At 46.4% G+C, this 116,245-nt stretch overlaps 1 protein-coding gene, 1 long non-coding RNA gene and 1 pseudogene across 8 annotated transcripts; 1 reads left to right on the plus strand and 2 right to left on the minus strand.

Annotated features, from left to right (window-relative positions):
* The first annotated feature begins 4,891 nt into the window (after nucleotides 1-4,891).
* Nucleotides 4,892-47,127, plus strand: LOC145540544 (uncharacterized). 2 transcript variants are annotated; one of them, XR_014078384.1, is made up of 6 exons: nucleotides 4,892-5,008; nucleotides 5,478-5,713; nucleotides 7,063-7,149; nucleotides 31,890-31,982; nucleotides 45,304-45,667; nucleotides 46,276-47,127. It is a non-coding gene; the product is annotated as an uncharacterized LOC145540544 (long non-coding RNA). The 2 variants fall into 2 exon arrangements; XR_014078383.1 differs by lacking the exons at nucleotides 45,304-45,667; nucleotides 46,276-47,127 and adding exons at nucleotides 32,314-32,381; nucleotides 32,873-33,391.
* Nucleotides 47,128-71,208: 24,081 nt separating this feature from the next.
* LOC145540543 (histone-lysine N-methyltransferase PRDM7-like) lies at nucleotides 71,209-86,448 on the minus strand. Of its 6 annotated transcripts, none has more exons than XM_081575108.1 (11): nucleotides 86,350-86,448; nucleotides 85,196-85,293; nucleotides 84,666-84,789; nucleotides 84,251-84,358; nucleotides 79,859-79,908; nucleotides 77,911-78,067; nucleotides 76,707-76,808; nucleotides 76,219-76,490; nucleotides 75,493-75,560; nucleotides 74,182-74,375; nucleotides 71,209-72,506 (listed from the first exon to the last, which is right to left on the minus strand). In XM_081575108.1, exons 2-11 carry the CDS (start codon nucleotides 85,268-85,270, stop codon nucleotides 71,641-71,643), a joined length of 2,016 nt encoding a protein of 671 aa, XP_081431234.1. In that variant the 5' UTR covers nucleotides 85,271-85,293; nucleotides 86,350-86,448; the 3' UTR covers nucleotides 71,209-71,640. The 6 variants fall into 6 exon arrangements, with proteins under 6 accessions (XP_081431234.1, XP_081431232.1, XP_081431231.1 ...); XM_081575106.1 differs by having other exon boundaries at nucleotides 71,209-72,509; nucleotides 86,350-86,395; XM_081575105.1 differs by having other exon boundaries at nucleotides 71,209-72,509; nucleotides 86,268-86,395.
* On the minus strand, nucleotides 83,264-83,395 carry LOC145544025 (small nucleolar RNA SNORA26; annotated as a pseudogene).
* Nucleotides 86,449-116,245: the final 29,797 nt, after the last annotated feature.

Raw genomic sequence — 116,245 nt, forward strand, 5'->3', positions numbered from 1 at the left:
TGGGTTCTGGTGTCTCAGAAAGGCTCCTCCCCCGAGGGCCATGCGGTGAGAGCTGCCCCGGCCTTGCCAAGAGGCGCATCCCCGAGGAAACACTGTGACCCTAACTCCAGGCGGCCAGCTCTCCCTGTTGACAAGCTTATCCTGTGAAAGAGTGAAAATGACTCAGTCATGTCCAACTCTGTGGCCCCATGGACTGTAGCCCGCCAGGCTCCTCTGTCCATGGAACTCTCCAGGCAAGAATACTGGAATGGGTGTGCATTCCCTTCTCCAGGGGATCTTCCCGACCCAGGGATGCAGTCTGGATCTCCTGCGCTGCAGGCAGATTCTTTACCATCTGAGCCACCACTTATCCTGAGACTTGTCACTCTTTGAAGATTCCTGCTCAGTTAGCACCATTTGTTTTTTAAAACTCTTGAACTCAATGAGAAAAATGGAAACATGTTATACTTACTTGTTGGCACTCCCTTCATCACTGTCCATTAGGTCCTTTCACATCAGAGCTATTTTTGGGAATGGGCAGCGTTTACACATTTCAGACCAAATCTGGAAGGGCTCTGTGAGTGCCTCTGGTGGCTCTAAACAGAGGGGCGGAGCTCTGAGCACTCAGACGTCCCTCTAGGGGTGACTGCGTGCCCACTGTCTCCCTGGGAGCGTTCAGTCCAGGGGACGGTTGTGCCCACGGTCGGGAAGTCACCCCCTTAGACTCCTCTGTTGGTGCCCTTCGCGAGGCTCTGGGAGGCACCCTTGTTGGTTTACTGGCTTCAGTTGGGTGGGATTTCTGCTTTCTAGATGCGGGTTCCAAGGGGCAATACACGGCTGTGCTTGGCACTGTGTTGGCTCCACCCAAGTCAGACCTTGGCCAGTAAAGCAGGAGGTGGTGGGGATGGGGAGGGGGCTGGGGTCTCTGTGCACTAAGGGAATGGCAGGCTGGAAGGCCTGCTGACTTGGGGAGTTTGGTGGTCAGTAGTGGGACAGTGAGCCCCGAGTTTTGCCCATATACTCAGGATACAGCAGGTGAGGGTTAAAAACCCAAGTCTGTAGCATGAATACCTGCTTTTGCAGAAGTGGTGTTTTTTGTAACTTGCAATGCAAACCTAGGAAAATATAGTAAGATGTAATCCAAGGATAAAACAACATTCAATAAATGTTCAGATTTTCAGGGGAAAGAAAATGCCCGTTGTGGGGCAGAGCTGGGCGTTAAGGCTGAGTTGCTGGTGGGACCGATGGACGGCCCTAGGACGCCTACGGGCTCTACTGGCGCTGCTCTGGGCTGGGGCCGGGGGCTCTGTGGTTTCTGAGCCCTCAGGGAGTTTAGGCCTATAGTCCTTTTAGGATTCAAGCAGTTTGTTGGACTGTAGCCCACCAGGCACCTGTGTCTGTGAGATTCTCCAGGCAAGAATACTGGAGTGAGTTGCCATGCCCTCCTCCAGGGGATCTTCCTGACCCAGGGATCAAACCTAGGTCTCCTGCATTGCAGGCAGATTCTTTACCGTCTGAGCCACGAGGGAAGCATTAGAGAGTTTACTTTTGGTTTTCTATCCACAAGCATGAGTAGGGTTGAGGGCTGAGAGGATCCTGCCTCGGACTCATAGCGACAAGTGTGGCCAAGGAGCACCTATCTGATGTGGCCCAGCCTGAGAGCAGAGGCAGATGGGCCCGCCTGGTGAGATTTACACCTCCCTCTCCCAAGGGAACTGTCAGCAGTTGTGCAGGAAATCTGGGTTCACCTGACCCTCCCCGGACATGTAGGAGGTGTTTTTCCTTTGGATGCTTCTCTGGCTGGTGTCCTTGACTATGAGACGGTCCACCTGCTTCAAGCGCGTGGGTCCACGGGCACCCAGCAGACTGCAGAACAGCCTCACCCCAGGAAGTCCCTGTACCCGCTGGCCCCCTCCCTGCCTGAGCTCTGCCTCGTTCTGATCCACGGTCATACAACATGGGAACTTAGGAGGTGACTTCTGCCTAACATCAAGGTCTGTCCAGGATGCAGTGAGGTGTCCTTTTTTAAGTGTAAATTCCCCCTCCCTCCCACAAACTTGACCTTAATTTTTTTTCTTCCCTTTACCTTGGAGTCCTTTGTAATACAGAGCAGCTTCAAACTTGGTGTTCCGTGTGGGGCCCAAGTGTAGCTCCTTGCTAAAGTTGGTGGGGACTTCCATAATTTTTTCATTTTCTGCCAGAATTAGTTTTCACACCTGAGCTTCCTTTTCGGGCTGCCAGCTTCAGCTGAGCAGACTCTGGGGCTGAGCTCTCCACCCTACTTGGAGCACCTCCGGGGAAGGATAAGTCGTTTTCTTCTGAATGTAAGCGTGGTCAACCTGAGACTAGTGAACAGGGTGCCTGGGCCCGGCCACCGGGGGGGCGTCCCCCAGAAAGGAGAGGCTGGTGGTGCTCTCATGGCTCCAAGAGGGTTGTCTTTTGTAAGTTTCGGGTAACTGTTTTGTGAATTATAAAACCACTTGTCTTAAAAAGCGAGTGAATGTGTGATTATAAATACAGTTACTGTGGTATTTTTTAATACATGCAACCACGTGCTCCCCAAACAGTGAGCTGAAATGCAGGTATAACAAACATGTTTCCAGATCCTGACTTTATCCTCATAACTGGAGCCTGCATGTGTAGCCTGCATCTAACGGATTTTTCCAATTTCTCTTATGGATCATTTGCCATTAATTCCCTCTGGGGTTTACATTGATTTTTTTTTTAAACTATTTGTTCATTCATTTTCATCTTCTCAATTGCATTGTCTTTTAGGCCTTTGATTAATTTATGTAACTATTCACTTCTCCACTGTGTACTTTTTGTTGTCCTGGGGTAAAAGGTAAAAATAAACATGACTTCCACGCCTACTGGTAACTAAGCTCTTGCGCCATGGCTGTCGAGCCTGTGGGGTAGAGCCCGGAAGCTGCGACTACGGAAACCTGCGAGCCCTGGAGCCTGGGCTCCCAACCAGAGAAGCCGCCTCAGTGAGAAGCTCGTGCACCGCAACAAAGGGTAGCCCCTACTTGCCGCAACTAGAGAAAGCCACGCAGCCACAGAGATCCAGAACAGCCAAATAAATGCATACAAGTAAATAAACGTGATTTCTAAGACTTGAAAAAGCAAACACATCATCACAGCAAGTGTCCATGGATCTAGATTTGGGACTAGACGCTGGTTCCCAGGAACCAGAATGCTGAGTTTGGCGGCCCCCATCTCACAGATGCTTCTGAACACTCAGGAAGCTGCAGACAGGCTGCAATGCACTGCTGGCTGCAGCACCCCACATTTGCATGACCTTTCTTGCCAGCAAAAATCGGCTAACATCAGCAGGACAATGGCTTCCAAATCTTACCTACTGGCAGAACCTACCTGTACCTGGGATTCCAACTGCTACTGAGTCTGGGAAATAAAATTTTAACTTTTTACATTCTGAAAGGAATGGATGGCAAGTCTCAATTGACTACATCTAACATAGATGGACTCAGAAGTAGAAACTTACATGTTTTAGTATTGGGAAGACAAGAGGTTTCCTATCAGATTTTCTATTATTAATATTTTCCTGTAAAAGAAAGGGTGAAGTCAACTGTTGCTGAGTGTTTTAGTTTCACTAGCTGCTGTGAAGAGATGAGCAGTGAACTGGCCAGACTGACATTTGTTGAAGTCCCTCTTAAGGCTAGCAGTCATGAGTTTGTAGAGAACAGTCTCTCCCACTGGGTACTTTCTCCAGTTGTGTTTGGCTCTTTAGGTGTCCGCAAAGAGAAAAAGGAGCAGTTGGATCCATCCACGGTTGAAATTCTTGCGAAATCCACGTGACAAAAAGACAAGAGAGCAAAGGAGATCACGGTTGTTGCAAGGGTGTTGTTAAAATTATGAATCATGAAAATCAACAGGGTCAAAAATGAAGAAAGGAGAACTATTAGGAACTATTAGGACGTAGAAAAGTCAATGGCCTGGTAGTGCTGAAAAGCTGGAAAGACACCACAGAAGCGCTGGTGAAGTCTGCAAGCTGACTTTTGTTTTCAAGCACTCTCATTCACACTCAGGCTAATCCTGGACATCCCCTAAACAGGGAAAGGGGCAATGTTTAGCTCAAAAGGTAGAAAAACGTAACAGCTTTGAAGCCACAACTAGGTTCACATCTCTGCTTCACCACTTGTAAGATGCGTGACAACTGGCAATTCATTTACCCTGAAACTCCGTTTTCCCTTCTTCAAAGTGGGAGAAAAATATTATCGTATGATGGTGAGAGGACTTGAGATAATGCACGTAAAGCGGTTAACACAGTGCCTGGCACACAGGAAGCTCTGAACACGTAAAAGCTGTTACTTTTACGTTTGAAGCGTAAAAGTTTCAAGGAACCGGTTGAACCCTTCCTAACCCAAGGAAGGGTTACAATTAGGACAATTCTAAGTCGAAGAATTGATGTTTTTGAACTGTGGTGTTGGAGAAGACTCTTGGGAGTCCCTTGGACTGCAAGGAGATCCAACCAGTCCATCCTAAAGGAGATCAATCCTGGGTGTTCATTGGAAGGACTGATGTCGAAGCTGAAACTCCAATACTTTGGCCACCTGATGCGAAGAGCTGACTCATTTGAGAAGACCCTGATGCTGGGAAAGATTGAAGGCAGGAGGAGAAGGAGACGACAGAGGATGAGATGGTTGGATGGCATCATCGACTCAATGGACATGGGTTTGAGTAGACTCCGGGAGCTGGTGACGGACAAGGAGGGCTGGCGTGCTGTGGTTCATGGGTCGCAAAGAGTCGGACACGACTGAGCGACTGAACTGATCTGAATAGGTGCAGAGTCTGTTTTACAGAACGTCTGGATTACTAAGCGCATGCGCGTGTCCGCGAGCTACCCCTAGCGCGGGCGCTGCGCATACGCCGGAAGTTGCGCCGGGAAGCCAGCGAGGTCCGTTCCGCCCGACTCTAACATGGCGCCGCCCTTTGTCCGCTCTGAAGTGCGGTCTCGCCTTCTCGCGGCCGTGACGCCTTTCCCGTCGCGGTGGGGTCCGGGACATGGCAGGTGAGAGTGAGCAAGCACCGGGGCCGGGGGCGGGGTGGGGGGGGCGGTCCCAGGAGTCGGGCGGAGGCGGCGGAGGATGGGGCGCGGCGGGACGCCGGAGACGGTTGTGTGTGGGAGGGGAGGAAAGTGGACTGGGACCGGAACCCGGACAGAGGGGACCCCGGGCTGAGGGGACCCCGCACAACATGAGGGTGCGGGGCGCTGCCCGGCGAGGGAGCGCGAGTCGCCTCCGGGCGGGCGGACACCCAGCTGGTAGCAGCTCCGCCCCCGCCGCGCGGCTGTCGCAGCCCCTGGAGCCCGCGCGCCGCCGGGTGGGCCTTCTGAGGCCGCGGGCTGGCGGGTTGCCGGCGCCGCGCCCTTTGGCCTGCGGGGCCGAGGACACATGCCTGCGAGGGCCTGGAGGAGCTGGTCGTGCTGGAGACCGATGCTGGCCGTGTGGGATCATTTCATTCTTTCGTTCGCTCCGCAGACGGTGGTGGTTCAGCTCCTGATGGATTCTGAGGATGGAGAGAGTGACCCAGACCGGCGTCGTGGTTACAAAGTGTAGGCTGTGGAGCCAAGCAGCCGGGTTTGAATCCTGTTTCGGTGCTTGCCAACTGTGTCCTTAGGCACGTTGGTTCCTCACCTCCTGCCTCAGTTTCCTCATCCTTAAAGAGAGTTGAGAATGAAATCTGTCACCTAAAACGATTATAAAGGTTAAATGAGGTAACAGGTGTAAAGTGCTGAGAAGGCTTGCTGGCACAAAGTAAATGCTGTGTATGCTTGTTGCTGTTATTTTTTGTATCATCATCATCATCATCACTCAGAGCTCAGAAACTCACGTGGGAGACATACAGAAACGTAGGCAATTCTGATATGATGGAAGAAAAGCAGAAAGGTTCTTGCTCTGGAAGCACTGAGTAGAGGCACCTCACTCGGTTTAGGTGAATCCAGGAAGGCTTTTGTTCCCCGGGAAACAGAACTGAAGGATGCTTGGGGAGTGCAGGCAGAAAAGGGGAACAGTATTCTCAGTTGAAGATGGAATGTGTGACAGAGCGGCCTAGGGACAGAGATGAAAGAGACTAGTCTGTGGTCTGGTCCTCAGGGCTCAGGGGTCTTGTTTCAGGGAGGGGAGGGAGGCATGGGGCGTGAGGCATCCTTAGTTCCCCAGCCACGGATCCTGTAGTGGAATCTCCCCTAGGGAGGCTTTGAAACCTAGCTGTGGACTTGCGATTTTGGGTTAATGAGGACACATTTAAGAATCAGATTTGTGGATTAGAAAAATCACTCTGGTGAAGACTAGATTAAAGGAAATGGGCCTGGAGGCCCATTAAGAGGCTACTAGAACTGTGGAGGTAAGAGATGGCCATGGCCTTGAGTTAGCTGAGAGGCAGAAGGTGGGGAGAGAGGTGTTGGAGGTAGACTTGACCAAAGTTGGCGATGACTTAGATGGGGGATTTAGAGGCTGTGGGAGAGGTCAGGGTTGGCTCCGAGTTTTTGGCTGGTGGATGGTGATGCTGCTCAGTGGGATAGGGAACAGGATGGGAGGGGGTTTAAGGAGGGAAGACACATTTTGTTTTGAACATGTCTGCAGTAAATGCCTGTAAAACATTCAGATGGAGCTGTTCAGTGGTGATCTAGCATCCATCAAAGGTCACTACAGTTGTGGGAAGGGATGTGTCACCCGGGTGAGGGTCTGGAGTGAGAAGCACGGGGTCTGGGACATCCCAGGGGAATGCTAGTGCTGCAGGACGGCTTGGGCTCAGCCTCGATGCTTTTGCTTATCAACCTTGTGTTATGTCTTTCGATCAGCAGGCTTTCCTGAGTGTAGGGGGCTTTCCTGAGTTGTAGGGACTGGGATTAGGTTTATTCATCTGTGTGTCCCAGCTGTCCAGCACAGGGTCTGGCATGCAGCAGCCCAGTAGCAATCCAGTGTAACACTTACTGAGCACTGACTTTGTTGTGCCAGGCTCTGCGCTCAGTACTCTGCATTTGCCTGTGTTTGGTGGATACAAGAGCAGCTCTTAGAACCCTACAGGTTCTCATCAGATTTTTCCACTTGGTCTTTGATTCAGGTAATGAGCTGGAGGAGGAGAGCCAAACTGGAGTTTCCCCGGACAAACGGTCAGAACAGAGTAGCCTGGGCTACTTGGAAATCTGAGGTATGTCTGTTAAGACTCAAAGATGAAACAAACCAGGAAGTCAGTTTGTTTGTCCTTCTTCTCCAGGCACAGCGTGATTCAACTCACCTTTTCAAGACAACTTTTTCTTTAAAAGTGTACAGTAATGACAAAATCCTAGTTAGTTTGGTTAGGAGAATGTTGATAATGTTGTCATTTTGCTGACAAAGATCTTGCTAGGTTAATCCCTGGGCAGTGTTCACACCTTGTTTTAATTAAGTACAATCTAAAATGCTCCAAAATACAGTGGCTGAAAGGAAATAGAAATTTATTCCTGTCCCTTAACAGTCTGGAAGTAGGCAGTCCAGAACTGGTCAGGGCAGCTCACTCTATTCTGTGAAGTCATCCAGAAGCAAGGTTCCATTGATCATGTGGCTCTCCTTGCTCAAACCCAGGCTTCCGCATCATGGACTGAGCAGGCTGCTCTGGCTCCTGCCATTGTGTATGTACTCTGTATGGCAGAGAGAGAAAGACAGAGTGGGGAGCACATACCCTTTCCTTTTAAGGTTTTAGTGTTTAAAGGTACATATTTTTGTGCAGTGTGTCCCCAGCCCCGGCCTCTGGTGTACAACCAAAGGAGGAATCATGACTGTTCCAATGCTGAAGGGAAAGCTGGCTGAGAGAACCTGTTCTGTCCCCAGTGTGACTGGAATGCTGACTCGAACGGTTAGGTCCGAGGGAAGTCCACCCACTGGTGAAACAGGGTGGGGTGTGGTCCCTGGGCTTCTGGGCTCCTAAGGCAGGCCTCTCTGGCTTTGGGTCATTCGTGTTGCTTGGGCCCCGCGAGTCCAGGCTTGCTTACACAGCCAGTGTTTTCTGTGCCTGACGTGTCAGACGCTGCGCTGGGGGCTCAGGCTGTGGAGATGAGGGAGCTGGATCTCGGGATCAAGGCGCTCTTAGCCACATGGTAATCACGGTATGGGCTTCCCAGGCGCCTCAGTGGTACAGAATCCACCTGCCAATGCAGAAGACGTGGGATCGATCCCTGGGTCAGGAAGATCCTCTGGAGAAGGAAATGGCAATACCATTCCAGTATTCTTGCCTGGAGAATCCCATGGACAGAGGAGCCTGGTGGGCTACACTCCATGGGGTTGCAAAGAGTGGGACACAATGGAGCGACTAGACAACAAAAAACAGCAGAGAATCTCTGGGGTACAGGGTGCTGGTTAGAAGCATGAACTTCTAAGTCGAAGATACTTGAGCCTAACATACCTGGTCCTTGTACTTACTAGCTGTGTGCCTTTGGAGAAAGTACTTGACCTCTCCTAGCCTCCATTTCCTCGGGTGTGTAGTGGGAATAATGATGACCTCACGCTAGCTTTATTGGGTGGAATTATTAATGAGGTAATGCATGTAAAATGCTTTATCTAGTCTTTTGAGTCCACAGTTGGTATCTAGTATTACTGTGTGTTAGTTAGGAGACGATGACCTAACAACACCCTATAAGGGTCAAGAGAGAAAGCGTGCAGGGTTGAGGAAGAAAAAGTTGCTTAGGGTAGGAAGGTGAGTGGCCCTGTCAGATCTGAGCCGGCTCCTGTCCCAGAGACCTGTTCACCGTGACTGTGTGTCCTCATGCCTGGGCCCTTCTGTGCACGTGCGTGTCTGTGTGTGTACACAGGGAAGGCGCTTGAAAGGGTCACGGGGCTTGATTTTGTTGCACATAAACTGAGCCTTCAGTCTAGAATGCTGAAAGGGCAGCCTCTGTGGAGCTTCAGTTGGAACAGTTTGCCACAAAAAAGACCCAGGTGTCCCACTCTCTAACATCCTGGAATTCCCCCGAGGATGGTGCCACACGGGTGGCAGAGGTTCTCAGACCTGGTGTCTGGTAGGGTAATGGACACCACCAGAGGAAGGGACCCCAACCTCATAGAAAATGAGAAACTCCGAGCACATTTTGTGCACAAAGCATATTGTCCGAGACCATGATTTACCATGATCTACTCCTTTCGCCAGCCGCATTGTTCAGTGATTGAAATAATAGGGGCCACAAGAGTAGGCATTTGAGCACCGAGTGATCTTAGCGTTTGCTCCAGGTGTCCGGCACTCTCAGAGGTCCTCGTGGGTATCAGTAGCTTAACAGTCTGAGGGCCGCCTACGGTTGACCTCAGGGATGTGGTCACAGATGCACACAGAAAGCCAGGGCGTGGGCTCTTAACGTTCACGCCCACTTGCTAGGAGTTGGAGGGATCAGCCTTGAGCTTCAAAGGAAGGAAGCGGAGGGCAGGGTTAGAGTTGAGAGTTGCTCATTCGAGTCTAAAGAGCAGCGCGCAGAGGCTCAGAGGTGGCGGTTCCCGCTGGGAGTCTGGACGCAGGCTGAAAGCAGCCCTGGTGCGTTCATTGCCACATCAGGCGTGTACTCAGCTTCTGGTCTTAAAAGGTCTGGCAGTAGAACCTGTTCCCCCTGCCCCACCCAGCCTACTTCCTCTGCTGACCCGATTCATCTGAGCAGTACTTTTCCTGTCCTGAGTGGAAGGCTCCAGGGCCCAGTGGGAAGTTGTCTCCAGCTCAGGATCCTGGGTGGTGAAGCATTCTCATCTCTGTAGTCTCAGGGCTGGGTGGGCCCCTGTCAGGGACTTCCCTGGTTGAGTGTAACTCAGTCAGCTGCCCAAGTTGATGCTTCAAATCATGGCTTAAAGTCAGAAATAACTTTGGTTAATTTTGTAAGCTGTCCTATTGAATATTGAGTAGATACAAAAGAACGTATACCACCTGAAGGATACGCATACAAGGGACAGCCCTTCACCCTCACCAAGTTCACACAACAGGCTGCTCCCAGTTCCCTCCGAAGCGCCCTCCCTGATCCTGTGCCCCTCCCACCCCGCGTAATCACTGCATTCGGCTTTTACTGTTTTCATGCTTTTCTTTTTTTCTTGACTGCTTTTGGCCCCATGGCTTGTGGGATCTCAGTGCTCTGACTAGAGACTGGATCCAGGCCATGACACTGCAGGTGCTGCGTCTTAACCACTGGATGGCTAGGGAATTCCCGTCTCTTGCTTTTCTTTAGTTTTACCACATGTGTTTGTGTTGCTAAACAATGCTATTTTATTTAATTTTGCATGTTTTTGAATTCAGAACATCATCTTGTTTTTTTCAAGGTCTAAATTTTTTGCTTAACATGTGTTCTTGAGATTAATCCACATTGCGTATTGTTTTCACTGATTTATGTTCTGTTGTGTGAGGATTTACATATCCTTTCTATTGTTGATGGACATTTGTTTCCAGTATTTTGTTGAGACAGGCAGTGATACTATGGCCATTCCTGGGGCTCGCGTGTGCAGCCTCTCAGGGTACATCCCAGGGAGGAGGACTGAATCCTAGAGTATGTGCATCTTCAGTTTGACTAAATATAGTTATACCAGGTCGTTTCCAGAGTGGTTTCCCCAGTTTACACTTCAAGTGGCAATTCTGCCTGCTTCACATCCTCTGAACAACAGTATTGTGAGATTTAAGGTTTTTACTCATCTGTTGGAAGCTCAGTGATACCTCACATGGTTTTGATTTGCATCTTCATGGTTATTAGTGGGTTGAGCATCTTTTCATGCACTAATGGATCGTTCAGCTTTCAGCTTCTCTGAAACAACTGCTTAAATCTTTTCCCTCATTGTTTTATTGTCTTTTTATTATACGAAGACGCCCCCCACCCCGAAACTATCCACTTCCAGTTTGTGGCTTGTCTTGTCACTCTAGTATTTTTTTAATGAACAGAAATTCTTAATTTTAATGTCATTTATTAACTTTTTCTTAGTAGTTAGCGCTTCTTATTTCATTTTAAGAACTTCCTCCTCACTTCAAGTTTATAAAGGTATTTCCCCGTATATTGTCTTCCAAACATTTTATGAATTTTACCTTTTACACTAGGGTCTTCAGTCTGTTCCTAATAATTTGTATATGGTTTGAGATAGGAGGTAATTTTTTTCCTTTTTTTAATAAGCACGTCAAGATTAAGCCAGTACTATGTATTGAAAAATACATTCCTTTCTTGTGAATTATTAAAGTCACCAGTAACCATTATTGCACATCAAGTGTCCACAAATGTATGGGTCTATTTCTGGGCTCTTTATCGTCTATCTCTGTGTGCCAATATCCCACCGACTTAATTTCTAAATTCTTTTTTTTTTTTCCTAATTTTTATTTATTTATCTGGCTGTGCCAGGTCTTAGATGTCGCACACAGGATCTTTGATCTTCTAGTTGTGGAATGTGGGATCTAGTTCCAGACCAGAGATCAAACCTGGGTCCCCTGCAGTGGGAGCAGGAGTCTTGGCCACCAGGCCACCAGAGAAGTCCCTTTAAGTTCTTATGTAATAGTTCTTGGTGTCTGGTAAGGCTTTAGCATTTTGCTGTCTTCATTTTAGATTGTGCTTATAAAATTCCATAAAAATTGTTGGAATCTTTTATTAGAATTGCTTTGAATTTTGTTAGAATTGAATTTATTACATATCAATTTGGATAGAGGTGGTGTTTTTATGATACTGATCTTCTGATTCACGAACATAGCATATTTCTCAATTTACATAACTTGCCAAATTCTAACTTTGGTCAGTGTCTTTACACTTTACTCCCAAGCAATTAGGACCTTAACACACTTTAATTCCTAATACTCCCTCCTTAACTTTTATTCCATAGGTGTGTGGTTTAGTTCTTTTTTAACTTTGGAAGACATCATCAGTTCTACATTTGTTTAGATTTACTTGTTTCTCATATATTTACTCAGTTTATTTGTCGGTTGTGCCGGGCCTTCCCTGCTGCATGGGCTTTCTCCGGTTATGGCGAGCGGGGGCTGCCCTTCCCTGCGGCGGCCAGTGGCCTCTTGGTGCTGAGCGCAGGCACCAAGTGCACGGGCTTCAGCAGTTGTAGCTCGAGAGTGTTTGTGGTGCCCTGGCTCGGTTGCTCCGTGGCATGTGGGATCTTCCCAGACCAGGGATCGCACCGATGACTCTTGCATTGCGAGGCGGATTCTTAACCACTGGACCACTAGGGAAGCCCCTAGATACACTTATTTCTTATTGACTACTTTAGTTGGTCCTTACTCCTTCTTGCATTGAATGCTTTCATTTTGGGATTTCTCTTTATCTGCTTGAAGTGTATCTTGTACAGCGTGCGACTTTGGGCTGCAGTCCCTGGGGGCCATCTAGTGGTTACAGACTCTCCCAGAGGGATCGTACCCCTCTCCATCTGGTGCTGGGACTTGATATAGGCTGTCTTCTGTGCCATCTTCTTCCCACTAAGATATAACCCTTTGGGACCCGGCTATATTCTGGGGGGCCCTCCCTAGAGACCTCCCTTTTGGGGGAGGGGGAGAACTCAAGCTCGCTCAGTTCTGCAGATGCCCTCGCTGCCCACTCTCACAGCTCCGCTTGCTATCTGGATTCCAGCCTTAGCTTAAGTTTGTTTGACCTGGGATTATTCCTTGCTGACCTGCCAGTTCTTGGATGCATTTTAATAGACGTCATACAGTTTTCTTCAGCGTTTGTAGCTGTTTGTAGAGAGTCGGCCGGGGCACCTGGTAAGCTATGTTGTTGTCGTTCAGTCGCTAATTTGTGTCTGACTCTTCTATGACCCCATGGACTGGGGCCCACCAGGCTCCTCTGTCCGTGGAATTTCCCAGGCAAGAATACTGGAGTGGATTGCCATTTTCCTTCTCCAGGGGATCTTCCTTCTCCAGGGACCGAACCCAGGTCTCCTGCATTGGCAGGTGAATTCTTTACCACTGAGCCATCCAAGAAGCCCCTGCCTCCTGTGCCATCATTGCTTTCAGAAATTAAGATGCTTCAGAGTTTCAATTTTATCTTTTATTTGGCAGTTGCAAACTCTGAAGATCAGAACTAAGACTTAACATTGCTCTTTCTGGCTTTTTTAAAGAAATACATATATAACGTGTTTTGTAACACTGATGAGCGTAAGGAAAGGGAGTTGCCAACTACCGACAGAGCATCTGCCCTTTGGGGACAGACTGAAGACCCAGTGCATCAAGAAGTCTGTGTCTGTCTGTGGCGGTCTTGCCCCTGTTTTAAAGTGAAAAGAGGACACCTCACAGAATGTGGTGGACTTTGGCCTTGGATCCAGGCATGTCATTGAGACCTGGGTGGAATGACAACCTCTCTAAGCCGTATTTCACTCATCTGCACAGCGAAGGTGACCGTATTACTGCCCTCCCGGAGCACTAGTGTGGGCATTTGGTGAGGCTGCATATGTGGAGGAAACACTGCAGGCAGGTCCCCCAGCAGCTATTCCCGTTTCTCCCTCGTGGCCGTGGTGGGACTTGTGCGCCCCACGTGCCGCTGCCCTCGGGAAACGGCAACCCTGCTGTTTCTCTTGCCGGTAGCCTCCCCACGAGTGTTCAGCATAGTGGGGCTTATTATTAGCGCAGCTCTGTTTTCTCTGGACACGGTCCCACAGGCCCACCCACAGTCCTTTACCAGGACTCACTGTTTCCTTACAGCTGGGTAACACTCCATCAGGCTGGGAAATCGTAGCCTTGGCACGGTGGGCTCTCAGGTCAGTCACTCACATCCAGGCATTTTTAATTTGTGCCTAACCAGTGAGCGCGTTTAGAGTCTGCATAGGTGTTGGCAGGCTGTGGTCTGACAGTGCACCGCTTTCTGCTCCTGCTCGCTGGGGACGCGCTGTGGCCCACAGTGGAAACTCAGTGTTTTCAATCTTTGCCACCTTGAATCTGGAAGCGGTGACTTGTACTTATTGACGTTTGTTTGATTATTAGTGAGATTGAACATCTTTTTTTCTGTATTGAGTATATTGACCACACTCATATTTTTTCATTTGTGAATTGCCTGTTCATTTCTTTCCTCGTTTTTCTGTTAGAAGATTTTTTCTTGCTGTTTAATTTTTAATAACAGCTCTATTGAGACAGTCACATCCCATATAATTCACCTGTTTTAAGTGCACAGTTCCATGCCTTTTAGTTTTTTCAGAGTTGGGCAGCTGTCACCACCAGAACATGCCCATCATCCCCAGGAGAAACGTGCTGCTCATCAGCGGTCATTCTTCATTCACCTTTGTTTGACCAGCCCGAGGCAGCCAGATTCTATCAGTGTGGATTTGCCTATTTAGACATTTCATATACATGGAATCATGCAGCTTAGGTTTTTGTGGCTGGCTCCTTTCACATAGCATGATGTTTTCAAGCTTCGATTCAGATTGTACCACGTATCAGTACTTAATTATTATCAAATAATTCTCTGCATACCACATTTTATGTACTCATTCATTAGTTGATGGACATTTGGACTGTTGTGACCTTTTTAAAACAATTAATTTTTGACTGTGCTGAGTCTCCGTGGCTGTGCGTGGGCTTTTTCTAGTTGCAGCGAGCAGGGGCTCTTCTCTAGTTGCTGGGCGGGCTTCTCACTGCAGTGGCTTCTCAACAGAAGCGCTTTGAGAAGCGCATGGGCTCTGGGGCATGTGGGCTTCGGTCGTCGCAGCACGTGGGCCCAGCAGTGTGGTGCACGGGCTTAGCTGGACCACAGCGTGTGTAATCTTTCTAGACCAAAGAGCGAACCCATGTCCCCTGCACTGGCAGGTGGATTCTTGACCTCTGGACGACTAGGGAAGTCCTGTTTTGACCTTTTGACTGTTAGGAATAATGCTGCTGTGAACATTTGTCTGCAGGCTTTGTGGGGACATATGTTTTCATTTGATTAAAGTTCTTTCTATATCGGAACTGTTAACCCTTATTTTCCTTTTAGGCTGCAAATATTTCCCCCCCAGTTTATATTTGCATTTGGGAACTTGAGAAGATAAGGGTAGAAATGTGAATGAGACAGAACATTGGGATTTCTGACCTGTCTTTCATGCCCTTAAGAATTAAGTTCCGGTACTGTTGCTTTCTCATCATGGCCCCGTAAGTGGCCCCTTGGGACTGGCCTGCTTTCCTACATGGCCTTGCAGGGGCTCTGTCTGTCTCTCTTTCTGTGTCTCTGTCTCTTGGTATGCTTGCCCTCGGACCAGCAACCAGGCAGCGCTTAGGGTAGTTTCCAAGTTTCTCTGAGAAGCTCGCATTTCAAAAGTGGCTGGCTGAAAAACCGCCAGGGTTAGGGTTGCAAGTCTTCCGTTAAAAGGCTTCCAGCAGCTTTGCTGATACAGCTGCTGCAGGTGGTGGGTGGTGGGGCGGGAGGCCAGCGGCACTGCTCTTCACAGGCCGGCTCGGGGTGGGCTGCTGCTGTCCGCGGGCCGGCTCGGGGTGGGCTGCTGCTCGTCCTCCAGGGGCTGCTGTCCCAACACTGCTCTCTTCTGGAGCAGCCCTCAGCATCTGGATTTGAGGAGCCTAAGAGTTTGAAGAAATCTTTGGAAGTTGAGGCACTGAATTCTTGACCACTTTTTGTCCAGGCCTATCTTAAGTTTTTGCGGTCTCTGAAAATACTTCTCTAAAATATCATTACTCTTACTTTTTCCCAGTCAAGTTTTACAAAATTGTAACTTCAGTTTAATCCTATTTGAAATAGTAAATGTACAATTTGATGTTGGCTTATATAGGTCATAGATATTAGTATGTAGTTCATAGTTGATATTCATGTCATCTTTCCCTTCTCCAGGGGATCTTCCCAACCCAGGGATCGAACCCAGGTCTCCCGCATTGCAGGCGGATTCTTCACCACTTGAGCCACAAGGGAAGCCCAAGAATACTGGAGTGGGTAGCCTTTCCCTTTTCTAGCAGATCTTCTCAACCCAGGAATCAAACCAGGGTCTCCTGCATTGCAGGTGGATTTTTTACCAGCTGAGCTATCAAGGAAGTCCCAGTGTATAGTTCATAGTTGATGTTCATGTCCTATATAGTTCATGTTCCTGTTGGAAATCGTACGATTTCTACTCTAAGGAAAGTTTTAGATGAAAAAAAAAACCCCTGCTTGGTGCTAGGTAAATATGTCATTTTTATTTTATTCACATGGCATCTGTTATACTTCAAATGCATGTATTTGTAATCTACAGTCTTATTAATGAAATCATTTACTCAACATTTATTAAATCTGAACAGTAGAAGGGACCTTCTAAGTCACTAACCCTAATGAGGAAACAAACCCAGAAAAAATCACATGAAAAGCATGTGCTACATTGAAGTTCAGACACATACATCTATCTCCTAATTATTAATAGTATTCAGATTACTTCTTTATTTCGGATTCTTGATCTTAACAAGTACCCTGGGAACGACTCATCCTGCCTTTGGAATTGTCATGTTTTATCTTCTTCCTCAATGAAAGCTGCTTTGCTCTTCCAAAATCATCGTGTCCTTTGTAGAAAGAACGTGGCTTTTGCTGTCAATTATGAAGTGCCTCTGCCTTGCCTTCTGGTTACTATTGAATGGAAGAAGCATTGCAGTTTGCAGGGCCTTTTTCTGATGTTTTTTCAGGTTGAAGCTTTTATCTGTCATGGGTGCCTGGCTTACTGATGAGATTTATTCATTTTTATTTTTATTATTTTAAATTTGTTTTTAAAATTTTTATTTGGCTTCGCCGAGTCTTAGTTGTGGCACACAGAATGTTTAGTTGTGGCCTGTGCGATCTGGTTCCCTGACCAGGGATCATACCTGGGCCCCCTGCACTGGGAGTGCAGAGTCTTAGCTGCTGGACCACCAGAGAAGTCCCTGTGTCCATTTTCAGAAGCTAGGGCAGGGTGGGGAGCATTGTGTTCCCCCCTTTCCTCTTGTAGACCGACGTTGCTGCCTGGGTTTTTGTATACTAATGATGATGGCTGCAATTCTTGGGGTCGCAAAGAGTCGGACACGACTGAGCGACTGAACTGAACTGAACTGATGATGGCCAGCAGCAGCTTTGTGAGGGGACACTTTGAGTGCTGAGCAACTGTTACTTTCCAGTGAATTAGCCCTGGGCATGTCTTCAGGGCAAGTGTCATTTAGAACCCTGCAGGCCTTGTGAATATTAAGAGTATTTTAGTCTATTTTAAAATAGATTTTAAAATATATATATATATATATTAATCTGTCAGCAGTGGCCTGCTGCAGGGACAGGGGCTTTGGCTGCAGCAGACCTGGGTCACTCAGGGTTACCCACCACAGAGCTGCTGAGCAGACAGCCCACAAACTGCAGAACAATTATAGCAAAGAAACCCTTGCACTGTTAAGAAAGTTCTCGGACCTACAACAGACTTCCCAACCCGGGAATGTGGCAAACAGACTGAGAACCCCCAGGGAATTTGACTTTGGAGGCCAGGGGGATTTGATTACAGAACGTCCACAGGACTGGGAAACAGACTCTTGGCAGGCACAAACAAAACCTTGTGCACACCAGGACCCAGGAGAAAGGAGCAGCGACCCCGCAAGAGACTGACCCAGACTTGCCTGGGAGTGTCCAGGAGTCTCCGGCGGAGGCGTGGGTCATGGTGGCCTGCTATGGGTTCAGAGGCACTGAACACAACAGTCCTGGCATATGTCCTTTTGAAGGAAGTTGCCATTACTCCCATTACCCCTACCGTAGTTTGGCCTCAGGCTAAACTACAGGGAGGGAACACATCCTCATCCATCAACAGAAAATTGGATTAAAGATTTACTGAGCATGACCCAGATTCCCCCACAGCCAATCCCTCCCATCAGGAAGCTTCCATAAGCCTCTTATCCTTATCCATCAGAGGGCAGACAGAATGGAAACCACGGTTACAGAAAGCTAACCAAACTGATCACTTGGATCACAGCCGCGTCTAACTCAGTGAAGCTATAAGCCATGCCATGTTGGGACATGTCATGGTGGAGAGTTCTGACAAAACATGGTCCACTGGAGAAGGGAATGGCAAACCACTTCAGTATTCTTGCCTTGAGAACCCCATGAACATTATGAAAAGGCAAAAAGATAGGACACTGAAAGATGAACTTCCCAGGTTGGTAGGTGTCCAATATGCTATTGGAGCCACATCAGATGTGCCTTTTCACAGGCAGTGGACAAACTGGGTGTTAGGACTTTGCTTTGTGTCTAGAAAGCAAACAGAGTCTCTAGAAGTTGATGCGAGCTGTGGACTTGAAACCCATGTGCAGGGCAAGAGCTCCCAGTGAACACTGGCTCCGAAGCTACTGCACAGGTGATCGTATTGTGTCCAGGTTCTTGAGACTGTATTCTTTCACTTAATATACATGTTAGATAGTGTCTATCCTTGTCCTCTCTGCGTTGATGGCTCGTTTCTTTGTCTTGCTAAGCGGTATTTCATTGCTTGTGTGTGGGAGGAAAAGGATTTTCCCTGTACTATTCTAGGGTCTTAGTTGAGACTTCCCCTGTTAAATAAAACAAAAAACAAAAAATACAACAAAGGAAGACTAGATTACCAGGAAAAAACCCAGAAGTTTAATAACATGTATACCTCCTGTATATAGGGGAGCTACCCTGGAAAACTGAGTCACTCCCTAAAATGCCCAAAGCCATCACCTTATATCCGCCCGCAATGCGGGAGACCTGGGTTCGATCCCTGGCTCAGGAAGATCCCCTGGAGAAGGGAACAGCTACCCACTCCAGTGTTCTGCCCTGGAGAATTCCATGGACTGTATAGTCCATGGGGTCGCAAAGAGTTGGACAAGACTGAGTGACTTTCACTTTCATCACCTTAAATGCCATCTTCAGATACAAACAAAAGAAAGACCTTGGGGGAGAGGGGAGCCAGTTATGGCAGGTTATCATGCAAAACACAGTAAAGAAGCAAATGATTGTTTGCAGATTTAAGCCAGGACTTTGGCATTGATAAGAGCTACTTGAGATTTAATCATCTGTCTATTTCTGGTGCAGAGAGGAACAGCCCTTAAATATGGAGGTCTCTCTGTTGTAAGTGTCCTTCACAAAAAGGCAGTCACTACTCAGTTTTCTCTTTTTTTTTTTTTACACTGAAATAATCCTTATGCCAGAGAGTCATATTTTGGGGTGGCATATTCTAGTTGCCTCGACATGGATGTACTCCACTTTGTTTGCATTTTTCTATTGAAGGATATCCTGATTTCTTCAAGTTTTTAGTTATTATGAATAGTGCTGCTATGCATAATTGCATCCTTGTTTGAATTTGGAGATAGATTTTCAAAGCAGTTGACTAAATACTGAAAGCATGATTGTTGGATACCAAGGTGAGACTTGTTTAGCTTTGGAAAAAACTGCCCAGCTGTCTTACAGAGTAACTGTTCATGCATCCCAGCAGTGAGGGGGAGTTCCTGTTGCTTGTCACCTTCCAGCATTGGGTACTGGCATATGTATGGAGCTTAACAGAGCTCACAGGTGTGGTGTGAATGGTGTGGACCTAACAGAAGCAGAAGATATTAAGACGAGGTGGCAAGAATACACAGAACAACTATATAGAAAGATCTTCAGGACCCAGATAACCATGATGATGTGATCACTCACCTAGAGCCATGCATCCTGGAATGTGAAGTCAGGTGGGCCTTAGGAAGCATCACTATGAACAAAGCTAGTGGAGGTGATGGAATTCCAGCTGAGCTGTTTCAAATCCTAAAAGATAACGCTGTGAAAGTGCTGCCCTCAATATACCAGCAAATTTGGAAAATTCAGCAGTGGCTACAGGACTGGAAAAGGTCAGTTTTCATTCAAACCACAAAGAAAGGCGATGCCAAGGAATGCTCAAACTACCGCACTATTGTGCTCATCTCACACGCTAGCAAAGTAATGCTCAAAATTCTCCAAGCCAGGCTTCAACAGTATGTGAACTGTGAACTTCCAGATATTCAAGCTGGATTTAGAAAAGGCAGAGGAACCAGAGATCAAATTGCCAACATCTGTTGGATCATGAAAAAAGAGAGTTCCAGAAAAACATCTAGTTTTGCTTTATTGACTATGCCAAAGCCTTTGACTATGTAGACCACAACAAAGTGTGGAAAATTCTGAAAAGAGATGGGAATACCAGACCACCTGACCTGCCTCCTGAGAAATCTATATGCAGGTCAAGAAGCAACAGTTAGAACTGGACATGGAACAATAGACTTGCTCCAAATCAGGAAAGGAGTACGTCAAGGCTGTATATTGTCACCCTTCTTATTTAACTTATATGCAGAGTACATCATGCAAAATGCCAGGCTGGATGAAGCACAAGCTGGAATCAAGATTTCCGGGAGAAATATCAATAACCTCAGATACACAGATGACACTACCCTTATGGCAGAAAGTGAAGAAGAACTAAAGAACCTCTTGACGAAAGTGAAAGAGGAGAGTGAAAAAGTTGGCTTAAAACTCAACATTCAGAAAACTAAGATCATGGCATCTAGTCCCATCACTTCATGGCAAATAGATGGGGAAACAGTGACTGACTATTTTTTTGGGCTCCAGAATCATCACAGATGGTGACTGCAGCCATGAAATGAAAAGACGTTTGCTCCTTAGAAGAAAAGTTATGACCAACCTAGACAGCACATTAAAAAGCAGAGACATCACTTTGTCAACAAAGGTCCGTCTAGTCAAGGGTATGGTTTTTCCAGTGGTCATGTATGGATGTGAGAGTTGGACTATAAAGAAAGCTGAGCACTGAAGAATTGATGCTTTTGAACTGTGGTGTTGGAGAAGACTCTTGAGAGTCCCTTGGACTGCAAGAAGATCCAACCAGTCCATCCTAGGGGAGATCAGTCCTGGGTGCTCATTGGAAGGACTGATGTCAAAGCTGAAACTCCAATCCTTTGGCTACCTGATGCGAAGAACTGACTCACTGGAAAAGACCCTGATGCTGGGAAAGATTGAAGGCAGGAGGAGAAGGGGATGACAGAGGATGAGATGGTTGGATGCCATCACTAACTCAATGGACATGAGTTTGGGTAAACTCCGGGAGTTGGTGATGGACAGGGAGGCCTGATGTGCTGCAGTCCATGGGGTCACAAGGAATCCGACACGACTGAGTGACTGAACTGAACTACACAGTTTAGTGGACACTGCAGAACTGCCCTCAGGGGCCAGGGCCTCAGCGGAACTGTGAGAGCACCTTGGTCCGCACCTTTCTCTTTGCGGTTGTGAATGCAGAGCCTGCCTCCACGAGCTGGCAGGAATGCATGGTCTGCCCACAGACTTTGGTCTGCGCATGGCCACTTGGAGCCCAGTCTCCTCAGGATCCGCTGGGGCTTTGGCTTGTCAAACCCTCGGGGCAGAGTCCCTGGAGACAGCCTGGGCTTCCAGACAACCGGAGGGGGAGATGACGCTGATGGAAGCCGGGTCTCCTCAGGACACACTGGGGCTTCAGCTTTGGGACCCTGTGGCGTCCCGCTCACACTTGACAGGAGCCCTGTCTCCTCTGGACCTGCCGGGAGCTGGAGGTGCTGAAGGAAAAGGTGAGGAAACGTGGGGGGATGTTCCTGTGAGTGGCTGATGCTGAGGGTGGCTTTCTTCAGAGGGCCCAGGAGAGGGCGGCTTGGTGAGGGAGACTGGCTTCCGTGTGTGGTGTAGACAGAGCCCAGTGCCGCTCTTCGGTGTATGGAGCCCAGCCTTCCCAGTGGACACTGTCACTCGTCTTCAGAAACTGTGGATTTAAAACACACAGCATGCGTATGACCTGGGTGGCTTTTCTTATGACTTACTTGACTTAATATCTTAAATGATCAACCATGCTGTAACATGTATATAACTGCTTCATTCATTTTTTTTTCATTGCCATTAAAAATATGTAACATTGAGCATTTAAACCATTTCAAGTATATAGTTCTATAGCATTAACTACATTCACATCGTTGTACGCATATTCTCTCATCCGTCTCCACAACTTATTCATTTTTCTGTGGGAAACTATTCAGTTTCTCTACATTGTTGCCAACATTTGTTATTTTTACTTTTCTTGATTGTAGGCCTTCTGGTGTTGGAGGTTGTGACTTTATGGTGTTAATTTGCATTTACATCATGGCTAATGATGTTTAACATCTTTTCACCCGCTTGTTGACCATTTTTATGTCTTATCTGGAGAAGGGTCTATTCAAGTCCTTTTTCCATTTAAAACCTTGGGTTGTCTGCAGGGGCTTGCAGTGCCCCTTGGCCCAAGCCAGGCCCACCACGCGGTTCTCTTGGCGGCATTGGTCTCGGTGAGTCCAGCCTGGCGTGGTGTCCTTGCGGAGGGAGTTCGTGTACCGGCGCAGTGCTCGCAGTGGGGCATGGGCACGCTTCCTTCCTGGCGCTGGCGGGAAAGGGAACAGACGCCTGGCCAGTGAGTCCATGGACTCTCCGGCTCCACGTGGACGCGGTCTGGGTGTGACAGGATTTGCTCGGCCCTGGCTACGGTTCCCCCGGGCACTGTAATAAGGCCCGTGCCTTTCCCAGGAGCGGGCGTCAGGGCGGAGTGCCCCTTGCGTGGGTCTGGTGCCGAGGGTGCCTGGCACGCTTGTGCGCCTCCTCTTAGCTCCTGCTGTGGGTCCCAGGCGAGCTGGCAGGGTCTTGGGAGCCAGCGTGTGGCGGGTGTGAGCGCCCTTTTTGTGGGTTCTTGCTCCTGTTTGGCCTCCGTGCGAACCACAGGTAAGGGGACTGGGGCTCGGTGGTGGTGCGTGGAGGGAAGCACGTATTACAGTCTCCCTGTTGGCACAGCCTTGGAGCCCCCTAACCTCTGTCCCGGGAAGGGGTCACCTTTGGGATAAGGTTTTGAGGACATTCCCAAGCCTACCCCCTGGCATAAAGCTCAGTCGCGGTTTTCCCAAGCAGCCTAGAGCCCCCAGCGAGGTCTCTGTAAGCAGAACCTGAGAGGGGCCGTTGCTCTGAGAGAGTCGCCTTTGGCCAATGGAGAGTCCAAGGGATTTATCCTTCATGGAGATGTCACCTGCTGGGACCCCTGGAAACCCCACTCTGTACAGCCGCCCAGCTCTGCTTCCTTCTCTTTTGCAGTCTTGCCAGCCCTTGGCCTCCTGCTGGGATGGGAAAGGGAAAAGTGAAAGTGGAAGTCGATCCGTGGTGTCCAACTCTTTGGGACCCTGTGGGCTATGCTTATAGTCCATGGGATTCTCCAGGCCAGAATACTGGAGTGGGTAGCCTATCCCTTCTCCAGGGGATCTTCCCAACCCATGGGTTGAACCCAGCTCTCCTGCATTGCAGGCGGATTCATTACCAACTGAGTTATCGGGGAAGCCCAGGGAAAGGAAAGGGTTTCAGAATTACACCTTAGAGGGGCATGGATTAAAACACCTGGTGGCCACCCAGGCGGAACAGAAGGGAGGAGGTCACCTTGCTGCCCTTCCTTTGAGGAATCAGTGGCTGTCCCGCCGAGGGGCCTTTCCATGGAGACCGTGTGCAATGAGTTTGGTATCTTGGAACTGAATAAAAATTCAGTTTAAACGTTTAAAAATTTTAAATTATGTTGTTCTTTAAAAACAAACCCCCTAGAACCTCTAACTTTTTTGTAAATTGAGGTTCAAAAATTGAAGGTCAGTTTTCCTTCCACTGCGGCATTCTGTGAAGAAATGTGCATTTTCTGAGAAAAGAGAAAAGGGAAGGAAGCAGAGAAGCCAGCGGTGCCCCAGCAGTTTGGCAAAGGCCCTGGGAGGTCACTTGTAAATGCTGAGCTGTTGCAAACCTGCAGTCAGTCTCTTCCTCTGGCTGACGGGCATGGAGCTCTGCAGGCTTGTCCTTTGCATGGGTGCCCTTGTTTGTGGAAATCCAGCTCAGGAGCCATCTCCTGATGAGTAAGAATTTCCCAGACGAGTTTCCCAGGCAAATCCCGCAGGGCCAGGGGCTCCTTCCAGCATTGTATCTGTCTGTCTAACTGAAAACCAGCAAGGACATATTTTTGTTTAAATCTGGTTTCTTTAAATCTGGCCCATCATGCTGGCCTTAGAGTAGGCCTGGTTGATATTTCTCTCTCCCTCAATAGGCTTGGGTTCCAAGGATGAATTATAGTCAGTTGTCCATGATTTTGCAGATGAGGAAACTGAGACCCAGAGAGGGTGGAGGACTGTCCGAGGGAGAATGGGATATCCTTCCAGGAACCTGGCTCCTGGGTTTTTGATGACCTTTCTATGCAGCACGGTCTTTAATCAGCAAGTGTTGACATTGAGGATAAACTATAGGTGAAAAGCTAAATGGCTTTTTTAAAGAATATGCCTACCAGCTGTGCATCTTATGGAGTATTTTTACTGCATTCCCAACCTTGGGAGAGTGCTGGGCACAGGGCAAATGCCTCATAATTTTTATTGAATAAGTTCAATTTCACATAATTATATCCATGGAAGGGTCAGCAACACTATGAGGTATATTAGAACAGTGGTCTTCACAGTTGGTACTTCACAGATCAGTAAAGAAAACTTTTTATTACGAGGACTGTAATAGGATTGCTAGGGTTTAAGTTTATCCCACACGGATATTTAAAAAATGAAACAAGTCTCTCCCATCGTCTCCAAGGCTATTGGAGGTCTGTTGAGGACCCCACGCAAGGGAGGTTCTACCTCTTGAGACACCCCTGCTTCAGCATCTCCCTAAGCCAGCAGCCTGGGACAGCTGAGTACACTCGAAATCCTTCCTTGGCTTCAGGGGTTTTTGTGGAAGACAGTTTTTTGACAGACAGGAGTTGGGGAAGGCTTTGGGATGATTCAAGTGAATTGTACTTATTGTGCACTTTATTTCTATTGTTATTACACCAGTTCCACTTCAGATCATCAGGCATTAGATCCTGGAGGTTGAGGGACCCTGCTTTAGTTCCCGCTTTCATCCTTGACGCAGCTCCAGCCTGCTTCCTCGTCCTCTTCCGCCTGCAGAACTCTCTGCTGGGCTTCTCTGAATATGACGATGCGCCTCCTTCCCTCACTTCCTTTCCTGATCCTGAGTCTCTTCTCTTAACTGGGTTTCCCTGATCTCCATTTAGGCATGTTTGCATGCTGTGCATGCATCCCACCAGCATCTTGAGTATGTTGTCTGATCGTTTACTATCAGGATACCCTCAGTGGCCAGATGTCTATTTCAATCTTTACCAGTTATGAATGGGCTTGTTTGCTCTAGCCTTCTTGGAGAGTTTGAGGACAGATTCTTTGTCAGATATGCATTTTTTAGGAAAACGATGTTATTTATTTTTGGCTGTGTTGGGTCTTTGTGTGTGGGCTTTTCTCTAGTTTTGGGGAGCATGGGCCATAACTAGTGGTGTGCGGGCTCCTCACTGCAGTGGCTCCTCTTATTGTGGGGTACAGGCTCACGGGCTTCAGTAGTTGCAGTATGTGAGCTCGGCGTTGTGGCTTCCAGGATCTGGAGCACAGGCTCAGCAGTTGTGGCACACGGGCTTAGTTGCTTCATAGCATGTGGGGTCGTCCCACACCAGGGATCATACCTGCATCTCCAGCACTGGCAGGCGGATTCTTGACCACGGAGCCACCAGGGCATATTTTAGATTCTGGTTTTCCACACAGTATCTGGTGAGAGAGGCCAGGATCAAGAGGCCTGGCAGCTGGGAATCCTCAGCCACAGTTCTGGCTGTGCTATCAAAAGCTCTGGGGCCTTTGGCGAGCGCCTCAGCTTTCCTGGGGCTGTTTCCTCCCCTCAGAAATGCCCTGCTGTTGGATTGCAGCCACCAAGCTCCTCTGTCCCCGGGATTTCTGAGGCCGGAATACTGGAGGGGGTGCCATTTCCTTCTCCACAAGACAGCATTTTGAAGATATTTTCTCCTGGGTATTGGTTTTGATGAAGGAAGGGGGATCCCTTCCGGGGCTTGAGAGTGGGTTCTTGTCTGACACTTGGAAGTGAGTTGTCCGAGGACGGAGCGCTGTCCAAGCGAGAGGCTTGATTGGGAAGGGCTGCCGGGGTGGAGGGCGGGAGGGCGAGGGAAACGGAGAGAACTGCTCTGCCACGCGGCTCACAGTCTCAGGTTTTATGGTCATTGGGTTAGTTTCTGGTTTGTCTCTTACCCGTCATTCTGAATTGGGATCCTTCCTGGGGGCACACGCATCCCTCAGCTGAGACGGATTCCAGCGAGGAGGATCCTGGGAGGTTGGTAGGACCTTGGACTGGAGTCCCCCATCTCCTTTTGACCTCTCCAGAGTCCTGGTTGGTGGTAGCTGGTTAGTTCCTGGCTCCTTACCAGGACCTCCTGTTGTAAGGAGACTCCTGCAAGTGTTTTCTCTTCTCTGGGGCCTGGCAAGGGCGGGTGGTCAGTGGTTCGTTTAACAGTTTGTCTTTTGGTTCTCTTGAGTAAGTTCCCTCACAGAGTCAATGTATAAAATTGTAAAAGTCAATGTTTTAAGTAATTTATATTCATAATTTGGTAAGTTGGGTTTTTTGTTGTGTGTTAGAACTCATCACCAGGCCAAAGGTCATGTAGGTCTTTTGTTGTTTTCTAAAATTTTTATAGTTTTTTAATTGAATTGTGTCAGTTGCAAAGTTTGTGTTTATGTTCATTTCATTCCATATGGTTTTTTTAAACATCTATTTATTTTTTTATTTTTTAAACATTTTTTTTTAATTGAAGGATAATTGCTTTACAGAATTTTGCTGTTTTCTGTCAAACCTCAACATGAATCAGCCATAGGTACACATATATCTCCTCCCTTTTGAACCTTTCTCACATCTTCCTCCCCATCCCACCCGTCTAGGTTGATACAGAGCCCCTGTTTGAGCTTCCTGAGACATACAGCAAATTTATTTATTTATTTATTTATTTCAGTAATCAGAGTTTTAATTGAATACAGGAAAAGAGGCATTATGCATACTGGTAGTTATGTTACATGATTATATCTTTCTAGAGGACAATTTGGCAGTACATATTAGAATTAAAAATTTCCATTCGCTTTGATTCAACAAATCCGTTTTTAGGAAATTTTTCTTACCAAATTAGTTGTTGTTGTTATGACTTCAGTCATGTCTGACTCTTTCTGACCCCGTGGACTGCAGCACACCAGGCTTCCCTGTCCTTCACTATCTCCTGGAATTGGCTCAAACTCATGTCCATTGAGTCAGTGGTGCCATCCAGTGATCTCCTCTCTGTCACCCTCTTCTCCTGCCCTCAACCTTGCCCAGCATCAGGGTCTTATCCAATGTGTTGGCTTGTCGCATCAGGTCAGCTCTTCGCATCAGTATTGGAGCTTCAGCTTCAGCATCAGTCCTTCCAATGAATATTCAGGGTTGACTTCCTTTAGGATTGACTGGTTTGATCTCCTAAAATTATTTGTACAAGTTAGCAAAGATACAGTGTAGTCATAATGGTCGTGGTAGCCCTGTATTTTAGTGACAGAGAATTACAGTCATTCTATACACTTAATATCTTCATTCTAGCATTGGTTACCTAGGTCAGCCTTATTCAGTGTGTGAGGAGATTAAGGGTAGAGAGAAATCCTTGAAAAGGCTATTTCCTTCTTGGTTCTGGTTGCAATAACACACCCTCTGTTTCCCTGGTCCTTAAGGGGATATATGAACCTAAGTCTTTATTTGGGGTGTTGGGATTCTCTGAACTCCAATCTGACCCTCTGAGCAATGGTTCTCAGGGCTGGCTTCTTACTGAAATCATATGGCTAAGTATACTGATGCTAGGTCCCATCACTCGGTATTCTTACTTAATTGGTTTGAGCTCAGGCACTGATTTTTTCTAATGTTCCTAGCTAGTGGAATGATTCATCTCACTACACAGCTTAGGCTAAGCCTTGAGGCAGAAGGTCCCTGTTGAATGACAAGTATTATTATTCCTTCCACCCTTATTTCCATGTGCACAGCAACCGTGGTCTCCTTCACCCTGCCCAAATCCTTTCTCCTCCTCAAGGGAGTGACACCGCCAAACCAGGCACAATTAGCGTGGCACTAATTTCCTGCAGTCAGAGCTACAATGATCCTGATTATGGCTGGAAAACCGGGCGGCATTATTTTGTGCTAAACTTCTGAGTTCTGATTCATTTAATTTCATAGGCAGCAAAGCAGAAATATAAAATAGCTTCACTCCTGAATTGTGAGAGTGAGAAACTGCAGAACACATCTTTTGTTTACCATAAATCTCTAAAGTGCTGATATGAAACCTGACCCTTCCTGGCTTCCTGGAAACAGCCTGACTTTATCATTCAGAAACTGGAAACACTAGGACAAAAGGTCTGTTGGCCCTAAGAACTCATCCCCATCAAGCTACCAATGGTATTTTTCACAGAACTAGAACAAATCATCTCACAATTTGTATGGAAATATAAGAAACCTCGAATAGCCAAAGCAATCTTGAGGAAGAAGAATGGAACTGGAGGAATCAACCTGCCTGACTTCAGGCTCTACTACAAAGCCACAGTCATCAAGACAGTATGGTACTGGCACAAAGATAGAAATATAGATCAATGGAACAAAATAGAAAGCCCAGAGATAAACCCACGCACCTATGGACACCTTATCTTCGACAAAGGAGGCAAGAATATACAATGGAGAAAAGACAATCTCTTTAACAAGTGGTGCTGGGAAAACTGGTCAACCACTTGTAAAAGAATGAAACTAGAACACTTCCTAACACCATACACAAAAATAAACTCAAAATGGATTAAAGATCTAAACGTAAGACCAGAAACTAAAACTCCTAGAGGAAAACATAGGCAAAACACTCTCCGACATAAATCACAGCAGGATCCTCCATGACCCACCTCCCAGAATATTGGAAATAAAAGCAAAAATAAACAAATGGGACCTAATTAAAATTAAAAGCTTTTACACAACAAAGGAAACTATAAGCAAGGTGAAAAGACAGCCTTCAGAATGGGAGAAAATAATAGCAAACGAAGCAACAGACAAACAATTAATCTCAAAAATATACAAGCAACTCCTGCAGCTGAATTCCAGAAAAATAAACGACCCAATCAAAAAATGGATCAAAGAACTAAACAGACATTTCTCCAAAGAAGACATACAGATGGCTAACAAACACATGAAAAGATGCTCAACATCACTCATTATTAGAGAAATGCAAATCAAAACCACAATGAGGTATCATTTCACACCAGTCAGAATGGCTGCTATCCAAAAGTCTACAAGCAATAAATGCTGGAGAGGGTGTGGAGAAAAGGGAACCCTCTTACACTGTTGGTGGGAATGCAAACTAGTACAGCGACTATGGAGAACAGTGTGGAGATTCCTTAAAAAACTGGGAATAGAACTGCCATATGACCCAGCAATCCCACTGCTGGGCATATACACCGAGGAAACCAGAATTGAAAGAGACGCGTGTACCCCAATGTTCATCGCAGCACTGTTTACAATAGCCAGGACATGGAAGCAACCTAGATGTCCATCAGCAGACGAGTGGATAAGGAAGCTCTGGTACATACACACAATGGAATATTACTCAGCCATTAAAAAAAAAAAAACATTTGAATCGGTTCTACTGAGATGGATGAAACTGGAGCGCATTATACAGAGTGAAGTAAGCCAGAAAGAAAAACAATACAGTATACTAATGCATATATATGGAATTTGAAAGATGGTAACGATAACCCTATATGCGAGACAGAATAAGAGACACAGATGCATAGAACAATTTTATGGACTCTGAGGGAGAAGGTGAGGGTGGGACGTTCTGGGAGAATAGCATTGAAACATGTATATTATCATATGTGAAACAGAACACCATTCCATGTTCGATGCATGAGACAGCTCAGGGCCGGGGCAATGGGATGACCCAGAGGGATGGGATGGGGAGGGAGGTGGGTGGGGGGCCCAGGAAGGGGAACACATGTAAACCCATGGCTGATTCATGTCAATGTATGGCAAAAACTATTACAATATTGTAAAGTAATTAGCCCCCAACTAAAATAAATAAATTTATAAAAAAAAAAAAAAAAAGAGTTAACCTTCACAGAGAGTTAACTATGTGGTTGTCACTATTCAAAGGGCCTTTTATTTAGTCCTCAACACATTCCATGAAATAGGGTACAATTATAGCCCACCTCAATTTAAATAAGAGACAACTGAGGCTCAGAGTGGTGGAAAATGGTGGATTGTAATTAAAATAGGCAATCTGTTCTCAGAGTCTGCATTATCAGCCACAATACCCCAGTGATGCAAACTGTTCTAGCAGTGCCATTCAGGAAGCACGTGTGAAATGCTGGAAAGTAGGAATGGACTGCTGAAACCTCTTACATGTTTTCCATACCCAAATTGTCAGCCAGGTTATTTTGAAATTACTAACTTTAGGTATTTTTAGATAGTATGCTATTTATTTATTTTTAATTGATGATCGCTTTACACTATTGGTTTGGTTTCTGTCGTACATCAGCATGAATTCACCACAGGTGTATTAACCCTCTTGAGGCTCTCTCTCTCCTCCCGCGCAGCCCCACCTCCCTGGGTTATCACAGTCCCAGGGTCAGTCGCGGAGTCGCATAGCAGATTCCCGTTGGCCGGCGGTCCGTCCGTGCTGCTCTCCATTCACTCCCCTCTCCCTCTTGTCCCCCACCCTTGTCTGCAAGCCTGTTGCCTCTGTCTGCATCTCCATTGCTAATCTGCAAACAGATTGGTCAGTACCAGCCTTCTAGATTCCAAATACATGCATTAATGTGTGATATTCATTTTTCTCTGACTACTGCTCAATACGCTCTAGGTCCATCCACTTCATTAGCACTGACTCAAATGCGTTCCTTTCATGGCTGCATTCCATATAGACTCTGATGGTTCTTTAGCCGTGTTTTGAGGAGGGTCATGGAGCTATTCTCCATTTCAGTTTGGGCTTCCAGTCTGAGTGCTCACAGCAGAGCTGCTTCTGGGTGAGCCCTCTGGGCTCTGTGAGCGCGGGGCTGCCCGCTCTTCTCTGGCGGCCCACAGGGGGCGCCAAACGCCCCTCTGACCCGCGGGCACAGGACGCTTTGCCTTCAGACTCGGCTCGGTGACCAGCTGGCGGGAGGTTTGTCTCCTCAGGGCCGTCAGGGCTCGGGCTTCTGGATAACGGGGCTGAGCCCAGGCTGAGAGGAGCGGGGTTGCCTCAGTGCCCGCCAGCAGGGAGGTGCTGCAAGAGGGAAAAATGAGGATGAAGTAGACGTTTCCTGTGTCCAGCTGAGCGCTGACTGGAGGTCTGTCTCAGAGGACTCAGCCGGGAAACAGCTCCATGTGCAAAATGGTGGGTTTTCAGTTAGACTTCTGTTAGATGATCTAGAGGGTGACCAGTGATGTTCTTTAGTGTTTCCCTGTCACTCTTTCTTGAGAGGACTGTCCTTTTCTCTTTGCATGTTCTTGGCTTGATTTTCATGAACTGACCACGTACATGTGGGTTCATTCTTGGGCTCTCTGTTCTTTTCTCGAGTCCGTGCGTCTGTGTTGGTGCCAGTTTCTCACTGTTGTGGTTACTACAGCTCTGTGATGTAGTTTGAAGCCGGAGAGGAAGATGCCTCCAACTGTGTTCTTTTTCTCAGAGTCTTTTTGGCTGTTCAAGGTCCTTAGTTGTTACAGACTGATATTAGGAATATTTCTATTTCTATGAAAAATGCCATTGGATATTTTTTGTGATTGCAGTGCATTTGCTGATGGCTTTGGTTGGAATGGACATTCTAATTACTCATTGTTCCAGTGCTTGAGTGTGGAATATATTTCTGTTTATTTGTGTTTTCTTTAGTTTATCAGTGCTTTCTAGCTATCTAGTTTCTATCATATGGAAATAGACTACTGGTCTTTTATATCCTTGGTTAAATTTGTTGCTAGATGTTTTATTTTTTTTTGATGCAATTATAAGTGGGATTTTCTTAATTTATTTTTCTGATTGTTGGTGTATAGAAACACAACTGATTTTTGTATATTGATTTCAAATTATTCAACTTTACTGAATGTATTCTAACAACTTTTTGTGAAGTTATGTGGAAAATTTTATTTGTAAAATCTGTTTATCCTGCAGTAGGTCATCCAGAGGACCCAAGACATGGTGGCTACTAATGGACTCTTTCCACGGTGACAATGATTATCATAACTTCCCTTGAACTTGGTCTGGGTAAGTCTTGGCCTCTATAAGAAAGTTTCATGCCTGTCTTATTTTATTGTGTGTATTGACATGGTTGTTTTGAAAAATAATTTACTTTCCAGTAATCTAAAATGTAGAGAAAGCTCCTGATAATGGTAAAAAGTACTCCCATTTACCACATCACCTGAAATACTCCATGCGTTTTATCCAAAATGGACGCTTTCTCATGCGGAACCAGCACATAACCACCGAAATCAGGAAATCATATGGTTTCCACATTATAATGTAATTCACAAGCCCATTCCACTTTCAGCAGTTGTCCCAATTGTATGAATGTATCTTTTTTCCCATCCTCATCTAGTTTTTGTTTGGAGTGTTACTGAGATTTTCTGTCATTTGGACAACCTTGGTGGACTTAAAGCAGACAAGGTGAATATGCAATCAGAGTGGCCTTTTCTGTATGGAATTTTTATCAATAAAGATGTTTGTAATGTTTATTCATGTTGTAATCAATACTACATTCTTTTTTCCCATTGTAATTAAAAGTAAATAACATGCCATTTACCATGTAAATCATTGTAAACACACAGTGCTGTAGTGTGAACTGCCTTCACTTGTACAAACCCGTTTAGTAACATGTGTGCCTGTGTGTTTTTGGAGAAACCATTCCATGTCTAACGCTTTGCCCTCCTAAAGAAGTGTGCCCAGCTTCAATCCTTGGTCAACCCCACATGCCACAGCTAAGAGTTTGCATGTTGCAGCTAAATATCTGGCTTGCCTAAATGAAGGTCAACTCGGCGCAGCCAAACAAACAAATAAAAAACAAAAGAAAAGAAGGGTATGGTTGTTGTGCAGATTTACATCTTACCTTTTCCTGTTGATAAAGAGTTTCTCAAGACTGTCTTCCTTCTATCTGATAGAGAGAGAGACTTCCTTCAAAATGAGATTCTCTGGTGAATGTGACTCACAGGAGAGCCGTCCTGATGTGGGTTTCAGAAATGATCATGTGTCCTCTAAAAAAATTAATTAGCTCCAAATAATTCTCATGCTTTTAATTCTAATGAAATTAAAAGATGCTTACTCCTTGGAAGGAAAGTTATGACCAACCTAGGCAGCATATTAAAAAGCAGAGACATTACTTTGCCAACAAAGGTCCGTCTAGTCAAAGCTATGGTTTTTCCAGTGGTCATGTATGGATATGAGAGTTGGACCATAAAGAAAGCTGAGCGCCGAAGAATTGATGCCTCTGAGCTGTGGTGTTGGAGAAGACTCTTGAGATCCCTTTGACTGAAAGGAGATCCAACCAGTCCATCCTAAAGGAAATGAGTCCTGAATGTTCATTGGAAGGACTGATGTCGAAGCTGAAACTCCAATACTTGGCTACCTGACGCGAAGAGCTGACTCATTTGAAAAGACCCTGATGCTGGGAAAGATTGAAGGTAGGAGGAGAAGGGGACAACAGAGGATGAGATGGTTGGATGGCATCATCGACTCAATGGACATAAGTTTGAGTAAACTCTGGGAGCTGGTGATGGACAGGGAGGCCTGGTGTGCTGCAATCCATGGGGTCGCAAAGAGTCGGACACGACTGAGCGACTGAAGTGAATTCTCATGCTGAAGAGGTGTATTTTGGGGTAGCCTCTGCTCCCCCTCACTTTGGATGTATCCCAGTTTGCTTATACAGTCATCTATGGAAGACATCCGATGTTTGAAAGTTTGTAGCTATTACAAGTGGAGCTGCTGTGGGTGATTGCATGATAGGGTTTGTTTGGATACTTTTTCAAAGCTGTTTTCTAAATACTAGACATGCAGTGTTTGATCCTCAGGTGAGCCTTGTTTAGCTTTGGAAAAAAACAGCTAAGTTGCGCTGTGGCATGTGGGATCTTCCCAGATAAGGGATCAAACTTGAATCCCTTGCATTGGCAGGTGGATTCTTTACCACTGAGCCACCAGGGAAGCCACTGTTTTTTTTGTGAGTTTACCGGTTCTAATAGGTGTGTAGTGCTACTTCACTGTAGTTTTAATTTGTAATTTCCTAATGATGTATAATTTTTGATGTTTATTTACTATCTGTATGTTTTCTTTGGCCAGGTGTTCAGATTTATACATTTTTAATAAGGTTGTTGCAGATTTTTTAGTATTATTTAAGTACAACCCTTTATCAGATATGTATTTTGTACATATATTTCTCTGTTTGTGGCTTGTGTTTAGGTTTTCTGAATAAGGTCTTTTACAGAGTTTAAATTTTTAATTTTTTAAAGGTCATGTTATAAATTTTATATCCTTTTTTGGATAGACTTTAGTTTTTCTGGTTAAAATTCATAAACAAAACTGAAGTACTGTAGATACAGTGTTGCATTTTGTCTGTTGAGAAGTTTGAGTGAATTTGGTGTAAGTTGGGAAATTTCTTTCTACATTCATTTGATTGCACATCGTTTCCAATTATTTGTATAACTGGTTTTGGAGATGTTATGGGAAGTCAGTTTCCCCACGTGAAGCTGCGTCTATGAAACATCAACTCTTTTCAACCCCTGGGAGTCACTTTCTGTCTTTTGTGTCTTTGAGTTTGGCTTGTTCAGATGTCTCACACTCGTGGGATCACAGAATGTTTGTCCTTTTTTGGTCTGATGTGTTTCACACAACATAATGACTATAAGGTTAATCCACATTGTAACGTAACGGCTGTAAGGTTCATCCACATTGGAGCATGGTCAGAATTACCTACTTTTAAAGACTGAATCATATTCCATTGTGTGTATACCACAGTTTGTGGAATTGTCTGCCCATGGACACTTGGATTCCTTCCATTTGTTGGCCAGTGTGAATAATGCTGTTGTGAATATGAGTGTAGAATTGTTTTTTTGTCAGCCCGTTTTTTTCAGACCTTTTAGGTACAAAACCTGAATTGGAATTGACATTGTATGTTAATTCCATTTGTTAGTTTTTGAGGAATTTCTGTAATGTCTTGCATGGTGGCCACGCCATTTCACTGTATTTTTTGTGTGGTAGATTATTGTTGAGGCGTTTGCATCTGCCTTATTTTGCATATTCACTCATCTCCTGGTGGACAGTTGAATGGGTTCTGAGAGAAGGCCAGGGGTCTCCAGAGGGAGGAAACAAACTGCAAGTGTCAGATTTTTTTCCCCTTCTTCATACAAACTTGAAAGGAGGTTTCTTTTAAAATTCTGTGTTGCCATGATGACACCTGGTTCCATCTGAACTTAACTTTTCTCAGACCTTGAGCTCACCAATGCCCTTTTCTTATGGAAGTGTTTTCTAAGCTACGTTAATGAACTATGTCTTTACCCTAGACTCTGTCTCTCTTCAAGTCAGTTCCACCCAAGACTCAGAAACTTGGCAAACCAGTGTGTTTTACTCATGCAAATGTTCTCTCAAGCTATGCTAATGAGACTCTGTTTTTGCTTGGAAACCTGTGTTTCTTCAAGATCCATGTCTGTCGTTTTATGGCCTGGGATGACTCACCTGGTGCCAGTGTTATCTCAGTGCATGTTGTGGGTGAGGGGCCTGGCGCCACTCTCTGAGTTTTGAGACATTTCCTTTCTCTAAGCAGCAGCCTGCTAGTAGCTATGTATCATCTGGCTAAAGACTAGCAGCGGGGCACTGTTTCTCCCCCTTTCTGATGTCTATGTCAGAAGCTTTCTCTCTCTCTTTTGTACTTTAATAAAACTGTTACACAAAAGCTCAGAGTGATCAAGCCTCGTCACTGGCCCAGGATTGAATTCCTCTCTGGAGGCCAAGAATCCTGGCGGCGTTGATGGCTCAGCAACAACCTTTCATCTACCTTTGGGCTATTGTAAATAACGTTGCTATGAGAAGTTGTGTACCAGTTGTTGTTTGAACAGCTGTTTTCAGTTATTGACATGTATATCCAAGAGTGGAATTGGTGAAATAAACAGTAAGTGTATTTTTATCTTTCTGAGGAAATGCCAAACTATTGTACACATAGTCTACTATTTTCCATATCCACAAGCAAAGCGTATGGTTTCCGATTTTCTACATTGCTGTTAATATTTAATCTTGATTCTAATTGTTTAGTGAATGTGCACAAATATTGCATTGTGACTTTAATCTGTATTTCCATCATTACAGAAAAGAAATATACCCAAGACAATTTTTAACTCAAACCTCAGCATCATGCTTAATAGCCATAGCTGTTGCCTTACCCAAAATTACTAACAGTTACCCTATATATTAAAAGAAAATTAATCCCCAAAATCACTCATCAAAATTCATTAGGATAACACAAACAATTCTACCATGTTAATAAATCCAAACCTACTACAAATTTATGAAGATTTTGGAAAAAATCTTATAAACCTAACAATACAATGAATGTCATCAATATTCTTACTTGGAATTGAAACATGGCAATGAAAGGAAAAATCATTGTGTTTTGACTGTAGGAACAGTAATGATGAACATTTGAAAATTCAAGATGTTAATCATAATTGTTAACAGTGCATTTATTGATCCACCATCCCCATCAAATATAATGAAATTCCCATTGTTTGCTTTGTATTTGTTTACTTTTGCAAATGAAATCACAACAGATTTATTTCTAGCAATATGTTGTACATGAAGTGCAAGTCATATGTACCAATATGTAAACAATCTATGGATTATTTGTTATTTACATGGAAATGGAGGTTCCACGTTTTTTCTTTCATTCGTGTAGCAAGAAGCCTGCCACGTGAATTTTACACTGTATTAGAATTATGAACATTAGAATCAGCTTACTGTTTCTTTAATAGCCGTAGCGTTTATATGTTACCTGTTGCAGTGAGTCTCAGTGTCCTTTAGAGGAGAAACAGGTTTGTCAAATTTTGTTTTCGCCATTCCTCCCATTCCTCCCATTGGCACTAAGTTATTCAAAAGAATCAGAGGAGGATTCTGGTCCTCACTTGATTCTTTGCCTTCCATTTTATCCTCCCATTTTTTTTTTTATTGCAGTTTTAGCAGTCGATTAACTACTAATCTTTCATGAAACAAGAGTCTGGTAATCCAATAGGGATCTCATCCAGTTCTAGCAAAATCTCATTTCATCCAAACTATAAAGTTGAGGATCCCTTGGTTGCTTTGTTCTTATTACTAGTCTTAATAATTCTAATAGTATTCTTATCTGACCCTCTAGGAGACCCAGAAAATTATACGCTAGCTAACTCCTTCAACACTACCCCTTCACATCAAACTGAAATAATACTTGTAATTTGCATATGCTATTCTGTGATCTAGTCAATAAATGGATGTATTATCCCTAGTATTCCTAACTGTCATTTTGGCAGTTGTCCCAGTAGTTTGTATATCAAAACAATAAAGTGTAACATTGATACCTCTTAGCTAATGTTTTTTTGGATTCCCAGTAGTGGACCTATCAACACATATGAATTGGAAGAGAGTCCATTGAAGAACTGGCATCTGTTCTATATTTTTTTGTAATTTTTGTTGTTACAGCACTAGTAAGCATTATTAAAAGTAACCTGCTAAAATGTAAGCGTCTTTGTAAGAAATGGAGAGTAATCTCTCTCCTTAAGACTCAGGGAGGATGCTCTAGCTCTCCCATCAGCACTCAAAGTTGAAATTCAGCTTAAACTAGTCCCCAAACAATTTGCTTACAGGACATAAACACTATCATTAAGTGACATACAAGCATTCAAAACTGATGCCATAAAAGCAAATAGTGCTGTTTACTTGGAGAATTATATGCCCTTCTACATATATAAGTATAGTACTATGGTTTATTATAGTACTTTAATAAACCATGGTACTTTTTATTTAAATATTTATTACATGATAGGTAAAATCATGAATTATCCGATGTGTTTAAGTGTGTATATCAGCCAGTTGATACTATACAACACATTAAACAGTTCAATCCACTTTAGATTCCAGTTGGTATTAATTTTTATAGGGGTCATTGAAGTCATTAATGCTATATGATAGCTATGTATATTTACCATATATAACATGAAGTCAAATCATCTGTGGTCAACATGCTTATTATCATTGCTGATAATCAGAGCTTAATTATGAGGATGTGAAAAAGTATCCATTTGCCCCACAATATGCCTCTTAATTTCTGGCCAATGCTCCATGTGTATTTCTATAAATGAACTGTATGTGGTATCTGGTCCTTACTTCAGGGCCATCTCACATAAAATCATCTACTATTTCCCCTTAAATAAGACATCATGATGAACTTAGGACTAACCCACCATGCTCACACAGAAGTGGTTTCATGCATTTGCTATTTTTTAATTTTGGGGAGTTTTGGGAGTCAGCTATGGATACTTTGGCCACTTGATGCGAAGAACTGACTTATTTGAAAAGACCTTGATGCTGGGAAAGATTGAAGGTGGGAAGAGAAGGGGACGATGGGATGAGATGGTTGGATGGCATCACTGACTCAATGGACATGAGTTTGAGTAAACTGCGGGAGTTGGTGATGGACATGGAGGCCTGGTGTGCTACAGTCCATGGGGTCACAAACAGTTGGACACAACTGAGCTACTGAACTGAACTGAACTGTGGATGTCACCATCCTTAACACAGTCAAGCAACTTTTAGCTGAAATTGAATATTGTTTACAAACATGAACCATCATGTTATTGGTTGAATGGTCACAGGACAGAGAGCAATGACATTCATAGGTACACATGCACATTTTCAGATAAATAGTCTGTTTAATCAAACCCTCTTGAAAGAAAGAGAGAGAGTGCTAAGTCATCTCTGACTCTTGCGACCCTATGGACTGTAGCCTGCCAGGCTCCTTTGTCCATGGGATTCTCCAGGCAGGAATACTGGAGTGGGTTGCCATTTTCTTCTCCAGGGGATCTTCCTGACCCAGGAATTGAACCCAGGTCCCCAGCATTGCAAGCAGATTCTTGCACATTTCAGATAAATAGTCTGTTTATGTGTTTCCATGCACAGACAACCACATACACACAGTGGACTATTACTGAGCCATAAAGTAGAATGAAGTGATGCCTTTTACAGCCACATATAGATGGACTTAGAGATTATCATACTAAGTGAAGTCAGAGAATGACATATACAATATGGTATCAGTTATATGTGGAATGAACGTAAAAAAATACTAATGAACTTATTTATGAAACAGAGGTAGACTCACAAAAATAGGAAACAAATGTATGGTTACCAGAGGGAAAAGGTTAGTTCAGTTCAGTTGCTCAGTCGTGTCTGACTCTTTGCGACCCCATGAATCGCAGCACGCCAGGCCTCCCTGTCCATCACCAACTCCCGGAGTTTACTGAAACCCATGTCCATCGAGTCAGTGATGCCATCCAACCATCTCATCCTCTGTCGTCCCCTTCTCCTCCTGCCTCCAATCCTTCCCAGCATTAGGGTCTTTTCCAGTGAGTCAACTCTTCGCATGAGGTGGCCAAAGTATTGGAGTTTCAGCTTCAACATCAGTCCTTCCAATGAACACCCAGGACTGATCTCCCTTAGGATGGACTGGTTGAATCTCCTTGCAGTCCAAGGGACTCTCAAGAGTCTTCTCCAACACCACAGTTCAAAAGCATCAATTCTTTGGCGCTCAGCTTTCTTCACTGTCCAACTCTCACATCCATATATGACCATTGGAAAAACCATAGCCTTGACTAGACAGACCTTTGTTGGCAAAGTAATGTCTCTGCTTTTAAATATGCTATCTAGGTAGGTCATAACCTTCCTTCCAAGGAGCAAGCGTCTTTTAATTTCATGGCTGCAATCACCATCAGCAGTGATTTTGGAGCCCAAAAAACTAGTCTGACACTGTTTCCACTGTTTCCCCATCTATTTCCCATGAAGTGATGGGACCAGATGCCATGATCTTAGTTTTCTGAACGTTGAGCTTTAAGCCAACTTTTTCACTCTCCTCTTTCATTTTCATCAAGAGGCTCTTTAGTTCTTCTTCACCTTCTGCCATAAGGGTGGTGTCATCCGCATATCTGAGGTTATTGATATTTCTCCTGGCAATCTTGATTCCAGCTTGTGTTTGTTCCAGCCCAGTGTTTCTCATGATGTACTCTGCATAGAAGTTAAATAAGCAGGGTGACAATATACAGCCTTGATGTACACCTTTTCCTATTTGGAACCAGTCTGTTGTTCCATGTCCAGTTCTAAGTGTTGCTTCCTGACCTGCATACAGGTTTCTCAAGAGACAGGTCAGATGGTCTGGTATTCCCATCTCTTTCAGAATTTTCCACAGTTTATTGTGATCCACCCAGTCAAAGGCTTTGGCATAGTTAATAAAGCAGAAATAGATGTTTTTCTGGTACTCTCTTGCTTTTTTGATGATGCAACAGATGTTGGCAATTTGATCTCTGGTTCCTCTGCCTTTTCTAAAACCAGCTTGAACATCTGGAAGTTCATGGTTCATGTATTGCTGAATCCTTGCTTGGAGAATTTTGAGCATTATTTTACTAGCGTGTGAGATGAGTGCAATTGTGTGGTAGTTTGAGCATTCTTTGGCATTGCCTTTCTTTGGGATTGGAATGAAGACTGACCTTTTCCAGTCCTGTGGCCACTGCTGAGTTTTCCAGATTCACTGGCATATCGAGTGCAGCACTTTCACAGCATCATATTTGAGGATTTGAAATAGCTCAACTGGAATTCCATCACCTCCACTAGCTTTGTTCGTAGTGATGCTTTCTAAGGCCCACTTGACTTCACATTGCAGGATGTCTGGCTCTAGGTGAGTGATCACACCATCGTGATTATCTGGGTCGTGAAGATCTTTTTTGTACAGTTCTTCTGTGTATTCTTGCCACCTCTTCTTAATATCTTCTGCTTCTGTTAGGTCCATACCATTTCTGTCCTTTATTGAGCCCATCTTTGCATAAAATGTTCCCTTGGTATCTCTAATTTTCTTGACGAGATCTCTAGTCTTTCCCAATCTGTTGTTTTCCTCTGTTTCTTTGCACTGATCACTGAGGAAGGCTTTCTTATCTCTCTTTGCTATTCTTTGGAACTCTGCATTCAGATGGGAATATCTTTCCTTTTCTCCTTTGCTTTTCACTTCTCTTCTTTTCCCAGCTATTTGTAAGGCTTCCTCAGACAGCCATTTTGCTTTTTTGCATTTCTTTTCCATGGGGATGGTCTTGATCCCTGTCTCCTGTACAATGTCATGAACCTCTGTCCATAGTTCATCAGGCACTCTGTCTATCAGGTCTAGTCCCTTAAATCTATTTCTCACTTCCACTGTATAATCATAAGGGATTTGATCTAGGTCGTACCTGAATGGTCTAGTGGTTTTCCCTACTTTCTTCAATTTAAGTCTGAATTTGGCAATAAGCAGTTCATGATCTGAGCCACAGTCTGCTCCCGGTCTTGTTTTTGCTGACTGTGTAGAGCTTCTCCATCTTTGGCTGCAAAGAATATAATCAATCTGATTTCGGTGTTGACCATCTGGTGATGTCCACGTGTAGTCTTCTCATGTGTTGTTGGAAGAGGGTGTTTGCTATGACCAGTGCGTTCTCTTGGCAGAACTCTATTAGCCTTTGCCCTGCTTCATTCTGTACTCCAAGGCCAAATTTGCCTGTTACGCCAGGTGTTTCCTGACTTCCTACTTTTGCATTCCAGTCCCCTATAATGAAAAGGACATCTTTTTTGGGTGTTAGTTCTAAAAGGTCTTGTAGGTCTTCATAGAACTGTTCAACTTCAGCTTCTTCGGCGTTACTGGTCGGGGCATAGACTTGGATTACTTTGATATTGAACGGTTTGCCTTGGAAACGAACAGAGATCATTCTGTCGTTTTTGAGATTGCATCCAAGTACTGCATTTCGGACTCTTTTGTTGACCATGATGGCTACTCCATTTCTTCTAAGGGATTCCTGCCCACAGTAGTAGATATAATGGTCATCTGAGTTAAATTCACGCATTCCAGTCAATCTTAGCTCTCTGATTCCTAGAATGTTGACGTTCACTCTTGCCATCTCCTGTTTGACCACTTCCAATTTGCCTTGATTCATGGACCTAACATTCCAGGTTCCTATGCAATATTGCTCTTTACAGCATCGGACTTTGCTTCCATCACCAGTCACATCCACAGCTGGGTATTGTTTTTGCTTTGGCTCCATCCCATCATGCTTTCTGGAGTTATTTCTCCACTGATCTCCAGTAGCATATTGGGCACCTACAGACCTGGGGAGTTCATCTTTCAGTGTCCTATCTTTTTGCCTTTTCATACTGTTCACGGGGTTCTCAAGGCAAGAATACTGAAGTGGTTTGCCATGCCCTTCTCAGTGGACCACATTCTGTCAGACCTCTCCACCATGACCCGGTGTCTTGGATGGCCCCACACGGCATGGGTTAGTTTCATTGAGTTAGACAAGGCTGTGGTCTGTGTGATCAGATTAGCTAGTTTTCTGTAGTTATAGTTTCAGTGTGTCTGCCCTCTGACGCCCTCTCGCAACACCTACTGTCTTACTTGGGTTTCTCTTACCTTGGGCGAGGGGTATCTACTCACGACGGCCCCTCCTGACCTTGAATGTGGAGTAACTCCTCTCGGCCCTCCTGTGCCCACGCAGCCACTGCTCCTTGGACCTGGGGAAACTCCTCTCGGCCGTCACCCCTGGCCTCGGGGAAAAGGTAGGGAGGGATTAATTAGGGGTTTGGGATTCTTAACAGATACATACTACTACACACGAAAGAAACCACCAGAACCTACTGTAGAGTGTGGTGGTGGCAGTTTAGTCGCTAAGTTCTGTCCGACTCTTGTGACCCCATGGACTGTAGCCTGCCAGACTCCTCGTTTCATGGGATTCTCCAGGCAAGAACACTGAAGTGGGTTGTTATTTCCTTCTCCAGGAGATCTTCCTGATTCAGGAATCAAACCCAGATCTCCTGCATTCCAGGCAGATTTTTTTACCAACTGAGCTATGAGGGAAGCCCACTGTATAGTGTAGGAAGCTCTATTAATATCTTGTGATGATGTATAATGGAACAGAATCTCAAAAGGAATATGTGAAAAAGACATGAAAAAAATAATCATTGTGCCAACACTAATAGTTATCATAACACTGCTCAACACGTATTTATACATGCCACTAAAATGTTCACATCAGTAAGTATAGTGTCACTGGTCAATTACATACGGTTCCTTATTCTCTACAACCGCTCCAGCATGTATTTGTAGGCTTTTTAATGATGGCCATTCTGACAGCTGTGAGGTGGTATCGCTAAAATTGATTTTTTATTTTCTTCCGAGTAAATGTCAAAACTATGGACTGTCTGTCTCTATGAGCCTTACGTATTTAAGAACTTGATTAGTATATTTAAAAAGCTAGGTCGTAGTTCTAATAACTTGGGTTATAAAAGTAAGGGCAATATGTTAGTTTTTTTTTTTTTTAAAGAAATCCCTATGCTGCTTTGTATGTTTCCTGTACGCATTTGCATACCAACAAGGAGGAAAGGAGGATTTCTTTTTCTCTAAGCCCTCTGTGGGATTTAGTTTCAGTAGATCTTTTTGATACTGGTCTTTCTGAGCTGTATGAGGTGATTCCTCGTGGTGGGGTTGATTGGCCTCGTTTTAGGAGGTAGTCATGTGGAGTATGTTTCCAAGTGTTTTTGGACTTTAGACTGTGAGTGCAGCGTACCTCTTGAAATTGGGTCCTGCTTTGAATTCTTCTTTTGATGATTTTCCCAGGGACATTACTTGAAGGGCAGGTGTCATTTACAGCCTCTCAGGTCTTTTGAATAAAATTAGGCTGCCCTGGTGGCTTAGTTGGTAAAGAATCTGCCTGCTATGCAGGAGGCCTGGGTTCAATCCCTGGGTCAGGAAGTTACCCTGGAGAAGGAAATGGCAACTCACTCCAGTATTCTTGCCTGGAAAATGCTATGGACAGAAGAGCCTGGCAGGCTACAGTCCACGGGGTCACAAAGAGTTGAACACGACTGAACTACTAAACCACCACAGGCCTCTTGAATAGTGAGACTCCTCGAGAACTGGTTTTAAAGTTGTTCTGCTGGATATAGCCACAGAGTGGCAGCAGACCTTCATGCTCAACTCTGGTTCCCTGGACAAGCAGAGCCTCAGGGAGAATCCTGTGTGTGGATTGTCAATTAGACTGAAATACTTTGGACACCTGATGTGAAGAACTGACTCATTGGAAAAGACCCTGATGCTGGGAAAGATTGAAGGGAGGAGGAGAAGGGGACGACAGAGGATGAGATGGTTGGATGGCATCACCGACTCAATGGACATGAGTTTGAATAAACTCCCGGAGTTGGTGATGGACAGGGAGGCCTGGCGTGCTGCAGTCCATGGGGTCACAAAGAGTCAGACAGCAACTGAACAGAACTGGGCCAGGAGAAACACCAAACACCCAAAGGTTTGGTGTTCCTCCTTACCCTTGATCCACAGGACATGTCCTAACTCCTCTTCCCTGGGTTGGGAAGATCCCCTGGAGAAGAAAATGGCAACCCACTCCAGTATTCTTGCCTGGAAAACCCCATTGACAGAGGGGCCCGTCAGACTGCAGTCCGTGGGGTCACAGAGCTGACCATGCCGGAGCACGCATGCGCTACGGGAAGCACAGCCTGGCTCGGTGACACATGTCACTCAGATCATTAAAGGTCCCAATACCTGTGAATTCCTAACACCCAGCCTAGTGCGTGATGAATGCAGAAAAGATGCTCCTGTTTCTCACTCAGCCTGGGGGAGCTCACTGAAAGGCTCTGCTGCCCAGACCAGGGACAGCTCAGATGTGCACCTCGGTGTGTGAGTAAACGAAGCTCAGATGAATCCGTGTTACATGTTATATAGTAGAGGTATTAACTTTGATTAGTTAGTTTGTGGTTCTAGTAACTATTTACTCCAGGAAAAGCAAACAATTCTGAATAATGAACATTGGGTTTCTGATTAGCTATATCTTCTGAAATTCAGTTTCTCTGATGGCTCCATGTGGCTTCTGAAGAGAGTAAATTGTGAGCACAAAGAACAACTTCAGCCCACATCCTAGTAAACAGGCAAAGCTAGTGAAAAGTACAAAGAAAAAAAAAGCACTGCAGGTCCTGGAGATTGGCCAGTCCTTCTCCCATCCCCAGTATCATGTTCAAGGGCACAATTCAAGGGTAAGGTTAAGGGTTCCATCTCTTGTCTGTCTCCTTGGAAGCAGGAAATCAATCTCTCCTGTGAAAGGCACACTCTGGAAGCTGAGGCCTGAGGGAGGAGGGCTGCAGGCCCAAACATCAGAGTGATTAACCAAGTTAATGCAATGGTTTTCGGCACTTGAGTTGGGTGTTTGGAGTATATCATCTATCGCCTGCGTGGTATAATGTTGATTGTTCTCCGTTAATGTCTCTATTTGATCACGATCAACTTCGACAGGTCTACCCAAATGTGGAGCATCATCCAGCGAGAAATCTCCCGCAAAAATCTTCACAAACCACTTTGGACACATTGAAACAGTGTGGGCTCCGGGGACTCCTGGACCCCAAAAAACTGGAAGAGGCAGGAAGGAGCCTGGGCTGGAGCCTCGGGCAGGAGCGCAGCGCTGGGACGCCTGACCCGAGACGTCCAGTGCCCAGGACTGCGAGGGGGCAGGGGCTTCTGCTCTTCAGAGCCTCGTGTGTGCTCGCCTGTCACGGCCGCCCCAGGAAGCTCATGCAGGCCCTGCCCTGACCTAAAGCCTCCCTCCCATTAGGGGCAGCCCCCTGCACCTGTGCTGTCTGCACCAACCCTGAGGTTCATGGTGAGTCCTGGCTCCCCTTCTCGGCACTGGCGTGTTGGAGGGTGAGGGCAGACGCCACCCTTTCCTCCAGGTCTAGTAGGGGGACACCCCTTCTCCCTGTCACTCCAGGAGCCCTGCAGACCCCACCCCTTCCTCCACAGCTAGTAGGTGGAACACCCCTTCTTGTCACTCCAAGAGACCTGCAGACCCTGCCCCTGCCTCCAGGTCTAGGAGGGGGACACCCCTTCTTGTCACTCCAGGAGCCCTGCAGACCCCGCCCCTCCCTCCAGGTCTAGGAGGGGGACACCCCTTCTTGTCACTCCAGGAGCCCTGCAGACCCCACCCCTCCCTCCAGGTCTAGGAGGGGGACACCCCTTCTTGTCACTTCAGGAGCGGTTCTGGAGCCAATCTGTGAGTGGTTCTGGAATTGGCAGGCAGAGCCCCTGTTGCTGTGCCCCCCTTCCCCACACGAGCATGCAGAGCAAGCTGTCTGCCCTGCAGCCTGAATGCACCCCCACCCCCACCCCCAGCAGTATTCTCAGGAAAGGTTCGGGGTACCGTAGCAGCATCTGAAACCTTTAATAGGGGTGTCCTTGTTCTCAACCCTTTAACTTGTTCACACCTTTTAGCAGGATGTAACAAAAGTCTTTAAGGTAAAGGGTCTGGAGAGAAGAGAGGAAGCTACAAACAAAACCAGAGGGAACCAGCTGGGACCACAATCAACGGATGTGACTCCCAACAGACCCCGAGTCTCACTGTGTGTTGATTTTAGTGTGTTATTGATGTAGGGGATAGATGGGGTCCAGATTAGACCTTTATAACTGGCCTCCTGTTTGCATTTCATGGGACGTGAAGCAGTGGGCTTCAGGCTGGATACTTACAACTGTTAGCATTTCTGAGAGAAGAGAGAGGTGGGCTCCAGTCTAGGTATTTACAGTCAGCCTCCTGTTTGCCCTCTGAAACGGAAGTCACAACAGAGAGGAAATAGCCAGTGTTTGTCTCTTGTAAACACCTTATGGTAATAGTCATGGAAAGGACAAAGAGAGGGCAGAAGCCTGTGTGAGGAGAGGATTAAGGGATCTCTGCCCCCAGACTTTTGGGACACGGGAGACACTACACATGCGCAGAAAGGCTTCTTGGGTCAGAACTCAAGAGAGAATGCCAGGCCATATGAGTCTGGCTCCTCCCAGAAGCCTTCACTTCGAGATCCATCCTGCCTGTGGGGTGAGTGTGCACCCAGGGGAGGGTCCCAGGGTCGGTCAGGTGTGGGACAAGGAACCAGGTAATCGGCCTGAAGGAAGACAAAGACCCAGAAGAACTGCCCTGTGTAAATGACGTGACCGCCTCTGCTGCGCCCCTCTCGCTGGGGGGGCACCACACCCTTCTCTGTCTTGCTTCTATCTTAACAAACCATTTCTCTGTGCTCTCCCACTTGTTGCTAGGCTATGTCCCTAATAATAAATTTTACATCTGCATTTACAGTTTCTGCCTCCATGGTAAAAACATTTTTCACTGGGGGGCAAAGATCTGGGGAAAAATAGCTTCTAGCCTCTAGCCTTTGCTGGTCTGGTGGTTAGGATTCCTGGTTCGCATCCAGGCTTCCCAGGCTCAAATCCTGGGCAGAGAATTAAGATCTCACTTCAGGTCACTGCTCGCTGCTAACTTGATCATTATATTAAGTGATACACCAACCGTTGGGCACGACCAAACATGAAGGACCAAAAAAAGGTAAAAAGGAGGTGGCACCCCACTAACTCGGAAAGCCTTGCCCTTCTCCTAAAGCCCCTGCCTCCCCAGGATTAGCCTCACTCCTCCTCCCTCTGTCTTTACTTTTAAAATCAAACCACTCTCTCCAGGAGGGCGAGAGGCTGAGCTGTGAGCTCTGTTCCCACCTCTCCATTCTTTGGCCTCTGAACAAAGCCTGTGCTGTGTTGGTCTCAGCTTTGGTTTCATATTCACCTACTTGAACCCGAATGGAAGAAGTAAACCTTCCCTGTTGAGGTGGAGAGCCCCAGCCAGGCCAGGGCCCGAGCAGGGTCCATAGGACTAACCTAGTAACAGTCTGTAAGGGGACGGTGGTCTCTGCCTGGGGGGCGGGTGGAGGGCGCACCTACAGCCGCAGCACCAGCCGTCGACAGCGCGGCCCTCCTCGGCCTGGACTGTGCTCTCATCCCCATACCTGGACACCACCTGACGGTCTGACTCGGTGACGCGGGCTGCCGCAGTCGGGAGGGGCCCAGAAGCAGCACCTGGAGCCAGATCAGACTGGCCTTTTCACGGGCGGTGGGTGTACTGGGTGTTAGGATTCTGCGTGCAGAAAACAAGCTGAGCCGCTAGAAGCTCATATGTGCTGTGGACTTGAAACCCACGTGCAGGGCAAGAGCTCCTACTGGATCCTGGCTCGGAAGCGTCTGCACAGGTGACGGCCACAGTAGTGGCCAAGTCCTCCAGGCCTCACTGGTGGGCACAGCTGGACCCACACACACTCCACGGGCTTCCGAACCCGGAGCCTGAAGGGCCAATGCTGGCAGGGCCTGGGGATGGGAGCGGTCACTCCACCAACCATCAAACCGAGCCCGTCCAGGCTCTGCTATAAGTCTGCTCTCTGGGTCCTGCAGACAGACCTGCAGGGAATAGGGGCCGTGAGTCCCATTCTGATGGTGGTCTGTGGAATTTCCACGAGACCCCTCTCTGCCCTGTTCTGAGCAAATGACTGCCCAGTCCATGCTACCGTCAGCCCACAAGCAGGCTGGAGAGGCTGAGGCTCCGAGCAGCCAAGTGACCCACCTGGAAGAACAGACGTGCGGCCATGGAGCGGGGTGTGTGGCCCACACCCAGGGTGACGGCCCGCTCACAGCAGGTTCACGTCTGCCCCTTCACCCCCTCCCGGGGTGAGTGCCCACTCACAGCAGGTTCACGTCTGCCCCCTTCATCCCCTCCCGGGGTGACGGCCCGCTCACAGCAGGTTCACCTCTGCCCCCTTCACCCCCTCCCGGGGCAGCTCACAGAGCCTCCTCTTAGGGGGACTCACTCACTGTCTTTTACTGGGACTCCTGTCTCACATCCTGTCTCTGGGACCATCCGGAAGCCTTTTCCCTCTGAGGTGGATTCAGTCTCACGTCTCCAGGCCACTTTCCTGGGTCACACTCACCACCTGCCTGTCCACTCCCAGCTCAGACCACAAAGGCCCCCTCGGGCCCAGAGCCCCCTGGCTCTGTCTGGGCGCTCACTCCCCTCCGGCCTGGGCCTTGCCTCTCACGGCCCCTGCAGGGTCTCCAGGAGCTCCCACCGTCCGGGGCAGGCTGTCTGCTCTGTCCTGGGGAGGCCTCCCACACACAGCACAGGGGCCAGCACCCGCCTCCTGACCTCTTCGCTCTGGGTGGGCGGGTTCAGGGGCCCCCCCCACGTGTCCTGGTTCTCAGCAGGCAACAGAGAGAGAAAAGGAGCTGAAGAAATGAACCCAAAGCTGCAGCAAGCCTATGCCTTTCTAAATGAGCTCGCTTTGGGCCACGACCAACAGCCCTGAAGGGAGAAAAGCATGTGTGCCCCTCTCCCAGCATCTTTTGCTGCTGGGACCCTGAACGCTAGGAGAGTGGCTGGTGAGAAACCATAGAAATTGGAGTGGATCTCACTCCAGAGCAAAGTTGAGGCAACGGTTTATTATTGTCCGGGGAGGGGTTGTCCTCAGGCACGGGTCTGGGGTGGGGAGACCGGTAAAGGGGAGAGGGTAGGTGGGCAGACATATGTTTCCACAAGTGTGTTAGGATCTGAGTGGTGAGCCCACAGAATTCCTCCCCACCCGCATTTGTGTGCTGAACTTGGAAGCCCGGCAGTGACTCTCTAGCGGGAAAGGCTGGAAGGCCAAATGCCCCTGAATCATTTGCATCCTGAGCCCTTTGGTCCAAGGCCAGATCGGAAGTGCGTGCGGGGCTTCGTCAAGGGGAATTCCCCGAGAAACAAGGGAATCAACACTTCAGCTGTGGTAAACCCTGGGACTGTGGACCCCCCATAATCCTGGAAGGCAAGCAGAATGTGCAGGACGGGAGAGAAAACAAACAGCAAGGATACCAGTAGTCGTCCTCGTCTAGGAGGGAAATCTTCATTCATCTCAGTTCAGTTCAGTAGCTCACTCGTATCCGTCTCTTTGAGACCCCATGGACTGCAACTTGGCAGGCTTCCATATCCATCGACTAGTCCCAGAATTTACTCTATCTAATATCCATTCTGTTGGTGGTGCCGTCCAGCCATCTCATCCTGTGTTGTCTCCTTCTCTTCCTGCCTTCAATGTTTCCCAAATTCAGGGTCTTGTAAAATGTGTCAGTTCTTTGCATCAGGTGTCCCAATTATTGGAGTTTCAGCTTCAGCATCAGTCCTTTCAATATATATTCAGAACTGATTTCCTTTAAGGTTGACTGGTTAGATCTGTTTGTAGTCCAAGGTACTCTCAAGAGTCTTCTCCAACACCACAGTTCAAAAACATCCGTTCTTCGGTGCTCAGCTTTCTTTATAGTTCATTTCTCTCATTCCTACCTGCCTATTGGGCAAACCATAACCTTAGCTAAATGTGCCTTTGTCAGCCAAGTAATGTCTCTGCTTTTTCATATGCTGTCTTGGTTCATCATACCTTTTTTTTCCATGGAGCAAGTGTCTTTTAATTTCATGGCTACAGTCACCATCTGCAGTGATTTTGGAGCCCCAAAATAATAGAAGCTGAGTTCTCAGCCACAACAGCAAAGAGACTTTGAGGCAGAAGCATCCATATAAGCCATTTCTGGCCCGCGGACTGTGAGGAGTTTAATCGACAAGGTTTATAAGTGCAGTCTTGGAGTAATGCTGTCAGAGAGGAGCAGAAAGCACAGTCTACCAGGAATCAGGAACTGACCCCACCACTCGCCACCATCTCCTACCAGCCTCCCTCCAGACACAACGCTCACCTTCCTAGCCTCACCTGGGCAGCTCACTTCTGCCTTCAAGCTCCTGTGTAAGGGCTGCCTTCTCTCAGAAGTAGTTCTCCTAAAACTGCAGGCCCGGCTCCTTCCTTTCATCCTGGTCACCGCAGCGAGGCCTCTCAGACCGTCCTGACCAGTGACTCCAAGCCCTCTATTTTCAGTATGGCACTTGTTTTTTTCCTTTCCACGTCTGGCTTTCATACTTTTCTCTTTCCTCACTCCAGACCGAGAGCTTCTTGGAAGGCAGGGGCGCTGGTCATTTCTGGTGCTGTTCTCGGGACCACTGAGTCACCTGGCACACAGTCAGCACTCAAAGCATGGGTGCTGAGTGAATAAACGGGAAGACCCTGGGGCTCCCGTTCCTCTTCTGTGCAGGTCAGTCTGTTGAGCTGATCACTCTTACTAGGAAGCTCATGCTGTTTCTGAGGCGGGGGCATGGCCAGAATGACCTCCGCCATTCTTTTTCTTGCTCCAGTTGCTCCAGCAAAGCTCAGCCCGCAACCCTGACCCAGGACGCCACTGCCTCCTGGCGGCCCGCGCTAGCATTGCAGGACTAACCCCAACCTTCATTCACGTCTTCAAGGCGGAGGCTCCAGAGTTCCAGAGGCAAAAGTGTACTTCAGGCAGGCTCCCAGGGATGTGGAAAAGACCCAGGAATCTCCTTCTGACTTTTCATTTCCTCTTCTCTCTTTGGTGTTTAGTTCATTCATGTTGCATCCTCAGCTCAGATAGGGCAATAATTTCCTCCTACTTCCAAATTAGAACCTATAGAACCCAGTTAGGACTGGTCTTCTTCCTGGAACCCTGACTCTGGGTCCACAACTGTGCCCTCTCCTGCTCACCACAAGCCCTCGTTCCTTCAATTCCTCTCTCCTCTGAGGGGCCTCTGTGAGTGGAAAGCATTTTTCCAAGCTCTCAGAACACGGTGGTCAATGGTGGAGAACCAAGGTCAACAGACTTCCCAAGCACACTGACTGAACCCCTGGGGAGTCCAATAGCAAGCACACAATGTGTAGGAAAGGAAAGCAAGTCCTTCTCTCCTGTAGCACCGTCTATACTGGGGAATGGGGTGTGTGCTCAGTGCGGTTTTAAAAGCCCAGAAAGGTGGACTGTAGCACTGAGACCGTGTTCACTGGAGAGCACCTTGGAGAGGGGCCACACCAGGCAGGACTAAGGGAATGTGGAGAAACCCCTCATGCTTTGGACTTCTGAACACATTGCCCATTGCCGGGAGGGGGGTATGGATGCCCCTGACCCATGGCAGAGCTGCCTCCAGCCCTTCCTGCTCTCCCCAGCGCTGACATTGGGTGTTCTCTTCCTTTACTACCTCACATCGCCCCCACCCCACCCCGGAACTCTACTTCTGTGCCTGCTTGTGTGAGCATGGAAATGCTCAGAGAATAATGACCCAAATGGGGCCAGGTTGGTAGAGTTCACCAGGAACTTAGGGTCTCTCATTTCCAAACCAAGCATGATGGATAGGACTGCAAACTGGCTTAGGGAGCTCAGGTCCTTACTTTCCTACTGGCCTCTGCTCACATACTGTGTTCTAGGCAAGTCTGCCTCTTTCTGGGCTTTAGTTTTCAAATTATACCAAGAGGGCTTGGATAAAAAGCTGCATAAGCGCATGCACAGGCAAACATGTTCTCTGACTCCAGCAACAATAGATGGGTGGTTGGCATGGGTGAACTCAGGAGGCCTGTGCTCCTGATGTGGGCAGAGGCAGGTGAGCTTGTAGCAGGACTGGCCAGGACACCTGTCCTGTCCCAGCACCAGCCAGAGGGCATGCGCGGGCCTGGGGACAGTGAGGGCACCTGTGCCCCGCCTTCCTGCACAGTTGCCAACACTGGAACAAGGGCTCTGCTCAGAAGGTGAGTTCTTTCTGATACCCCACCTGCAGCCTCTAAAAGGCCCACATTTTCTGGAGCCCTGAGGACAAAGACAATTCACATGGAAGTGGTTCCCAGCAAGTAAATGGAATGTGGAAGGGATATTTGCCGTGTATACCCTCAGGCTATGAAAACATGCCCTGTGATGTGCCATACATTTCCCCTTTACAACTGAGTGAAATAAGCCCAAGGAACATGCCTGTATTTGAAAGCACATGTTGATGATGAAAAATCCACAAATTAAAGTTGCTGGGTTGCAGAATCTCTGACTGGAGGAAAGTCAATAAGAATCACTCGCTATTTGAAAGTGATTTTTATTTTATTTCTATTGAGCTGTTAAATGAAGAGAGCTTGCCAGGCGGTGCTAATGGTAAACGATTGAGAGTGTTAGCAGCCTCGATAGGGAAGCCGGAGGGCCCAAAGCAGCAGGAAGAAATAAACTGCAAGTGGCAGACTTTTTTCCCTTCTCTGTTGATGACACCTGGTTCCCTCTGAACTTAACTTTTCTCAAACCTTGAGCTAACCATACGTTTTTCTTATGGAAATGTTTTTCTTAAGCTATGCTAGTGTGATCACTCACCTTGAGCCAGACATCCTGGAATGTGAAGTCAAGTGGGCCTTAGGAAGCATCACTAAAAACAAAGCTAGTGGAGGTGATGGAATTCCAGTTGAGCTATTTCAAATCCTGAAAGATGCTGCTGTGAAAGTGCTGCACTCAATATGCCAGCAAATCTGGAAAACTCAGCAGTGGCCACAGACTGGAAAAGGTCAGTTTTCATCTCAATCAATCCCAAAGAAAGGCAATGCCAAAGAATGCTCAAACTACCGCACAATTGCACTCATCTCACATGCTAGTAAAGTAATGCTCAAAATTCTCCAAGCCAGGCTTCAGCAATACGTGAACCGTGAACTTCCAGATGTTCAAGCTGGTTTTAGAAAAGGCAGATGAACGAGAGATCAAATTGCCAACATCCACTGGATCATCGAAAAAGCAAGAGAGTTCCAGAAAAACATCTATTTCTGCTTTATTGACTATGCCAAAGCCTTTGACTGTGTGGATCACAATTAACTGTGGAAAATTCTGAAAGAGATGGGCATACCACACTACCTGACCTCCCTCTTGAGAAACCTGTATGCAGGTCAGGAAGAACCTGGAGAAGGCACTGGCAACCCACTCCAGTACTTTTGCCTGGAAAATCCCATGGATGGAGGAGCCTGGAGGCTGCAGTCCATGGGGTCCCTAAGAGTCGGACTCGACTGAGTGACTTCACTTTCACTTTTCACTTTCATACATTGGAGAGGGAAATGGCAGCCCACTCCAGTGTTCTTGCCTGGAGAATCCCAATGATAGGGGAGCCTGATGGGCTGTCGTCTATGGGGTCGCACAGAGTCGGACACGACTGAAGCGACTTAGCAGCAGCAGGAAGCACCAGTTAGAACTGGACATGGAACAACAGAGTGGTTCCAAATAGGAAAAGGAGTACATCAAGGCTGTATATTGTCACCCTGCTTATTTAACTTATATGCAGAGTCCATCATGAGAAATGCTGGGCTGGAAGAAGCACAAGCTGGAATTAAGATTGCTGGGAGAAATATCAATAATCTCAGATATGCAGATGACACCACCCTTATGGCAGAAAGTGAAGAAGAACTAAAAAGCCTCTTGATGAAAGTGAGAGAGGAGAGTGAAAAAGTTGGCTTAAAGATCAACGTTCAGAAAACTAAGATCATGACATCTGGTCCCATTACTTCATGGCACATAGATGGGGAAACAGTGGAAACAGTATCAGACTTTATTTTTGGGGGCTCCAAAATCACTGCAGATGGTGATTGCAGCCATGAAATTAAAAGACGCTTACTCCTTGGAAGGAAAGTTATGACCAACCTAGATAGCATATTAAAAAGCAGAGACATTACTTTGCCAACAAAGGTCTGTCTAGTCAAGGATATGGTTTTTCCAGTAGTCATGTATGGATGTAAGAGTTGGACTGTGAAGAAAGCTGAATGCTGAGGAATTGATGCCTTTGAACTGTGCTGTTGGAGAAGACTTTTGAGAGTCCCTTGGACTGCAAGGAGATCCAACCAGTCCATCCTAAAGGAGATCAGCCCTGGGTGTTCATTGGTAGGACTGATGTTGAAGCTGAAACTCCAATACTTTGGCCACCTGATGCAAAGAGCTGACTCATTGGAAAAGACCCTAATGCTGGGAAGGATTGGGGGCAGGAGGAGAAGGGGACGACAGAGGATGAGATGGTTGGATGGCATCACCGACCCGATGCACATGTGTTTGGGTAAACTCCGGGAGTTGGTGATGGACAGGGAGGCCTGGCATGCTGCGATTCATGGGGTCGCAAAGAGTCGGACACGACTGAGCGACTGAACTGAACTGAATGTCTTTTGAAATGAAAGAGCATGATATGGAGGGAAAAGAGGAAAGAAGATGTGAAAGCTATTGAGGGAAACAGGTTGAGAAGGAAAGGGGTGTGGGCTTGAAGGAAGAGCAACATCTACAAACTGCAGACTCACTGCACTCACCTCATCCAGTTGGCCAAAGAGGTGTCCTTTCCATCCACATACTCATAGCAGTTTCTCCCTTCGGTGATCTGAGTGTCAGAAAAAGAGTTACAAGCTTTCTTCTGTCTATTATTTATTTATTTTTTTGATAGGAAGCAACAGAAGAATTATTTCTCTCTGCTGTCATTGTGCTCTTCAGCCTGCATGGATTCAACTGCTTTCATCAAGAGGCTTTTTAGTTCTTCTTCACTTTCTGTCATAAGGGTAGTGTCATCTGCATATCTGAGGTTATTGGTATTTCTCCCGGCAATCTTGATTCCAGCTTGTGCTTCATCCTGCCCAGTGTTTCTCAGGATGTACTCTGCATATAAGTTAAATAAGCAGGGTGACAATATACAGCCTTGATGTACTCCTTTTCCTATTTGGAACCAGTCTGTTGTTCCATGTCCAGTTCTAAGTGTTGCTTCCTGACCTGCATACAGATTTCTCAAGAGGCAGGTCAGATGGTCTGGTATTCCCATCTCTTTCAGAGTTTTCCACAGTTTATTGTGATCCACACAGTCAAAGGCTTTGGCATAGTCAGTAAAGCAGAAATAGATGTTTTTCTGGAACTCTCTTGCTTTTTCCTTGATCTAGTGGATGTTGGCAATTTGATCTCTCTTTCCTCTGCCTTTTCTAAATCCAGCTTGAACATCTGGAAGTTCACAGTTCATGTATTGTTGAAGCCTGGCTTGGAGAATTTTAAGCATTACTTTACTAGCGTGTGAGATGAGTGCAATTGTGCAGCAGTTTGAACATTCTTTGTCATTGCCTTTCTTTGGGACTGGAATGAAAACTGACCTAACAACCTAGATGTTTTCAATTGCATATGCTAAAAGAACAAGCTTTACAGTTTCCAAGAAAAAAAAAAAGTTTCATTTTAACCAATTTTTTTTCTGAAGTCCAAGGAATATCATGGCCATCCTGCATCAAAAATTCATCTTTCCTTTATGTAGTCATAGTTTCATGCCTAAATTATAGACCAAATAGTGCTCAAATTGACACTGATATCAGGGGCAGATCAGCTGATAAAAAGCTTGGATTGTCTCTCTGGAGGGAAGTAAGACCTTGGTCCCATCAGAAGAATCTGAGGGCTTAAGGGAATTTGCAGGAGTGGGGAAAGCTTGGTCCATTCTACATGTACCATAATCTTTTTTTTTTTTTTTTTTATAAATTTATTTATTTTAGTTGGGGGCCAATCACTTCACAACATTGCAATAGTTTTTGCCATACATTGACATGAATCAGCCATGGGTTTACATGTGTTCCCCCTCCTGGACCCCCCACCCACCTCCCTCCCCATCCCATCCTTCTGGATCATCCCATTGCCCCGGCCCTGAGCCCTTGTCTCATGCATCGAACATGGAATGGTGTTCTGTTTCACATATGATAATATACATGTTTCAATGCTATTCTCCCAGAACGTCCCACCCTCACCTTCTCCCTCAGAGTCCATAAAATTGTTCCATGCATCTGTGTCTCTGTACCATAATCTTAAATAATGCTTATTTACTTTACCGAAGTAAAAAGAACATTATAAAAACAAATATAAATCACTGAAAGGTGAAGAAATTCATAATCTGTGATTGAAAGCTGCATTCTAAGAAAACTGTGTTCTCTTAACCTAGAGACTATACTAAATTCCAGCCTGTTACCAGCTTGCTGCTGCTGCTGCTGCTGCTAAGTCGCTTCAGTTGTGTCTGATTCTGTGCGACCCCATAGACAGCAGCCCACCAGGCTCCCCCGTCCCTAGGATTCTCTAGGCAAGAACACTGGAGTGGGTTGCCATTTCCTTCTCTAATGCATGAAAGTGAAAAGTGAAAGTGAAGTTGGTCAGTCGTGTCCGACTCTTAGCAACCCCATGGACTGCAGACTACCAGGCTCCTCTGTCCATGGGATTTTCCAGGCAAGAGTACTGGAGTGGGGTGCCATTGCTTTCTCCGCTGGTACCAGCTTACCAGAAAACAAACAAAAAAAATTGTTTATGGGTAAGCTTAGAAAAGTCTTTTCCATATATCTTCAAGTAGCAGTATGTTTGCAAAGGCATCAGTGTGAGACCATAGAAGGCATGTTTAAAACCTGATTAAATTGAAATTGACAAAGGAATCTGGTCATTGCTGTAACTTGAAACACTTTAATATGATAACTAGAATTATAACTGACAGCATTTTACAGAACATATCAGATTTTCATGAATGTCACATAATTTCTAGGATATCTATATTAGTATCATCAACCATACAATATAACTTGAGAAGATTCATCACTCCTTCTGACAACACTTCCCATGGAGTTTAACAGGCCAAATGAACTCAGGTTGTTTAATATCTCTCTTTGGAAGGTCTCAGGGGCCCTCTGAAGCATCCCAAAGTTAGCTAGAAGTCAATTATTTAGGAAGGTTTGTTCATAAATATCAAAAGGGTTTATAACAGTCAGGTAGGATCACCTAAGTCACTGTGAAACAATACTTACCCACTGAGCCAAAGGTAACAAAAGATTTCAAAGGTAAACCTAGAACAGATCACTGAAGAGGTAAAGAAACCTAAAACTCATCAGCAAAGGCCGTTCAGCATCTCAGGAAAACTTGTTCTAGGCACAAAGCTCTTTTCTGGGGGCCCACCTTCTATAAAACCTCCTTATCCCTTTCTGTACCCATTCCTTTGCTTCTCCCATCCTGAAACTGCCACCTGTAAGTCAGAACTACTTCTTTTTCTCTCATAAAATGTGATTTCATTTCTCATACCTTCTTTAATAACAAGACATACATTTTCCTTAAGCAACCAAGAACTGACTTTTATATTGGCATTCTATAGATTGGCGAACATACATATCAGTGATACTATCTAAAAAAAAATTTGCTTTCCTATAGTGAACATCTTAGGATGGCACCAGACACTATTCATGGATAGTCAAAAACCTCTTTAGTTTCTGTGTAACAGGAAGGTCCTGTCAAGTAGTGAGTGTTTCAGAACCTTAATTTATGTGGAAATGACCTAGCTATTCAATACACTGTCACCACTTAGTTTAGCACAGCGATAGAAATTCAGGTAACCAAAATCTGGAGAAACTATTGTAAGTTCAGTTCAGTTCAGTTGCTCAGTCGTGTCTGACTCTTTGCGACCCCATGGACTGCAGGATGCCAGGCTTCCCTGTCCATCACCAACTCCCGGGGCTTGCTCAAACTCATGTCCATCGAGTCAATAATGCCATCCAACCATCTTATCCTCTGTCGTCCGCTTCTCCTCTGCCTTCAATTGAGACTATTATAGACAGATATGTTAAAGTACAATTATTTTTAATAGTTTATCTAAAAGCTCATATCGCATTTACATTTTTTAGGAGTTTTTTGTTTGTTTGTTTGTTTTTAGAGGTACTTTCTTTGTTGACAAGCTTGTGACAGATATAACAATATACCAATATTTAACTTGAAATAAACCTAGGCACTATGAAAATTTTATGCTTAATGTTAATGACTCTTAGACATGTCTGTATAAGAGTAGTGAAAAACAAATACTAGATATTTAATATTGACTATTTCCCAGTTCACATGCATCTAACATTCATTTAGGTCAATTTTTTCTTGTATTTAGAACTGTTTGATTTGTAAGGGCTTCCTTTTCTTTAGATTATTTAAATAAGAACTCACTTACAACTTCAGCAATATTATCAAAAAACAGAAGACTCACACTGAGACATACATAAATCCACACAGACAGACAGACAGAGATCTTCTAGTTTTCCGCCTAAAATTTAAAATATCCCTAGACCTCCTTTTTTTTTGCGGGGGCGGGAGCTTGAAGTTCTCATTTGCCCAAGGCTGAGATCTCAGGCCAAGTGGGCAGTGTTTTTCAAGGAAAGGGTTAACTTCAAGCTTTGCCCTGCTGCTGCTGCTAAGTTGCTTCAGTCGGGTCCATCTCTGTGCGACGCCATAGATGGCAGCCCACCAGGCTCCCCTGTCCCTGGGATTCTCCAGGCAAGATCACTGGAGTGGGTTGCCATTTCCTTCTCCAACGCATGAAAGTGAAAAGTGAAAGTGAAGTCGCTCAGTCGTGTCCGACTCTTCGCGACCCCGTGGACTGCAGCCTACCAGGCTCCTCCGTCCATGGGACTTTCCAGGCAAGAGTACTGGAGTAGGGTGCCATCGCCTTCTCCGAGCTTTGTCCTAGGCAGGCCTTTTAACAAGCTGTTTTTAACTGCATATGCAAAAGAACCAGCTTTACAGTTTTCAAGAAATTTTTTTTTTTTTATTTTAACCAATTTTCTCTGGTTCTATAGAATATCATGGCCATCCTAGGTCAGGTCAGCTTTCCTTTCTGTAGTGATAGTTTTATCCCTGAATTATAGACAGATCAGCGGATAAAAAGCTCGGGTTGTCTCGGTGGGGTGAATTTGCTCGCGGATGGATGTCACCTGGCGGCAGTAGCGAGGCCCACGGGCCTCTCCTGGGAGCGGGCATATGGGCGGAGCACACCTGGCCGCCTCGGGTGCGGACGCGCCTCTTCCGAGCTCCTAGGCAGTGGGTCCCCCGGGTCTCAGGGGTCTCCGTTGCGGCTGCGACAGCCCATTTCATGGGTTCCTGGGTCCCCGTCGATCTGCATCCAGTGAGCGGAGCGGAGGGGTGCGGACCACAGGTAAGGGAACTGCGGCTCTGGCGCGGGGCGGAGCAGGGAACCACGTATTCCGCCCTGTCTGTTGGCACAGTCTCGGAGCCCCCTAACCTGGTGGTCATAGAAAGGCCTCGCCGTTGGGGTCAAGGCCTTTACCACTTTACCCTGTCACGTAAAGCTCAGACCCGCGCAGTTTTCCCAAGCAACCTAGTGCCTGCAGCGAGGTCCCCAGGAAGTCCAAGGAATTTATCCTGCCTGGTGATTTCACCTGCTGGGACTCCACAACCCTTCCGCTGGCCGGCTGGCCCAGCCCTGCTTCCGGCAGTTTGCAGCCCAGCGGGCCCTTGACCACCTTCTGGGATGGGAAAGGGAGGGGTCCACGAATTGCACCCTAGAGACTTAGTATGGTGCATGGATTTAAAAACCTGGTGGCCACCCAGGCAGAAAAGAAGGGAGGAGGGGACCTGGCTGCCCTTTCATGGTGGCATCTGTGGCTGTCCTGCTGAGAGGGGGCCTTTCCATGGGGACCCTGTGCAATAAGTGTGGTGTTTTGGAACTGAATAATTAGAACGTGTAAAATTTTTAAATTAAGTGGTGCTTTAATTAAAAAAAAAAAAAGCTCCAAGTTTTTTGCAAATTGAGGTCTAAAAATTGAAGGCCTATTTTCCTTCCACTGTGGCATTCTATGAAGAAATGTGCATTTTTTAAAGAAAGAGTCAGAAAAGTGAGGGAAACAGAAAACCCAGAGGTGCCCCTGTAGTTTGGTGAAGGCCTTAGGAGGTCACTTGTAAATGCTGCTGGCTGGCGGGAGGCAGTCTCTTCCTGTGGCTGATGGGCAGAGGGCTCTGCAGGCTTGTCCTTTGCATGGATGTTCTTGTTTGTGGAAATCCAGCTCGGAGCCATCTCCCAATACAGAGGATGTAAGACTCTGGGCAATTATTAGGGCTGTGGCTCCTATACAACTTCAAGGTGTTTGGGTAAGGATAGCAAAGTGGTGTGTGGCTGACAGAAGAATATGCAGTGAGTGACTTCAGGTCTGTCTGGCATAAGCAAATTGAGCTGGTTATAATTATGCCTCATAAGGACAATAGAATGAGCGGGTACCCTATGAAGTCCGTTAGTGGACTTCAGATTACTGTAATTCGTAGTTTACCATAGCATCCAAATTTTAGTAGCACTGGTAGCATAGCCAGAACTATGAAGCCGGCAAGAGGGGCTTCTTCATGTGTTTTAGGGGGTCAAAGGTGGAGGCCATATAATGATATTTTTACTATAAAGGTAATTATGCATGCTAACCATATGAAAACATTGGATCAAGAGTTGGATATTGATTGGGCTCAGTATTAGAATATTTAAAGGTCCTACTGTATTTTGAACATAGACAAATATTCCTAAGAGGGGGAGAGATCATACTAGGGTATAAAATAAGTAGAGACTTGCATTAAGGTGTTCTGTTTGATTTCCTCATTGAGTAATGAGAATGAGTATTGGAACTAGTGTTGCTTCAAATAGAATATAGAAAAGGATAAATTTTACGGCAGTAAATGTTATAATTAAAATAATTGTAGTATGACTAGCAGTGATAATATATTTTTTTCTGGTAGAGATTCTTTTAATAAGTGGTGGTGACTATTAGTATAAGGGGTCATAATCATGTAGTTAAAATCAGTAGTGGTGTCCATAGGGAGTGGGAGAAAGCTAATGAGAAAGTGAGGCTGTTGTCATTGATTAAGGAGGAGTAGGCTTGTGAGTCTAATTAGTAGGCTCTGAGTGGTGGTGTTAATGCAGATTATCCTGATGATCAGGTTAGTGGTATTGTTGCTGACCAAAATATCAGCCTTCTCTGCCCACTGAAGCTGAATGAAAGAGCATGGAGACCGGGTTTGGAGGAAATAGGAAGCTGGCTTCAATTCTCAGCCAGCAGAGAGGGCAACCCAGCAGGCTTGTGCCTCCAGACCTGTGCCTGCCCCCCTTGAGGAGTCTAGGGGCTAACAGAAGGAAGGGCTCACCGCCAGGAGGCAGTGTGATAAACAAAGGGATAGGACTTGGATTTCTTCCTCTCGCATTTATTCACAGACAGTCACATCAGTTCCGTTCAGTTGCTCAGTCATGTCTGACTGATGATGGGAAAGATTGAAGGTGGGAGGAGAAGGGGACGACAGAGGACGAGATGATTGGATGCCATCACCAACTCAATGGGCATGAGTTTGGGTAAACTCCGGGAGTTGGTGATGGACAGGGAGGCCTGGTGTGCTGCAGCCCATGGGGTTGCAAAGAGTTGGACACAACTGAGCGACTGAAGTGAACTGAACTGAAACCACTCCAGCTGATTCTTCTAAGCGTGTAACCCAAAGTGTTCTGCCTGAGGGAGTTGAGATCACACAGGTAAAATGTGTAACAGCACACAGGGTTCTCAGGACCGTGGAACTGACAGTCCATCCTGGGCAGCCCCGACCCTGAGCAGCGACGAGAGCCTCGCCCCCTCGTGGTCCCAGGGAGAAGGGAGCTGGTCCGAGCCAGTGCTGGGGGGTCCCTGCCTACCCTGACAACTGGAGCAGCCCAGCGGGCCCACCCTCTTGGGCCCCGCCGATCCCCTGCTCCACACCTGTCTGGAGAGTCCTTCCAGGCCGCCATGGAGAAGGAAGCTGGTCCGAGCCAGTGCTGGGGGGTCCCTGCCTACCCTGACCACTGAGCGGCCCATTGGGCCCACCCTCTCCGCCCCGCCGATCCCCTGCTCCCCACCCATCTGGAGAGTCTTTCCAGGCTGCTGTGATGGAAATCTGTGGTGGGAACTCAGCAGAAAGGGTGTGAGGGCAGCTGGGCCCTTCCTTCACCGAGGACGTGACATGGCAGGTACACTGAGGTGATGCAGGTGGTGGGGAGGCCGTTTCAGAGGGTGGTACGTGCTGAGAAGGACACAGGGCAGGGGGTGGCAGGGGCTGACGGGCGACGAGTCCAGAGAGGCGGCTTCTTGGAGGAGGAGGGATGCTCAGACGGAACTGCGTCCGGGGCCGGAGCTCCAGCAGGGCCAGCCGGTGGCTGAGGAGGGCGGGGCCGGGGCTCGGCCACAGGAGGGGTGCATCTGGCCTCTGGTAGAGTTTCTGCTCCCCAAGGACTGGGGTTATTGTCTGTCTCCTCATGCCTGTCCCGTGCCTGGAACACGACCTGGCCAGAGGCAGGTGCTAAGCAAATATCTGTGAATGAGTGGATGGTCTGAGTGTGGAGATGCACAAGATAGGCGGCGTCAGACTGCAGAGTGGGGGTTAAGTAGATTAGGAGGCAGAGACGGGAGAGAGGCATACAGGGTTTCTAAGCCGGGACTCCCAGCCCCCTTGGGCTCAGCTCCACCAAAGCCCGTCTGTTCCCCAGACACTGTTTTTTACGGTAAATTCCCTCTGGCCTTCACTCACCTGCGTGTCCTGTCCTGCATGACTTAAAAAGCAGCTCAGAGTTTGTTCCCACCGCTTGTGCCTGAAGCCTCTTTATGCTTAAGCTGGGGGATCCCGAGAGAGCCCCTGAGACAGGGCCCCTTCCCAGCCCGGGGAGGCCGCACCTGGTCTGTGCCGTGGACTCTGCTCTCTGCAGTTGTCTGCCTGTTCGGGTCTCTGCCTGACCCAGGGCCAGGAGTGTTCATGGGTCGGTGTGTCCCTGCTGATTCTAGCAATCCGCCAGGCTGAGTCCTGCTGGCCTGCATCGTGACACTGCCATTTACTGGTGACACGGGGGCCCACCCTAGAGCACAGCTCACAACGTGTCCTCTGGTCTCAGCTGGACCTCGCAGTTGGGCCAGGAGCCAGGTGGTCGGTGCTGTTGGTGCCTGTGGGCATGGCTGCCATCACAAGTCTTCACTTTGGGGCTCAGCAGCTGAGCCGTCAGAATGTGTGCAGAACACGCTGCAGACCGGCACAGGGGGGTCAGCGCTGGGCCACAGCCAGAGAGCGGAGGCACTGAATGTGGGGGCCTGCCCTGCATTAGAACACTTTCCAGCCTCCTGGGCTCTGTTTTGTCCAACCTTCGAGGAACAGGCTGAGCTGCTGTGCTCATCCTGGCCCACCGCGCTCCAGGGCTGCCCTCATAGACCTCCCCTGCATTGGGATCTGACCAGTACATTCCTGGTCCCAGCACCAAGCCAGGGTGTCCCGGGGCCCCTTCAGTTAAGGGATCAGGGGAAGCAGAGCCACTTCGTCTTGAGCTGGAGGAGGAGTCATGTGGGTAGAGTTCTCATTTCTTCCAGCGACACTCGTGGCTTACGGCGCCCAGGGCTTGCAGCCGGCCTGTGGACTGCTGTGGGGCCCCGTCTCCTGTTGGCCCCTCTTCTGACTGGTTGGTCCGTGTTCTGACTGCTCGGGACTCGGTGCTCCTGGGTTGAGTATCTGTTGTAATTGGCTAGGGTCTGTTCTTTTTTTTTAATCAGTATTTTGTTTTTTTGAAGTATAGTTGGTTTACAATGTGTTCATTTCTGCTGCACAGCTCAGAGATACACTTATACACATATATACATTCTTTTTAAAAAATATTCTTTTATAGCTTATCATTGGATACTGAATATTGTTCTCTGCTGTACAGCAGGGCCTTGTTGATCCACTCTACTTATAAAAGCTCCATCTGCTGACCCCAGCCTCCCCCTCCCCCTCCAACACCCCCTCCTCCTCGGAGAGCAGCAGCCTGTTCTCTCTGCCCCGAGTCTGTTTCTGCTTCATGTGTGTGTGCTCAGGTGCTCAGTTGTGCCTGACTCTTTGCAACCCCATGGGCTGTAGGGATTCTCCAGGCAAGAATTCACCGCTGGGTGAGTGCAGGCTCGTGGTCACTCTGGTCTGTCACAGACCTCTCAGAGGCCATCTGCTGGGTGAATGTGGGCTCGTGGTCACTCTGGTGCACAGTCTCCATGGGGCTGTCGAGAGGCCCTGTGTGGCTGCTCCAGCTGGGGGCCACTTATTGCACTGTTGCTGTCCCCAAGGTAGGTCTGGAGAAGGCTAATCCCAATGAGAAGCTACTTTCAGACTTCAGCTCACATCTCAGGAACTAGTCTTTTAGCCTAAACAGGTCACTGGGGTTTCCTGTGTTAGTGCTCACAGCTCACACCCCCTAGAGAGTGGGCCGGATCTGGGGACACACATCCTCTGTTGCTAAAGTGACATTAGACTGTGCTCCCAGGGATGGACCACAGGGGGTGATGGGAGAACTTCTGCCCTACCTGCTTGGAGGCACTGTGCCCCCAGCCCCTGCCTTCTCCCCACTCAGGTATGGAATGTGGGAGAGCAGGAGGGGGAACCTGGGTCCCCAGTGAGACCCTCTCAGCGAAGCTGGGCCTGGGTTGGGCTTGGAGGATGTGACCGAGAGTTTGCTGGACAGGACGCCACATTTAGAGGGCCTCCTGCAGTGTAGGTTTCAGGGCTACGTAGCAACTAAGTGCAGAGCATGGTGGCTGAGCTGATGGCTGCGGATCCTGCAGGCTGAACGCTGAACCTGAATGTTGGAAGATGGTCTGGAGTCACAGGACGTGTTTGCTGTCTCTGCTGAGATGATCTCAATGGGGACCCAGGTTCCCCCTCCTACTCTCTAGAAGCCATCAAACTGAAGCTACTTCTCATGGTGAACCCCGAGGAAACTCAGGAAGGAAAAGAATACCTGCTTTCCAGCAGCCATCAAAGCACAGCCACTCCCCACAGTGATCCCCGAGGAAACGCTTGAAGGAGAAGACAGGATACTGGTCCCAGGTGGTGAGGTGTGTATCAAAGGGGATGATTACAGTGAGACGGCTGGTGCATCTTCCCACGCACAGAAAAGTGCTAAATTCCTTAACTTTAGATGCTGCCTCCTGGTTTTGAAATCCTAAAAGATTCTTACTGAATAAAACATAACTCTCAACAGCTAGATTATAAATATTTTTATGTCTACACATATGAAGTAGAGACTTTCCAAAGAACAACAAAAGACAAATCTCAACATTCGGAACACTGGCACCAGCGGTGGACACGCCCCGAAAGATGCAGCTCGTGGAGCCATTAGCACAGTCATCACCCGTTTTCCATAAGATTGTGGAGTGGACGCTGAGAGTGGGGGATTGTTAGAGGGAAGAACAAAATCTGACTCCATGTTGAATGTTTTACTTTAACCTTTGCTTCCTGTTGGTTTGTTTACTACAGGGATTCTGTCCATACGTAATGGCCTGCCTCAGGAAACCCTGCCCCTCTGCCTTTGTTCAGGACCTGACCACCTCTGGATGGCTACAACAGGGAGAAAGTAACACGTCTCCTCCCGAGGCTGGCCATTCCAGGAGACATATGCCAGATTAATGGCCTTTTCACTTTATTTCCTCACCTCCCAGCTCTGTGTTCTATAAAAGACACTGGCATCCAGACCCTGACAAGATGGTTTCTTTGAGATATTAGTCTGCTATCTTCTCAGTCTGCCGGCTTTCCAGGTAAAGTCGTATTCCTTGCCCCAGCACTTTGCCTCTGATTTATTGGCCTGTTGTGAGGCAAGCAGAGCGAGCTTGGACTTGGTAACAATCCCACATGCCTTGCAGTCAAAAAATCAAAACGTAAAATGGAAGCAATATTGTGACAAATTCAATAAAGACTCTGAAAATGGACCATCTCAAAAAGATCTGAAACCAAAAACCAAAAGGAGCTCAGTGGTGTCTGAAATATTTAAAAGGGAGTTAGTGCCCCTCTCACCCGTCCCCCCTGAAGCCACACTGGGCAGTGAGGCCCGTCCATTCAGGACACCCTCTCCGGACCCAGGTGGGTGTGCTCTGACCCCATGCCCACCTGGGTCTCAGGAGGCAGAAGAGACACACCCTAGGGGCTCTCTTCTCTGGTCCAGGGCAGCGTCACACCAGCCACCCTGTCTCCCTGCCCATAATAAATAAGGAGGGCTGTTGGCACCTGGGCGAGTGATGTTTGGGCACCAGGACTGCCTCGTCCTTGTGAGATTTAATGTGAAGACAACACAGAAGGAGAACCAGCCAAGAGGGATCCAGTCAGCGTAAAGCCCTCTTCACAGGGACCCCGTGAGACCCAAGCACTCACTCTGCCCACCCTGCGCCGACTTTTGGGAGCTGGCCTTTGTCATTCTCTGGGCAGGAGGTGGGAAGGACAACCCGGTCTCTCTTCCTTCTCCTGAGACCCAGGTGCGCACCGGGGGCAGCAGCGCCTCCACCTGGGGTCCGGAGAGGGTGTCCTGGATGCACAGGGCCTGACCATTCAGTGAGGCCGGCCCTTGGCCACAGTGCACTGACCTGCGGCAGGGTCTCAGGTTTCCTGGCATCCAGCTCGCCCATCGCCAACCCCAGCTTGGTGTCTTGGGAGCTCCTCACTGGCAGGCACCCAGGAGGTGAAAGCTGCATGCCCAGCGAGAGGGAGGAGTAGCCGGTGGGGCAGGGGCCCAGCATGGAGTGTCCAAGGCCCCTCTGCTACCCCAGGAACACCCGGGCCCACCTGCCATGGCCTTTATCCTCTTCAGTATGTGTCTTTGTGGCTGATGTTGCCAAACACCTTCCTCTGGAAGATAAGGCTCCATGACCGTGGAAGGGGTGGGGGTGAGGAGGTGCTGTAGCCCTAAAGGAAGCTTGAGAACTCACTTCCCTGAGCCCTGAACGTACTGCCTGTTACATCTGTACCAACCGAGGCCGAGATCCAGACAGATTCTCTGTGGAAACACTTTTCACATTCAAGAAAAGGACCAACCGAGGCCAAGATCTGGGCAGGTTCTTTGTGGAAATACGTTTTGTTTTCAACAAGAGAAACAACTGAGGCTGAGATCCAGGCAGATTCTCTGTGGAAACACTTTTCACGTCCAACAAGAGAACCAACTGAGGCCAAGATCTGGGCAGGTTCTCTGTAGAAACAGTTTTTGTTTCCAACAAGAGAACCAACTGAGGCTGAGATCCAGGCAGATTCTCTGTGGAAACACTTTTCTGTCCAACAAGAGAACCAACTGAGGCCAAGATCTGGACAGATTCTCTGTGAAAACACTTTCCACGTCCAACAAGAGAACCCACTAGACCAAGACCTGGGCAGATTCTCTGTGAAAACACTTTTCACGTCCAACAAGAGAACCCACTAGGCCAAGATCTGGGCAGATTCTCTGTGGAAACATGTTTCATGTCCAACAAGAGAGGATTTGTTAACCCACAGCCGAACCCTGAGACGTGGGACGTGCTGTAACTGTGGAAACTGCAGGAAAGGTGTTTGAGAGGCTTCTTCCTGGGTGGCTCCCCTGGGGCCCCCGGAGTTACTGGACCCAGAGGGGTCGCACTCACGCTTCTCTCCCCACTACAGGCCAGACGGTGCCCCCAACCTCACAGCCCCACTCTCCCGCCTCCCTGAGTTCAACAGAAAGCCCCGGTCACGAGGCCAAAGCACAGGCTTCTTGGTGAGCAGAGCAGAGGCCGGTGGGAAGGTGGGTGGAGGCTGAAAGCTTTCAAAGAAGAAAAAGATGCACGTGTGTTCCCGTGTGTGGTGGCCAGATGCTGCAGTAATTGATGTTTCCTACACATTTATGGGTGGGTTTTAGTTCCTTTTTTTCCTAAGTGTCTTTTTTTTCTTAAACAGCTGCATATTATGAGACAATTTTTGCAATCAATCACGAGAACTTGCAAAATAATATCTTTTTTTTTTCTTTCGCTAAAATGTTGCAGTTTTCTATGGCCACAGAGGAACAGCCTCCTACTTTTGAATATTCATTTAATCGGCTGCGCTGGGTCTTAGTTGTGGCACACAGGGTCTTCAGTTGCGGTATGTGGGATCCAGTGCCCTGACCAGGGATTGAATGCTGCCCCCCTGTGTTGGGAGCTCAGAGTCTTAGCCTCTGGACCAGCAGTGAATGCTGCAACCTCCTACTTAAAAAAGATTGTTTATTTACTTTTGGCTGTGCTGGTCTTCTCTGCATGCGGGCAGAGAAGAGGTTGTAGGGAGTGGGGGCTGTGCTCTCGTTTCTGTGCTGAGCTTCTCGCTGTGCTGGCTGCTCTGGTTGGGAAGCACGGGCTCCAGGCCCTTGGGCTGCAGTAGTTGTGCCCGGGCTTAGTTGCTCCATGGTGCGTGGGGTCTTCCCAGATCAGGGATGGAACTCGTGTCTCCTGCATTGGCAGGTGGATTTTTAACCACTGCACCACCAAGGAAGTCATTCCCCTCCCCCCTTCCTGCCAACATCCCACTTTAAAAAAAGACTAAAAATAATCTGTTTAGTAAGTTTTCAGGAGTCTGAGCTCTGAGGTCAGCGTCTGTGGTGTTATTCTCCTAAAGGCTTCAGATACTGGTTGGGCTCATGAGTCTGGCGACCAGCGCAGATCTGGTGGCTGAAGACAGGCTTGACCCCTGGAGCTCTGCCCTCACCTACTCACCCAGGGTCCCTGAGTCCTGGCAGCCAAGCAGAGCAGCGCGCAGGCCCAGCTGGTACAGCTGTGGCACCGCTGCAATCAGGGTGGAGCGTGCCGCAGAGACACCTGCTGTCCTGTGTGCCCGTGCAGGGCAGTCACGGTGTCAGGTGAGGCCTGGCTGCTGTCTTGGGGACAGGATGGGACCTCAGACAGCTCACATCCCCACCTCAACCCCCCGACTCCACTTCAGATCGTGGCTTGTGGCTGCTGGCAGCTCCCTGGGCTGGGAGGGTGTGTAAAGCACCAGCCCCCTTGCTCAAGGTCAGCTGAGACCCCAAGCTCTGGGGTCACACACCATCCCTGCCACCATCCAGGTCGTCCTACATCTGTGAGGGAGGGCCTGTGCGGGGCTGTGGGTGATGGGGATTTGGGGGTGTTGTGGGCTGGCCTAGGAGCCAGCTTTTTGAGGAGAGGGGAGGGGATGGAGAAACTTTGACCTGATCAGCCTTCCAGGGGATTCCAGGCCCAGCTCTGGTGGGAGGTGCAGGTGAGAAGCCCCTGCAAATTTCTGGGTCCCCAGTTGAAGCCCCTTTGCCTGCACCACCCCTAACTCTCCCTCTCGTGGCCCCTGCCTAAAGCCACAGAAGATGGGGAGTCTATACGCTTCCCTTCCTGTAGGGAAACCAGGCCACAAATGTGTTCCTTTAAGAAAGCATGAAAGAAACGAGAAAATAATAGTGGGTGGTTATTACTGACACGGTTCATGTTGAGACGCTTCAGAAGCCTGGCACAGGGAGGGAACTGAGGGCCGTTGCCCCCAGTCCTGGAGTTTGCACCCTCTGCCTCCCGTCCCGCGGACCACTCTCCCCTTGGTGTCTTCTGGTGACCGGGCGGACTTCAGCCTCCTGAACACATCCTGGAAGGACCAGGCCAGGGCAGAGGGCATTCACAGAGGGGAGGGTGTGGTCGACTCTTTAGAACGCCATTGCCTCCACTCTGTGTCGGAGCTCAGTTCTGGGTCTAAGCAGGCGTGGCTTCCTGATGCGGTCCCCACCTTCACTCACCGGGGGGCCTTTGTGTCCACCTTGTCCCCTCGTGCAGCCTGGTCACCCCTGGGACCCGTGTGTGCGTATCTGCTCTGCTCATAGCACACCCCGGGGTCCATCAGACTTCACTCATACAAGGGAGGTGTAAGGATGAACTATTCCATAGTTAAGAATTTCAAGGTCGCGACAGCGTTGACCAGAGCATGTGGACACATGTACGAGGCCCGTGCATAGAGAAGCCGCTGTGTGGGCTTCGAGGGCCCTCCGTGTGGGGGTGGGATGGGGGCCGGACAGGGACTTCCTGCACACGTGGCCCTAGGCTCTGTTCTCGGCAGGGCGGACGACTGTTGGCACTGCCTGTCTGTGGAGGGGCTCTGGGGCTGCCCCGCTCAGCAGGAACGGCAGTAGTGGGAAGAGAGGGCGCCCTCCCTTAGCACCCCTGAGCTCATACCCACTCATCAGGGCAGCCAAGTGCCTAAACGGCCCTTTCTTTGTCTAGCTCTGAAGACCTAGAAGGTGTGGGGGCTGAAGGACATGCAGAAAACAAAATTCTGTAAAGCAATTATCCTTCAATTAAAAAATAAGAAAAGATTGAAGAAAAAAAAACAAAGAACAGCAAAGGTGGGGCTTGCATCCTCAGCCAGCCTCTGCCAGATTCTCCCTGTGCTCATGCATCAGACCAAAATGCTGCTGCCTCCACCGTGTGTCACAGATGAGAACAGAGACACAGAGAGGCTGAGCATCTTGCCCCAGGTCACACAGCTGCTGAGGGCAGGGCTGAGAACTGGACCCCTGTGGTCGAACCTGGAGTCCAGATGCTGTGATGACCCTGAGGGAGCGGCAAAGACCAGATGGCCCAGGCTGAGGGAGGCACACACACACGCACACACACCATGCATGAAGCCTTCACCTTTGAGGCCACAGAAAACAGAGGAAACCAGAGGGCAACCAGGAGAGGCCAAAGGAGGGTCAAGTTCTATAAGGAGGAGAGGCCACACTTCCCAGGAGGCCGGGGAATTCCCTTCCTTGATGAGTCTGTCTCAAACCCTAGATTCCTCTCCCTGGACCCAGGAACTGACTGTCCAGTGCCTAACTGTGCTGGCTCCAGAATTATGCCTTCCCAGGGGTTCAGCTACCACTGGACCCCACTGCTCTCAGTAATAAGGGGAGAATGCATACATAGTCTGGGCTTCAGATTTGTTTGGAGACAAAATTTATTAGAAGAGGAGTACAAAAAACCACGAAGGCAATTGGCATGAACATCTCCGGAACACTTAAGAAACCCTCTGCTGTTTATCTACCTCCTCTCCTGTCATGAAAGTGGAAGGTCTATTTAATCAACTAATTCTGTGCTTATCACACTCTTTCTTTAAAATATTTATTTATGTATTTATTTATTTGGCTGTGCTGTGTCTTAGTTGCAGCATGTGGGAGCTAGTTCCCCAATCAGATATTGAACATGGGTCTCTGCATTGGAGTCTCGGCCACTGGACCACCTGGGAAGTCTCTCCTCATACTCTTGGGGACAGTAACGGGTCATAGACCTCCTCTGAGGCCCCCTTAGAGCTGAGGCATGGGGTGGCTGCAGTAATCCTCCTGTGGCTAAGATGTGGTTTGTTGGTCATGACTCACTCACACTCCCCGCACACATAGGGCTTCTCCCCTGTGTGTGTCCTCTGGTGTCTGATGAGATTGGACTTCAAACTGAAGCTTCGCCCACACTCCCCGCAAACATAGGGCTTCTCCCCTGTGTGTGTCCTCTGGTGTGACATGAGATTGGACTTCTGACTGAAGCTTCGCCCACACTCCCTGCACATATAGGGCTTCTCCCCTGTGTGTGTCCTCTGGTGTCTGATGAGGACTGACTTCCGACTGAAACTTCGCCCACACTCCCCGCACACATAGGGCTTCTCCCCTGTGTGTGTCCTCTGGTGTGTGATGAGATTGGACTTCCGACTGAAGCTTCGCCCACACTCCCCACAAACACAGGGCTTCTCTCCTGTGTGTGTCCTCTCATGTGTGATGAGACTTGACCTATCCTTGGAGACTTGCCCACACTCTCCGTACTTGACTCTCATAATCCCTGAGACCCCTGCCCCCAAGAATAATTTGCCTGTGTCCTCTGGATTCAGTTTCTGGCTTGTGCTGGGCTCTTCTGTCATTCTCTCATGCACCCCAGAACCCCCCATTTGCCCTCTGGGTGAGTAGGAAGAGGCCCTTGAAATCCTCTTCAGCCTTATGCTTTTCAGCAAAGGTTGGGGCCTGTCCTTGGCCTCACGACCCTCAGGTTTGTCACTCGGGCTGTGTGGATCGGAATATCGCTGCTGCTGATTTTGATTGCCTGGGCAGGGATCCTCTGCTTGGAGGTGGTCTCTTTCAGATGGTCTCAGGAGTGTCTGAGAGGGGTGATTGCGTTGGACGTGTTGGCTGAGGAATTTCTGACTGGAGAAGGCCAGAGAGCAGGAGGCACATGGGTGGATCTTGGGCTTCAGTTCTGCTGAAAGAGGAAGCTTTTGGTCAGGTAGCTGGTTTGTCATGGGAAGGCCTGCCCACTAATCAGCTAAGTGTTGACAGCGCACGATTTGTCTCCCATCAAGTGAGTCTTTACAGTCCACTTTTCCATTCCATTCTTGTTCACTACATCTACAGAAATCCAGGAAGCCTGTGTCAAGGGCCTTTTCTACATATCACCCAGACTAGGGACCTTCCCGCAGCATCAGAGGCAGCGTCTCTCCTGATAGAGGTGGATCTGCAGGGACCTTTCCCTGCGTGTAAGTATCTGAAAAGTCATGTCACCGTGGTCACAGGTATTTTACCCTACTGAGCGATAAGACTTGATGACTTAGGTGGAATCTTCCTGAGCGGCTCCCTGTGAGGAGAAAGGGTCTATTAAGTTAGGGGTGCCTGGCCTGGAGCTCCCTGCATATGGGAGGGAGCACAGGGGGTGGTTAGAGCAGGTGTGAGTAAAGCTGACTTTGTGGCTCCTGGTTCAAAGAGCAGCCTTTGTGCCGATCTCTGCAGGAAGTGGGTTTCAGAATGGACGAGACCGAGTGGCCCAGGTCCCACTGACTACAGGTCTCTGGCTCCTGCTGCCCCAACTGGTTCACAAATTGCTCCTCTCTCAGTTTTCCATAAATCAGAAAATAAAGGCATGTCCTTTCTCAAGCCTCACCAGTATTCATACCTCATTTATTTCATTCAGTCTTAGTCCATTTAACATGCACTAGGAAGTCCTGTTTAAGAATACATCTCCGGCCAGACTCCTCACACCCTCACTCCCGTGCACCTTCAGCCAGCCCACTCTCCCCTCGTGTCTGGCAATGAACTGACCTCTGAGGGGACTCCCCGCTGCTGTCTCTTCCCCAAAATGAACCAAAGCATCGTCACAGAACAGAGAACATGCCGCTTGCAGCTGAAAGCCTCACGGTTGTTCTGTGTCACCCAGGAAGACCCCCGGGGCCTGCACGTGGACACGGGCCCTGAGGCTTCCGGTCCAGCCTCCTTCCTCTCCCTCTGTGCTTCCTCCTGCGACCACCGGCATGGCCTCTCGTCCCGGCCCTGGGGCTGCGGCACTGGCTGCTCCCCTGCCTGGAATCGTTTCCCAGGGGTGTTATCTCTGCAGAGACCCTGCCCCACCATCCTGCGCCACACCCCACCCTCTGCTCAGGCTGATCCGAGGCAGTTTTCCTGCGCTGTTTTCCTCAGAGCACCAGCCCCTGTCTGGTATGAAGCCCGTGCTGCCCCAGGGCAGTGGTTCTGTCTGTTTCGGTGGGTGGAGCCCTGTCTGGCTTAGAGTATGAGCTCACATGACCACAAACTGAAACAGGGACTGAATGCAAATCACTGTACACGTGTCGCTTAGAAATGGGAGGAAATGAGGAAGAAACAGGGAAAGGTGAGAGGGCGGGTCGGTGCTGGGAAACTTGCAGTTTGCTTCTGAGCCTTTCAGCAGAAGGTGATGTGACATAGTTTTTGCATAAAATTTGGAAAATTAGAACTAACATTTTTAATATAAAAATCTTTCCTAACAGTCATATGAAATGAATCAAATTCTGAGGCATTTTAATGATGACTTGACTGACTTTAGACTGGACTGTACTCTGCTTCGGAATCGGACCAGGGAGGCTCCCCAGGATGGGCTGGGGTGCTGGAAGAGGGGTTGCGCTCACCTCTCCCGGCCGCGAGCTCGCTCTTCCCCCTGCTGTCCCGCTTGATGCCGAGGTCCTGGCCATACTCGTCCCCGTACCAGACCAGCAGCTCACAGCCCGGCCTGACCACCTGGCAGGTTCGGTAGAAGATCTGCCCATGATACTGGAAGGCCACCAGGTTCTGCTCCTCGTCATCCCTGGCACAGTTCACGTACCTGGGGTCGAGGCCGGGAAAGGGAAAGAAACCTCAGGTGATGACTGCCCTCCACTGTCGGACCATGCCCAGCTCCTTGCCTTCAGGCTCTGAGGCCGCCGTGGCTCCGACCACCCCTCATGGGGACCTTCTGTTCACACCTTCGACCAGGCCGTGTGAATTCCCATTTCCAGATCCTGTTTCTGGTCCTCTTCTTGGCTGCTTTTCTCTCCTTACCTAATTAGCCGTTTTATAGAGCCCAGTTCCAGACACGTCTCCACCTGGACTGCCCCTGAGGCTGGTGACCTCCAGCTCCCCTAAACTCCGAATTAAGTTCTCTTTCATTCCACAGGACTTGGTGCTCCTCTGCTAGCACACACCCCTCAGCACTCACCCCAGCCTGCCTTCTCCCCCAAGGTTTTCCTCCAATCTCCCCACGTGTATCCAGGGCCCTATTTACTTGCCCACCCCCTTCCATGGAAACTTGGAGAGTGCTCTGACTTAGCTTGAGACCCAGAACAGTAATAGTTTATTCACTTTCTGCCTGCCCTGATGAAAGGAGAGGCCTTCAGAGAATGGCCATGCTCATGGCCATCCTGCCCCCCATTCCTTCCCACACCTCAGGGCTCACTTCTCACTGGAACCGAGCCTGGGGAGGTTGTTGCCCACATGGACTCAAGGTCTCCCGTGTTAGGTTATCCTGGCTCTGTGCAGTTCAAAGATAGAAAAATTAAGGTTACTGTTCCTAAAATCAATTGGCTAATGTCTGTCTGCAGTATGTTCTCCAAAAGGACATGGGTTGTGTGATCTGCTTCAGTAATGAAGTTCACTGTCTAAACTGAAACATTAAGTGCTTGGTAAGTGTCAATTAAGTGAGTTAAAGTGTTCCTAGTGAATCTAGACTCCTAAAGTTGTTTTCAAGTCCCCCAGTTTTGTTCAGCATATAGACTTGTATTTTGAGGGCACATGCTATATTTTTATTTCCTTCTTTCTAATGTCTTTTGAAATGAAAAAGCATGATATGGAGGGAAAAGAGGAAAGAAGATGTGAAAGCTATTGAGGGAGACAGGTTGAGAAGGAAAGGGGTGTGGGCTTGAGGGAGGAGGGACATCTACAAACTGCAGACTCACTGCACTCACCTCATCCAGTTGGCCAAAGAGGTGTCCTTTCCATCCACATACTCATAGCAGCTTCTCCCTTTGGTGATCTGAGTGTCAGAAAAAGAGTTACAAGCTTTCTTCTCTTATTTTTTTTGGTAGGAAGTAATAGAAGGACTATTCCTCTCTGCTGTCATTGTTGCTCTTCAGCCTGCATGGATTCAACTGCCAGTCGGACCACACGATAAGCTCCTTATTCATCATTCCAAGTCTGAGTCTCTTGGTTCATTGAAGGCAAGGGCTCCACAAGGGAGGAGTCACCTCTGTGTATCTGGACCACTGTCTCCCACCTCTCCTCTGACCTTTAGATGGAAGTCCTATGTGCCTGTACACTGTGCTCCCACCTTTCCTCTGACCTTTATACAGAAGTCCTGTGTGCCTGTACCACTGTGGTCCCACCTCTCCTCTGACCTTTAGATGGAAGTCCTGTGTGCCTGTACCACTGTGCCCCAACTCTCCTCTGACCTTTATACAGAAGTCCTGAGTGCCTATACCACTGTGGTTCCACCTTCCTCTGACCTTTAGATGGAAGTCCTGTGTTCCTGCCCTTCATGCCCAGTGCACACAGTACACAGGGCTGCCTGTGTCATTGCCGATCGTGTCATCACCATCTGCATCCTCCCAGGTAGACAAGAAGTACCCCCCACCACCACCACCACACACAAGGGATTAGAGGCCAGAGGACAGGGAAACAGGGGTATTTCTCACCAGCCAGGAGTATCCACTGTTGGTGGCCTCTTCATCGTCTGTGATCTGGCCCTCGTAGGGGCCAAAGTGCAGGCCCATCAGCAGATCGGACGCCTCGTTCCACACTCCAAGCCCAGCTTCAGGGATGCCCGACAGTCTGATACTCAACCCAGGCGGCAGAGTGAGGGCTGCGCGGTTGGCATGCCCCTTTTCCACTGCACAGTCCTTTACAAAGGTTGGGGGCCCGTGGGCAGCACAGCTGTCGATGAAGAAGTTCTGACACTCCTCACAATCTGGAGGCAAGAGCAACAGGGATGAGGGGAGGTATAGTGATGTTGCTGGTCGTAAAGACCTTCAGAAAGAACTGGGGCACTCACGGCATTTGGCCTGGACCCTGTACCCCAAGTCATAGAGGAAGGGGATGATTGGGGGACCAAACGGTGAGGTGAGGTTATTGGACCAAGGCCTCGTAACCCCTTCTCCGTGAGTGGGGCAGCAGGGTCACTCACAGAGGTAGTCGTCATCCTGGGGCTCGCTGACCTCTTGGTACACATGGCCCTTTCTTTCTCGTAGGCTGTACCTCTTCACTCCAATCTCCTTCCTTCTGAGTTCTAAGATGGAGAACAGAAGCTAAGCAAGGCTGGTGGGGTCTGGAGAGTTAGTCCCTGTTTTATCGGAAAGTGTGAGATCTCCTACCTGTCCATCTATACACTTTGTTAAAACTTGTTTACATGTATTTTTCAAACTTTTACTTTTGTCATTTTATGTTTCAATGTTACATTATTTATTTATTGGCCATGATGCATGGCTTGTGGGATCTTAGTTCCCCGACCAGGAATGGAACCCCCGCCTCCTGCAGTGGAAGCCTGGAGTCTGAACCACTTAACCGCCAGGAAGTCCCTTCTCTATACTTTGTTTCTTCTCCCTTTAACTACTGGTTCAGGAGGCTGAGGCTCCACACTGAACACAGATGCCAGGTTCAGTGATAGTGTCCTGCACTTCCTGTAAGTAGGTTTAACTTCCCAACATTCTTAATTAGGAAATAGTTCACTGACACATCTACTCAGAAAATATATGTTAAGGGCACATGACTCATAAGGCATTGAGCAGAGGTCTGGGCATAAACACTAACAAAGCGTGGTCCCTATCATCACAGCTGGATTTATTGAACTACTTTTAGTTCAAAAAAGTGTCAGCACTTTTGCATTTAATGTAATGCTTTCTAACACTATATGAGTTATGTATCCTTATCTTCACTTTACGGATGAGCAATCAGGACCTCAGAAAATGTATAAGATTTCCCCAAGGCCCCATTGCTAACTTCATGTCTCAGATCTGCTGCTGTGTCGCTTCAGTCGTGTCTGACTCTGTGCGACCCCATAGACGGCAGCCCACCAGGCTCCCCCGTCCCTGGGATTCTCCAGGCAAGAACACTGGAGTGGGTTGCCACTTCCTTCTCCAATGCATGAAAGTGAAAAGTAAAAGTGAAGTCGCTCAGTCGTGTCTGACTCTTCGCGACCCCATGGACTGCAGCCTACCAGGCTCTTCTGTCCATGGGATTTTCCAGGCAAGAGTACTGGAGTGGGGTGCCATTGCCTTCTCCAGATCAGTCCATCTTAAACCCAAGCCTACCCAAAGTCCATGACACACACCTAGGCCATACTTATTAGCTTTTCTACAGGGATTAGAGGAACTCCCCAAATTTTCTCTTACCGACTTTTTGTCTGGGGTGCTGTCCAGGGGTCCTTGCTTTTCTGGGAGGGGGCACCGGTTTCTGAGCCTGCTTGGAGCCACTTGTCTTCAGCAATTTTGCTGCTCCTGGCAATTCCTTCAAACTAGATTCCTTACTTAATGGTGCCCTGGACATTCCCTTCCAGGTGAGTAAAAGACAACATGCATTTCTTTAGTTCTTTAGGACTTTATGAAGTGTTGTCACATGCATGACTTTAGTTAATACTTTGACAATTCTTGGAAATACCTGGGGGGGGGTCTGAACACTGGAGTGTAAAATAAGGACCTAAGTGGGTAGTGAATCAAAACTAGAATTCATATCTTAAGGTTCTTTCCCTTCAACTTTCTGCATAAAAGTGAGAGCAAGGCAGGGAGAATAGCTGGAGGTCAGGGAAAGAAGAGGGTAAGGGCTCATAGAGAAATCCGGGGGTTTTCTATTTATTAGTGGACCTTTGATGGATGAGGAAGTATGGAAAATTACAGAGGGGACAAAACACATCTGGAAAATAAGGTGACAAAGCAGTGAGATTGAGAAGAGAAAAGACAATCGGCAGAAACACATTTAGACAATAAAGAAAATGAGCTGAAAGTTGCAGGTTGCTGTGTCCTAGAGACAATGTTTGGAATTAAAGTAGCTGGCCTCATCAGTTCTGCTTGAACAAGGCTGTATGACTAGCTGGTTCTCCTCAGTTTCCTGATCCGTAAATTGGTATACATGCTAATTCTTAATGTTACAGTGGACATGAAATTTAATAACATTTCAACAAATCGTTGTGTGAGCCATTTAGTACAGTGTGAATGTGAGCGTACATCCGTGCCATCAATTTACCCCTTCAACTGCCTCTATATTTGAAGTCTAGCTCACTGATACTATCTTTATCATTCTTTGACCTTCTTAATCCTAGATGAATGTTTAAATGTGGAGTCACTCATTCACAAAACATTCAGGGGGCCCTCGGGGGCTTTGAGCTGGGTCTAGACTTCTGAGAATTAATGGGTATGGGCTAGGCTCTCAAAGCTCACAACACAGGGCAGGCTAAACAAATGATTCCAAACATGAGAGTTTCCTAATCAGAGCTCAGGGGCAGGACTTGTTACTTCCTCCTGCAAGAATGAGCATTTGAAGTGATGCCCAGATGATGAGTTTCTACTCAAAAGTGGGTAACCTATGTGAAGCCCTTCAGTTATTTTCTTATTTGTTGCTTTTCAGTCATAAACCAGAGGCGTGTCAGGGTTGCGAGTTGCTTCCTCTTATTGGAGTGGGAGGCTCAGAGGTAGGGATCCTGTCGCCTTCATCATCTTGGACCGTCCACTCTACAAACTGCCCAGCATGTCCTTAAGCTTCTTCATCCTGGACCGTCCACTCTACAAACTGCCCAGCATGTCCTTAAGCTTCCCTTAGTCGATGTCTTAGCATATCCCTCCCTAGCACAGCACAAAATAACTGAGATTGAAAACATCTCTCAGATGAATGATATAAAGATGTATGAATAAACTCCATAAAACTATGGAAGTTTTAATCATTTTGTAAGGAGTTTAGAAAAAGTGCTTTGGATTAGATTGCACTACCAGTGATACTGTGATCTCAGGCATATAATCAATCATTTTTTTTACCTCAGTTTTGTGGTCTATAATGGTGATAACTATATACCTACTTATAGGTACTGTAGGATTGTTTTAAGGTTTAAGTAAGTTTATTCACATAAAATGCTTAAAGTCTGAAATATTGGGAAAATAAAGTAACAATAGAACAGCCTACTGTTGTTGCTGTTCTTACTAACTATAAAGATGGTGATGATACCAGACACGGTGCTAAAGACTCAGGACAGGAAGGCAACTGGCTCCAGGAGCTCTGTGTTCTCTCCTGTCCTCACCTGTGACTGAGTTCATGAGAAGGATATTTTGGCAACAGGATTTGGGAAATACTCACCTTCTGGTGTTTACTGTGCCCCACTCTGAAGGCCACTGAAGAAGGTTTCCCTAAAAAATGATGAGAATCAGTGTTTTGGTTGGTAAATGTTTCCAAACACTGGGCATTCTAATTAAGGACACATAATTCTGAGCCAGAGAGTGACAAGGACAAGGATTACCAAAGGAGGAATGGAAAATGATTTCTGTATCATCAACTCCTATGCTTCCACTGGGAGCATTACATAATTTTCTTAAAATTAAAAAAAAATATGAAACTTCATCTGTGCCTCATCTGATATCCATAAAGTATCTAATAAATTTGCTAGCCTTTCATGACAAACATACCCAACAAAGTAGAAATAGAAGGAAGTGACTGCAATATAATAAAGGTCATATATGAAAAGTCTACCTCTAACATCATAGTCATCAGTGAAAAGCTGAAAACTTCTCTAAGATTCAGAAAAAAAGGCAAGGATGCCCATTCTCAACATTTATATTCACTATAATGTTAGAAGTCCTAGCCAGGGCATTAGGTTAGAAAAGGAAAAAAAGGCTTACATTTGGAAAGAAAGAAGTAAAATTATGTCTGTTCACAGAGGACATGATTTTATGTACAGAAAAATCTTTAAAATTCCACACACAAAAAAAACCTGCACAGAAAGTTGCATGGTACAAAATCAACATTCAAATATCTTTCCATGCATGAACAATGACCATTCCAAAAAGGAAAATAAGAAAACAATCCTATTTATTTTTTATTTTTTTAAAACTATATTCAAGATCTAAATTTAAATTTTAAAAAATATATTTATTTTTATTTATTTATTTGTGCCAGGTCTTTGTTGCGGCATGTGGGATCTAGTTCCCTGACCAGGGACTGAACCCAAGTCTTCTGCATTGGGAGTGTGGAGTCTTAGCCTCTGGACCACCAGAGAAGTCCCAATAATCTTATTTATAATAGCATCAAAAAGAATGAAATAATTGGGAGTGAACTTAAGGAGATGAAAGACTTATACATTGAAAACTACAAAGTATTGCTGAAAGGAATCTGACACAAATAAATAGAAAGGCATCTCATGTTTATGGATTTGGAGAGTTAGTATTATTAAGCTGTTCATACTACCCAAAGCAATTTAAAGATTCAATGCAATTCCTATTAAAATCCCAATGGAATTTTTTTCTGATATAGAAAATCCATCCTACAGTTAATACCAAATCTCAGAGGACCCCAAATAGGCAAAACAATCTTAGAAAGAACAGCAAAGCTGGAGGCCTCTGATTTCAGAACATATTACAAAAGTACAGGAACCAAAAGAGTGTAGTTTTGGCATAAAGTGTGTGCTTAGTCGCTCAGTCGTGTTGACTCTTTGTGACCTTTTGGACTGTAGTCCACCAGGCTCCTCTGTCCAGGGGATTTCTCAGGCAAGAATACTGGACTGGGTTGCCATTTCCTTCTCCAGGGGCTCTTCTTAACCCATGGATTGAACCTGTACCTCCTGTGTCTCCTGCATTGAAGGAAGATTCTTCACCTGCTGAGCCACTGAGGAAGCCCGTTGGCATAAAGACAGACATGTCAATCAATGGAACAGAATAGACAGCCAGAAATAAACAGAAATACACTCTTGGATACATGGTCTAATGATCTTCATCAAGGGCGTCAAGACAACAGGGAAAGTTTAATCCCTATAACGAATGGTGCTGGGGAACAAAATATCCATATGCAAAATAACAAACATCTTACATCATGAAGAAAAATCAACTCAGAATGGATTAAAGACCTAAATGCGAGACTTGATAAGACTCTTAGAGGAAAACAAAGGTGAAGCTTCATGACACTGAATCAGCAATGATTTCTTAGATATGGTACCAAGTGCACAAGTATTAGTAACAAAGTAAAAATAGACAAATGAGATTACAGTAATCTTAAAACCTCTGTGCAGCAAAAGGACACAGTGAACAGAGTGAAAAGGATGGTAGAAAATATTTGTAAAATATGTATCTGATAAGGGGTTAATAAGCATTCACCAATATGAAGCCTACCTATAAGTCAGGAAGAGAACCTGATTGACCACGATGGCACCCTGATATCAAACTTCCATGCTCCATCATTGTAAGAAAACAAATTTCTGTGATTTAAGGCATGCAGTTTGTTTTGTTATGGCAGTCTGAGCTGACTAACACAGTGGGAGAAGGAATTCAATAGACATTTCTCCAAAGAAGATACACAAATGGCCAACAAACATATGAAAAGATGCTCAATATTACTAATCAATAGGGAAATACAAATTGAAACCGTCTGTGATGGGCAATATGAATAAGAAGACAATAGCAAGTTTGGTAAGGATATGGAGGAATTGGAACCCTTATACACTATTGTTGGAAATGTAAAATGTTGCAATCTTCATAGAAAACAGTATGGAGTTTCCTCAGAAAATTAGAAATGCTGTATGATCTAGCAATTGCACTCAAGAGTGTATTTCCATAAAAAATTGAAAGCAAGATCTTGAATAAATAGTGTGGACATCTATGCATCATTGCAGCATTATTCCCAGTTGGCAAGATGTGGAAGCAATCTAAATGTTCATTGGTGGATAAACAAAGATTATATGTAAGATATATCTTACATTTGTTATATACACATGGACACAATGGAATGTTTTTAAGCCTTAAAAAAGAATTCTGTCATATGCTACATCAGGGGTGGGCCTTGATGATATGCTAAGTGAAATGAACCAATCCAAAACAGACAAATATTGCCTAATTCCACTTCTATGAGGTATCTAAATTAATCAAATCCATGGAAACAGAAAATATAATCATGGTTTTCAAGGGCTATGAGGAGGAAGGATTAGAGAATTGTTCCTCAGTGGGTTAGGGCTTCAGTCAAGCAAGATGGAAAAGTTCTACAGATTTGTTGTACAGCAATGTGTATATATAGCCCTGGTGGCTCAGAGGTAAAGAATCTGCCTGCAATGCAGAAGATGCAACAGACGCAGGTTCGATCCCTGGGTTGGGAAGATCACTTGGAGCAGGAAATGGCAACCCACTCCAGTATTCTTGCCTGGAGAATCCCATGGACAGAGGAGCCTGGCAGGCTACAGTCCATGGGTATGCAAAGAGTTGGACACGATGGAGCGATTAACACTATGGCCACTAACACTAATGCGTACATAATTAGCAAGAGTGTACCATACACTCAGAAATTGTTAAGAAGGTAAATAAAGATGTGCAGAGGTATGGTGAACCGTGGCGTATGTATTCCCTATGAAGAATCTCTCATCATGTCAAAACCTTTGCAGACAACCAAATGTTTGGTTTTCATGTCCCTTTCACTAGTTTTATTTTTTTTCTAGTTTAAATTTAATGACTTTGGTATTAACTATACACATACTAGTAAGTGCTAAGACTTAAAATCTTCTGGTTCAGTTGTGACTCCAGACAGGATCCAGAGAGGAGTTCTAAAATCTCTTCTCTGGGTTTTATGGAGACTTTCTTTACCCTCCTATGTTAGCCTCTTAAGGCACTGTGTCCACTAGTTTTAATAACCTAAGGGAACAGAAGGACTTCCCTGGTGGCACAGTGAATGAGAATCTGCCTGTTGATGCAGAGGACACAGTGTCAAAAACTACTGAGCCTGCATGTGCTCTGCGATGAGAAGCCACTCACTGCAACCAGAGAAAGCCTGTGCACAGCCACGAAGATCCAGTGCAGCCAAAACTAAATAAACAATTTTTAAAAATCTGGGAGAGCAGAAGTTCATAGATGGAGAATTATAGAACTATCTAAATTGTTTTCTCCAGTCTAGCAAGATTAACTCTTCTACACTGTCTGAGCAGCAGAAGAGGAAGTGAGCTGCTCACTTTTATTTTATAATGAGTGCGCTTCATTTTATTTACCTGATGCTGTCTCTGGTCAGTGAAATGTGGGAAAGATCAGGGAGAATAAACAGTTCTCTCAAACCCTTTCCCAGAATTAAAACAAAGAATTAGTTTCACCTTAGGGTAAGAAGATCATGTGTTGTTGTTTTATATACATACATAAATAATGTATCTTGACATAATATATTAATCATTTCCTCTTCTAAGAGATTTAATCCAATAACCAATTAGGAGATTAGTATTAAATCTCTTTGGTGAATTTATTTCTAAGTTTTCTTTAACTGCCTTTCATTAAGAATGTTTAGCAAAAATAATTCTATTTAAAAAGAATGATAAATTTTAAACATAAAACTTTTGAGACTTACACTGGAAAACCTATACATTCATCTTCACTCAGGCTTATGTCAATTTTCGGCCACAACTACTTTGGAATGCTGAAAACTATGTTTTCTTTGCTAATGGCTGAGATGTAGTTGAGACCTAAGTGCAGGCTGGTTTCAGGAAGACACCGCTAAATCCTCCTGGCCCCTCACCTTGCTGCCTTGGTGTCCATTCTTCATCAGAATCCTCAGTGTCATCTATCTGGGGTTTGATGACCTGCCTGCGGTGATGCATGAAAGCTGGTCGAGTGGCTCTGAAACCTGGAAAGAAGCAAAATATTTGTTATAAGAAGGAGGAACAAAGCACAGAAGCAATGGAAAGTGTCACAAAGTCAGGGAAATTAGTAGGATGGGCTGGGAGAATCTAGAACAAGGCAAGAGGTGAGCTCTGCACTGCAGGGTCAACTTCCCTTTGGTACAAAACAATAAAAATTTCCTCCAGGTTAGTCTCCACACAAAAGGCAACTGTGAGCAAATGAAGCCACCTAAGAGAGGGCCAAGTGAGCACTGAGGGTGAAGACCTGTTTCATGTTTCCCAGGCTCACAGGCACCCAGCACTTCCTGTTACCTATAGCAATCAGCGTTTCGTAGTTCCTTTTCACATTCCTATATCGGATTTTTTCCCATTCTCCCATCTCTTCCCATTGTTCCTTGGAGAAGTATACAGAGATGTCTTTGAAAGCATCTTTGGCCTAAGGAAAATAATAGATTTCATCAGTGATTTACTAATATAAGTCAGACCTTAGAGCTGGGCCTTCTCCTCCACCTTTTATGCAGGGAGTAGCCTGAAGCTACTGGATGGTCTCTGTGAGGCAGGGATGAAGACTTTCCTTCCCGACTGTGTCCTGCTTAACTGAACAAACACTGAGCATTTTCCTAACTCTCCCTGGACACTGAGCAGTTGACGATGCTAGTGTCCTGTTTTGTCCCACTCCACCCCACCATCGCAGACAAGACCAGGCATTCCCATCCTGTGTACGCTCACAGAGAAGTTCACTCAGCTGCCCGGGCAAGCAGTCTGTGGTCCCTCAGGGACCAGCGCTGTGTCCTTCCTATAGAGCTGGCTTAGAGCCCAGCTTTGCAGTCTCTGCCTCTCACCGTGGGCTTCCACTCTGTTCTCCCGGCATCTCCCTCAGTGCTCTCCTCTGGAGACCTGTTCGGCCTCATGGCCATTGGAGTGCTCAAGGCCAAGGTGCCTGTGGAAGAAGAAGGTGCTGAGATAGCCCAGACCACTGTCCAGAGCCTGGTCTGTCTTCCTTGGGTGGAGTGTCCAGGGCAGGAAGGTGAGGGGAGAGTCGGGGTGAGGGTATTGGTGGGATGGATGGACCCTGACCAGCTATGACAGACCAGCCTGATGTGAACTAGATTTGGTTTCTATGGTTCCCCTGCAGTTCAGCCCCTCCGAGGAAAGGCTCTGGGAGGGACGTGTCTGTGGGTGACGGAGGGAGTCCTGAGGAGACCTGGAAGCTCCTAACTGCTGGACTGGGGTCAGGCTGAAATCAGGGCTCTGTTTCAGTGCAGGAGAGGGAATATTTCTCCAAGAAGGGTTCTGAGGACCTCCGCCTGGGGACTCAGAAAAATCTGGGCATAACGTGGGTTCTACGTCTAAGGGACGGGTCACTTGGCTTGAGGAGAGCTGGGTCACACGGGCTGAAGGAACTGGGATCTTCAGACAGAGGGGACTGGGGATCTTTTGGCTGATGTAGAATGCGCAGGGTGGGAGAACTTGGGATCTTTGAGGCTGAGGAAATCGGGTTTTTTTTTTTATTAAGGCGCTTTAGGTCTCCTACAGGCAGGACAGTTGGGATCTTGAGGACGAAGAGTTTTAAGAGCTCCCAGGCTGAGGTATTCAGGGTCTCTGAGGTTAAGGAAATTTGGTCTCTCTGCGGTGCTATTTTTAGGGTGCCTCAGGCTGAGGGGAACTGGGGTTACTCTAGGTATTTGAGGGTCGCAGCACTAGGGGATTCGGTGTTTCTGCGGGTGAAGGGACTTGTAGTCCCCGAAGCTGACAAGAGGCAAGCTTCCTTCAGATTAGGACTCAGATTCCTCAAAGCTGACGGGATTTGGGGCCTCCCACCCTGGAATTTGAAGCCGTCAGGCTAAAGGTTTATGAGGTTTGTTCAGGGTGTGTTCCCGACAGTCTCCCCGCTGTCCTGCGGCGCTGCCCAACCCGGCCTGGGGCGCGCTAGTAGCTAGCGAAGTCCACTTCTCCCGCGCTGAGGCGAAGTGAAGGGCGAGCAGCCGGCCTGTACCCTGTCAGGCACGAGCGACCAATCGGCGTTGCGACCGAGGCAGTCTGGCCAATAGGCGCCTGGAGGGTGCGGAGCACGATGGAGGCCCCGCCCAACAGCTCAGGGATTGGCTGCTCTGGGGGCGTGTCTGTCAAGAAGCCTCCAGCGCGCAGGCGCATCTTGGTCGTTTTCTTTGCTTGTTTTCAGGCAAGGCCTCTTACGCCTGGATCCTCAAGTGGGCGGGTTGTCCTCAGGCTCGATGTTTCCTTCCAGCGCCCTCAACTGGAATCTCGGCTCCCCCAGACTGTAGTCATGCTCCCGGACTTTCTTCTAGGCCCACCTGTGCCCTACCTTGTCAAATCCAGTTTTGGCAAGAACTCTATGTGATGAGTACTGCATTATTCAGGGCAAAAGGGTGCAATTAACTAAATTCTGTTGAGACACAGGATAAACAACATATGGTCAAAGATTTAAACGCAAGGCATGGAATAAGTATGTTAGAAAAAACTTGGAGGATTTTAAGCCTCAAAGTAGAAGTGGCACTGATGAGTCATCTGTATATTTAATGTAGGTATTAAAAGCCTTCAGAAATGAGGTATAAATAAAACCTCAAAGCCTTGCAAGTGTTTTCTGTAAAACGAAGCATCGGACTGGAGGACAAAGGATACACAGAGCTGAGTTTGCTTGACACCTGCTGGCTTCACAAGATAAAATAGGGACGCTGTTTCTGGCCCTTAACTAGCTTTGCTCACAGAAAAACAACGTGATTTCCATGTATTGGAAGCAAGACAACTGACTGTGGATTTAGTATCAAGTGGTGGTTTGGAGTCTGGACAGAGAAATATTACCAGGAAAGTGAGTTTACCTCTTGGGGGGTGTTGAGTCAGAAGATACAACCCAGCCAAAGCTCATGGGAAGGAAAAGTGTATTACTTGCAGAACTATGGAGAACACCATGGAGCTTTCCAGAGCAGTGTCTCTCTAAACTGCAAACTTGGGGAAGCTTTAATCTATGGGTACAGGCATGTTCAGGCTTTCATGGTGGCTCAGACGGTAAACAATCTGCCCATAGCAGAAGACCCGGGTTCAATTCCTAAGTGGGGAAGATCGCCAGAGGAGGGCGTGGCGGTCCACTCCAGTATTCTTGCCTGGAGAATCCCACGGACAGAGGAGCCTGGTGGTCCATGGGGTTGCAAAGAGTCAGACACGAGTAAGTGACTAACATGTTAAATTTACAGGCATGTTCATTAAGGGTCTTGGGCTGTGGCAGACTCCAAGCTTCAGTTGATTGAAGTCTTGACAGTTAGAACTAGTCACCATCAGCATCCCTTACATTCCAGCTGGTCTGGTATAGATACAGATATCTATTCTTGATATAGATATAGATATCTATTCTTCATATTCTTTCCCCTAATCAGTTCAGTTCAGTCAGTTGTGTCTGACTCTTTGTGATCCCATGGACTGCAATACGCCAGGCTTCCCTGTTCATTACTAACTCCCAGAGCTTACTCATGCCCATTGAATCGGTGATGTCATCCAACCATCTCATCCTCTGTCATCCTCTTCTCCCGCCTTCAATATTTCCCAGCATCAAGGGTCTTTTCAAATGAGTCAGTTCTTCACATCAGGTGGTCAAAGTATTAGAGCTTCAGCTTCAGCATCATTCCTTCCAATGAATATTCAGGACTGATTTCCTCTAGGATTGACTGGTTGGATCTCTTTGCAGTCCAAGGGACTCTCAAGAGTCTTCTCCAACACCACAGTTCAAAAGCATCACTTCTTTGGCACTCAGCTTTCTTTATGGCCCAACTCTCACACCCATACATGACTACTGAAAAAACCGTAGCTTTGACTAGGTGGACCTTCGTTGGCAAAGTAATGTCTCTGCTTTTTAATATGCTGCCTAGGTTGGTCATAGCTTTTCTTTCAAGGAGCAAGAGTCTTTGAATTTCATGGCTTCAGTCACCATGTGCAGTGATTTTGGAGCCCAAGAAAATAAAGTCTGTTACTGTTTCAATTGTTTCCCCATCTATCTGCCATGAAGTGATGGAACTGAATGCCATGACCTTCATTTTCTGAATGTTGAGCTTTAAGTCAGCTTTTTAACTCTCCTCTTTCACTTTCATCAAGAGGGTCTTTAGTTCTGCTTCACTTTCTTCCATAAGGGTGGTGTCATCTGCATATCTGAGGTTATTGATATTTCTCCCGACAATTTTGATTCCAGCTTGTGCTTCATTCAGCCTGGCATTTCACATGATGTACTCTGCACAAAAGTTATGTAAACACGGTGACAATATATAGCCTTGAAGTACTCCTTTCTCAATTTAGAACCAGTCCATTGTTCCATGTCTGGTTATAACTGTTGCTTCTTGACCTTCATACAGATTTCTCAGGAGGCAGGTAAGGTGGTCTGGTATTTCCATCTTTTGGGAATTTTCCAACAGTTTGTTGTGATCCACACAGTCAAAGGCTTTGGCGTGGTCAATAAAGCAGAAGTAGATGTTTTTCTGGACTCTCTTACTTTTTCTATGATCCAGTGGATGTTGGCAATTTGACCTCTGGTTCCTCTGCCTTTTCTAAATCCAGCTTGAACATCTGGAAGTTCTTAGTTCACATATGTTGAAACCTCACTTGGGGAATTTTGAGCATTACTTTGCTAGCATGTGAGATGAGCGCAATTGTGCAATAGTTTGAGCATTCTTTGGCAGTGCCTTTCTTTGGGATTGGAATGAAAACTGACCTTTTCCAGTCCTGTGGCCACTGCTGAGTTTTCCAAATTTGCTAGCATATTGAGTGCAGCATTTTAAGAGCATCATCCTTTAGGACTTAAAATAGCTCAGTTGGAATTCCATCACCTCCACTTGCTTTGTTCATAGTGATGCTTCCTAAGGCCCATTTGACATCACATTCCAGGATGTCTGGCTCTAGGTGAGTGATAACACCATCGTGGTTATCTGGGTCATTAAGATCTCTTTTGTAAAGTTCTGTGTATTCTTGCCACCTCTTCTTAATATTTATTGCTTCAGAAGTGGTCCATACCTTTTCTGTCCTTTACTGTGCCCATCTTTGCATGAGATGTTCCCTTGGTATCTCTAATTTTCTTAAAGAGATCTCTATTCTTTCCCATTCTATTGTTTCTATTTTTTTTTGTTTGCCTTGTTCACTTAAGAGGTTTTTCTTAATCTCCTTGCTATTCTTTGGAACCTTGCTTTCAGATGGGTATATCTTTTTCCTTTTCTCCTTTGCCTTTAGCTTCCCTTCTTTTCTCAGCTATTTGTAAGGCCTCCTCAGACAACCCTTTTGCCTTTCTGCATTTCATTTTGATGGATGGTTTTGATCATGGCCTCCTGTACAATGTTAGGAACCTCCGTTCACAGTTCTTCAGACACTCTGTTTATCAGCTCTAATCCCTTGAATCTATTTGTCACTTCCACTGTATAATCATAAGGGATTTTATTTAAGTCATACCTGAATGGCCTAGGGGGTTTCCCTACTTTCTGCAATTGAAGTCTGAATTTTGCAATAAGGAGGTCATGATATGAGCCACAGTCAGCTCCCAGTCTTGTTTCTGCTGACTGTATAGAGATTCTCCATCTTTGGCTGCAAAGAACATAATCAATCTGATTTTGGTATTGACCATCTTGTGATATCCATGTGTAGAGTCTTCTTTTGGGTTGTTGGAAGATGGTGTTTACTATGACCAATGCATTTTCTTTGCAAAACTCTGTTAACCTTTGCCCTGCTTCATTTTGTACTCCAAGGCCAAACTTGCCTCTTACTCCAGGTATCTCTTGACTTCCTACTTTTTAAAAAAATTATTTATTTATTTTAATTGGAGGCTGATTACTTTACAGTATTGTGGTAGCTTTTGCCATACGTTGACATGAGTCAGCCATGGGTGTACATGTGTCCCCCTGTCCCAAAGCCCCCTCCGGCTTCCCTCCCCATCCCATCCCTCTGGGTTGTCACAGGACACCAGCTTTGAGTGCCCTGTTTCATGCATCGAACTTGTCTAGTCATCTGTTTCACATATGGTAATATACATGTTTCAATGCTATTCTGTCATATCATCCCACCCTCGCCTTCTCCCACAGAATCCAAAAGTCTGTTCTTTACAGCTGTGTCTCATTTGCTCTTGTGTATAGGGTCGTTGTTACCATCTTTCTAAATTCCACATGTATGTGTTAATATACTGTATTGATATACTGTTTTTCTTTCTGACTTACTTCACTCTGAATAACAGGCTCCCATTTCATCCACCTCATTAGAACTGACTCAAATGTGTTCTTTTTAATGGCTGAGTAATATTCCCTTGTGTATATGTACTACAACTTTCTTATCCATTCATCTGCCTATGCATATCTAGGGTGCCTCCATGTCCTAGCTATTCTAAACAGTGCTGCAATGAACATTGGGGTATGGGTGTCTCTTTCAGTTCTGGTTTCCTTGGTGTGTATGCTCAGTAGTGGGATTGCTGGGTCATATGGCAGTTCTATTTCCAGTTTTTTAAGGAGCCTCCACAATATTCTCCATAGTGGTTGTACTAATTTGCATTCCCACCAACAGTGTAAGAGGGTACCCTTTTCTCCACACCATCTCCAGCATTTATTGTTTGTAGACTTTTTGATGGCAGCCGTTCTGACTGGTGTGAGATGGTACCTCATTGTGGTTTTGATTTGCATTTCTCTGATAATGATTGATATTGAGCATCTTTTCATGTGTTTGTTAGCCATCTGTATGTCTTCTTTGGAGAAATGTCTGTTTAGTTCTTTGGCCCATTTTTTGATTGGGTCATTTATTTTTCTGGTATTGTGGTGCATGAGCTGCTTGTGTATTTTTGAGATTAATTTTTTGTCAGTTGTTTCATTTGCTATGATTTTCTCCCATTCTGAAGGCTGTCTTTTCACCTTGCTTATAGTTTCCTTCATTGTGCAAAAGGTTTTAAGTTTAATTAGGTCCCTGACCTGTCTCTTGAGAAACCTGTATGCAGGTCAGAAAGCAACAGTTAGAACTGGACATGGAACAACAGACTGGTTCCAAATAGGAAATGGAGTGTGTCAAGGATATATATTGTCACCCTGCTTGTTTAACTTATATGCAGAGTACATCATGAGAAACGCTGGGCTGGAAGAAGCACAAGTTGGAATCAAGATTGCCGGGAGAAATATCAATAACCTCAGATATGCAGATGCCACCATCCTTATGGCAGAAAGTGAAGAAGAACTAAAGAACCTCTTGATGAAAGTGAAAGAGGAGAGTGAAAAAGTTGGCTTAAAGCTTAACGTTTAGAAAACTAATATCGTGGCATCTGGTCCCATCACTTCATGGGAAGTAGATGGGGAAACAGTGCAAACAGTGTCAGGCTTTATTTTTGGGGGCTCCAAAATCACTGCAGATTGTGCTTGCAGCCATGAAATTAAAAGACGCTTACTCTTTGGAAGGAAAGTTATGACCAACCTAGATAGCATATTTAAAAGCAGAGACATTACTTTGCCAACAAAGGTCCGTCTAGTCAAGGTTGTGGTTTTTCCAGTGGTCATGTATGGATGTGAGAGTTGGACGGTGAAGAAAGCTGAGCACCGCAGAATTGATGCTTTTTAACTGTGGTGTTGGAGAAGACTCTTGAGAGTCCCTTGGACTTCAAGGAGATCCAACCAGTCCATCCTAAAGGAGATCAGTCCTGGGTGTTCATTGGAAGGACTGATGTTGAAGCTGAAACTCCAATACTTTGGCCACCTCATGCGAAGAGCTGACTCATTGGAAAAGACCCTAATGCTAGGAAGGATTGGGGGTAGGAGGAGAAGGGGACGACAGAGGATGAGATGGTTGGATGGCATCACCGACTCGATGGACATGGGTTTGGGTAGACGCTGGGAGTTGGTGATGGACAGGGAGGCCTGGCGTGCTGCGATTCATGGGGTCGCAAAGAGTCAGACATGACTGAGCAACTGAACTGAACTGAATTGAGGTCCGGTTTGTTTGTTTTTGCTTTTATTTCCATTACTCTGGGAGGTGGGTCATAGAGGATCTTGCTGTGATTTATGTCAGAGAGTGTTCTACCTATGTTTTCCTCTAGAAATTTTGTAGTTTCTGGTCTTAAATTTAGATCTTTAATCCATTTTGAGTTTACTTTTGTGTATGGTGTTAGAAAGTGTTCCATTTTCATTCTTTTACAGGTAGTCGACCAGTTTTCCCAGTACCACTTGTTAAAGAGATTGTCTTTTCTCCATTGTATATTTTTGCCTCCTTTGTCAAAGATAAGGTGTCCATAGGTGTGTGGATTCATCTCTGGGCTTTCTGTTTTGTTCCATTGATCTATATTTCTGTCTTTGTGCAAATACCATACTGTCTTGATGACTGTAGCTTTGTAGTATAGTCTGATTGACTTCTTACTTTTGCATTCCAGTCCCCTATGATGAAAAGGACATCTTTTTTTTTGGTATTAGTTCTAGAAGGTCTTGTAGGCCTCATAGAACCATTCAACTTCAGCTACTTTGGAATTAGTAGTTGGGGCATAGACTTGGATTATTGTGATATTGAATGGTTTGCCTTGGAGATGAACAGAGATCATTCTGTCATTTTTGAGCTTGCACCCAAGTACTGCATTTTGGACTCTTTTTATGACTATGGGGGCTACTCCATTTCTTCTAGGGGATTCTTGCCCACACTAGCAGATGTAATGATCATCTGAATTAAATTCACCCATTCCAGTCCATTTTAGTTCACTGATTCCTAAAATGTCAGGGTTCACTCTTGCCATCTCCTGTTTGACCACATCCAATTTACCGTGATCATGGACCTAATATTCCAGGTTCCTATGTTCTTTATGGCATCGGACTTTACTTCCATCACCAGTCACATTCACAACTGGGCACTGTTTTCACTTTTTCTCCATCTCTTCATTCTTTCTGGACTTATTCCTTCACTCTTCTCCAGTAGCATATTGGGCACCTACCAACTTGGGGAGTTCGTCTCTCAGTGTCATATCTTTTTGCCTTTTCATACTGTTCATGGGGTTCTCAAGACAAGAATACTGAAGTGGTTTGCCATTCCCTTCTCCAGTGGACCATGTTTTGTCAGAACTCTCCACCATGACCTGTTCGCCTTGGGTGGCCCTACACAGCATGGTTCATAGTTTCATTGAGTTAGACAAGGCTGTAGTCCATGTGATCAGTTTGGTTAGTTTTCTGTGATTGTGGTTTTCATTCTGTCTGCCCTCTTATGAATAAGGATAAGAGAGTTATGGAAGCTTCCTGATGGGAGACAATGACTGTGGGGGAAACTGGGTCGTGTTCTGACGGGCGGGGCCATGCTCAGTAATCTTTAATCCAATTTTCTGTTGATGAGTGGGGCTGTGTTCCCTCCCTGTTGTTTTGCCTGAGGCCACAGTGTTGACCCCCGCTTCCACCAGAGACTCCTGGGCTCTCGCAGGGAAGTCTGACTCCGTCACTTGCGGGGAACCTGCTCCTTCCTCCTGGTGCACACAAAGTTTTGTTTGCGCCCTCCAAGGGCCCATTTCCCAGTCCTGTGGAAGTTCTGTAATCAAATCCCACTGGCCTCCAATGTCTAATTCCCTGGGGTTTCTCAGTGCCTTTGCCAGATCCCCAGGTTGGGAAATCTGTTGTGGGTCCTAGAACTTTCTTAACAGTGCGAGAATTTCTTCGGTATAAATGTCGTGCAGTTTGTTGGTCATCTGCTCAGTGGCTCTGTGGTGGGGCTAATGGCAACCTCCTCCAAGAGGGCTCATGCCACACGCTGCATGACCCAGGTCTGCTGCAGCCAGAGCCCCTGTCCATGCGTCAGGCCAGTGCTGACCTGTGCCCCCGCAGGAGACACTCAAACACTCAAAGGCAGGTCTGGTCAGTCTCTGTGGGGCCTCTGGGTCCTGGTGCACACAAGGTTTTGTTTGAGCCCTCCGAGTGTCTCTGGTGGGGATGGGGTTTGATTCTAAATGCGATTTTGCCCCTCCTACCATCTTGTTGGAGAAGGCAATGGCAACCCACTCCAGTACTCTTGCCTGGAAAATCCCATGGACAGAAGAGCCTGGTAGGCTACAGTCCATGGGGTCGCAAAGAGTCGGACATAACTGAACGTCTTCACTCCACTCACTTCACTCACTTCATACTTTATCACTGGAGAGGGAACTGGCAACCCACTCCAGTATTCTTGCCTGGAGAATCCCATGGACTGAGGAGCCTGGCAGGCCATGGTCCATGGGGTCGCAGAGAGTTGGACACGACTGAAGTGACTGAGCTACCATCTCGTTTGGCCTTCTCCTTTGCCCTTGGATGTGGGGTATCTTTTTTTGGTGGGATCCAACATTCTCCTGTCAATTGTTGTTGTTGTTTCGCAGTGAGTTGCAATTTTGGGGTTCTTGCAGGAGAAGATGACCACACGTCCTTCTACTCTGCCATCATTCCCCTTATAAGTTATTACAAAATGTGGCGTGTAGTTACCTGTGCTATACAGTAGGTCCTTGTTGATTATCTATTTTACTTTAATTTTTTAAAATGTTGATTTTACTTGTTTATTTTATTTATCTATTTTTGGCTGCACTGTCTTTGTTGCTGTGCTTGGGTTTTCTCTAGTTTCAGTGAGTGGGGGCTACTCTTCCTTGTGATGTGAGGGCTTCTCACTGCAGTGTCTTCTCTGGTTGTGGAGCACAGGCTCCGGGGTGCGCGGGCTTCTGTAGTTGCAGCACATGGGCTCAGCAGTTGTGGCTCCCAAGCTCTCGAGCACAGAATGAGAAGCCCTCACACTGCAACAAGGAGAAGCCCACACTCTCCTCAACTAGAAGAAAGTCCACGCAGCAGCAAAGACCCAGAGCAGCCAAAAATAGACAATCAATCAATAAATAAAATTATAAAATAACAACAGCAATAAACCCCCACAAAAACCAGAGCTGGTATCAGGTAGCCCGGTAATTAGGTCTGTTTGTCTCTGGTTCATTGCACTGCTGCTTTCTTTCTGAAATGCAAAAAGAAGGAAAACTACAAGGGGTGGTCTGTGGTAAAGGCAAGCTCCAGGGAGTAAGTAGCATGGGGTTAGAGGAGAGTAAGTGCAGGGTGCAGCTCAAGCAGAGCAGGGGCAGGAAGGCAGACTCGGTCACAGAGCGCAGAGCAGGGGCAGGAAGGCAGACTCGGTCACAGAGCGCAGAGCAGGGGCAGGAAGGCAGACTCGGTCACAGAGCGCAGAGCAGGGGCAGGAAAGCAGGGGCAGGAAAGCAGACTCGGTCACGGAGCGCAGAGCAGGGGCAGGAAGGCAGACTCGGTCACAGAGCGCAGAGCAGGGGCAGGAAGGCAGACTCGGTCGCGGAGCGCAGAGCAGGGGCAGGAAGGCAGACTCGGTCACAGAGCGCAGAGCAGGGGCAGGAGAGCAGGGGCAGGAAAGCAGACTCGGTCACGGAGCGCAGAGCAGGGGCAGGAAGGCAGACTCGGTCGCGGAGCGCAGAGCAGGGGCAGGAAGGCAGACTCGGTCGCGGAGCGCAGAGCAGGGGCAGGAAGGCAGACTCGGTCGCGGAGCGCAGAGCAGGGGCAGGAAGGCAGACTCGGTCGCGGAGCGCAGAGCAGGGGCAGGAAGGCAGACTCGGTCGCGGAGCGCAGAGCAGGGGCAGGAAGGCAGACTCGGTCGCGGAGCGCAGAGCAGGGGCAGGAAAGGGAAACCTGGGGGACCCGGCCTGCTCAGTGTGCTCTTTAACTTCTATGTTCTCAGGAAAAAAAAGAAAATCATTTCTCTCTTTTCCTTTTCACTGCAACACTGATAGAAGCAACTTAATGAGAAGGACTGGCCTTCAGGAGCCTGGCCTCGTTCTCCAGTTCCTGTATAAAAGCAGTGAGTTTGAGACATCACCAGGAGAAAAGCAGACATTTAATAATTTGTATACCTCCTGTATATAGGGGAACTATCCAGGAAACCTGAGTCACTCCCTGAAATGTCCAAAGCCATCACCTCAAGTACGATCTTTAGAGAAAAATAAAAGAAAGACCTTGGGGAAAGGGGGAAGCCTGTTATGACAGGTTATCATGCAAACATAGTAAAGAAATGTATGATTGCTGCAGAATTAAGTCAGGACCTCTCCACTGATAAGAATTACTTGAGAGTTACTCGTCATCTACCTCTGGTGCAAAGAGGGATAGCCCTTAAATATGTAGAGTTCTCTGTTGTAAATGTCCTTCACAAAAGGGTGATTGCTACTTAGTTTTCTGAGATTTCTGTTTTTTCTTTTTTAAAAAAGTTAGACTGAAATAATCCTTATGCCAGAGAGGCATATTTTGGGGTGGCATATTCTACTCATCTTATCATGGATGCACCCCATTTTGCTTATGCTTTCATGTATTGAAGGATATCCTGAATTTTTTTCAATTTTTTAGCTATGATGAATAGTGCTGCTGTGCATAATTGCATCCTTGTTTGAATTTGGGATAAATTTTCAAAGCAGTTGACAACACTGAACACATGATTGTTGGATCCAGTGTTTTGGCTTTGGAAAACACTGCCCAGCTGTGTTATAAAGTGGCCGTACATACATCCCACCAGCAGTGAGGGAGACTTCTTGTTCCTCATCCTCCAGCAGTGGATATTGTCTTGTATATGGAGTTTAGTAGTCCTAATAAGTGTGGTGTGATACCTCATGACTTTAACTCAATGTTCCCTAGTTCAGTTCAGTTCAGTTCAGTTGCTCAGTCGTGTCCGACTCTCTGCGACCCCATGAATTGCAGCACGCCAGGCTTCCCTGTCCATCACCAACTCCGAGAGCTTGCTCAACTCATGTCCATCGAGGCAGTGATGCCATCCAACCATCTCATCCTCTGTCATCCCTTTCTCCTCCCACCTTCTTTCCCAGCATCAGGGTCTTTTCAAATGAGTCAGTTCTTCGCATCAGGAGGCCAAAGATTTGGAGCTTCTGCTTCAGCATCAATCTTTCCAATGACTATTCAGGACTGATTTCCTTTAGGAATGACTGGTTTGATCTCCTTGCAGTCCAAGGGACTCTCAAGAGTCTTCTCCAACACCACAGTTCAGAAGCATCAATTCTTCGTCACTCAGCTTTCTTTATGGCCCAACTCTCATATCCATACATGACTACTGGAAAAACCATAGTTTTGACTAGATGGACCTTGGTCAGCAAAGTAATGTCTCTGCTTTTTAATACGTTGTCTAGGTTGGTCATAGCTTTTCTTCCAAGAAACAAGCATCTTTTATTTTCATGGCTGCAGTGACCATGTGCAGTGATTTTGGAGCCCAAGAAAATAAAGTCTCTCACTGTTTCCATTGTTTCCCCATCTATTTACCATGAAGTGATGGGACTAGATGATCTTAGTTTTTTGAATGTTGACTTTTAAGCCAACTTTTTCACTCTCCTCTTTCACTTTCATCAAGAGGCTCTTTAGTTCCTCTTCACTTTCTGCCATTAGGGTGGTGTCATCTGCATCTCTGAGTTTATTGATATTTCTCCTGGCAGTCTTGATTTCAGCTTGTGCTTCATCCAGCCTGGCATTTCTCATGATGTACTCTGCATGTAAGTTAAATAAGCAGGGTGGCAATATACAGTCTTGACATACTTCTTCCCCAATTGAGAATCAGTCCAGTGATCCATGTGCGGTTCTAACTGTTGCTTCTTGACTGGGATAAAGTTTTGCAGGAGGCAGATAAGGTGGTTTCATATTCCCATCTGCTGAAGAATTTTCCATAGTTTGTTGTGATTCACACAGTCAAAGGCTTTATCATAGTCAATGAAGCAGAAGTAGATTTTTTTTTTGCTGGAATTCTCTTGCTTTTTTATGATCCAGCAGATGTTGGCAATTTGATCTCTGGTACCTCTGGCTTTTCTAAATCCAGCTTGAACATCTGGGAGTTCTTGGTTCATGGACTGTTGACGCCTCGCTTGGAGAATTTTGAGCATTACTTTGCTAGCATGTGAAATCAGTGCAGCTGTGTGGTAGTTTGAACATTCTTTGGCATTGCCCTTTTTTGGGATTGGAATGAAAACTGACCTTTTCCAGTCCTGTGGCCACTGCTGAGTTTTCCAAATTTCCTGGCATATTGAGTGCAGCACTTTAACAGCATCATCTTTCAGGATTTCAAATAGCTCAGCTGGAATTCCATCTCCTTCACTAGCTTTGTTCATAGCGATGCTTCCTAAGGCCCAGTTGACTTCACACTCTAGGATGTCTGGCTCTAGGTGAGTGATCAAATCATCATGGTTATCTGGGTCATTAAGATCTTTCTTGTATAGTTCTGCGTATTCTTGCCGCCTCTTCTTAATATCTTCTGCTTCCGTTAGGTCCATACCATTTTTGTCCTTTATTGAGCCCATCTTTGCATGAAATGTTCCCTTGGTATCTCTAATTTTCTTTGCACATATTCAAGTATTTTAACTGGGACGGGTGGAGAATGTTCAGGAGCAGCTAGCCTAGGGATCAGGCAGCATTTACTTCAAGATGTCTCTGCGTGGTCCCCCAGCTTCCCACTGAGGACCCTCCTTGTGGGAGTGGGGGTGGGGGGTTGGGAGGATAGAGGAGGGGGTCGGGAGTGCGGAGGAGGGGTGGGAGAGTGGAAGGGCTGCTGTCTGCACGTAAGTTCCCACCCCCGACCATCTTCAGCATTGCTCATTGGTGTAGCAAGCGTCCTAATTGGGTTTTCACCTGTGTAACTGGTGGGTTCTAAATGAGCAATGTGAACAGTGACACTAAATGTCCTCAGTCAGGACTAGATACTTACTATGCCACATACAGGTGTAAGAACCTGGGGAGGCGTGTGCAGCCAGTACCCCTAGGGACAGGGTTCAGACTTGACCCCTCAACATTTTGCAGTCCAGCCACTGCTTTAGCATTTCTGAGGGCCCAGTGCTGACTCTAAGGGTTCTGTAATCCAGCCTCCATCTTCCTTTAGTGAGACCCACACTTCTAGGATCCCACAGAGCAGGGCCTGTGTGAGTTCTCTGTGGCTTCTCTAACAGACAACCACATGTTGGGTGATTTAAAACAGCAGGAGTTCATCCTCCCCCATTCCTGGAGACCAGACACCTGAGATCAAGGTGGCGCAGGGCTGAGGTCCCTCCAGAGGCTCCAGGATAGGGTCCTTCCTGCCTTTTCCAGCTTTGGGGCTCCAGGGGTCCTGGGGCTTGTGGCCCCCTCCCTCCCATCTCTGCCTCCATCTTCACGAGGCTTCTCGTCTGTGTCCTCTTTCATCTCTTATAAGGACTCTGTCAGTTGGATTGAAGGTCACCCTAACCCTAGATGACCTTACCTTGAGATCCTTAACTACATCTACAAAGACCCTTTTCCCAGGTGTGGCCCTGTTCCTGTGTTCTAGGGGGACATCTTTTGGGGCCACCATTCACCCCATTATCTGTATATAAAATAACCCTTATTTTAGGAGATCACACAGGCCCATGTAGACGGGCACAGACAGCGGCCACACAGGTGGGCTCTGGAGAGAATGAGGATCCTGGATCACCTGGAACGGATCAAGGCCTGGCTTCATCAGGTGAGGGGAATCACAGGGAGGAGGGGGCACGGTCTTGCTCAGGCTTCAAAAGACCGTGTTGGGTGGGATGTGAGACGCACCGTGAGGGCAGGGAGCTTTGTCAGGGCCTGGTGGAGGGATTAGGCTTGGGCCAAGGCTGAGGGTGCAGAGGGGAATTAGTGTGGGGGTTGGCTGTACGCCCTGGAGAAGGAGCTGACAGTCCCTGGGGCACAAGGAACTGAGAACCTGGGAGGCCTCCATGTTCCTGAACCAAACTTGAGTCCACACACCTGAGTGCAGTAAAGCCAGTTGCCTGACACCAGTTGCCGTAAAGGAAAGTGCAGCATTAATTGTAAAGGCACCAATACCTGGAGACAGGTAACTCGTGCTCTAAACCCTGAAGTCCCTGAAGGGTTTCAGGAAAGCAGTTTTACAGGCCACATGAGGGAGGGGTGTCACAGACTATGTGATTTGCTGCTGCACGGTTCTCTGGTTGGTGAGGTAACAGGCGGCTAACCTCACAAATCCCCAGGCACTGGACACTCTGGGGGTGACGTGTTCATGCTCATCAAGTAGTTAACTTCTTCCACTCAGTGGGGCTTCTGGCAGCTGTAAAACAACTCCCTGAGTGTGCCTCAGATACTGTTATCTCCATACTTCAGAGAGGAGCTGCAGCAGAGGATACGGGACGGGATCTGTCCTGGGAGGGCCCCATAGGCTCCTGCTTGGTTCCACCAGGTGTCTGGGCTCAGCAGCTGGAGAAGTTGGGGCTGCCTCCTGGCTGTGGGCAGCAGCAGGACCGCAGTCCTCGAGGGGCCTGTTAGCCCCCAGGATGAGATGGGGAGGCTGTGGACGGACAGATGCACCTGGCCTGGGAGAGGGGTGCAGGCTGGAAATGTCGCTGGAATCATCGCAGGGAGGAAGGGGAGAGGCCAGGAGGGGGCAGGTGGGTTACAGCACCTACATGCAGGTGATGGTGGTCCCGTTGGACACAACTCAGAGCCATAAGGAGTGGTGGTCAGGGGCTCAGCTTCATCCTCTTGTTCTTTGCTTATCTGTAACTTCCCACTCCTGCAGCGAGGAGCCTGGGCCCCACCATTTGCATTTGTCAGCTCTTTTCTCCTCTTCAGATTACATGTACAGTGGGCTCAGAATTGCTAGCTACTGCACTCTGGAAAGATCTCTATAAAATGAAGCCCAGTGTTTATGTGCAGGGCATTTTGCCTTTTGTGTATAGATTTCATTTGCTTCCAAAATCAACACATTTTGCCCCATCTCCTACAGTGAGATATCTTTTTCATGCATTTCTAATGTGCTTAGGTTTTGTTCATTGTGTATTCTGTCCTGCGACTCTCCTACACTCTGAATAACTATACTTGAATAGATTGTTTGATCCCTTGGGCTATACAAATTGATGAGCGTAGACAAATGCATAGTGACAGGTGTCAATCCTAAAGCATCACAGGGAATACTTCAACCCCCTTCAGCAGATGATCTGCTTATCATCTATGTAGCTTTGCTTTTCCTAGAATGTCATAAATGAGGTCATACTGTGTGCTGTCTCTCCAGACTGTATTCTTTCACTGAGTGATATGCACGTGAGATTTAACCACGCTTTTCACGGTTTGGTGGTTCATTCCTTACTACTGATGAGTAATACTCCATTGCATGGGTATGGGAGGAAAAACAATTTTCACTCTGCCCTTCCATAATAAAAGACAAATTACCAGGAGAAAAAATAGAAGCATACCTCCTCTATGCTTCCCTGGTGGCTTTGTGGTAAAGAATCTGCCTGTAATACAGGAGACTTGGGTTTGACCCCTGTGTTGGGAAGATCCCCTGGAGAAGGAAATGGCAACCCATTCCAGTATTCTTGCCTGGAGAATCCCATGGACAGAGGAGCCTGGCGGGCTACAGTCCATGGGGTCGCAAAGAGGCGAACACGACTTAGTGACTAAAACAACAAATAGCTTCTGTATACAGGGGAGCTACCAAAGAAACCAGAATCACTCCCTGAAATGTCCAAAGTCGTCACCTTAAATACCATCTTCAGCTAAAAACAGAAGACCCTGAAGAATGGGAGAAGCCCGTTACGGAAGGTAATTATACAAACCACAGTAAAGAAGGGTATGATTGTTTGTAGATTTAAGTCAGGACCTCTCCATTGATAAGTTACTTGAGTTTTAATTATCCTTTTATTTCTGGTGCAAACAGGGACAACCCTTAAATGCAGAGATTTCTCTGTTGTAAATGTCCATCACAAAACGGCAATTGCTATATATTTTCCGGAGATTCCTCTTTTTTTTTTTTTTCATGGAAGTGGACTTAAGCAATCCTCACAGCAGAGAGGCATATTTGGGGGTGGCATGTTCTACTTGCTTTGACATGGATATATCCCAATTTGATTATGCATTCATCTATTGAAGGATACCCTGATTACTTCAACCTTTTAACTATTATGGATAGTGCTGCTGTGCCTAAGTTCATCTTTGTTTGCATTTGGGCATGGATTTTTTCAAAGCAGTTTCCTAAATACTGGAAGTACGCTTGTTGGATCCCAAGGTGAGGTTTGTTTAGCTTTGGAGAAAACTGCCCAACTGTGTTACAAGGTGGCTGTGCATGCGTCCCACCAGCAGTGAGGGAGCGTTCCTGCTAGTCCTCAGCCTCCAGCAGTTGGTATTGTCATATATTTAGAGTTTAGCAGTCCTAATGTGTGTAGTGTGATAGCTCGTGACTTTAATTTGTAATTCCCTAATGGTATATGATGTTGAGCGTGTTTCTGTTTTGTACTATCTGTATAACTTTTTTTTGGCTGGGTGTCTGTTCAGATCTTTACTTATTGTTTATAGGGTTGTTCAAGAGGTCTTTTTCTATTTTGTGTCCAAATCCTGTATCAGATATGAATTTTGCAAATATTTTTCTCCCAGTTTGTGGCTTGTGTTTTGATTTTCTGAATGAGGTCTTTCAGAATAGACATCTTTATTTCTATAAAGTCCACAATATTATTCTTCTGAGGACTGACAGCTTGTGTGTTAAAACTCAAAGCTCATGATATACAGGCCAAACCCAGGGTCATGTAGATTTTCTATGTTTATGTCCACAATTTTGATAGTTTCAAAATTTAAATGTCTGTTAATAAATTTGAGTGAATTGGGTGACTACATTTCATTCTATACAGTGTCAAGTTAATTATTCCTTAACTATTTGGGAGAAGTTTTGGATATTGGCAATACTTCAGTTTGAATTTCCATAGTTTAATGGACCTGGCAGAACTGTCCAGAGGGGCGGAGTCTCCACTTAGCTGTGCCTGCGCGAGTGAGGGAGGCTTGACCTGCAGTTTTCATTGGCTGGCAGGGAGCGAGGAGCCCGCCTCCCTGACCCACTCCCACCCCAAGCGGAACTCCCGCTCTGACTGAGCACCTGGCTGCCTGTGGCTGCTGACAAGAGTGTGGTCTCCTCAGGACCCATTGGGGCTTCAGCTTTGGGACGTTGTGGGGTTCAGTTCAGGCTGAAGGGAGTCTGGTCTCCTCAGGACCCATTGGGGCTTCAGCTTTGGGACATTGTGGGATTCAGTTCAGGAAGACAGGGAGTCTGGCCTCCTCAGGACCTGCTCGGGTTTTGGCTTTGGGGCATTGTCGGGGTCACTTCAGGCTGACAGGAGGTGGGTCTCCTCAGGACCCATTGGTGTTTCAGCTTTGGGACATTGTGGGGTTATTTCAGGCTGAATGGGTGTCTGGTCTCCTCAGGACCTGCTGGTGCTTCAGCTCTGGGACTTTGTGGGGTTCAGTTCAGGCTGACAGGAGTCTGGTCGTTTCAGGAGCCACTGGGATTTCAGCTTTGGGACATTGTGGGGCTCAGTTCAGGGAGACGGGAGTCTGGCCACTGAGGACCCACTAGGGCTTTGGCTTTGGGACGTTGTGGGGTTCAGCTTAAGCTGACAGGAGTCTGGTCTTCTCTGGACCCATTGAGTTTTGAGCTTTGATACATTTTGGGGTTCAATCCAGGGTGATGGGAATCTGGCTCCTCAGGACCCATTAGGGCTTTGGCTTTGGGACATTGTGGTGTTCAGTTCAGGCTGACAGGAGCCTGGTTTCCCCAGGACCTTCTGGGGCTTCGTCTTTGGTACACTGTGGGGTTCAGTCGAGTCTGACAGGAGTCTGGTTTCCTCAGGACCTGCAGGGAGGTGGTGCCGCTGAAGGAAAAGGTGAGGAAAATAGGGAAGAAACTTTCTGTGTGTGGCTGTTGCTGAGTGTCTGTCTTCAGAGGACCCAGGACAGTTAGGGCTTGATGTGGAAAGTTGTGGGGTTTTAGTCAGTTTTTGTCTGTGGTATAGAATGGTGTCCAGTGTTGTTCCTTGGTGTGCGGTGTACGTTTTTCCCAGCATGGTTTATTGAGGGGACTGTCCTTTCCTGGGTGTGTGTTCTTAGCTCCTTCCTTGTAAATTGATTACCATGAACCTGTAGATTTTATTTCTGGGCTCTCTGGTATCTGTGCCTGTTTCTGATACAGTCCCACACGTCTTGTGGTGCCTTTAGGTGCGTAATGTAGATTAAGTCAGGGATGGAGGTGCTGCCAGCCTGTTCTCCTTTCTCGGGGTCACTTTGGCTCTTCTGGGTCCTTTGAGGTTCCACACAGATGTTAACATTGTTTCTGTTTCTGTGAAAAATGTCAATGAGATGTTGGTAGTGATTGCATGAATGTGTACGTTACTTTGGTTAGAATGGAGATTTTAACAGTATTGTCACCCATGAGCATGGGATATCTTTTCATATCTGTTCAGTTTAATTGAGCACTGTGTCTTGCAGTTTTTAGCTTGCAGATCTTTCAAGTCCTTGGTTGAATTTCTAGTTTTGGGGGGATGCAATTGTACACGGGATTATTTTCTTAATTTCTCTTTCTGATAGTTCACTATTAGTGTAGAGAATCACACACGATCTTGCAGTTCTACTGATTTATTTTTTGGCCATGCAACTCAGCATGTTGGATCTTAGTTCCCTGACAAAGGATCAAACCCGTATCCCCTGCATTGGATGTGCAGAATCTTCACCACTGGACTGCTAGGGAAGTCCCTGAATTCATTTTATAGTTCTGACAGTTGCTTTGGTGTAGTGTTACATGGAAAACTAGAATTCAGACATCTCATAGTTTCAGTTCCATCAGGGCCATCCGCAGCACCCAAGGCATGGTGGCTACTCTTCCTACGGTGACCTTTAATACCATGTGGACTACTACAAGGCAGTTAGCATCACTACTTTAGTTGAATTTGGTCTGGTTAAGTCTTGGACTCTATTGCAATGTTTGATGCCATCTCTGATTTTCTGGCATGTGACTTACATGGTTGTACTGAAAAGTAATTTACTTTATAGTAAAATTTCAAAAGTGTCAATTTTAAATAGTGGTACAAAGTTTTCTGTAATCACACCGAAGAATGCAATGTGTTTTACCCCAAACAGGGTCACTTTCCCAGGGAACCAGCCCATAACCCCAAAATGGGGGATAGTTATGGTGTCCACATTACAATCCTATCCATAGGACCACTTCAACTTGCATCAGCTGCCCAAACTTTGTGCAAATGTCTTTCTCCATTCTAAGGCAGTTTTCTTTTTCTGGGACCACCACTGGGGCTTTCCCTCATGTTAAAACTTCCATGGATTTAAAGTGACAAGATGACTATGATCTGCGTGGCTTTTTCTGTGTGGCTTCTTTCACTGAGGATGTTTTCAGTGCTTTTCCATGTTGTAACCTGTATCATTTTTAATTGTGATTACAAACATATAATATTTATCATTTGAGTCATTTTAAGTGTACACTTCTATAGCATTAACTGCACTCACATTGTAAAAATATCCTTACCATTTATCTCCAGAATCTTTTCCTTTTCCCGAAGTGACACTGTGACCATTAAACACTCACCACCCTCAATCCCTGGCTACCTTATTCTACTTGGAATTTGTCTTATATGGATATCTCGTACTGGTGGAATCATAGAACATTTTTCCTTTTGTGTCGGCCTTGTTTCAACTTCACATAGTGACTTGAAGCTTCATTCACATTAGAGCATGTGTGAGAGTTGTCTTGTTTTTAAAGGTTGAATCATGTTCCATTGTGTATCTACTACACTGTGCTTATCCATTCATCTGTGGAACGCTTGTGTTGCTTCCACCTTTTGGCTACTGTGAATAATGCTTCTGTGAATATGGGATACGAATATCTGTTCCAGTTCTTGGTTTTATTTTTTTTTTATTTTATTTATTTTTTTTTTTCAGTTCTTGGTTTTAAATATGTTGGTGTATTCCCTGGACAGGAATTGGTGGATTCTATGTTAATTCTGTGTTTGTTTTTGAGGAGCCCCCTACTGTTTTCTGCAGCTGTGGCTCTATTTTACTATATTCCTTTATATGGCAGAGGAATGCATCTTATGGATGGATCTAACTTATTTTGCCTGTTCATTCATCTGTTGGTGGACATTTTCATTGTTTTTACCTTGGGTTGTTGAAAACAATGCTGCTATGAATATTGGTGTACAACTTTATATTTGAACACCTGTTTTAAATTCCTTATATGTATATCTAGGGGTGGAGCTTCCAAAACATATGATAATTACTTTTCTATATTTTTGAGAAAATGCTGAAGTTTTACACACACTGATTTTACCATTTTACATCTCCACAAGTAAAGTTGGAGTTTCAATTTCTGTACATTTTTGCCAACATTTGTTATTTGTCTTTAATGTTGATTTTCCCCATGTCCATCCTGTGTGCCTTATTAAGGAGGAAGTCATAATGCAGGAGGAGAAGGGAGTTAGCTTCACATACTTGATGGACAGCTGAGTGTCTGTATCAATTGTTTAGAATCTTTCTGAATAGAGATTTTTATTCATCACTACTCATAAAAGCTATGTAACTTTTTTTTTTAAACCAGTTTGGACACATGAAAATTATTTAAAACTTTTGGTTATAATCCAGCATTACATTATTAGATTGCTTAGTTTATTCTTGCTTTGGCTATTGAGAGCTTTTTCCAAGCTCTCCTGTTTTTATTTTACATAATTCAGCTTTCATGGGGTTTTTTGGTACTTCTTTCTCATATTTTAAGATGATCTTGCTTTACATATTTACTGTCTCAGTCCTAGTATCAGCCACATATTTAAAAAACCCTTATTCCTTTTTATTAGAGAATAGTAATAAAAACTTGCATGTGGGAACTTACTATTCTCAGCAGACAATGCATGAAAATACATATGCATGTATCCCAGACTGTGCATACACACAGTTATGAAGATTTTCACAGGGAACTATGTGTTTCTGTATTAGGCTAAAGATAGTTTATAATTATGTCTCCTGATCTGTTATGACACAGGTATTGTAACCTTCTCCCTTTGTCTGCCTGTAACTTCCCACTCCAGGGATAAGAAACCTGGCTCCCACTACTTGTCATTTATCAAGTCCAGTGCCTGTTCCGTTCGATGACTGATACAGTAGTTCCAGTCCTGTTAGCTACACCCTTCCATAGGAAAGAACTTACAGAGTCCGTTGTTTGTGCATGGTACATTTTGCCTTTGGCCTGCAGAGTCCATTCATTTCCACATTGAACTTAGGTCAGCTCATTTTGTCGTACCACTAAGAGTGGATTTTTTCTTTTTCTTCTTTTTTAAGAAAATTGCTTGGCTGTGCTATATGGCGTGTGGGATTTTAGGTCCCTGACCAGGAACTGAACCCACCCTTCCTGCATTGGCAACGTGGAGTCTTAACCACTGGACCACCAGGGAAGTCCTGAAGTTTTTCATACATTTCTCAGTCAGTTAGATTCTTTGTTAAATTCTGCATTCCAGTCTTTGACACTCCCATACTATAAATAAATAAGTTTGAATAGGTAATAATTTACTAGTTGCGTTCTAAAAACAAAAATATATGTGCTTAGACAAATGCATAGTGGCAGGTATTCATCACTACGATACCATATGAAATATTTCAACCACATATTCCATAAACTATCATGTCTGTTTTGCCTTTTCTAGAATGTCTTATAAGTTTGTACAGTGTGTAGCACTTGAGGCTGGATTTCTTCACTTAGTAATGTAAGTGTTAGATTCATGCTTTTTTAATAAATGGGTTGGTGGTTCATTCCTTTGTATCTCTGAATACTACTGTACTGCATTATATGAGAGGAAAGATAATTTTCTCTCTACCCTTCGATGTTCTTCATTGAGATCCTCATAATGAAAGGGAGATGAACTGGCGAAAAACAGTTTAATATATGCCATGCATTCGTGTATACTTGAAACATACCTGGGAAAACTGAGTCACTTCCTGAAATGGTGCAAGTTCAGTTCAGTTCAGTGGAGACCAACTGTTTACAACTCCATGGACTGCAGCACACCAGGCTTCCCTGTCCATCACCAACTCCTAGAGCTGGCTCAAACTAATGTCCATCGAGTCAGTGATGCCATCAACCATCTCATCCTCTGTCGTCCCCTTCTCCTGCCTTCAATCTTTCCCAGTATCGGGGTTTTTTCAAATGAGTCATTTCTTCGCATCAGATGGCTAATGTGTTGGAGTTTCAGCTTTAGCATCTGTCCTTCCAATGAATATTCAGGACTGATCTCCTTTAGGATGGACTGGTTGGATCTCCTTGCAGTCCAAGGGATTCTCAAGAGTCTTCTCCAACACCACAGTTCAAAAGAATCAATTCTTTGGTGCTCAGCTTTCGTTACAGTCCAACTCTCACATCCATACATGACTAGTGGAAAAACCTGGTGTGGGAGGACCTACGGAGAGAACCTTGGGCGGGGCGGGGCGGGGCGGGGCGGGGGGGGGTGTCCGCGGAGAGGACCCTGAGGGGAGCAGTCAAGCGGACCTGGGGTGGTGAGTCGTAAGTGGACAAGTGGCAGTGCACGGGGTCTGTGGAGAAGACCTGAAGTAGGCGTCTCAGGGTATAGAGAGAGGAAAAAAGTCACGGCCGGTCACAGGCTGCATCAGGTCCTAGAGAGGAAAGACGTCAGGGAGCAGTGAGAGGCAGCGTCAGGTCCTAGAGAGGAAAGACGTCAGGGAGCCGTGAGAGGCGGCGTCACGTCCTAGAGAGGACGACCTCAGGGATCAGTGAGAGGTGGTCAGGCTCCTAGAGAGGACGACCTCAGGGATCAGTGACAGGCAGCGTCACGTCCTAGAGAGGAAAGGCGTCAGGGATCAGTGAGAGGCGGCGTCACGGCCTAGAGAGGCAATACGTCATGGATCATTGAGAGATGGCGTCAGGTCCTAGAGAGGACGACCCCCCCCCCTCCCCCAGGGATCAGTGAGAGGCAGCGTCTGGTCCTAGAGAGGAAATACGTCACAGAAAGACGTCATGGAGCATTGAGAGACGGCGTCAGGTCCTAGAGAGGAAAGGCGTCAGAGATCAGTGAGAGGTGGCGTCACGTCCTAGAGAGGAAATACGTCATGGATCATTGAGAGATGACGTCTGGTCCTAGAGAGGACGACCTCAGGGATCAGTGGGAGGCAGCGTCAGGTCCTAGAGAGGAAAGGCGTCAGGGATCAGTGAGAGGCGGCGTCACGTCCTAGAGAGGAAATACGTCATGGATCATTGAGAGATGACGTCTGGTCCTAGAGAGGACGACCTCAGGGATCAGTGGGAGGCAGCGTCAGGTCCTAGAGAGGAAAGACGTCACAGAAAGACGTCATGGAGCATTGAGAGACGGCGTCACGTCCTAGAGAGGAAAGACGTCACTGACCGGTGAGAGGTAGCGTCAGGTCCTAGAGAGGAAAGACGTCAGAGAGCAGTGAGAGGAGGCGTCAGTTCCTAGAGAGGACGACCTCGGGGATCATTGAGAGACGGCGTCACGTCCTAGAGAGGAAAGGCGTCAGGGATCATTGAGAGACGGTGTCAGGTCCTAGAGAGGACGACCTCAGGGATCAGTGAGAGGAGGTGTCAGGTCCTAGAGAGGAAAGACGTCACGGACCAGTGAGAGACGGCGTCACGTCCTAGAGAGGAAAGGCGTCAGGGAGCAATAAGAGGTGGCGTCAGGTCCTAGAGAGGAAAGGCGTCAAGGATCAGTGAGAGGCGGCGTCAGGTCCTAGAGAGTAAGACCTCAGGGATCAGTGAGAGGCGGCGTCACGTCCTAGAGAGGAAAGTGTGGGTCACGACTTGGGGACTGAACAATAAAGAGGTTGCTGCTGCTGCTAAGTCGCTTCAGTCGTGTCCGACTCTGTGCGACCCCATGGACTGCAGCCCACCAGGCTCCTCCGTCCATGGGATTTTCCAGGCAAGAGTACTGGAGTGGGCTGCCATTGCCTTCTCCGAATAAAGAAGTACTCATAAGCAAAACTCTTAAGGTTGCTATTGCAGGGAATGACCACAAGGCGGCAGGATTCTTTCATGCCCAGTTGTGATTACCTTGGAAATGAAAGCTTTCAAGAGTTTTAACTCAGGACTATAATTTAATACGGAATGTACCTGAAGAAACACCGAAAAGCTTGTGTGTTGTTCCTGAACATTCTTATTTATTTATTTTAATAATTTTATTTATTTTTTGGCCATGTCATGCGGCTTGTGGGATCTTTAGTTCTCTGCCCAAGGATCGAACCTTCGCCCTCTGCATTGGCAGCACAGAATCTTAACCACTGAACTGCAGGGACGTCCCCTTGGGCATTCTTTTTTTTTTTTTTTTAATGAACCTTTATTTTATATTGTAGTAACAGTGATATACTATGTGTTGTTGGTGGCAGGTGAACCGAGTATATTTTCTATTTTGTTGTTCAGTCGCCTAGTCATGTCTGACTCTTTTTGTAGGAGCGTTCCCTTTTCGCCAGGCCCTGTTACACTGGTAAAACATCTATTTGTGTATACAAAAGTGTACATAGTTATAGATGTCTAGGTACATAGATACATAAATGTCCAGACTGATAGTGATATGTCTAGGTACATAGATATATAAATGTCTATATGCATAGATATATAGATATATAAATACCTAGATACACAGAAACATAAATATCTGTATACATAGACATATAAATATCTATGTACATATAGACATAAATGTCTATGTTCAGTTCAGTCGCTCAGTTGTGTCCGACTCTTTGCGACCCCATGAATCGCAGCACGCCACATACAGATATAAATATCTATTATAGATACATATAGACATAGATATTTATATACATAGACATGTATATAATCATGGAAGATGGTTACACAGTGGAAAATGCAAGAGATAACCTTATAGACAAAATAAGAGACACAGATAGTGGCATTTATAAGAGCATCCTAGGAGAGAGAAACATAAACAATTTCAAACAAAGAGAACAAAGCTAACCACGATTCCTTTAACTAGTTTTAATCTGATGGCAATAAACCAAGTCCACAGGGGAGTCAGTAGATGATGACAAATTCTGGAAGGGTCAGATAGTGAAACCAAGTTCAATGTGTCATCTTTGTTTACAAAGTATACCTCATCAATTTATGGATTCATACTTGTTGATATCTCCTTAAGTATGTATCATCCTATATATATCTTCACATGTCCACATCCAAACTGTTTCAACTCAAATCAGTCCAAGCATAATTCCAACTTATTGCAACTCTAGTCAATTGTTGCAATTTCACGAAAAAGGCACATTGTGATTCTTTTGTATAGACTAGTAAAGGCTAGGATTTCTGTCTAATGTTTTTTTAGAGGCCTTAGAAATCATTGAAAATTTCAACTCTTCTCCCTGCTTCACCTTGTTCTGATTCAGCTGACATGGGAAAAGCTATGGAAAGAGTGTTTAATATAATCTGAACTCACCAGGTATCTACTATTTGGTGTACATGAAGATCTGAGAAGTAGACTTTGATAGATATAAAAAAAATATTGTGAATGTAGAACATAATTAGAAATTGCGAGAGTCATTTGACCAGAGAACAATCACAATGGATCAAATTTATCTTCCACACCCATGAGGACAAGTTTATCTTGGTAACAACGTCAGCAACTGAGGAGTTAAAGTGTTATCACTGTGAAAAATGATTATGAAAAGAAATCTATGAAATGTTTAGAATACAGCTTTCCAAGAGGCTTTAAATTTCAGGTAAATGTTTTATTATTTGAAATATTGAGTGGATTACAGACTCTGTGTAAGTTTTACAGACTGTTCAAAGTAACATTCTATTCCATCCTGGAATGAATACATCACCTTTTGATTCAGGCCCTTGTGACACACTTAATCAGACTTAGAGACAATCTATGTTGGAGAGTGTTCTAAACCAATTTGTGCATACCAGCTGCAGATCTGACAAGAAACATTTACTCTCACGTTGTTGTTGCTGTTCAGTTGTTGACTTGTGTCTGACTCTTTGTGACCCCATGAACTGCAGCACTCCAGGAATCACTGTCCTTCACCATCTCCTGGAGATTGCTCAAACTGCTGTCCATTGAATTGGTGATGCCATCCAACCATCTATTCCTCTGTTGTCCCCTTCTCCATTTGCCTTCAATCTTTCCCAGCATCAGGGTCTTTGCCAGCGGGTAGGCTCTTCACATCAGGTGGCCAAAGGATGGGAGCTTTGGTTTCAGCATCAGTCCTTCCTATGAATATTCAGGACTGATTTCCTTTAGGATGGACTGGTTTGATCTCCTTGCAGTCCAAGGGACTCTCAAGAGTCTTCTCCAGCACCACAGTTCGAAAGCATCAGTTCTTCAGTGCTCTACCTTCTTTGTGGTCCTACTCTCACACCCGTACATGACTACTGCAAAAACCAGTAGCTTTTACTCTCACATATGGGGTATCAAATTTGCTTTTACATATTGCCTACTACATTTAGACTCTTGGTTCATACTTCATGTAACCATGTAGTGTTGTATTTAAATCCAATTTGAAACAAAGCTTTAAGAATGTTTTGCCTACCAGTAGCGTTCTATTTTCACCAGCACCTCTTACCTTGGTGTGACATCTCTAAACTCAGAAATTCTTACATGTTGATATGAATATCAATTTCATTTTAGCAGAGTTTGAACAGAGAAGTGAAAAAATCAGGATGCCTATTTTATCAGATTTCTCCAGGCAGAAAATTGAAGCTTGTTGCTGTTCTGTCGCTCAGTCATGTCCAACTCTTTGTGACCCCATAGATTTCAGCACGCTGGGCTCCCCTGTCCTTCACCATCTGCCAGAGTTTGCTCAAACTCATGTCCATTAGGTCGGTGATGCCATCCAATCATCTTGTCCTCTGTCGTTCCCTCTTCTTCTGCCCTCAGTCTTTGAAATTGAAACTGTTGGAAGGGAGAATTCATTCAGTTTATGGGCTCCTTGACTCAATTTTTTGCAGGAATTTTCTTACGTATTTTTTCAAGTGTGACCTTTCCTTCATATAATAGCAAACAAACAGAATTAGAAGAAACTAATTTGAAACGATGGATTGTTTCTACCCTGACAATCCGAACACAAAGGAACCAGTGGGAACCGCAAAGATCTGGGGGCCAGGCTTTTAAGAATATTTTAGGTTGGCAAATAATAACTAATATACTTTCAATTTCAACAATTTTATTCTGATAAAGAATATCCTTTTCTAGAAGGCTTCCAGTGTGGCTGCCTCCTGCTGGAAGCCTTGGATGATGGAATCAGGGCACTTTCTGTCTGTCTGTACAGGACCCTGGGCTCAACTCTAAGAAATCCCTGGATCTCCCCTGGATCCTGACCCCCATGTGCCCAAAGATACTGCTAACGGTTTGGTTTTGCCTGTTGAAGTGTTTAACGACAAAGGTTCTTTCAGTTTCCTGATGTGGGTGACATGTGGAGCCCAGTGATGATTTTTTCTTTAAGAAACTTACTTGCTAGTTCCCACATGAGGGTGAGGCCCCTGTCCAATGATGAGAGACCCTGCATGTGTGTGACCTGTGCCTCCAGGGAGAGCAACTTTATGCTAGTTTAAACCTGACCACGTTCTGTCTACATGGTAGATTGAGACCTCCCTAAGTCTTGTCTAGGGGCTTCCCTGGTGGCTGAGATGGTAAAGAATCTGCATGCAGCGCAGGAGACCTGGGTTTGATCTCTGGATCAGGAATATCCCCTGGAGAAGGGTATGGCAACCGACTCCAGTATTTTTGCCTGGAGAATCCCATGGACAGAGGAGGCTGGAGGGCTACCATCCATGTGGTCACAAACAGTCAGATATGTCTGAATGACGAACACCTTGACTTTTCAATCCCTTCTGCACTGATTATGTTTAGACAAGACTGTGTGCTTTCTACAATAATTCCATGTCTTGCCTATTGAAATAGTGTGAGAATATTGACACCGACCATGTTCTGTGTGCACTAGGACGTGGAGACCTGGGTGCAGACTGGGCCTGTCCTCTGTCCTGGAAAACTCCGTGCCTGTGTCTGAATGTCAGTGCTCAGAGGCCTGGGGTCTGGAGCTGAGGTGGGCTCCTCTGGGTAACGTGCCCTCCTCTGAGTGGGGTTCCGTGGCCCTCCCAGGGGTCAGGGCTGCAGTAGGGCTCTTAGTCTTTCCTCCTGCCAGGTTCACCTGCCCTGGGGCTCACAGAGACACCTCAGGTGGGCTACCTGGTAGTTAGTCCTATTTTCCAGCACATTCAGTTTGAGTAGGAAGGCAGGTTTCACCTGGTAAATTGATTCCAGGGTACTGGGACGAGGCAGAAAACCAACGGGCCGCAGGTGAGGTTGCTCCTGTGATCACCTTCCGGTCGGCCGTCCCTGCTCAGCAGAGACCAGACCTGCCCCTCATCTCCTAGCCCCGCGCCTGGTGTGTTTTCTCAACACCTCAGTGGGAAAACGAAGGACCGAGCCTGCTGGAACCAAGGTAGTGTGTTCAACATTATCGTGACAGCTGTAAAAACAGTATCAGACAGAACCAAAGGGCGGGAGAGGAGGACTTCCCTGGGACAAGTGTGGGGAGAGGAGACCCTACGCTTCTTTCTACCATCCCAGGAGGTTCCAGGAACCCACTCGTTTCTGCCTTAGGGGCCCAGCCAGTAGAGACCTGGTGTCCTAACCAAGAGTCATGTGACCCCAGATGCAGGGGCTGGGGATTGTGTGGGTCTCACCCCATCCACGTGGGTCCGGATCCTGTACCCAGAGACCCTGTGTCTGCTCTTGCCCCTCGGAGATTCCCAACATCTGAATTGAGATCTTATCCTGGTTAACCTGTGGTCCTTTTTCTCCTCTTCATCTTGGGACATTCACATGAGGTCAGGCAACTTTGAATGGGTTGCTGCTCTGTGTTCTGCTGAGTGAAAACCTTTGGTGGTGTCATATTAATGTCATAGCATATCACATATATGTGATAGGCGATCCCCGTATCACAGGGTCGCCACTGTCTGGGGTTCCCTAGATGGATTTCAGGTAATTTAATTTTTATTTTCAATTGGAGTCAAGTTGATTTCCATTGTTTTGTTAGTTTTAGCGGTACAGGAACTTAATTTGATTTTACATAGAAGTGTATCTATTCTTTTTCCATTTTTTTCCTTGTATAGATGATTACAGTCTGTTCAGTAGAGTTCCCTGTTCTATTCCCTAGATCCTATTTGATTATTAATTTGTTAGATATTAGTGTGTATAGTTAATCCTAAATTCTTAATTATCCCTTCTTTCTAACTTTCTTTTGATAATCATAGTTTGATTTTCTCAGGCTGTGAAGTCTGTTTTGTACATTAAGTCATTGGTATGAACTTATAGATTGCACCTGTAAGTGATATCTCACGATATTTATCTTTCTCTTTGAGTTCCCTCACTTACTGTGATGATTTCTTAGTCCATCCATGCTGCTGACAGCATCCTTATTTCATTCTATTTTATGGCTGAGTAGTATTCCAGTGTATAGATGTACCCCCTAGTCTTCATTATTCTGTCGGTGGACCTGTTGGTGGATTCCATGTCTTGCCTATTGAAATAGTGCTGCCCTGAAAATCAAGGGGCATGTGTCATTTTGAATGGTGATTTTCTGTGGACCTGTGCTTCCCTTGTGGCTCAGCTGGTAAAGAATCCGCCTGCAATGAGGGAGACTTGGGTTTGATCCCTGGGTTGGGAAGATCCCCTGGAGAAGGGAAAGGCTACCCACTCCAGTGTTCTGGCCTAGTGAATTCCCTGGACTGTATAGTCCATGGGGTTGCAAAGGGTCACACACGACTGAGCTAATTTCCCTTCACTTTCTCTGGACCTAAGCCCATGAGTGGGATTGCAGGGTCATATGATACCTCTATGTCTCGTGTTTCTTGGAAGCTCCATGCTGTTTTCCATAGTGGCTTCACCATTTACATTCTCAAAAAGATTGTAGGAGGATTTCATTTTCTGTATATTCTTTGCAGATCTTTTATTTTATTTATTTATTTTATCTTTATTCTTTGTAGATCATTTTGATGATGGCCATTGTGACCAGCGTGAGGTGATACCTTATGGTAGTTTTGATTGGCATTGATTTAATAATTATTGGTGTGGAGTATCTTTCCATGTGCTTTTATTA

The sequence above is a fragment of the Giraffa tippelskirchi genome, chromosome 3, assembly GCF_054371585.1.
Source record: "Giraffa tippelskirchi isolate mGirTip1 chromosome 3, T2T-mGirTip1v1.2.pri, whole genome shotgun sequence".
Lineage (NCBI taxonomy): Eukaryota > Metazoa > Chordata > Mammalia > Artiodactyla > Giraffidae > Giraffa > Giraffa tippelskirchi.

What these genes read in the sequence shown, in the direction of transcription:
- LOC145540543 (XM_081575106.1), bottom strand. Translation starts at nt 85,270, where the DNA reads ATGGCCATGAGGCCGAACAGGTCTCCAGAGGAGAGCACTGAGGGAGAT. An exon ending in CCAGGATGACGACTACCTCT is followed by an intron (nt 76,491 to 76,706) that starts GTGAGTGACCCT and finishes TCTTGCCTCCAG; the next exon opens with ATTGTGAGGAGTGTCAGAAC. An exon ending in ACAGTGGATACTCCTGGCTG is followed by an intron (nt 75,561 to 76,218) that starts GTGAGAAATACC and finishes TCTGACACTCAG; the next exon opens with ATCACCAAAGGGAGAAGCTG.